We start from the raw sequence: 144179 nt of genomic DNA, 5'->3' as shown, positions 1-144179 counted from the left end.
ATTTTACAATGATATAGTCTAGTAAGTACCATAAATGAAATATCAATACATACATGAGAAAAGGGTCATTGATTTTGTCTGAAGCTTTCAATGAAGAGCATACAATTGAAGAAAGCCTGAAGGGAAAAGTAAGATCTTAATGGAAGAGACAGGAGGAAAGAAAGAACTGGAAGAACTAAAGCCTGAACTTGAACCGTGTGTTTGGTCATCCACAACTAAGCGATTTTAAGTGTGGTATTAGGAAAAAAAACGGGGAGTGAGAATTAAAAGCAAATTAGTGCCAAATTTAGATTTTAAACTCCGTATACTAAAGTCCAGATTTTGCATTCAGGAGCCAGCAAATATTTTTGAGCACAGAATTTACAGAAACAGTTTTAGGCTTCAAAAAAGTTAGCTTTGGTAAAAGTGTGAGCAGAATAAATCGTCTTCGGAGTCTAGAGCCCAGAAAAATGAGGGGGCTGTGACAACAGTCACTGATCCATGATTACCTAGGCATGGTAGAGGTAGAATTGATAGGATTTGGTGACTAATTGGATAATAGAATGTTAATTACCAGATTTCTAGATCAAATAAATTGAATGAAAGACAATTATGATTAATCGTAAGGATAAACAATACCTTTTTCAGAAGAAAAATATCCAAAGTGAAAAGATATCAAAAAATTATTTCATGGCACAGGAATCATGTGGTACCTCATACCTTTCACTCGTCCTTGTTTAAGCCATAGGATGGCTGATAAAGGCCTATAAAGTTCAGCTGAAATTGTAGAAAAATTTTTGGTGAGATGAGTTGGAGCCCTCTCCTTATTCTCCTGTTCTTTTCTACTTTATGGAACCCCCTCCTCTTGCCCTTTCTTGACTAATTCCTTAGAGTTCGATGTTCTGAATACCACATTTAATCAACTCGACTAATTTGCCAAATCCAAAATTCCCTGTTCTTGCAACTCCTCCTCAAAATTGACCTCAGTCCAAATACTGGCTTGCATGTGGCGAACCTGGGTCTCTCATATGTGGTGGCTGGGAATGTAAAATGGTATGGCCACACTGGAAAAATGTTTGATAGTTTCTTGTACAACTAAATATGCACTTAGCATATGATCCACCTACCTTATTCTTGGAAATTTATTCTAGAGAAATGATAACATGTCCACTCAAAAACCTGTACATAGCAGCTTTATTTATTATAGCTCAAAAATGGGAAAAAGTCAGATGCCTTCCAGTGATTGAATTGTTCAACAAACTGTGGTACATACATACCATGAAATTTTACTCAGCAATAAAAATGAAGAAACTATTGATACTTGCAGCAACTTGAATGAATCTCCTGAGAATTGTGATAAATGAAAAAAGTAAATTTCAAAAGATCACATACTATATGATTCCATTTATATAACATTTTCCAAATGACAAAATTATGGAGACAGAATAAATTAGTGGTTTCCAGGACTTAGGGATAATGGTGAGCAGGGAGGACGATGTGACTATAAGCGAAGCACAAAAGAGATCTTTGTGATGGTGGAATAGTTTTGCATTTTGATTGCCGTTATGGTTACTTGAATCTATACATGTGATGAAATGGCGTAGAACTATACACACACCTTGTACCAATGTCAATTCCTGGCTTTGAGAGTGTACTATGATTATGTAAGACGTAATCATTCAGGGAAACTGAGTGAAGAGTACGTGGGAGCTCTCTGTACGATCTTTGCAATTTACTGTGAATCTACAATTACTTAAAAATAAAATATCAAATAAGTACTCTTTGTTAAGGCTATTTTTTTCCTTCATGGATTTCAGGGGCACGCAACCTGTATATAGGCATAGGGCCTCACTATCAGAAGAACTCTGAGCCTGCTTTAATGCTGCGCTATTGCCATGTCGAAATACCTAACATTTTAACAAGGGGCTCTGCATATGAGTTTTGCACTGAGCTCCACAAGTTATATATCTAGTTCTGGCTGCCCTAGTTTTTTCCTGATATTTGTTAAAGATAATATCAAACTTTATTTTTCAAATGAACTTGGGAACTTGGCTCATTATCAGGTAGAACTTTACTATTTCAATCATCACTTAAGACTGAAAATTTTTCGTTTGTGTTTCTTCATCACAAATATCAAAAAGAAGAGTGCCATTATGAGGCAGTGGCCACAGATCTCTGAAAGAACACTAATGTTTTGCAGTTCAAAACAAAATGAATAATCTGATTTCTATTTAATTAAACACGAGCCAGATGATAAACACAAAGAAGTAACTTTAAGAGTATCTTCCCAACATATGTTACTTTTCAGATGAAAAAAAGTAGCATATGTAAAGACCACTTTGATCAACGTATTTTTTTTTAATCTTACTGTATTTTTTTTTCACTATGAATCTTCCTGCAACTCAGGACATATATCCTTTTGATTATAAATTTCCCCTGCTTTTTGAGTTGGATCAAGGATACTTCCTTCTTCCACTAGAAGAACAATTTCAACTGATTTATTAGGGTAAAAGCAATGAGAATAGCAAATTAAAATTTTTTTCATGATAGCACTTAAGACACTTGCTTCACACGTTTCATAGATATTGGAACTGTTTGTTTTGGTAATAACTTTATGTGCATATTAATACACATTGAGAAACCAGAAAGAAAGTAGCTCATCTGGAATTTTAAAATGTTCCTCCTATAGCTTCCTTACTCACAGTAAGTTGTCCCTCTACTAGTGCTAAAGGGAAGAGCCAGGGCCAAGAATGAAGAACGATGAAGACATGAGCCTTAAATCTTCTTTTGCTGACTTTACTTCTTGGTCCAAATTAAGCACGTGTAAATCACTCTAGTAATATTTCTGCCTCCCCTTATTACCCTTTTCTCTGTTTTCTTATTCTCTTGCCTGCTACCTCCTCCACACCACCACAGAAGGGCAGATTGTGGTTATGTAAGTTAAAAATAGGCGCTCTATTCGAGTCCATCATCATCACCACCATCGACCTCAAAATTAAGAGAATCAGAGCTATATTTTTCTAATTTGACATTTGAAACTTTTCTTTCTTCACCTGTATCTTACTCTTGAGCTTTTTTTTCCCTCCACTCCAATATAATATTAATTTAAATGTAACCTTGCTTTCTAACTAGAATGATCAATTTCCATGAAAGCTGTAAAAGAAAGAATTCATTATACGTACAACTATCATGGGAATTTGCTTTCAGTTTGTGAGAATGAGAGCTTTTAGAATAATTGATATCCTTTACAAATTTTTCTGGTACTTTAAATATGAACCGATACATATAAAGATGAAAGATATAAGCAAAGCTATTTCAGATGATGATATAAATGCTTAATGGTGATTTAAGTTTCCTATATGTATGTATCATTGAATAGAGGGAAATTTTGCCATTTCTATGATAATCCAATGTTTTCACTAATTACTTTAAGAACTAATGTCTCAGAATAAGTACTATCATGCATTTCTGATATTAAAGCTTATTAAACCCGACAGAGAAAATTTTCCAAAGGAAGTTATGTCTTCATATGTGCCATCAAAACTTGAATTCTTTAGAAGTAATTAGGCAGAATTTACTCTGAAAAGTTGTCTGTGTATTTGATAACAACAAATAAGTAAAAAGTTGAACAATTCTTTCCATTAAACCAAAGAAACAAACCAAAAACAAAGAAACAAAAAGCATACACCGTCTAAACTTTCAAGTGCAATGAGGGTAAAATTCTCCAGAGTCAAACCTGCTTTGTTATTGCCATTGATATGGCTCAAGAGGATTTGGCTGCAGATGGAATTTCCATCTGGAAATTGTCCCTGCTAATAATCTTGGATAGTTTTATTGGCTTAATGCTCTAGAGACAAGTAAATACTCCAGTTGGCTCCTTAGGATACAGCTAAATTTGAACTCATCCAGAGAATCTCTGTAATGAAGACATGGACTAACTGCCTCGGAAGTTATGATGAAGTAAAAATTTTACACATATAATTAAGAAAGATGTTGCGATTATTTTGATACTTACTTTTAATAACATATCCAGATAAAGCACTATGAATCTCAACATTACAGTATGTAGTGTCATAGAAAATCACTTTGTTTCAATTATGATCTTGCTTTACGGGAATTCTATCAGTGATGGTTTCTTTTGTTCAGTACCTGCACATTTTTTAAAAACCTGTGACTTTTTTTCTGATTTAAATAAAAAAGTCACCCTTTTATCACCTTGGATAGTGAAAAGGAAATTGTTCTGCAATGTGTCTGGGACTCAAAACTGTGCTACAAAACTGATCGACAATTATAAAAAAGCAATTTTTTTGCAATCTTAAGAGAAACACTCCATTGTGTCATTACCAAAAGTTTGAAGCAATTTAATTTAGTTCCATTTAATAAAGCAGGATGTGGATGTGGCCAAAAGTCTCAGTACTATTAACTTTTCTATAGTCACAGTTATGTACAAATTTGTTACAAAACATTCATTACTTTTCATTGACATTCAGGCTGCCATCATGTTTAATGTAGCACATTTTTCAGTTCAATCTGGAAAAGCAGTACATAAAGTAGACAACATTATTTAATCAGATATTTTGAAAAACTGACAATTAATTATTTTGAAGTCAGATCATTTCATGGGGAAATATTTATGCATGGTCAAACAGATCATCATATTAATTTATATGATTTGATTTTGACAATAAAAGAAAGGCAGTTTAGGAAAAATAATTCCAACTATAATTACTTCTAAGATGATTGACTTTGAGTTATTAATTTGCATCAAGCCCAGGGCTCTAGAAATTATTTTGTCTAGACTATTCTGTGATGACATTAACTTTTGGCCTATTCTAGCTTCCTCCAAAGTAGAGAGCAGAGTGTCAACAGTAGAGCAGACAGAAAGAAACTTACCCTCGTATGAAACCATAGTGTCTTTGCTTCTAAAATGTGGTCTATAATTCTTTTCATTTTACTTTTTTTCTCGATAATGTAAGCATATTACAGCTGAAGAAGCTTCAGAAAAAACAATAAAAAGAACGAAATCCCAAAACTAGAATTAGGGGCTCTTCTTCTGAAGATGAAAGTAGTTAATTTTAAGAAAAATGAAAGAAATGAAACGACAATAATTTGCCATAAACATTCTTGATTTTTCTTTTAACAAGGAATGTAACAGTCTTGAGATTACAAAGGGATGTCAACAGGGTATAGAATATTCATGAATGATAAGTTCATAGTAAATTACTACATAAACCTAATTAACTTACAAGATACAACTTTTATTTTTTTCCTGGTTATAAAAGTGCCAACACATCACTATACAATTTTCAAAATTCAAAAAAGTATACTGAGGTTATCTAGACATCATTCTCAAACACACAATCTTTATGAATATATTATGATATATTCTTCTAGTTTATTTATTTTGTACTTTGTTTCCATTTATCAATACCCAAGTTTTATTGAAAGGCTACCTTGTGCAAGACATTGTGAAACACAAAGTTGAGCCAAAAAATAGCAGTTCTCTGCCTTCGTGGAACTTGTAGCTCAATGGGAGAGACTGGTATTAATCAAATAATTAAAACAACAATTTTTTTTCTTTTTAGATTTTATGTTTTTCCTTTTTCTCCCCAAAGCCCCCGGTACATAGTTGTATATTCTTCGTTGTGGGTCCTTCTAGTTGTGGCATGTGGGACGCTGCCTCAGCGTGCTTTGATGAGCAGTGCCATGTCCGCGACCAGGATTCGAACCAACGAAACACTGGGCAGCCTGCAGCAGAGCATGCGAACTTAACCACTCGGCCACGGGGCCAGCCCCTAAAACAACAAATTTAAAGCAGTGTGTACTAGATTGGATATAAGGAAACCAACCAAGATGCTATTGCTGTGACTCTGGTAAGAAATGAGCCTAATTTGTGGTGGTAGTTGAAATGGAAAGAGGTAAAGGAATTTGTGAGCTTTGTGATCAGTAATATTTATTTGTATACTCCATCAAGTACCTGAAGAATTTGGATCATTTTTATCATACAAATATTACATTATGGCTTAAAATTTTAAAAGGTTTTTTTCCTTACTCTTGGAGTTTTGTGCAATTACACCTTTGTAGGCAGGCTTACAGTAATAAAAGTCTTTTAAAATATTTATAGCATGAAAAATCATAATTCCCTGTGAATTTACAACAGACTCAAATAACCTAATTTTGAAATTCTCATTAATTTAGAACTTGTTCCATAAAATTAACCCCTCCCTCCAAATGGCTCTTGGTGTGCCTAGTTAGGAAACAAATTTGATGATTTAAAATATTCAGAGATTAAAAATCAAGGGTTATAATTAACAAGCATATTATGTAATATTTTCTCTCAGTTCACAATGCATTCTAACTAATGAAACATTTCAAAACACAACGTTTGAGTCAGTAAAGCTAACACTTTTAGAAGGAAAATTTGCTTTCTTCTTTATTATTTTTTTTTCTGAAACACAACTTTGAATAGTTATTTTTCAGGAAAACATGTCATTAAAAATCAATAGTTTTCTGGGGCCAGCCCCATGGCCTAGTAGATAAGTTTGTCTCGTTCCACTTTGGTGGCCCAGATTCAGTTCCCAGGTGAGGCCTACACCACTCATCAGCAACCATACTGTGGTGGAAACCCACAAACAAAATACATGAAGATTGGCACAGTTGTTAGCTCAATGCGAATCTTCCTCAGCAAAAAAAAAATCGACTGCTTTCTGATATTTCATACGACTTTTATCAAAAAAGCATATAATAGGGGCGAGCCCGGTGGCACAGCACTTAAGTTCGCACGTTTCGCTTCAGCGGCCCGGGGTTCACTAGTTTGGATCTAAGGTGCTGACTTAGCACCGCTTGTCAAGCCATGCTGTGGCAGGTGTCCCACATATAAAGTAGAGGAAGATGGGCACGGATGTTACCTCAGGGCCAGTCTCCCTCAGCAAAATGAGGAGGATTGGCAGTTGATGTAGCTTAGGGCTAATCTTCCTCCAAAAAAAAAAAGCATATAATTATAACTCAGCAATCACTGAAAAAAGTGCATTCTTTATACATTGTAATGTTGTATTTTAAGTAAAAACTTGTTACAATCAAAAGCGTTGCTGAATTTTTAAACTGTTTTTTCAATAAACTTGAAAAACAAATATGATAAAGAGATTGCTTGGAATTCTCTCCTAATGTTATATATCTATAGTGGTCTCATTTCCACGTGGATTTAGTTAATCTCACCATTCTAGAGTGATTTTAGAAAATGGCAGCATTTTTTTTTCTAATTTTCTTGACGGATATGAAAAACATTTCTTAAAATAAATCACCATAAAATTTACTAATTCTGTTACTTGTCTGATAGATAATCTGATGAACAATGTGATTAAGTTTCCCACCAGAGAAATTTCATCCTAGCTATTGTAGTATTTTTTGAAATAGTATATACACAAGGTCAATTCTATGCAGCATTTGATTTCTCTTCTCCTCTCCAATCCAAAAAACCCCCATAGTTTTCTTTCTGAATTATTTGTCTGTGAGGTTAGAGAGAAAGTGTTAAACTAAGTCTAGGTAGGAACTGCCTTTCTTATGAGACATTTAAAATATAAATCAGTATTTCATCATTGGCATTAGTTTGATCACAGGCTAAAAGTGAACAGTGAACGTATTCTGGCCATTAAAGGCCCATCACAGACTCAAATTTGGTTAGGGAGGAAAAGTGTAATTCAATCAAAATACAATTACTTTGAAAAGAAGTGTTCTAATTCAATCAAAGAACTAGTTACTAAAGATGTTTTAAAGGATAACATCAAGCAATGTTTTCAAACCAGTTAATGTAGTGGATATAGACATTTACACATCCCATTGGCAATAGCAATAATAGCTATTTGCATTTCTAATTGAGAATTTGGTGGCTGTCAAGAGATTGGCTTCATCTCTGAACCGATAAAAGAGTAGTTTACATTGCTGTGTGCCACTAGAAAAGACTAATGGAATTAGAACATTACCTGTGGAAGTATTAACTTAAAAATGTTTTTTTTTAAGCTGCTTTCCAGCTCAGGGAATTTTTCACAAAATCTCCTTATAATTGTTTGCAAACTATTTGCTTTTAACCTTTGATTTAACAATATCCTTTAAGATTTTTAAAAACTGCACCATGTGGCATAAAGCAACTTAATTGAACATGTTATTAAATATTGCCTAGGACAGCGAAGTCACATGTAATAAAGGCTTGAAATTCTTCTGTAGTTAAATTAAAGGTAATTTTAAAAGCTGAAATAAAAAGGCGTAGAAACTTAATGAAGTAAGTAATAAAATTGCACAGACAACTTTCCTCTACTTAATGAGTCAATTGTGTTAACGTATGCCCAAATATGCAGTATATTTTATAGTAGCCTATTTTAAAGTATGATGAATTGAACACTAAATGCACACATCTCATAAATATACTTGATGGTAAGTCTCAAAGCCATGTTTGTCTTAAATCGAATTAGAAATTCACCGTGAAAGATTTTAAATCTTACATATGTGTTGATATTCCCTGGAGGAAAGGGAAATATTACGGTACCTCAGAGTTTGGAATGAGAGGCAAAGATGCTCCAGTAAGGTGATAGCTTTTTTCACTCTGCCTTAGTTTTTTAAATGCCACACTTCCTTAGAGGGAGTCCTCCATTGTGGACCGAAATAGATGACAGATTCCTAGGATAAATGCATACGTGCTCAGAAACACAGTCCATTGGTGGCTTAAATGATTATTGAATATGAACCATTCTTTCATTTACCTCCCCTCTTATGTCTGCTAAATTATTTGAGATTCCTACATTCCACTTTAGATTAAAGTTCTATATTTCTAGCAGGCACCTAATGAAATGTATTTGTGTAACTTCCTGGAGAAAACACATTAATCTATTGGTAACTATTAATTTATAACCTAGATTGAGTCATCAAATTACAATATTTAATAGAGAGTGTTCTGAGGTAAGGAGGATCAATACAGGTGGGGAAGAAGTAAAACTAAAAGCCCTTATTGAAACCTTGTGACTTGAGAACAACTCAAGATGATTGCTCTGGGGGGAGTAAGAATGTTAAAAATCCCGCAGGGTAGATTGAGGAAGATCGTAGTTGAATTTTGTTCTGAGAACTGTTCACTGATCCAGTTCACAGAAGGTATGGGGAAACTGGCTGTGGTAATTATAGGATAGAAACAGGTACTGCAAGACTTGGATTTTAGTTTAGTAGCCATTAGTTGGTCAATTTGGTTTAGCAAGAGAGGTGAAGAGGAACAGTTGGAGCTAAGGTGAAAAATGTTTAGTCCTGCATCATCTTTCACAAAGGCAAGTTTGGATAAAAGAGGAGGAAAATAAGTGGGACTTGTCTATCACATGGGGAAATGCTGTGAGATGGCAGGTCTGGGAAGAGTGAAATGTGGCGTTTGCAGACTTGGGATCAGCATGAGACTACTGGATGCCCGGGGTGATGGATGTATAGGAAAAGTGCTGAGAGAGACACAAAAAGACAAAGCAAAACAAAGGAAAGCAAAAGACACAGAACAAACACAAATTTCATTCTCGGTACGTTTCGCCGCTTAAACAGTTATCTCTTTTATCTTTCTTCCTTTCCATTACTTGTTTTACGAAATCTATCAATGGTTTAAAGGTACAGTTCCAGATGAGGCTGAGCCTAAAACTCCTTGGTCAAATCCAGAAAAGAAAATCAGGAGTGAGCATTTGAACGTGTCCAAACTAGAGTCATAATTAGCTTTTTAGAATGGCTTCTTGGCCAGGAGAATGTGCATTTAGGCATGTGCTTTGCCGCATTCCTTTATAACATGTTTCAATTGTCAGTCAAAGGCTTTATTGCAAAGCTAGTACTAGACACGGTGGAATTAACAAAGAAATAGATCTGTTCTTTATGCTGAAGGAAGGAAAAGATGGAACCTCTAATCTGGCCTTTCTATATCTCAGATACCATAGGGATTTTTTGACTTCAGGCTTCTGTCACATATATTGCCACCAAAGCTCAGCAGAATTTTTTTCTTCAATACTCTAAAGTTAGAGCCTGCAGCAACTTTTATTCAGTTGTCACCTTTGCCCTGTTTCTTAGTGCCCTCATTTATTCATCCTTCACTGATTCCTGGAGTGTTTTCTGAATAAGATGAGTTGCCCCAGGGATTCACACTGGCAGGACATTAGGCTATGTATAGTATCCTTTTCTATTTTCCTCTTAAATGTTTAACGTATAATAAAGAGGGTTAGATGAGTTCACTGAAGCGTTACTGCAATTCACAACAGCAGCTACTGTTCATAGTCTCTGTGTTGGCAATGCTTATCTGGACAGGTCTTCCCAAAGATAATTAAAATTGACGATATTTATTGTTAAACCTCTCTGATACACCTAATTACGCACAAGAATAATAAAATATCGCGAATGGCGCTTGAAAAGGGAGTGGGGATCCCTTTGCAGTGTTTTGGACTATTGTTCTCTTACCTGCTCAAGGAATATGATAAATTGGTGTAAAATGGTGGCTTTCTCTTTGAGCTTGTGTATACTCACTAGAAAATCTGTTTCAAACAAGTTATGACACATTACAAACTTTTCTAAATATGGACTAGAACAAAAGGTAAATTATGAGTTCATGATAACAGCATTAACGGAGCTACTTTCAAGTTAGGGAGCAGATACCCTGGCAAAATTAATTTGTTTATGAATTCTGCTAATTTAATTAATATTTCCACTCAAATAAATGTTTTACCTTGAACTCGTAACTGCTTAAATTTATTGTTTTTACTGCATAGGCAGAATTGTGAAATCCTGCGAAATACAAACTCTTTCCCAAGCTGCTTCATGCTCCCATGGGATGATCTGAAAAATTTAACCTTGAATGGTCACTTTTGAAATAATGTAGTAGCAAGCTAGATTTGATGATAGTTTTTAAAACACCATATTGTGGACAGAGAGGATATATTTTCATTTATTGTAAATCATAGAATATATATTAATCTGAATTACACTATGTCACAATTCTAGAACTGTATTTCTCTATTAAACATATCTATGTTTTAAGGCATACATTATACTGTAGTATACAAAGAAATACAAACATTTTTCAGTGTTATTTTTTTTTAAATCATGAAATTGGAAGAATAATGTGACTAAGTGATAAGACACATGACAAGTGGTCAATGTAAAGCATGGGTTTGGGTCAGGAAATCTATTGCTATTTGCTAGAAAGGAAGACCACAGGGAAGCTATAATGACCTGAAGAAGGAAACAATCGGATAACAAAGTAATGCTGGCTCTCCATTCTCTCCACACTCCTACCGAGGTCAGCCAGTCCTAGTATGAGCAGAATGCTTATCAAAATCATGAACAGGCCTGGGAAAATACAATCTACCTGAGAAGTGAGCCAGATTCGGACAACTGTTTAGCCATTGTGGCTTGCTTGAGCCCTCTGATTCTTGGCCTTCTCGGAACTCTATGCACAAGATTATTACAACAATCAGAAAGACCCTCATCCTCTCACCACCAAGTCGATGCCTATGAACATTTGTGTTTTTATGCTATCATTCTTTCTTCATATTCCTTTGAGATTTTCTGCATCTTGGATGATGGGAATCTTGAAAGTTCTCCTTTCATATTCCCAGAGCAGAGTTACAACAAAAATCTAGCTCAGTCTATCAATTCCTCCAATCTCTGCCTGGTTTAGGATGCCAAATTCTGCTTACCTCTCAACTTGGCACCACTTTCTATGTTATAGCCTCCAGCCCAATACCAATATGACAAACAAACTGAGGAAGATTCAAACAGGGAAGCAACATACCAGGAAATTTAACACAATATTGTTCATACCTGGCCCCTGCCACTCACTAGCTGTGTGAGTCCGGGGAAAATCACTTCACTTCATTAAGGCTCAGCTTCCTTATCCTTAAACTGGAAGTGATAGAATCAAAGTTTCCTTTGAAGTATAGCATTCCTTCAGTGTAAATATTTTAAATTACCTTTAAAAACTGAATATACCTGATTGATAATCCACATGGCAAGCACAAGATGTAGTAGAGGCCAAGAAGGGCCAAAATGTCAGAAAATCTTCCTCAGTATTAAGCATTTTAGTGAACGTAGTAGTTCACAGAAGTGAAAGATCATCAGCAACTGGATTAGATAAGATGAGCTTCCAGACATGTGAAAAATTAGGTTTTTAAAAAGTTATACTATTTGGACTATCAGAAAGAAAGAAGAAAGCTCTGCTAAGTGGGGTGAAACAAAGGCTTGGAGTTAGGAGTCAATATGATATATTGGATACAATTAAGTGGAATAGACCCACTGAAGCAGGAGGCTCATATTTGGTGGTAGTTAGGGATCAGTCCTATTCCAGGTGATGCTCTAGTAACTAGTCAATAACCAATCAATGAGAAAAATAGTAAGAGGAACTATACAGTATCGTGGAAGAAAACAATTACGTTTGTTGATTTCTTAAAAGTTACAGACCCAATCTCCATCCAGATGTTGCACTGGTCCCGTCAAAAGTCCTCTGCTGATACATTCCATGAACATATATTCATGGTCCAAGTGCCAAGAACTCTACTAACAGCTGGAGAAGCAGTTATGCTTTTTAGCTTGTGAAGAGCATAGAAGAAAATTAAATAAATTATATGATAAAGATATTATTGCATATGTATTAGGAACACGTTCATTATCTAATACATTGTTTGTGAACAATTGGCTTTCCTTGCTATGAAGGACAAGCTCTCAAGTGGGCCCCCATGATCCCTGCCTCTTGTTATTCACCGTCTTATGTAATCCTCTCTCATGACTGTGGGTGCTTCTGATCAATAGAATATGGCAAAGGCGAAGGGATGCCTCTTCTGTCTTACATGAGATTGCAACTTCGATCTTATTATCAGATCCTCTCCCTTGCTGGCTTTGATGAAACAAGCTACAATGATCTGCATTACTCTGTGTAGAGGCCAAGATGTCAAGGAAATGAGGGCAACCTCTGATCAACAGCCAACAAAGAATTGAGGCTCTCAGTCCAACAAGCCACAAAGATATGAATCTTGCCAACCATCATGTGAGTTTGGAAGTGGATCTTTTCCCAGTTGAGGCTTGAGATGAGAAGACAGCCTTGACTGCAGCATTGTGAAGGACCCTGAAACAGAGGAAAAAACTAAGCTGTGCTGGTGTCCCGACTCAGAGAAACTGTAAGATAATGAATGTGCATTAAGTAGCTAAATTTCTGTTAATTTGTTATGTGGCAATAGATTACTAATGACTAATATATTTATGACCAAATTAAAAAGAATTTTTCTACCTCACAAAACATGCAGAAATAAATTTCCATACAGTTAAAACCAAATCATTAAAATAAAACAAAAGTTTTTAAATATTAAGAAAAAGTAGCAAATCTATGACCTCAGGGTAGGAAAGGATTAACTTAAACATGAAAAGCACAATTCATAAAGTGCTGGTAAATTCTAAATGGCAAAACATATTATAAACAAACATGAACCACAATCTGGGAGAATACTTGTGAAACATAGAACTCCAACATACCGATTAGAAAAAAATCCTCAAACAGAAAAATGACTAAACACATGACAGAGCAATTCATAGGAGACAAAATCAGAATGGCTAAGAAATATAAGACTGGTGACTCAAAGTCACGAGTAATTAAGTAAATGCAAATTAAAACACAATTATATACGATTGCACGCTCACTAGACTGGCAGAAATATTTAAAAATTAGACAATATTCCGTGTCAATGACAATACAGAGAATTAGGTACTTTCACCCACTGTTGGTGGGAGTGTAATTGGTACCATCCTTTTGATATACAATTGGGAAATCTCTACTGAAATCAAGATTGCATATAATTTATAACTGAGTATTTCCACTCAGGGCCTGGCCACCCACCTCGGAAAAAAATGGCCATGAAAACTCTATGAATAGCAGTGCAACATTGTCTGATATAGTGTGGAAAAGTGAGAGGAAGGCATGAAAAGACCAGGCAGAGCTCTGCTTTGCTGTACACAGGGTCGCTAGGAGTTGGAATCCACTCAACAGCACTAACAACAAATTTGCTCTCCTAGTCATATACAGTAGAGAAGCTTGCACATGCATAAAAGGAGACATATATAAAAATATCCAGTTTGCTACTTTTTCAAAGAATGAAAAATTATCATAATTAATACCATCAGGAGCTCAGCTGAGCCAGGAAAGAACTTGGCTGTCAGATGTCTGGAGCAGCCGATTAAAGCAACAAGCCAAAAGCGGAAGAGTTTAGCCTTTGATCACTTACTGTGCTGGCATAGGCAAGAGACCAAACCAGAAAAAGTGGCACTGCTCCTGTACATTTTCGCCCAAGGAATGGCACACTTGTCCAGGATCAGGTAGATTGGCACAGACGTGGGGTCTAGGATATCTCACTATTGAGAGAGCTCTGAACAAAAGTCTCCAGCAGTTTTCTGAACCCAGGGCCAAAAGTGAGAAAAAGAGGCAGGGGCTAGGAATGAAAAAGTACTGGGTACTAAATCAGAGTGGAGAAAAGCATCTTGGAGGTTCTCCCCCTCCCCCATAAGGAGGCCTTGGCAGAGGCACCCTGAGGCCTCAGATGAAGAGACCTAGGAATGAAGGCATGGGGCTGGGAATGCAAATACAGTCATGAACCGCTTAACAATGAGGTTACTTCTGAGAAATGTGTCTTTAGGCAATTTGGTCACCTTGATGGTATAGCCTACTGCACACCTGGGCTATATGGTACTAATCTTATGGGTCTACCCTCTTGTATGTGGTCTGTCATTGACTGACACGTCATTATGCAGTGCACGACTGTATGAGAAAAGCATGACCAGCCAGGGGGGCCTGAGTCCTTGACTGCAACTCGCCTTGGAGACTGTGATACAATGGCTGGACCTCAAGACTGGTGTGGGGAGGGCAGCTTCCCCCCTTGAGGCCTGCCTGATAAAACTTTTGTAATTGCCTATATCAGCCTTGAAAAATCACACATTAGTTTTTAACCAAGAGGCGGAATCCTCAAACACATGAAGTAGTAGGAATATGGGTAACAAAAAAAACAAAATAAAAACTGAACTGATATATTCGATAAAATGAAATTCTCTACAGCAATTAAAATTGAACTATAACTGCATGCATAAAAACAGATAGATTCCTAGGACATCATTTTTGTGAGTAAAAACAAATTGTGCAAAAATGGACATACATGATGTCCATTCGTCATCAGTATGTCAATATGATGTCAAATATGCAAGTTTAAAATTATAAAACACAGATATATATTTAAGGAATATTTATATATATAGTACAATTATATTTTTAAAAACTGAATAGAAGGATACATGCCAATTTCATAATATTTGTTGCTTCAGGAGAAGGAGTGAGGGAAACAGGACTGGGGATGAACAAAGGATATTTCAAGATGATCTGACATTGTGTTTAACCTGAAGCAAATGACAATAGACACATTTGTTAACTTTGGGTGGTAGGTAAATGATATTACACAGCCTGTAATGTTGTTATTTTGTTTTCTGTACTTTTAATATATTAAAAACGTTTCCAAAAGTAGCTGGTAAATGTATGTATATGCAATATAGGCAGTAAACTATGGGGTAAGAAGCCGTCTCTAAAAGTGAAATATTGACATTCTCCATACGGTGCACACATAATCAAAAAGGTTTGGAGGGCGGAATTTGCCTCACAACATTGTGGGCAGCAGTACAGTAACACCAACCTGCTTTTAAATTTGAATCTTGATTCTTTGCACCCTCTTCAGGCTTTGGTTTGTAGACTTCTCATTATAATTTTAAAAGAAGGTGGAGCATGAAAAGCAAGACACTTAAAACCCATTGCAATAAAATACAAAGTATTTATTTCAATATGTATTCCTATTTTCCAATGCTGGCTTCCTGAAAATATCACCAGTAAACCTATGGATAAGGCAAAGCTGAGTTCATTGCTGACTGTGATAAAAGATATCGCTATCTTGGTAGTCTAAGTAGTGTCTGGAGTAGGGAGAACAAAGTTACAATTTTCTGAGATTTTAGGGTTTGTTTGAGATAGTTTCTTCAATGTGTGGGCTTGATTAGGCTTGGATAATGACCATGTTGTAATAGTTAAGGATGAGTAACACAGAGAGGGGCAGGTTTTGAGGTAAGGGATTGGAAGAGTGGACTCGGTTATTTGATGCTATCTGTTGGAAAATTGAGCAACTTTAAAATGCGTTTAGAGGGCAGTTCTTGAAAGAAACAATAAAGTTATTTGCAACCGTTGTCTTCCTGGGCAAGAGTTGGAATAGTAAAGTCACGTTAATAAAGCCAGCCTAATAGTATAGTCATTAATGTCACTCAGAAACTATACGTGTAGATGGTTTTGATTCTCACTAAAAAAATATGGTACTACCTCAAGTTCCCTTCCACTACACGTTACGATTAGACTGATTTCTATCAATGGTTTTGTGATGAATTATACAGTTTAGATGTAATTATTTAAAACTTACGTCTAAATCTTATGCTTCTGAACATTTTCTGCATTTTTATCTTAAATAGAAAGTCTGTCTTTTACTATAACAGCTATAAGAGAAGCATGCATTATTTATCTTTATGTTATTTTACGTTACTAATGTTTCATAAAATTCAGTCTATTTTATTAAACATTTCATTATAAGTGTTATCAAAGGTGTTTGGTAACAAGAGGAACAAAGGAAAAGTAAAAATTAATACTTCCTCAGAACTGGTTTTTTTTTTATCATTTAAGCCTGGAGAGAAAATGAATCAAGGATATAGACAAAATTAGAATATATAATTTTAGGGTATATATTTATTCATTTGTTAAATAATTATTGAATGCATACTTAGAACAACCCACTCAGTGGTAGGATGTCACTTGTAGATTCCAGACTTGGGTTTGGACAGCAGTTTCAATGACAAGTTCGTTATTAGGGCCTTTTCAGTGCTCTGGTGGTCTACCTGGTTTATTTAGTGCGGTTATAGCTCCTTGTGATCTCAGACACTGCTTCCCACAGGGGTAGAGGTACTTTTTTTGACTATTGCCTTCAGGTGGGTGATAGGAAACTGGCCCACATGGCTGGAGAGTGCTTCTAAAGGCTACTTCCTGTCCTAGGAGCTTCTACTCAATACCATTTGTTAGAGCTACTGATAAACCTGATGTCTCTGAATTGGGAAAGGGAATTCCATACTGTAGTCATGCCATGAAGCCATTTGTTCCCAGAGAAATTCTCCTTCCTGCTGTCTGCAGGTAGGAGAAGGAAGTCTCTAGCCCACAAGAAAAGAGGGTACTTCCCAAGGTTGGGCCAGGTGCTGGTGTTTTCAGATGGGTGCAGGCAGTCTCCGGCTCTTTGGGAAAGGGAACACTTCTCTGATCTGAGCCATTGGTTACTAGCAGAATCACACCTGCCCATGCCACAGGGCTGCCTAGTGTTGTTGTTGGGATTCCCATTACATCTAGGAGAGGAATTTCTTACCTGAGCCATCTTCTGCTACTATAATGAATGTTGGGATTGCCTTCTTCCGCACTGTGGGGTGCCATAAGGCACTGGAACACTGTGTTTTTACTGCAATCCTGGAGTCTGTTCCATTATTTCTAGGATTTATAGTTGTATTTAGCAGGAAGAAGCAAAGAGAGATGAGTCTACACTATCTTTTCTGGACCTTAAGTCTTAAATTAGTTTTGAAATGAGTTTTTAGGCAGTTTCTGTTGGTTAATATTTTCTATAGTTGTAGCATGAAATGAAAAGCATCGAAGCAGTTTTTTGTCCAGAGAAACTTTTTGGACAAACATCTGCTCATAATTAAGGCTAACCAGAATCAGGAAAGAAAACCTGAAGGATATGCAAAGCATCAAAATAAGGAGTGCACTTAGGAGCATTTCAATCACGGGGAAAATAAATGACATCATTTTTGAGATGTTAGTGATAGCCAGAAGAAATAAGCCCTGAAAAATCTTAAGATCTTAGCAAGGGATCATAGGGAATTAATACTGGTTTAATACTGAATCTCATGCAGAATTATGATGATAAGGCAAGGATAAGATTCTTCAGAAAAGACGTGTCTGTCCTTGAGTAGAGTCAAAACCCATATAAATATATTTCTTAATTTATAGACCTTACCACTTGTTTACATTTGTTATAAATGAAAGATTACATACTATGATAGTGAAGCAAGACAGACTCCAGATTGAGCAAGTTATTCAGCAGGAAATATTTAACTTCTTTAAATTACATCTGAAAAAAGTGGCAATGAAATCTTCATATAGCCTAACCTTAATGTGTCATAAATGTTTATTTTTTTAAAGACAGGCTTCTTATTCCATATGATATTTATTTCTTTTTATTATGTAACATAGTACTGCATAGGGAGTGTGTAAGTCAAATATTCAAATCCCTTTACAAATAGTTGAAACATTTTAATTAACACATGTGGCAACAAGGAATAATCGGTATTTTTGGTAACTATGCTTCAGAATTGACTACTTTCATCAAAAGAATGAATAATGTGACTATTTGCACTCTAACGATGAAGAATGGTATGACAAACTAACACAGAGTCCTAGCTTTATTTAGGCTGTTTGCAGTGTGCAAACCAGAGAGATTTCTGTGGGAGAGTTTGAAGACTATTCTTAACATGTATTTTTAAACTGAAAAATAGAAACTGATAGGATGGGGAGCCAAGAATGGTAAGAAATTATGTGATTTGTATTCCTTTTTACAGTTACAAGAATAATAGAAATTGTCCATATAAACAATTCATGAGAAACATCTACTGTTCCAACTTTGAAGCAAACATCCAATAATCCTACACAGTCCTTGTTCAACAGACTTCAGCTGTGCTTATCGTGAGGCATTCATTCTTAAGACCAAATATAAAATCAGAATGATATATCAATAGCTGTGATCTGAGGGAAAAGTCCAGCTAGCGGAAATGGTAGCCATTAGCTTTTTCTCCTAAGACACAAGCTGACCTATTGGAGATGCTGTGAGGTCATGGGGTGGTTATCCTCTTGACAGTGTGAGCATATGTGTTCTTAAACCCACACATCAAAACATTTCCCTGTGTTCTAAGACCTAAATCTCATTGACTGTCAACAGAAGGTCTCTGTCTAACGTTGGATTAATGTTTAATCTGTTTGGGCTGACATCCAGAGCTCTGCTGTGACAAAAACAGAACCGGCTGCAGCCAGAGTAACCACTGAATATTTCTATACTATTCTGTGTCTTTGTCTCTTTGGGAAGCAGAAAACAGACCACTAGTAAGAAATCTCATTTATTCTTTATCCTATTCCTCCATTTTAACAGATCTAGATTAAGCATAGAGATTACTTAGTATTTAAAGAAGCACAATAACAGCAAACAAATATATGTATATATTTATATATCTATATCAAAAAAGTAAATCTTTGATCAAAGCAAGTTAGAACATTGCTATTTATTGTCTTATCATTCCTTAGTGTAGGGAGGAAGAACTATTCCTCTACCCTGTAGGCCCTTCTGGCTGGTCTAAAAATTAAATTGACATGAGACAGAATAACAGGAGAAAAACAAATTTAATAACGTGTATGCATGAGAGAAACCCAGGAAAACTGAATAACTCCCAAAATGGCTGAAGCCACCACCTTAAATACCATCTTTAGTTAAAGACAAAGGAAGACGTTGGGGGTACCTGTTTAGGACTTCAAATGGGAGGAAGGCAGTTCACATGGAGATGGAAAAGCAAATGTTTGATAAACAAATGTTGGCTGTGCCTTGCAAAGACAATGAGAGACGGAGAGGACTTTGGTTTTAAAAGGCACTTATTAGGTTCCTCCCTGTCTACCACACCAAGCTTATATTACACTGTAGTTATCTTATGGCATTAGTTCCTTTCTGTAACAGGCTTTATAGCTTAAAGTCTTTTAGGCAGTTAGGGAGAAGGTCAAAGTTTCTTCCTGAGTCTTTTATTCTTAAAAATAATCAAGCCAAAGAGACACATTTTGATATTGCATATTCTGATCCTCCACACCAGCATTTGCTCACTATTTTAAAAATCAAATGGACTTCATGTTTGTGATATGTGAACTTGAGTAAAGTTTATCCCTCTGGTTAATAAACATTACATTATATTCTTCTTTATTTCTAAATTGCATTTATTATTTAATTGAATGTATTTATTTATTTATTTTGAGGAAGATTAGCCCTGAGCTAACTACTGCCAGTCCTTCTCTTTTTGCTGAGGAATCCTGGCCCTGAGCTAACATGTTCACCCATTATCCTCTACTTCATATATGGGACGCCTACCACAGCATGGCATGCCAAGCGGTGCCATGTCCGCACCGGGGATCCAAACCTGCGAACCCCAGGCTGCTGAGAAGCAGAACATGTGCACTTAACCGCTGCGCCACCGGGCCGGCCCCTATTTAATTAAATTTAGATTATCTCATTGTATTTAGAGAAGCTTATCCCTCTTTGAACTTCCAATTTCTACTTGTTTTCTTAATGACTAGCTCCCCTATGAAGCATTTTTTTTTCACTTAGTGAATTACCCATTCTCTGCATTAACAGAGTATCTACAGTTTATATAAATTGATTTAACAATTATATGTTATGAAAGTTTTGATATTTTATACTAAAATTGGAGTTCATCACCTATATAGTAAGCTACTTAATGGCAGAGGCCATGTTGATAAGTCCAAATGAAAGACAGTGATTGAAGGGACCAGCCTGGTGGTGCAGTGGATAAGTTCACATGTTCCAATTTGGTAGCCTGGGGTTCACCAGTTCAGATCCCGGGTGTGGACCTATGCACCACTTGTCAAGCCATGCTGTGGCAGGTGTCCCACATATAAACTAGAGGAAGATGGGCACAGATGTTAGGTCAGGGCCAGTCTTCCTCAGCAAAAGAAAAAAAAAAGGAGACTTGACAGTAGATTTTAGCTCAGGGCTACTTTTCCTCAAAAAAAAAAAAAGACAGTGATTGAACAACCACTTATATGTCTAATATTCTTACGTACACCTGGAGTGTTTAACAAACTTCATGGATAGTTAATAAGCACCAGATTAGTTACCCAATACTTTGAAATCTATTATTGTTCACCAGGAAATGTATCAATTAAATCTTAGTTTAGACTCTTAGGAAAGAGTCTTAGTTGAAAGAATGCAAGGCTTTGTTAGAAGAGAAGCAAATAATATGAATAATGCCCCTTGAGAAGATATTTTCAATATCAATAGTTAAGTGAACAAAGGCTTTGAGATCATTACGTAAAAGACTCAATGTGAGAGCAATATATCAGTAAAGGGAATCTGCTTTGTTTTCTACAGGAGAAAAGCCTAATTCTTCATGTTTTCCCAATCATTTCCATGGGGAAACATTTACAATAAAGATATTAAAATACAGATTAATGACTAACAACAACAATAATAATATTAGTACTAAAAGCTTAGATTATTGTGATAATTGTTTTCCATACTCCGACATACTAAAATCTTTTGTAGTTGACTACATTTTTTATAATTTGCAGTTAAGAATATTTTCAAAGTTAAATTAATGACAGCAAGAGCCATCACTTATGTACCATAAATCAAAATTACGCTTTTACTAAAATGCATAGTGTAACATAGTTCACTTGTGCAATATAGTATACGAGATAGGTCAAAAATCTTCCCTTTATTCTTATGGTCTATTTGTGTAAATGAAGTTTAGTTTTTATTAATGTGATGTGAATAAAGAAAGCATTACTGGAAATAGAGACACAGAGAAAATAACCTTTGCTGGGAAGACTTGCCTTTTTAACGTTAAGGTAGTAACTTACTTAGCCTTTTACATCCTTCCTAAAGTATGTGGTTTTTAACTACACAATGTAAATAACTTAAAAGCTGAGGTCAAAAGGCCCATATGAGTTATGTCATCATTATGAAAGAACATTTTTCAGAAACAATTTGAAGCTTTATGCTTTTCTGGTTGAAGACATTCCTGTTTGTAAATAGAAATGAAGTTCAGTGAAAATTTACAACTCAATAAAAATGAAAACGGAGTTTGGTTCAAATATTCATTTGAACCACCCTTTCCTCGGAATGAAAGTGCTAATTTCCCATAATTTTTTAATAATCACACTTTGAAAATGACAATAGTAAAGAAAGAACCTCTCACAGTTTTAAACAGTGGCTTACAGAAAACATCAAAAATGCCAACAAAGTTGAACACAACAGAGTGTATACTGTCAACTGTTTCTAGATTAATATAATGGAGCAGTAAAAGAAATAGTTGTTTAAGACTAGGAAAGGCTTTATTCTCCATGGTAAGAGTCAATTAACATATGGATACTCTGAAAACCTGTCAAAAAGAGAAATATTCTCCTAGCTGGCAAATCTCTTATCTTTACAAGAATATTAAGTTCTATCCAAAAGAACAGGGTAGATATCTTTACCAACCTGATGGCTTAGATTTCATTGAATTGACAAGGAGTTTTATTATAAGGTTTTTTTGCTTGTTTGCTTATAATGTTTTTCAAAACTATATTGATTTTATAACTGAAACAATGTTTTCTACATATTTACCAGATTGTAAGGGATTTGATGAAAAGGAGAGAGGGAAGATATCAAGGTAGAAGAAACAGTTTGGAGGCTACGTCAGTCACCCATTTGTGAAATAATGCAAATAAGTAAAAGGGTGACAACATATATCCTATCAAGGCCCAACCTGACAAGTGAGGAAAATTGTACATATACCATTGGAAGTGACTCTGGGAAAAAACACACTCTCGGCCCAAATAGGAAATACAGTTTCTCAAACATTTATATTGACCAGACTTGTACTTTAAACCAAATCTTTCTGATCTTCAACTAGAAAATGCATTCTTTCCTGTGAATGAGACGGAGAATATTGGTGCCATTGATAGGAAATTCTGGTGCTGATTAAGTTTCTGAAATGACCTGAGCCAGTTGTTTCCAAACCCATCCTATCGTTATAATTACCCGAGATGCTTCTGTAGGAAAACTCATGTCCAGGTCTCACTTCAGAAATGCCAGAAAGTGGTATTTTTCACTGTTCCTTAGCCGGGGCTGATATACAGCAAGCTTTGCGAATCACTGATCTGAGGATTATAGTCACATATAAACTCCAGAGGTTCACAATTGTAATACTTCTTGGGTTCAAATTCCTGTTCTGCCACTCTGCATTCTCTGGCAAAGCGACTAAAGTTTTGTGTGCCTCAGTTTCTTTATTTTTAAAGAACGTCTCTCACATCCTGTGTAAGGACTATGTCAGTTAATATAAAAGGAGTTTAACAGTGCCGACACACGGAAAACACTCAATGAACATTAATATCTGCTTTATTTTTGTAGATTTCACTTGTCATGACTCTCCTGCATGAATCCTGGACTTCAACAAAAACTAGGCATATGACTTACGTTGTTTCAATAAATACTCACGAAATTCAGATTAATGTGACCCCTACAACTTGAGTGGTTTCTGTCTAAAATAATTCAAATAATCTGCAATGCAGGAAAATGGTTATTATATTACTCTCCGATTAACCCTGGGGTGAATTTTAGAGTATTTGATAGATATATTTCGTGTTCCTCTAAAAGTTTGTTATTGGAAAAGGAAGACACATAATAGAAAAGTTTTAGCACACATATATCCTCAAAAATTAAATGCCATGTTTGAAATATATGCAAATAGTGATCTAAGACTACTTCAAGCAACTTTGGTAAAGAACAAATTGATTTTAGAAAGATAACTGATGGGCACTTGCAAATTTTAAAAGCACACGGATTACTGATTTCACCTTTGTGGAATAATTATAATACTGCCCCAAACAAAACGTACAATTATTTCCTACTGGATTTGTTTTTCTCTGTTTCTGTCTCTTTTTTAAATTAAGTTAAATGTAGAAAAGAGGTAGCATTTAGTTGTGCGAAGATATGATATATCTATTTTCTATTAGGTGTTTGCAGCTGGGATTTTCATGTTTTGGCTGTACTTAATTGGTGACTTTTAAATTGTGGTACAATTTACAATAAAATTAAGTACAATAAAATGTCCAGTTTGATAAATTTTGACCATAGGTCATGCAGCCAACACCTCAATGAAGATGAAGAACATTTCCTCACCTCAAGTGTGACTTAACGCCCATTTCTAATCGACCCACTCCCCAGGCGCAAACAGCGCTCTGATTTGATTCACCATAGATTACAATAGCACATCCCAGAACTTTACATAAAGGAAATCACACAGTATACACTCATTTCTCTGACTTCTCTCCTACAATATAATATTTCGAGATTAATCTATGTTGCTTATGGATCAATAATTTTCTCCCTTTTATTGCCGAATTGTAGTGCATTATATGAATATATCACACACACTTGTTTGTCCATTCTCCAGTTGATTGGTGTTTGGATGTTTCTGGTTTTGGGCTATTATAAGTAAAATTGTTGTATACATTCTTGTATAGGTGTTTTTCTGTGGGTATATTTTGCTTGTGAAGATATGCTTTCAGATTCCTTCATTAAATACTTAGAAATGGAAATGCTTGGTTACAATATGGGTATATATTTAACTTTACAAGGAAATGCCAGAGAGTTTTCCAAAACGACTGTGCCATTTTACAGTCCATTCAGCATTGTATATGAATTCTATTGCTCTACATTTTGCCAACACCTGGTGTTGTCAGCTTTATAATTTTAACAATTCTGGTAGCTGTAAAATAACATCTTGTTCTGCTTTTAATTTGCATTTGTTTGATGACTAAAAATCTTGAACATCTTTTAATATGCTTATTAACCATGCATAGAACACTTTTCTGATATGACCAGGTAAGTTTTTTTCCTGCTTTTTTCCCACGTATTTACCTTTTTTCTTTTATTTTTTTGTAAGAACATTTATGTTCTACTCTCTTACCAAATTTCAACTATGCAATTCACTGTTATCAACTATAGTCGCTTTGTTATGCATTAGAACCTCAGATCTTATTCCTCTTATAACTGAATGTTTATGCCCTTTTACCAAACTATAACTATTTTTCCCACTCCTCAGCCCTATGCAATCACTTTTCCACTCTCTGTTTCTATGACTTGGCCATTTCTTTTGTGGGGGGGATGGGTTCCACATATAAGTGATACCATGTGTGATATTTGTCTTTCTCTGTCTGGCTTCTTCCACTTAGCATAACGTCTTCTTGGTTCATTCATGTTGTCACAAATGACAGAATTTCCTTCTTTTTCAAGGCAGAATAATATTCCTGTGTGTGTGTGTGTGTGTGTGTGTGTGTGTGTGTATACCACATTTTCTTTATTCATTCATCCATTGATGGATTGATTCCATACCTAGGCTATTATGAATAATGTGGCTGTGAACATTGGAGCAGAAATATCTCTTCAAGATAATGATCTCTTTTCCTTTGGATATATATCCAAAAGTGAAATTACTGGATCGTATGTTAGTTCTATTTCTAATTTCCTGAGGAACCTCCATACTGGACTCCATAGTGGCTCTCCTAGTTTACATTCTCACCAACAGTGTACAAGAGTTTTGTTTGCTCCACATCCTTACCACCATTTTCTATCTTTTGTCTTTTTGATAATAATCATCTTAACAGGTGTGAGGTGATATCTCATTGTGCTTTTGATTTCATTTCTCTGATGATTAGCGATGTTGAACATCTTTTCATGTGCCTGTTGGCCACTTGTATGTCTTCTTTGGAAAAATGTCTGTTTGGGTCCTTTGTCTATTTTTTAATTGGGTTATATTGGAAGTGTGGTTTGCAAATATTTTCTCCCATTCCATATGTTGTCTTTTTATTTTGTTGATAGTTTCCTTTGCTGTGCTGAAACTAGTTGATGTCGTTCCACTTGTTTATTTTTGCTTTTGTCATCTTTGCTTTTGGTGTCAAATCAAAAAGTAATTGCCAAGATGAATGCCAAGGAAATTACCCCCTATGATTTCTTCCAAGAGTTTTACAGTTTTAACAATTACATTCAAATCTTTGATCCATTTTGAGGTGATTTTTGTTTATAATGTAAGATAGAGGTCTAGTTTCATTCTTTAGCTTGTGGCTGTCCAGTTTTCCCAACTCATTTGCTGAGTGGTTTATGTGTTTATTTCTGGCTTTCAATTCTGTTCCATTAATCTATGTGTCTGTTTTATGCCAATACCGTACTGTTTTGATTACTACAGCTTTGTAATATAGTTTGAAATCAGGGCTTATGATGCCTCCAGTTTTGTTCTTCTTTCTGAAGATTGCTTTCACTATTCAGGATCTTTTGTGGTTCCATGTAAATTTTAGGATTGGTTTTTCCACTTCTGTGAAAAGTGCCATTGGAATTTTGATACAAATTTGATGCTGCTCTTGTATCCTGCAACTTTACTGAAATCATTTATTAGTTTTAACAGTTTTTCGTGGAGTTTTTAGGGTTTCCTATGTCATGTCATCTGCAAATAGAGACAATTTTACTTCTTCCTTCCCAATTTGGATGCCTTTTATTTCTTTTTATTGCCTAACGGCTCTGGCTAGGTCTTCTTATGATATGTTGAATAAAAATAGTGAAAGTAGGCATCCTTGTCTTGTTCCTAATTTTAGAGGAAAAGCTTTCAGTGTTTCACCATAAAAATTATGTCAGCTGTGGGCTTGTTATATATGGCCTTTATTATATTGAGATACATTCCCTCTGTATCCAGTTAGTTGACAGTTTTTATCATGAAAGAAAGTCAAATTTCATCAAACGATCTTTCTACATCTATTGAGATGATCCTATGATTTTTATCCTTCATTCTGTTAATGTGATATATCACATTGATTGATTTACATATGTTGATCCATCTTTGTAACACTGGGATAAATCCCAATTGATTATGGTGTATGATACTTTTAATGTATTGTTGAATTTGGTTTGCTAATACTTTTTGGAGGATTTTCTGCATCTGTGTTCATTAGAGATACTGGTCCATAATTTTCTTTTCTTGTAGTGTCCTTGTGTGGCTTTGGAATCAAGGTACTGCTGACCTTGTCAAATGAGTTTCGAAATTTTCCCTCCTCGTCTACTTTTTGGAAGAGTTTAAGAAGGATTGATATTAGTTCTTCTGAAATATTTGGTAGAATTCACCAGTGAAGCCATCTGGACATGGACTTTTCTCTTTGGTAGGTTTTTAATTACTGATTCAATCCCCTTCCTAGTAATTAGTTTATTCATATTTTCTATGTCTTCATGATTCATTCTTGGTAGGTTGTATGTTTCTGGGAATTTATCCTAGATTCTTTTAGATTGTCCAATTTTTTGGCATATAATTGGTCATAGTATTCTCTTATGATTTTTGTATTTCTGTGGTACCATTTGTGATGTCCTCTCTTTCATTTACAAATTTATTTGAGTACGCTCTCTTTGTTTCTTGGGAAGTCTAGCTAATGGTTTATTTTGTTTATCTATTCACCTTAATTGATCTTTTTTTATTTTTAATGTGATTTATGAGAATTCCTTATATATTCTAGTTAAAAGTCCTTTGTCAGATATTTGTATTGCAAATACTTTCTCCAAGTATGAGTTTTGCTTATTCATGCCTTTTGAAGAAAATATTTTTATTTTAATGAAGCATAATTTATTATTATATTTTTCTTTTATGGTTAATAGTTTTTATCTGCTGTCTAAAATTCTTTTGGTTACTTGAAGTTAGCAAAATATTTTTCTAAATATTCTTCTGGATATTTTACCATTTCAGGTATGATATATCTAAAATTAACTATTGTATATGGCATGAGTTCAGCTTCAGGTGTATACTTTTGTATACTGACATCCAGTTGTTCCATCACATTTATAAAAAGACCCTTTTTCCCTCAATGAATTATTCCAAAACCCTTTATTGACCATTGGATTACCTTGGGACCACTACTGAAAATCAAATAAACATATACCTATGAATTTATTTATGGACAGTGTTCTGTCTCACTGACCTATTTAACTTTTGCAGCTACCACATTGAAGGTTGTAATTTTATAGTAAATCTTAAAATAAATAGTTTAAGTACTCCAACTTTATTCTTTTTCAATAATCTTTGGCTGTTTTGGATTTCCATGTAAATTTTAGACTCAGTTTGTGAATTCCATTCATCCACTTCCATTTTTTTTTTTTGCTACTTTTCTCAAATATACTACTTCTATGTAAGTTATAGATCTTACGATCCATTGTTTTTATTTGCTTTAAAGAATCAACTGAATGTTAATGAAGCGAAGAAAATAATAGGCTTTACTATTTACACATATATTTAACATTTCTGTGTTTTTTAATCCTTCCTATAATCTGAATTTCTGATACTATCTCTGTCCATTCTGAAGATTATCCTACAGCATTACTTGTTGTTGTTATTTGCTGGCAATGAATTATGTTGCATTCATTTTTTAGGAATATTTTGCTGCATAAAAACTGTAACAACAGCTTGTCTTTGAATGCTTAAAAGTAGTTCTGCTGTCTTCAAACTTGTATAGTTTCTTTTATATTATTTTGTTTATTTTTGATTTATAACATCATGTAAATTTTGGGTTTACATCATTGTATTCCAAATTCTGTGTAGATTACACCATGTTCACCATTCAAACACTGATTATCATCCATCACCATACACATGTGCAAATCACCCCTTTCAGTCTTCTTCCTCCCCCCGCCCTTCCCCTCTGGTAACCACAAATTCAGTCTCTGTCTTGATGTGTTTGCTTGTTGTTGTTTTGATCTACTTATGAGTGAGATCATATGGTATTTGACTTTCTCCCACTGAGTTATTCTGCTTAGCGTAATACCCTCAAGGTCCATCCACGTTGTCACAAATGGCCAGATTTCATCCTTTCTTATGGCTGAGTAGTATCCCATTGTGTATATATACCACATCTTCTTTATCCATTCGTCCCTTGATAGGCACCTAGGTTGCTTCCAAGTCTTTGCTATTGTGAATAATGCTGTAATGAACATAGGGGTGCATAAATGTTTACACATTCATGTTTTCATGTTCTTTGGATAAATACCCAGCAGTGGAGTAGCTGGATCATATGGTAGTTCTATTCTTAATTTTTTGAGGAATCTTCATACTGTTTTCCATCGTGGTTGCATGAGTTTGCACTCCCACCAGCAGTGTATGAGAGTTCCCTTATTTCTACAGCCTCTCCAAGACTTGTTACTTCCTGTCTTATTAATTATAGCCATTCTCATGGGCCTGAGGGGATATCTCATTGTAGTTTTGATTTGCAATTCCCTGGTAATTAGTGATGCTGAACATCAATTCGTGTGCCTGTTGGTCATCTGTATATCTTCTTTGGAGAAATGTCTGTTCAGATCTTTTGCCTATTTTTTAATTGGGCTGTTCGTTTTTTCGTTGTTGTGATGTATGTGTTCTTTATATGTTTTGGATATTAGCCCCTTATCAGATATATGGCTTGCAAATATCTTCTCCTAGTGGTTAGGTTGTCTTTCATTTATTTGATGTTTCCCTTGCCGAGTCAGATATGGTACTTTAAAATATTCTGCTAATACCAATGTCGAAGAGTGAACTGCCTATGTTTTCTTCTAGAAGTTTCATGGTTTCACGTCTTACATTCAAGTCTTTAATCCATTTTACATTAATTTTTGTGTATGATATAAGATAATGGTCTATTTTCATTCTTTTGCATGTGGCTGTCCTGTTTTCCCAACACCATTTTTTGAAGAGACTTTCCTTTCTCCATTGTATGTTCTTGGATCCCTTGTTGAAAATCAGCTGTCCATAGATGTGAGGGTTTATTTCTGGGCTCTCAGTTCTGTTCTGTTGATGGATGTGTCTGTTTTTTGTGCCAGTAATATACTGCTTTGGTTACTATAGCTTTGTAGTATATTTTGAAATCAGGGAGTGTGATACCTGCAGCTTTGTTCTTTTTTCTCAGGATTCCTTTGCCTATTTGGGGCCTTTTGTTGTTCCATATAAATTTTAGGATTCTTTGTTCTATTTATGAGAAAAATGTTGTTGGAACTTTGATAGGGATTTCATTAAATCTGTAGATTGCTTTAGGAAGTATGAACATTTTAACTATGCTAATTCTTCCAATCAAAGAGTACAGAATATCATTCCATTTCTTTGTGTCTTCTATTTCTGTCAACAATGTTTTATAGTTTTCAGTGTATAGATCTTTAACCTCTTCGGTCAAGTTTATTTCTAGGTATTTTATTGTTTTGGTTGCAATTGTAAATGGTATTGAATTCATAGTGTCTCTTTGTGCTATTTTGTTGTTAGTATAGAGAAACACAATGGATTTTTTCTGTTGATTTTATATCCTACAAATTTACCATATTCATTTATTATTTCTAAAAGTTTTTTGGTGGATTCTTTAGGGCTTTCTATACATAAAATCATGTCATCTGCAAATAGTTATATTTTCACTTCTTCCTTTCCAATCTGGATCCCTTTAATTTCTTTTTCTTTCCTGATTTCTCTGGCTAGGACTTCCAATACTGTTTTAAATAAGAGTGGTGACAGTGGGCATCCTTGTCTGGTTCTTGTTCTTAAAGGGATAGCTTTCAGTTTTTCTCCATTGAGAATGATCTTAGTTGTGGCTTTGTCTCATATGGCCTTTATCATGTTGATGTACTTTCTTTCCATATCCATTTTATTCAGAGTTTTTATCAGAAACAGATGCTGTTATCTTGTCAAATGCTGTCTCTGCATCTCTTGAGATGATCATGTGATTTTTATTCTTCATTTTGTTAATGTGGTGTATCACATTGATTGACTTGTGGCTGTTGAACCATTCCTGCATCCTTGAAATAAATCTCCTTTGATCATGGTGTGTGATCTTTTTAACGTATTGTTGTATTCAATTTGCTGGTATTTTGTTGAGGATTTTTGCATTGATGTTCATCAGTGACATTGGCCTGTAATTTTCTATTTTTGTGTTGTGCCTGACTGCTTTTGGTATCAGGATAATGTTGGCTTTGTAGAATGAGTTAGGAAGCTACCCCCTCCTCTTCAATTTTGTGGAAAAGTTTGAGAAGGATAGTGTTAAGTCTTCTTTGACTGTTTCGTAGAATTCACCAGGGAAACGATCTGGTCATGCACTTTTACTTTTTTGGGAGGTTTTTGATTGCAGTTTCAATCTCCTTACTGGTGATTGGTCTATTCAACTTCTATTACTTCTTGATTCAGTTTTGAAAGGTTGTATGATTCTAAGAATTTATCCCTCTCTTCTAGATTATCCAATTTGTTGACATATAGCTTTTTGTAGTATTCTCTTATAATCTTTTGTATTTCTGAGGTGTCTGTTCTAATTTCTCCTCTTTCATTTCTGATTTTATTTATTTGAGCCTTCTCTCTTTTTCTCTTCATGAGTTGAGCTAATAGTTTCTCAATTTTGTTTATCCTTTCGAGGAACCAGCTCTTAGTTTCATTGAATTTTTTCTGTTTTTCTTTTAGTCTCTATTTATTTCTGCTCTGATTTTTATTATTTCCTTCATCCTACTGATTTTGGGCTTTACTTGTTCTTTTTCCAGTTCCTCTATGCGCACTCTAAAATTGTTTATTTGAATTTTTGTTGTTTGATCAGGTAGGCCTTTGTTGCCATAAACTTCCCTCTTAGAACCACTTTCTCTGTATCTCATATATTTTGGTATGTTTTATCCTCTGTATTTTTATTTTCATTTGTCTGTAGATAGTTTCCGATTTCTCCTTTGATTTCTTTGTTGACCCAATAGTTGGTCAGTAGCATTTTGTTTAATCTCCACATATGTGAGGCTGCTCCAGTTTTCGTTTTGTAGCTGATTTCTAGTTTCATACCATTTGGTCAGAAAAGATGCTTGGTATTATTTCAATCTTCATAAATTTATTGAGAATTGTTTTGTGGCCTAATATGTGATCTATCCTGGAGAATGTTCCATGTGCATTCAAAAAGATTGTGTGTTTTGCAGTTTAGAGGTGGAATGTTCTGTATACATCTCCAAAGTACTACTGGTCTAATGTGTCATTTTAGGCCAATGCTTCCTTATTGATGTTCTGTCTGGATAATCTATTCACTGATGCAAGTGGAGTGTTAAAGTTCCCTACTATTACTGTGTTAATGTCCATTTCTCCGTTTCCATGTGTTAATATTTGCTTTACGTATTTAGGTGCTCCTATGTTGGGTGCATAGATATTTACAATTGTTACATCTTGTTGTTATATTGTTCCTTTGATCATTATGTTATGCCCTTCTTTGTCTCTTGTTACAGTTTTTGTTTTAAAGTCTACTTTGTCTGATAAGTATTGCTACTCCAGCATTCTTTTTATACAATTTGCATGAAGTATCTTTTTCCATCCCTTCACTTTTGATTCATGAGTGTCTTTAGGTCTGAAATGTGTCTCTTGTATGCAGCATATATATGAGTCTTGTTTTTTTATCCAGTCAGTGACCCTGTGTCTTTTGATTGGAACATTTAGTCTACTGAAATTTAAAGTAGCTATTGATAAATACGTACTTATTACTATTTTGTTCCTTTTTTCCTGGGTGTTTTTTTTTTTTTTTAAAGATTTTATTTTTTTTCCTTTTTCTCCCCAAAGCCCCCTGGAACATAGTTGTATATTCTCCGTTGTGGGTCCTTCTAGTTGTGGCATGTGGGATGCCGCCCCAGCGTGGTCCGATGAGCAGTGCCATGTCTGTGCCCAGGATCCGAACCAACGAAACACTGGGCTGCCTGCAGCAGAGCGCACGAACTGAACCACTCGGCCACGGGGCCAGCCCCTTTCCTGGGTGTTTTAGTAGTTCTTCTCTGTTCCTTTCTTCTTCTCTTGCTATGTTCCCTTGTGGTCTGATGGCTTTCTTTAATATTATGTTTGGGCTCCTTTCTCTTAATTTTTTGTGTATTTATTATAGGTTTCTCATTTGTGATTACCATGAGGTTTATATGTAATGATCTATATATACAGCAATGTATATTAAGTTAATGGTCTCTTTAGTTTGGTCTCTTGCTAAAAGCTCTACTTTTTTACTCCCCTCTTCCCACATTTTATGTTTTCGATATCATATCTAACCTCTTTGTGTGTGTGTGTCTCTGTTACCCTCTTATCATGGAAATAGGTAATTTTCGCACTTTTGTCTTTTGACCTTCATAACATTTTCATAGGTTGTTGATCTGCTACCCTCATTGTGTATTTGTCTTTACCAATGATATTATTGCTTTCTTTTTGATAATTTTCTTATTCCTATTTGTGGTCTTCTCCTTTCCACTTAAATAAGTCCCTTTAGCATTTCTTGTAAGGCTGCTTTCTGGTGATAAACTTCTTTAGATTTTACTTGTCTGGGAAACTCTTTATCTCTCCATCTATTCTGAATGATAACCTTGCTGGGTAGAGTATTCTTAGCTGTAATTTTTTTCCTTTCAGCACTTTCAATAAATTGTGCTACTCCTTTCTAGCCTGTAAGTTTTTTGCTGAGAAGTCAGCTCCAAGAAAGAACTGAAAACTGGATAAAAATAACCCCCACAAAAACAGACAGTGCTGACTGAGGTGGAAGAGGCAGAGATTCCTTTCAGAGAAAAAAGCCACCTTTGAGCCACAGTACTTGATGGCTGGCTGGGGGAATCCTAAGGTCTCCTTAGTTCTTTCTAAGAGCTAATTGCTCCAAAATTAGTTGTAAATTTGTTGTACCTGTGGGAGGGGGTTGAGTTCACAGTCCACCTTTGCTGCCATCTTGACACTCTCAAACTTGCATAGTTTATGATAGAAGTCATTCCTCATTCTTATTGCTGTTTCCCTGTTTATTTGCAAAATTTCTACTCACTTCTCTTCTAATTCAATGAAACTTTCTTTCTGGTGTTTAATCTTCTACTAATCCCATCTAAAGAATTTTTTTTATCTCAGATATTACAGTTTTTAGAACTAAGATTTTCTTTTGATTCTTCTTTAGATATCCCATGTCTCTCCTAAAGATCTCCACATCTTTGCTTGCTCATTATATTCACCTTTTCTTGCTATTCTTTAATGTATTTATCATAACTATTTTAATGTATTATCTGCTGATTACAAATTGATTGAATCTGTGCATCTGCTTCTGCTGACTCTTATTTTTTGCCATTCAATTTTGTGTCATATTTTATTTCTTCTTCACTTAGTACTTTATGCTTATTTACTGTCAGTTGGGGATGATATGTTGTAGAGACACTGAATTCTCTTATTTTCCTATAAAGAAGATTGAGGTTTTTTCCTTCCAGGTAGTTAAATTACTGATGAAACACTTTGATCCAGTGGACACTTCATTTTAGGCTTTTTTGGGTTAGGTTTCTTTTAATCTTGCTCTTAATTCCAAGACATAGCCCTTAGTTCTGAGCTGTGAATCTTTCTTTTAAGGCATGACTTCTCTGCGGGTTCAGTGGAGAGCTTTAGGTGTGTACTGAGCCCTTTTATATTGGTGAGTTTTGAACTCACCAGCATCTTTCAGCTGCTGAAATATTTGCTCAGGTCTTTCAGCCTTCTTTCAAGCTTTCTTTCCACTGTTTCTTTCTGCTAGGTTTCCAAAGTTTTGTTTCCTTTCCTGTCCCTTGGAGACCAGTGACAATTTTTCTGGTTTACTGGATGTTTATGCTGCAGACACAAAGAGGTTCACAAGGCAGATATGAACTGAATTTCTAATATATGAGCTATGGTAGAAAAGATTTGGGTCCATAACTCTGAATTGTTGTCAGAGAGCTATGTAGTTCAGGCTCCCTTGCATGTGGGTCTGACATTAAATATATCTCCTTAGTTGTGTTTTCAGACTCTGATGAGTTTTATATTTGTAATAGGGTGATTCACTTACGGATTATTTACATCTAGGTGCTAAAACTTCTTCGACTTTTCAGGGATCTGATGCTATCTATGTGATTAAACAAAGTGCCATTTTTATTTACATAAAATGTCTCTTTCTTTACATCCCATGGTTTAGTTTATAATGCCTTTTAATTCATAAAGTTTTCTATTGACAAATAATATTTCTGTCTGTTTCCTTTTATAGTAATTCTCGATAAACCATTTTCTTAAGTTTGAATAGAAATGACACAAAGAGGTTTATCACATGAACAACTTATAATTGACATCAATTATTTCTTAGGACTGTTATTATTTTCTAGCTCTGTGATCAATCATTCTGGTAATGTGAAATGTCAATGTTTACAATTCAGCTATGAAATTTTGACAGAGGATGTTTGTTACTTAGGAAGGGTCTATGTTTGATTTTTCAAAGAGCTAAACTGAGAAATCAATTCCCTTTACAAATTAATCTCTTGTTTCCAACAATTAATGAAATGTGTATTTTTGGGAGTAGTGTGGGGAATTGAGTGAATGGACATCATATACTAAAATATGAGCTGTGTCTTGTCTAATATAAAAAACAAATGAAAGAAAGCATTTTAGCTGACATTCTTCAGCTGCATATTTGTATTGTATGTTACAGTTATTTAGAATCTAAACTCTAAGTTATGACTGACTATAGATTGCCTCAAAATTCTGAAGACTAGCATGGTTAATCTAGTCATTCTGTCTGCCTGAATAATGCAATAGTATTGCCAAATGCTCTTTTAATCATTTTTAAATAATCAATTTTGATGGTCATATAAACTAGGGAATACCTGCAGCTGGTTTATGTAAATCATTCTCAGAGTTTACATATTTCCTCATATTTCTTGTTTTTCAGCATTATATTTAACGCTCCATGTAAGATAAGTCTCTATTCATGGCTCTAATGTGGCTGTTTCTCTAAATGTTTTAATTTGTTTGGATTAGCTGAACTATTTTATGATTGTCAACTATTTTCTGGACTATTTTATAATTTTTTTTCTGGTTGGAATATTTAACTTCTTAGACGTTATTGCTAGTCACCTCAAAAAATTCAATGAAACAAACAAACTTAAAGGGAAACAAATATCTCCTAAGAATACAATTGATGAATGAATATAAGGAAGAATTCAGGGAACAAACATATTATATTATATTATATTACATTACATTATACTATGTCTCAACTGTCTAAAATTTATTAAATGAAAAAACAGAAAGAAAACATAACTCCATTAATATATCTCATAAGCTCTCTTACGGGACTCAACTTCAAATAGAAATCAAAGAAAAAAGATTTTATTTTAACCTTCTAATATTTTGGGAAAGCTAAATAAAAACCAAATAAAATAGCCCAATTTTTTGTCATTAAAACTAGTTAATGATGTTCCTTTAATTTTGTTGTTTTAGACTGTTATGAAAACAGCTATCTTGTCAAAAATGTCATGATAGATTTTCTTCCATTGAGTTGAAACATAAATAATTTACATATAAATATATATGCTAATAGCAAACCTGTGCTACACTACAAGAAAATATGAATATTGAAGAAAATAAACATTATCAATTATTTCCAAAAAGATTAGATGAATTTCTAGGGAACAAAAACTGTTACCACTCTGAATCATATAAACAGATTCATGCCAGATTGAACAAACTGTTATTTTAAAAGTACTCTCAATACATTTAACCTTTGCATCCTCCTTGACACTTGTGCTCTTTCATCTCTGCTTTTACGGTTTATTTTTGTTATTAATACTGATACACAAGTTACATGGTGACATTTCCAATCACTCTTACCACTAAGAACCAATTTGATTTGCTTTACAGCTATGTGCAAAGTTTCATGTATTATTTTGTTGCTATAGTCTGTTGAGAGTTTTGTTGGATTGTCCATGTGTAAAATTTTAACCTTGTCATATATGAATATTTAATTCTCTTTTTTTGGTTTTCTCTATTATACAGAGGGAAAAAAGGCATTTGTCTATCTAGAGATTTCTATAAATCCATAGTGTTTGTAGTGGTCAAAAGCTTTTCCTCTTGAGATTTTATACTATGACCCATATGATAATGGTAAAAAGAAATCATATTGTTCTCAGATTGTGTATTCTAATGAGATACTTTTAATTACAATTTAGAATTTATTAAATATCTCAAAGATAAAGTAGATAATAGTAAATATTTCTTAAGGAAATAGTCATTTTAATTAAATCAATACAGCAAACACATTTATAGTCTTGTCTTTTTTATGCAAGGTAAATATATTAAAAAATATTGCACTATTACTCACAATTGATAGAAATTAAAATCAAAAACCTTTCTATTACTATTAGGAGCATAGGGTCATAGGATAAGAATAAAGGAGTAAACTGATAGGAAAACTGAGTATTTTAAAAACTATTTTTAACAAGGGTTTAGGAAAACTTTACTGTATATCAAATAAGTTAGCACCCCTCCTTTTTATGTTTGATGGTAGATGATACTGAAATTTGAAAGACGCTGACAAAGAATGAAAGTGTGTTTGATCTATTTATACCTCATAAATTTTTTTGTTCAAATCTGTTCAAAGTTAAGTAAGAAGGTGTTACTAAGTGGTTGGGTTGTTGAGACAATAGAAATAAACTAGGACTGTCATAGGGGCTGGCCCCGTGGCCGAGTGGTTAGTTTCGTGCGCTCCGCTGCAGGCGGTCCAGTGTTTTGTTGGTTCGAATCCTGGGCGCAGACATGGCACTGCACATCAGACCACGCTGAGGCAGCGTCTCACATGCCACAACTAGAAGGACCCACAACGAAGAATATACAACTATGTACTGGGGGGCTTTGGGGAGAAAAAGGAAAAAATAAAATCTTTAAAAAATAAATAAATAAATAAATAAAAAACTAGGACTATCATAGAAAAACAGAAAAATGTGCCCATCTTAGTGATAATTTATAGCTCATTTGCAAGAAGTGTTTCTTTGCCAATGGACGAAAAAGCAGTACTCAAAATATCTCTCCCTATTCTTTCTTTCTATCTATCTATCATCTTTTTTAAATCTGATGTGTGAATATAAGGTATTTTTTTACTAATATAGATGTTCAAATGTATTTCCCGATATAATAAACTATTTTTCTTTCTTCAATAAATACTAACACAGAGGACATATTTAAACTAATATAAAGAGTATAGCTATGCATCTGTATGGGTGTCAAATTTGAGTGCAGAGTAATGTGCTGCTGCTGTTCTCTTTGTTTTGTCATTTGTGCACATTAAAAAACATTTTAAAAATAAAGTAAAATGAATATTAACAAAAGCCAGAGATATATGTTTTATTTTGTTGTCTTTCTTCCTAAAAATTTAGAGATCATGGATCAAAGGAAGCCCAGAGATCTTGGGAAAGATAGGATTAAAGTAACATTCATTTCAGACTTCAGCCCCTTTATTTTTGTGGATTGTCTAAAGGTTACCAAACAGTGAAGGTTCCTCAAGTAAGAATTAATATTTCAAACTAGTTTATATAAATAAGCAGTCTAGTTACAAACACATTTTTCCTTTTTCTGAAGGGAAAATACATTACAAAATTAGTACACACCTCACACAAGTCATGACACATGGTTCCTTAGGCATCCCTGCTCCCTTTCTCTTTTCCTATTTCCTTTAAGAGAGAAATCCAAACAAAGATTTCCACAGAACAATGAAAGAAAGAAAATTTTAAAAATAATAAATGCCTCTTTTCCCCCAAGGATTTCACACAAAACAGTACATAAAAGCAACCAGCACACCACTTCCCTTCTTTTGGTCAAAAGTAAACACACATATTTACACACAATTTCTCATTTCAATTTAATCTTGACAATGTGAAGCTACATATAAAATGAATCCACTTGAAGGAAAATAGATTATTTATACAGCTCACCTCTTATGATATGAAGTGGATTTACAAGTGGGTATTTTTCATAATTAGCCCTTATCAAACATATTGGCTTACGATATTGAATTAGAGAGGTATTTTCCAGTGTACAACTGTTATTTTCAGGTCACTTCTTCATGGTAATTCTGGTTAGCCTGGATTTAAGAATACAATCATTCAGTGAAAGAGTGCACGGGAGGGCAGGAAAGCAGAGACAGCTCTTATACTAATCTGTTCCAGGACTAATTCATCATGTTAAATTGATGAATTTGGTAAGAGTGCCTCTACTTGAGGTCAGTATATTTCCAAACAATTTGTAACTCACTTTTCATATTCAACTTTTTGTGTGTGTGTGTCGAGCTAACTGCTTACAAGCCTCCTCTTTTTGCTGAGGAAGACTGGCCCTGAGCTAACATCCATGCTCATCTTCCTCTACTTTATATGTGGGACGCCTACCACAGCATGGTGTGCCAAGTGGGCCATGTCTGCACCCAGGATCCAAACCAGCAAACCCCGAGCCGCCGAAGCGGAAAGTGTGAACTTAACCACTGCGCCACCGGGCCAGCCCCCTCATATTCAATTTTAATGTAAAAAACTAAAAAATGAAATAAAACAATCCTACATATCTAAATATTTTTAAGTAATAGGTAAACACATTGAGAATTCAAATAGTATGGTAAGGAGTAGTATGCAAGGCCAGTACATAGAGCATGCAAGTGAGGGATACTAACATCTACAATACTCTATTAAATATAGAGTGTATCATCAAACAGACTGAGAGAAATGGAAGGCCAATATTTCCAATCTTATCATCAGAATCATCAAAGGACAATGATACAAATGAACAAGATTCACAATGTGCAATTTCCCGTTGGTTTTAGGATTGTACACTCTTCTGGGAATAAAATCCTATCCTGATCTCTCATTCTTTTATTTTATGTCTAAAAGGAAATGTCTAAGTGCAGGTTGTTACTGAGCTCCACAAGAGTAGAAATGACACAGCTTGCTAACTACAGTTTCTTGTGTCATCATGACAATCGTTGACAATGAAAGGCAGGGAAGCTATTTGAATACTTTAAAACAAAATCTATTTGAAAATTAAATTGCATCCCCACAGCACTGGGCAATGGAAGGCAGATAAGAAGATGCAATTCAATTAAATAAGATCAAAGCTTCAGTATGTCAGTAAAATAACACTCTGGTAACTAAATGAATAATAGAAAATGCAGCCAGAATGCTGGCTCTCAACTAGGGGCGTGTCTGGAGACAATTTTGGTTATCACAACTGGTAGTGGTGCTACTAACGTCCCGTGCGTAAAGGCTGAGATGCTGCTACCATGCATAGGAGAGAACACCACAACAAAGAATTATTCAGTTTTAAATGTCAATAGAGATTGAAAACCCTAAGCTAGACTACAGGTCAAGAGAAAGAGTTTTTAAACATAAGAATGTCTTGCTTTTTGTAAATACATTTAATATGATTGTGAAAGTTATAGCAACAGTGTTAATCCCAATGATAGATCTTCCTGGCAAATTTTGTTCATCCTTTGCAACGTTTCTCAGGCATCATACTCTCTGTGATAACTTCTGTGGATTCCACATCCAAAAGAGTTACTTCTTCCTCTATGCTACTTTTACATACAGTATGCATACTGACATTTTTCACTATCAATGTATAACACTTTCATGTACTTATTTGATTAACATACCTCTCTTTTCTACCACACTGAGAGAAGCTTGAAAGCCGACGTCATATGTTATTCATTACTTTATCACTAGAACCCAGAACACTGCTTAGCAAATACTCATGAAACGTTTGTTGAATTGTACTGAATTGAATCTTAAGAAAACTAATTTCTTATCTCTGAGTTGAATTATCTTCTACAGCCATAATTAAATAGTATGATCAAAATGGCTATGCATAAATAGTATGACCTATAATATTCTAGCTCCTTAACAACCAGGTCAGGCATATTTGATTGTTTTTTTTTTTTTTTGGACTTAAAGGAAAGAAATATGAGTCCAACGTGGGATAGCTTAGTGACTGTGTCTAAAGAAAATTATCATCTACTCTTTGTGTTCCCCAAGAGTTATATGCAGGTCATTGCTGTTGCCTTGTATAATTGAGGAGGGATAGAAGTCTCTTTTCTTTTTCTCTGGGTTTACTATGCCTATAACGGTTGGAGAAATCAACTCAAGAACTGCCTATGGGAATTGTAGGTTATTAAGATTACCTTTATAAATGAGATGCTCGAAATTTACAAATAATTACTACCTTTCAGTTTACTCCTTTTCAAGCTCAGTTATATCCCAGCCTATATTTGCAATGATTTGAATAAAGAAAAAAATGCCAATTTCAATTTTACATTAACTATAAGACTCATCAAAGACAATAGACATAGTGATTCATTCTCCATGTTGAAATTTTTACTCTGTTCATGTATTATTCTCCTGATCTTGGTGAGCATGTTTATAACCATGATTTTTAACTCTCTATTGGTTAAATCACTTATCTTCATTCATTAAGGTTGGTTTCTGGAGATTTATCTTGTTCTTTTTTCTGGAAAATATTACTTAGTTTCTTCATTTTCCTTGAATCTCTGTGTTTGTTTCTATGCATTAGGTAAAACAAACATCTCTCCCAGTCTTGACACACTGGTATCATGTAAGAAATGAAACTTGTCAATCAGCCTGACCTGAGTTCCTGGTTGTCTCTCAAACTTTTGTACTTGTCCAAATTGCCTTCTTTTTCTTAGTGGCTCCGAGTATTGAGGGTGTGCCAACACCCATCAATGTCCCAAATAGGAAGATTGCAGTTAGCACCTAGATACAGGCTGATGAAAAGCTAGACTCTTAGGCAGTAGCTAGGAAAGTATGCAGTTATGCTCCTTCAGGTAGAAACTGGGAAATGAACATTTTTTCTTGCTCCCTCTGTGCCGAGCCTAGGTATATAGCCAGTGGTAGTAATTCTGTGCCTAATAGGAATTGCTTCCTTGTTTGCCCAAGTCATTTGGGACTCAGAAACACAAGTCCTGTTGGCTATTAGAGCCAGGGATCTGGGGGCCTGTCCACTGGGCAGGAACCACAAAATCTGGGCACTAGATATAGATACAACTCTTTCCAGGGAGATACTTATGACTTGGTTTTGGTACTGGAGTAGGCTGGAGGGAGGAAACAGGGGAGATGTCTGTAGCTTCCCCTGTCTCTGGAGAGGAGTGCAGCCAGCCCCTAGATACCTGCTAAATTAGAAGCCTGACCCTCAGGTGGCCACTTTTAAAGCATGCAGCTAAACCCTTTCAGGGAAAGACTGGAAGATGGATGGGTTTCACCTGCTCCTTCTGTGCTAAGCCATGGGGGGATAGCTGGTTAAGAACGGCTTCTTTGTTTGCTGCAGTCTTATGGGGCTCATTAATGGAAGCCTATTGACTACTAGAGCAAGGTTATCTGGGACCTAGTCCTTCTGTTGGCAGCCATAAAATCTGAGGCACAGTCATGTATACAAGCATCTTTCAGGGAGATACTGGCAACTTGGAAGGGGCTGGAGAGAGAAAGCATGGAAGATGTCTGCTGGCTTCCCCAGTCTCTGGGAAGGATTATAGCCAGCCCTCAGACGTCTGCCAAATTAGAAGACTGGCACTCAGGCAGCAACTTTTAAATCATGTAGATAAACTCTTCAGAGAGCAACAGGGAGATGGGTGATCTTGCCTGCTCCCTCTGCTTGAGCCTTAAGGGAATAGCCATGGCAAGTGCTCATGCGCTCATTAGAATTGCTTCTTTTTTGCTGTAGTTTTGTGAGTCTTGTGGACACAAGCCACATTGGCTAACTGGGTCGTTAGTACATGTGTTAGATATGGCAGAAAAATAGATATACCTTAAAACCTTTATATGTGTTCTCTTCCATTTCTGAGTAGTATTGCAAGACTATCACTTGTGACAGTATTGATAAAAGCTGTAATAGGGACCACAATTTCTTTCCGTACATTTGGGACTATATGAAAGCACAAATTAACAAGGTATATATATGTTTTCTTTCATAGGTTAACTAAATGAGGATTATATTTAGAAAAGAACTAGACTATGAAATGCAGCAACGTCTGTCCATTTGCTTGACTCAGTTTTCAGTGGCATAACTAAGGCCTGTTTCAGCTTTATTAAAAACATTGTATAATGCACAATGATGCATAATGCATAACGACTTCTGCTAAGTAGAGCTTTCTCTTAAACTTAGAGACTAAGTCAAGCATGAATCGCAATGATGTATTGAGTACAGATATCACCTCTTTTAAATATTAGCAGTCAATATCTTGAAAAGGAAAACTTGAACTCTGAGTACCACCACAATGACTTAAAACTGCATTAGTATGAAATTAGTGCCTGATATAGATTGTGTCAGACGTTAGTTCTAGACATAAATTAATTTCTCTCTTTCTATATTAAAAATGTAAGAGATAGATGGATGAAAGTGTTTAACATATGCATGTTCTTAAATGGAAAGCTCATGAGGCAAAGAAATATCAGAGCATATTCTATTTTTATTTTCTCAAAACTGTATCACAATTCTGTCATAGGGATAACTAGCATTATGTCTTACTGCAGTTTAGAAAAATAATGATTATACTTTACCATAAATAAGAATGTATAAAATATAGAAAAAATTGTAATATAAGGGGCAAAATACTTGATTTCAGATGGCAACGTTAACATTATGTTTTTAAGTTAACTTAGTAGAATATGCTTGAAAGCTTCGGGGTAAGAATTTAATCTGACAATGACATTAGATATTTGTGATTATGGCTTTTTGCCAAAATACATTTGCAAAATATACTCTTCATATTGTATTGATTTTGATGAAAAAATATAACATGAGCTAATAGATGTAACACATAGATAAAAGTCAATTTTGTGTTTTCATTTCACATTTTACTGTTAGTGAAAGCAGTTACCATTTAACCCTTAAAATTCTGTTAAGTCTTCAGCTCATTGCATAAGCCAACTACTGAGCTTTTAAAATCAGTAATTACAGTTTTTACACAGAGGAGTTTAATACAGTTCTTCTTCAAATGTTCTTGGTCATTTATTATGGACTAATGTCCCTTACTCAGACTTCTGATGCTATAATTTTTCCCTCTGAAATCACTGACCACATCTGTTTCTCTTTTTATCTATTTCATTTAAACTTCTCTTTTATAATTAACATATAGTAAAATAGACTTTTTTGTGTACAGTTCTATGAATTTTAATAACCACTACTACAATCTGGAAACAACACCATTCCATCATTCACAAAACTTCCCATGCTGTCTTTTGATAGTCATACCCTCAGCCGACCCCTAGCTCAAGGATCATGAAACTGTCTTGTCACTACAGTTTCGTCTTTTTGAAAATGGCATATAAATGAAATCATGCAGTATGTTACATATTTAGATTGGATTCTTTCACATAGCATAAGGACTTTGAGATTCATTCAAGTTGTTGCATATATCAATCGTTCTTTCCTTTTTATTGCTAAGCAGCATTCCATTGTGTGGATATATGGTAGTCAGCTTATCCATTTACCCATTGAAGGACATTTTGGTTGTTTCCAGATTTAGTAGATTTTTCTGTGAAATGATGAGGGCATAGAGATTTTTCAGTGGGTTTTTAACTAATAATTCATTTTTGTTCTTGTTATCTACTTCATCTTTCTATTTTGTGGTTTTAAGAAATTGGTCCATTCTACCTATGTAGTCAAATTTATGTGCACACAGTTTTTTCAGAGTATTCACATATTATTCTTTTAATGTCTGTGGGCTCTGTAGTGATATGCTGTGTTTCATTCCTGATATTAGTAATTTGTGCCTTCTCTCTTTTTTTTAATTTGTCTGTCTTGCTATAGGTTGTCAATTTTATTGGTCTTTTAAAGAACCAGCTTTGGTTACATTGATTTTCTCTTTTGTTTTTCTACTTTCAATTTAATTTTTTTTGTTATGATCTTTATCATTTTCACCTTTTGTTTTCTTTTGAGTCTAATTTCTTAAGTAGAAGTATATATTAGTGATTTGAGTCTTTTCTTCTCAATAAAATATTAAATGCTATAACTTTCCATTTATCCACTGTTTTAGTTACATTTCATAAATTTTGGTATGTTATATTTTCATTTTTCCTCAGTTATGAATATTATCTAATTTCATTTAAGACTTCCTAATTGATGAATGAATTATTTAAAATTGTGCTGTTTGATTTTTGAGTTTTGGGAGATTGTTCTGTTATTTTTTTGTTAGTGATTTCTAGTCCAATTACATTATAGTTAGAAAACATACTTTGTATGATTTCAATTCTTTACAACTTTCTATGGTTTGTTTTGTGACCAGGATATGATATATTTTGATAAATGTTCTATGTGCACTTGAAAAAAATATGTATTCAACTCTTTTAGGGTGGAGTGTTGTACAAGTATCTATTAGATTCAGTTTGGAGATGGTGTTCTTGAGTTCTTCTATATGCTTACTGATTTTCTCTTTACCAGTTGTAGTGATTACTGAGAGCGGAGTCTTGAAATCTTCTAATTGTGGATTTGTCTAATTTTCCTTTTGGTTCTATCAGTTACTGCCTCATGGCTTTTGAATCTTTGTTGTTAGATACATATATATTTAGTTTTTTTACATCTTCTTGGTGAATTGAACTTTTTAACATTATGTAATATCTTTATTTCTGAAATTTTTTTGTTCGTCTACTATTTCTGATATTAACATACTCACTCTTGTGGTATATAATTTTCAATTCCTTTACCTTTATTTTACCTATATTCTTATGTTGACATGATCTTATTGTTGACTGCATATAATTGAGTGTTGCTTTAGTCATTCTGACAATATTTGCCTTTAAATTATATTTTAACTGGTCTTTCTTATGTTGAATAATTTGGGATATAGCCTGTATATTTTCAATGTTATGTTATGATACTTTGTGTCTTGCTTAAGTCATTTGAAAAATGTTGAAATTTTGTTTAGCAGCCAATCTACATAGTTGATTTAAAGCTTCAAGTTTCAACCAGTTAGATTTAACAAATAAGGTTATGGGACACCTAGTTCAATTTGAATTTCAGATAATCAATTTTTAATATAAATAAGTCCATGCAATATTTGGGACATACTCTTACTAAGAATAATATGTTGTTTTTCTGAAATTCAAATTTAACGGGGCATCCTGTATTTTGTCTGGCAACTTCATGAAGAGCTTTCTGTGAATTTTAGTTTCTAAATTAGTTCTGTATTCAAAGACTTTGCAGTGCTATTTGAATGTTTCACATGTGTGCCAGTTGAGAAAAGTGGTCTAAAATAACTATAACTATAACTAACTAAATATATACATATACTTCAGTTCTCAAAATATTTGATATGCTCTGTAGTGTCAGATTCACACATGCTTAACTTGAGGATGAGCCCAAGAGTTTATAAATGACTTTAAGGGATCACTTACCCAAGCTCCTCCCTCTTGGTGCTTTCCATAATACTTTCTGATGCCTTGAAAGTCCCTGTTTTGGTCCTCCAGCCAGAAATCTGGGACGTTATTTACCCACATTGCCATACATTTAATTCAACTGTCTGCATCTGACACAAATGCATTTTTCCTCTATCTTATCTTCGCCCATCCACTTGAGACAACAGCTCCTCTAATTAGAAAGTCTCTATTCCTGAGATTTTATGTTCTTGTAGGCCCCATTCGCCACTGCTGTAGCTCCTGCCACTGTAGCTGTCACAAGACTGCTTTGGGGTGGGTACATTAGAGATCAAGAGAAAAGAAAAAGAAAAACAGGGGAGTTCTGCACTTTCTTGGAGATTTTGAAGACCTTCGAGACCAAACTAGGGGGATTTTCCTGAAGTTCCGTCTGACTGTGTTAAAGCCGCCTTCCAGGTTTTGATCTGCCTTTGGTCTATGCCTGAGGATACACAAGGGAAAAATGCTAAACGTATTAACAGTTTGGTGTTCCTTTGTATTTCATTTACCATTATCAATCCATCTGTTACTTTATACTTTTAAGGGAACTCAAATAGCTGCTCCAAGTATCCTGTCTAGCTTTCATAGCTGCATTTATTGAGAGAAGCAGAGTGGAGTATGCTTATGCTGATTGCATTTTGCCTGGAAGTGGATCCTATATAGTAATTTAAAAATACCTTTAAGTACTTAAGTTTTATCATATTTGACCCCATTTTACCTGAAACTGGATCCTACACATTAATTTAAAAATACTTAATTAAGTTTTATCAAATTTTAAATGATTTAAAATTACGTACACTACAATAACTAAAAGTGTTGACTTTTGAGCAGAGAATTGAATGAATAAGGGGAGTCAGTCATGTTATGTAGAGAGTGTTTGAGACAGTGAGCCTAGAAAGTGCAAAGAGTAAGGATGCCATTGTGGTAACAGTGGTATAAGTGAGGCAGAGAGTGACACAGGTTTGAAATCAGATCCACAGGGGCCAGACCACGTAGGGATTTGGAGGCCATGCTAAGGAATTTGGATTAAATTTTGAGTATAATAGTAAGCCGTAGCTGGAGGTTGGGCAAGTGAACTACATGAAGTTATTTATATTTCAAAATCTCAAGCTGCTGTGTGAGGAACATATTATAGAGGCTAAAGGAACCAGGAAGACCAGTTAGGAAATTATTGTAATAATCTAAGAGAGAGATAATGGTCACTTAGGACAAGTAAGTATTACTAGAACAGATGAGAAGCTAGATGGTAGATAATATTTATAAGTAAGCGCTGCTAGGAATCAAGCCTATGATGTTAGCAAGCAGAATGAATCTCTTTGGTAGATTTATCAGTTGGCAGAAGCAAGTGGGTTCCTTTATGTCGCAGTTGCATAATTTATGTAAGCAAGCATGTGACTTACGCAAGAAAGTGGATAACAAGCAGAAAGGCCTCTTCTGTAAGCTATTAAGTCATACAGGTACTTTGGGCTGGTGATAATACAAGGTAGGTGCATGACACTGGAATGTAGATCAGTAATGTTGACAAGCAAAGGTATTTCTTTAGCAGGTGGGATAGTGATGTTAGCAGACAGGTGGATCACCTTGGCAAACAACTATGTGACATACATAAACAGATATGTAATATTGCTTGCAAAGATTTTAGAATCTATGGGAGAACTAACATATAGAGATAAATAACTGTAATGCAGGATAGGATTCAATTGAAGTTATGAAATGGGAGTCCAAAAAGAATCTGTATGCTTATAGTGGATTCCATATGGAACATTCTGTCAAGATTGTAACCAAAGATTAGTGCATGTTTATCTTCATAGAAATTGTTTGGTATAAGTTCATATTAGTAAATTATTTAAGTTTTAAATATCACTTGATCATTAATCACTATGTATTTTATGTTTGCCTTTTCCTAAACATTAGTAGACTAAATTACCCAAACTAATTAGTTACTGGCAGTACAATTTGAAAACATTTGAAATTAACCTGTAATTTGAGGTTCATCACACAAGATATTAAGAAACTAGATTTGATTTTTTTAAAGGAAAATGTCAGAAAATGTGAAACTTTCAAGATATCTATAATGATTTTCTAGATTTAAATATCTTAATTGATATTTAAAGTGACAGGCCATAATTTGAAACACAAAACTTTGCATTCATCTTATGATTTTTTGACATGGATATCAATTAAAATTTGTATGGAAAATAAACATTATGAAGTTGTAAATCTTGTTTATTTGATTTCTTTGTTTCACTTTCTATGCATTTATCCTCTGATCTAGGGTTGAAAAGTTTACTTTAAAAGTTATTTGAAAATGTAGAAGAATTTTAATGAAATACAGTATGTTGGAAAAGGGTGGAAGCTCACTTTTGTAGTCATCCCAGGACTAGATTATTCATTATTTTAATATAGGGCTAGGGAAAGTTGGAGAAACAGTAGGCAATATGTCATCATCTATTACTTGGATTCTTACCTTATATCTACTGTTTTGCTAGACATTGCCTTGATACAAAGAGGTAAAAGACAAGTTTCTGACATCAAAAGAATTAAACATATCTTGAAGTATATTATTTAATACATGTGTACCCGATGACAATGGAAAACAGAGAAGGATGAGTCTTGAGTGAGCTGTACAACAAGTCAACAGAGGACTTGAGAAGAGGAAAATCATGAATGTGAGATGGTGAAGGAAGCCTTAGTAAAATATGGACAATAAGTATATAAATTTGCTGGATTAGACTGTTCAGTTAGGCGAGTAATAAAAGGATGGGTTTGAGGGCAGCCTTGAATGCCAGACAAAAACTTTGGACCATATATGCTGTTTGGACTTTACATGATATTGCCATTTGGCAGCCGTTAGATACGCTAGAATTTTTCTTACCAATTTTTAAAAATAAAGACTCTTATTTAACAAATTTTAAGGTCATATTATTCAGAGTATTATTTTAGCTGCTGTCAAGGGCTACAAAGTTAATGAAGATGAGCACAAAAATAGTGAATAGAAAGTGAGAGGAAAGGGGAACATCAAGGAAAGGGTTGCATTTAGTTGGAGACAGTAGAAAATGAAAAGGTCAACTTCACAATGCAAAATTTAGATTATTGCTGTATTTTAATTCTTTTGTGGTTGGATGATTGATGTTGTTTTAATTCACACTGGTCTGAAATTAGGTAAAGGTGTTTTAATTAACATTACAAAGGAGCATAATTCCCAACAAAAGGTAGGTTATACATTCGCTTCATTACCATCAGTCACCTTTGATAATGATCAATGTCTATTTACGCATTTCAACAACAAAAATGTTCTTTGGAACAAAGATACTGTATTTGTTTCCTAGGGCTGCCGTAACAGATGTGATGGCTAAAAGAACAGAAATTTATTCTCTCACTGTTCTGGATGCCAGAAGTTCAACTCAGAGTCTAAATTCAAAGTATCAGTAGAGAACTGCCCTTCCAAAGTCTCTAAGGGAGAATCCTTCCTTGCTTCTTCTGGCTTCTAGTGCCTGCCTCTACTTTCTTCCTCTGGCACCAGAATTGTTTTTAACATCCATATTTCTACTAACAATCTCCTCAAGGCAGTCTAGCCTTTTTCTATCAAGCACCTGAAAATCCTTCCAGCCTCTGCTCCTTACATAATTCCACAAACTGCTTCCACATTTTTAGTATGTGTTACAGCAGCACCCCAGTTTCCAGTTCCAAAATATGTATTCGTTTCCTGCAGTGACCATGACAAATTACCGCAAACTTGGTGGTTTAAAACAATAAAAATTATTATTTACTGGAGACCAGAAGTGCAAAATCAAGGTGTCAGTGGGGATGTCCTCCCTCCAAAGGCTCTGGGGAAGAATGCTTCTTTGCCGCTTCCAGCTTCTAGGGGCTGCTGGCAATCTTTGTAAACGCATCACTCTGATCTCTGCCTCCACCTTCACAGCACCTTTTCCTCTGTTTCCTGTCTTCTTTTTTCAGATATATGATTTGCAAACATTTTCTCCCATTCTGTGGGCTGTTTTTTCACTTTCTTGATGGTATCCTTTGAAGCACAAAGCATTTCGATTTTGATGAAGTTCAATTTATTTCTTTTGACACTTGTGCTTTTGATGTCATAACTAAGAAGGTATTGCCAAACCCAACGTTACAAAGATTTATACCTATATTTTCTCATAATAGTTTTATTTTTATTTCTTGCATTTAGATATTTGGTCCATTTTGAGTTAACATCTCTATATGATCTGGTATAGGCCAAATTTCATTATTTTGTATTTGGATATTCTATTGTCCGAGCACCATTACTGAAAAGATTATTATTATCCCTTTGAAATGTCTTGACACATTTATCAAATAGAAATCGACTGTCAATCGGTAAGTTTATTTCTGGACTCTCAATTTTATTTCATTGATTTAAATATCTACTTTTTTTCTGGAATCACACATTCTTGAATAATATAGCATTGTACTAAGTTCTGAAATCAAGAAGTATATGTTCTGCAACTTTGTTATTCTTTGTCAGGAATCCTTTTTGTTACCTTGAGTCTCTTGATTTTCCATATGAGTTTTAGGATCAGTGTCTTTTTTTTTTCAAGAAAACCAAGAATTTGTTAGAGATAATAGAATTGGCAGAAACATAGGAGAAAATACTTGTGACTTAGGGTTAAGCAAAGAGTTAAGCTTGACACTGAAATTACTTTTCATAAAAGGAAAAATTGATAAATTGGACTTCATCAAAATTAAAGACTTTCAGGTTACTCTTTTCTCTTTTCATTCTCATTTCTTTAGAAGGAAGTCACTATGTAGAGTGTGCACTTAATGGATGGGGAGTTACGTTCTGCCTTCTTGAATGTAAAGTAACTACATAAATTATGTGAAATTCTTCTGTAAATGAGGTTTGTCTATTTATTCCTCATAAGATAAAATCTCTGATAAAAATAAAATTTCTGATAAAATAAATATATGTAAATATTTATTTATTTCAGTGTGAACTCACGGATGTTTATTTTATATTTTGGTTTAATATCCAATACTAAGTTATTTATATTGTTGCTCAAATTGTTACAACCTTGGCCACTGAAATCTTTCACTTGACTCCTGTGTCCCTTTGATATATTCAGATTGTTTTGTTATTTGAACACCTTCTTATTTTTTGACATTACAAGATGTTTCAGGCTTATCTTGCATATTTCTTGCCACAGCCCTAGAATCAACCATTTCTGTAAAGATCTTTGATTACATTTATTGGAGAAATGCTATTAGAAACAAAGTTCTGAATAATGAGTACCATCAAGGTTTTTTTTCTAAATAGACAAGATTATTCAATTTTTATATGAAAAGACAATGGGCCAAGAATAGCTAAATTAATTTTGAAAAAATATATAAAGCGGAGGAATCATTCTATCAGATCTTTTGTTTCACACTGTAGCTACAGTAATCAAGACAAGGTGATATTGGTGGAGATATAGACTATATGTGTGTGTGTGTGTATATACATATGCTATTAAAAAGAATAGAGAACAAAGAAATAGATGCACACAAATATACTTAATTGATTTTTTGACATGACACAAAAACAATTCAATGGAGGAAGGATCGCTTTTTCAACCAATGGTGTTGTTTCAATTGGATATCAATATGCAAAAAAATTAAAACCATTTTCTCTACAATTGACTCTGTAAAAGAGGATGGAAAGACACGATACATGCTGAGAGAAAATATTTGCAAACCACATACCCAACAAAGGACTCATATATAGAATATAGAAAGAATTCTCCAAACTCAACAATTAACAACAAACAGCAACAATAACAACCCCACAAAGAATATTGTTAGAAAATGAGCAAACTACTTCCAAATTTCACTGAATAGGACACACAAATGCTAACTATGTACACAAAATATGTTCAACATCAATATCCATCAGGGAAATGCAAATTAAAATGACAGTCAGATATTTCTATATAACTATCAATATAGCTAAAGTTAAAATTTGTTGTAACACCAAATTCTGGCAAAGATTTGGAAGAACTGGATCTCTTGTGTGTTGCTGAGGGAATATAAAATGTAAAGGCCTCTGTGAAAAGCAGATCGACAGTTTCTTTTAAAACTAAACATAGAACTATCATATCACCTATAATTTACTCTTGGACATTAATCGTAAACAAATAAAAATTATGTTAGGGGGATTTTTGGAAGATGGTAGTGTAGGAGAATCCTGAACTTGTCCCCTAAGACAGACACAACAAACCTACAACTACCTGTGGAATAATTCCCTCTGAGAGAGATCTGGAAACTGGGTGAAAAGAACCTCCACAACAAGAGACAGCACAGAGAGGAGTGGAAGAGACAGAAATAAAGTCCTGCTGAGGAAAAATCACACACCCTAGACATGATGCTTCACAGTAGAAAGTGATCTCAAAGGTATGGAGATTTTCCCAGTGGACAGGGGGATTTGAGATCCACGTTAGGCACCCCAGCCCTTAGATCCAGCTAAAGAGAAATGAGACCTCAAAACATCTGGCTTTGAAAATCAACAGGGAATATGCCCAGGAAAACTGCAAAACTTCAAGTAAAGGAAAACCTGCTCTTAAAGGGTCCATGCACAGACTCACTCAACCTTGAAACCAGCACAAAACCACCAGATAGAAAAGTGTATAGTCCATTGGTAAAAGAGAGTCACTAAGCTTGGAGAACATTTGAAGAGGCAGGAGGCAGCTAGATCCCCCCTACCAGGGACTGAGACACTGGTGGTAGCCCTTTTTGTGATCTATTTCAGCTGTGCTAACACAAATACCAGCAAGAACCATTTTGGAATTCTTCCTCTAGTTTATTGGTCTGCCCTGTCCACTGGAGGACCCTGGGCAATCAAGCACAGCAAGGCAACACAGGTAGCCCACCCCAAAGACCTGCTCCACCCACCAGTGAGCCCACAACAGACTTGCACCATGAGGCCTCACAACCAGCCACACAGGGGATCTACCTTGCCCAATAACATGCCTAAAATGGTTGAGTGCTGCTTTGCTGGGGGCTTGTCCCACCCACCAGTGAACCTGAGGCAGTTGCATGCCCCTGAGTTGCACAGGCAGCCTGAGCTAAGGGCCTTCCCTACTCACCAGCATGCCTGAAGCAGTTGTCCAACACTTGGCTGCATAACCAGCCCATGCTGGCGGCCTTCCCTACCCAAAAGTGAGCTAGACACAGCTGTGCCACCAGGATGCACACTCAGCTGAACTGGGGCCAGCCTCTCCACCAGCACACCTGAGACAGCTGTGTACTATTGCAACAAACAGCCAGCCCATGCTGGAGGCCTGCCATGCTGACCAGTGAGCTAACAGCAGCTGCAAGTCACACAGCCAGCCACACCAGGGATCTGCCCCACCCATGAGCATGCCTAAGGCAGTTGAGCACCAACAGGCCATGCAGCCAGCCACACTAAGGGCCTGTCCCACTCTCCAGTGAGCTACCAGAAGTTGTGTGCTACTGGACCCTGCAACCAGCCACAATGGGGGCCAGACCCACTCACCTGTGAACCCATAGTAGCTGTGGAACACCAGACCTCACAGCCAGCTGTTTCAGGGGACAACTGCAGCTACTCATGCACCCACAGCAATAGCAGCCCCACCACAACAGAAGAGCACATGCAGCTCACACAGGGGACATACCTGGAGCATTTGGCTTGAGTGATGAGAGGAGTGCATGCTGCTGAGCCCCATAAGACATCTCCTACATAAGGCTACATTTCCAAGATTGTTAGACATAGCAGATCTATCTAATACATAGAAATAAGTACAGAGAAGTAGGCAAAATGAGGAGATAGAGGAGTATGCTCCAAATAAAAGAACAGGGCAAATCCTCAGAAAAAGAACTAAATGAAACAGAGATAAACAATCTAAATGATAAAGAGTATAAAGTCATTGTCATAAGGATGCTCACTGAACTCACAGTAACCAGAAAACAACAGCCTATAATAAACATGAAGAATCTTAAACATAACACTAAAGAAAGTCATCAAATCATAATGAAAGAGACCAAGAGAAGAATAAAGGAACAGAGAAGAACTACAAAAACATCCAGAATAAAAAGTAAGAAAATGATAAGTACTTATCCCTCAATAGCTCCTTTACATTTAAATGGACTAAATGCTCCAATCAAAAGACATAGGGTGGCTGACTGGATGAAAAAACAAGACCCATATATATGCTGCCAACGAGAGATACACTTCAAATTTAAAGACACAGACTGAAAGTGAAAGGGTGGAAAAGATGCTCCATGCAAATGGAAACAAAAAGAAAGCTGGGGTTGCAATATTTAAACAAAATAGACTTTAAAACAAAAACTGTAACAAGAGACAAAGAACGCATTGCATAGTGATAAAGGGAACAATCCACCAAGAGGATATAACATATGTAAATATCTATTTGCCTAACATAGGAGAACCTAAATATACAAAGCAAATATTAGCAGACATAAAAAGAGAAATGGACAGTAACACAATAGTAGAGAAGTATAGCACTTCACTTGCATCAATGGATAGATCATCCAGACAGAAGATCAGTAAGGAAATATTGTCCTTAAATGACACATTAGACCAAATGGACTTAATAGATAAATACAGAACATTCCATCCAAAAACTGCAGAATACGCATTCTTTTTGAATGCACATGGAACATTCTCCAAGATAGATCACATATTAGGCCACAAAGCAAGTCTTGATAAATTTAAGAAGATTGAAATAATGTAAAGCATCTTTTCCAACCACAATGGTATGAAACTAGAAATAAACTACAAGGAAAAAACTGGGAAAGTCACAAATACATAAAGACTAAACAACATGCTACTAAACAACTATTGGGCCGATTAAGAAATCAAAGGAGAAATCAGAAAATAGTTGGAGACAAATGAAAATGAAAATAGAACATATCAAAACCTATGGGATACAGCAAAAGCAGTACTAAGTTTATAGCAATACTGCCCTATCTCGACAAATGAGAAAAATTTCAAATAAACAATCTAACATTACATCTAAAGGAACTAGAAAAAAGAACAAAAAAAGCCCAAATTAGTAGAAGGAAGGAAATAATAAAAATCAGAGTGGAAATAAGCAAAACAGAGACCAAAAAGACAATAGAAAAAATCAGCGAAACTAAGAATTGGTTCTTTGAAAAGACATTCAAAATTGACAAACTGTTAGCTATAGTCACTAAGAAAAAAAGAGAGAAACTCAAATAAATAAAATCAGAAATGAGAGAAGAGAAATTACAACAGATACCATGGAAATAAAAAGAATTATGAAAATACTATGAAAACCTATATGCTAACAGATTAGATAACCTAGAAGAATAAACTCTTAGAATTATATGACCCTCCAAAACTGAATCAAGAAGAAATAGACACTCTGAATAGACGGTTCATTAAGAAGGAGATTGAAACAATTTTCAAAAACCTTCCCCAAAACAAAAAACCAGGAGCAGATGGTTTCCCTGGTGAATACTACGAAATATTCAAAGAAGATTTAATATCTATCCTTTTCAAATTCTTCCAAAAAATCAAAGAGGAAGGGATGCTTCCTAACTCATTCTATGAGGCCAACATTACCCTGATACCAAAACCAGAAAAGGACAGCATAAAAAAAACAAAATTACAGGCCAATATTGCTGATGGGCATAGATGCGAAAATCCTCAACAAAATATTAGCAAATCAAATACAATAATACATTAAAAGGATGGTACCCCATGGTCAAGTGGGATTCATTCCAGGGACACAGGGATGGTTCAACATCTGCAAATTAATCAACATGATACACCACATTAACAAAATGAAGAATAAAAATCATATCATCTTAACAGATGCAGAGAACACACTAGACAAAATTCATGCTACATTTATGATAAAAATTCTAAATTAAATGGGTATAGAAGGAAAGTACCTCAACATAATAGAGGCCATATATGACAAGCCCACAGCTAACATCATGCTCAATGGTGAAAAACTGAAAGCTACTCCTCTAAGAACAGGAACAAGAGAAGGATATCGACCTTCGCCACTCATTATGCAACACAGTATTGGGAGTCCTACTCCCAAGAAATTAGGCAAGCAAAAGAAATAAAAGGGACCTAAATTGGAAAAGAAGAAGTAAAATTGTCACACTTTGCAGATGACATGATTTTATATATAGAAAACCCTCAAGAATCCACTGAAAAAAAGCTATTAGAAATAATAAATGAATACAGTAAAGTTGCAGGGTACAAAATTGACAGAAAAATTAGTAGCATTTCTATACACTAACAACAAAATAACAGAGAAATCAATAATACAATCCCATTTACAATCACAATGAAAAGAATACCTAGGAACAAATTTATCCAAAGAGGTAAAATATTTGTACACTGAAAACTGTAAAACACTACTGAAAGAAATCAAAGACACAAGGAAATGGAAAGATATCCCATGCTCCTGGTTTGGAAGAATTAACACAATTAAAACGTTCATACTATCCTAAAGCAATCTAAAGATTCAATGCAATCCCCATCAAAATCCAAACGGCAACATTCATAGAAATAGAACAAAGAATCCTAAAACATATACGGAACAACAGAAGACCCCAAATAGCCAAAAGAATCCTGAGGAAAAAGAACACAGACGTGGTATCACACTCCCTGATTTCAAAGTATACAGCATAGCTATAGTAATCAAAACAGCATGGTACTGGCAGAAAAACAGACACACAGATAGATGGAACAGAATTCAGAGCCCAGGAATAAATGCACACATCTATGGCTAGCTAATGTTTGACAAAGCAGCCAAGAACATACAATGGAGAAACAAAAGTCTCTTCAATAAGTGGTGTTGGGAAAACTGGACAGTCACACGTCAACAGGCCCATGAAAGATATTCAACAGCACCAATTATCAAGGAAATGCAAATCAAAACCACAATGAGAAATCACCTCATCCCCATGAGAATGGCTGTTATTAAAAAGTCAAGAAATAACCAGTGTTGGAGAGGATGTGGAGAAAAGGGAACATTCATACACTGCTGGTGGGAGTGCGATCTGGGGCAACCGCTATGAAAAACAGTATGGAGATTTCTCAAAAATTAAGAATAGAACTGCCATATGAGCCACCCACTCCACTTCTGAGTATTTATCCAAAGAACACAAACACATTAATTAAAAAAGATATATGTCCCTTTATGTTCTTTGCAGCATTATTCACAACAGCCAATAATGGGAAGTAACATAAGTGCCCATCAGTGGATGAATGGATAAAGAAGATGTGGTATGTATACACAATGGAACATTACTCAGCTATAAAAAGAAATAAAATCTTGCCACAGCATGTATGGATCTTGAGGGTAATATGCTAAGTGAAATAAATCAGATCTAAAAACACGAATACCATATGATTTCACTTATATGTAGAAGATAAAATAACAACAAACAAACACATAGATACAGAGAATGCATTGGTGGTGACTGGAGGGATAGTGGGGTGAAAGGATGGCAAAAGGGGTAAAGAGGTGACAGATGACAACTAGACTTTTGGTGACGAAAATGATGTAGTCTATATAGCAGTCAAAATATGCTGTGCCCCTGAAATTCATATAACGTTATAAACCAATGTTACTTCAATAAAAATGTTAATTAAAAATTACGTTAGAACAAAAACCTGTGCATGAATGTTCACAGCACCATTATTTGTAATATCTTGGAACTGTAAATAACTCAAATGTCTTTCAATATGTGAATTCTTAAATAAGTGTGGTACAATATATTCTTGTTATTTTCGTGGTAGTTATGTTCTATAAAGTTGCCACAAACCCTTAGTGACTACTGAAGCATTTGCCTTAGGGAAGATACAGAGTTAGATTCCTGTGAGCCTCTAGTTGCAATATATTTATTCATTAATCAATGTATAAACTTGTTCTATGTGTGTTTTCATTTAAAGACACCTTATTTAACATATATTGTTGATTCATTAACATTGACTTAACAAGTCATACCTGAATGAACTTTATTGAACACGTATTTTCTCAGGCACATCACAGCATTTGTAAGCTCAGGAACACTAGGCAGTACTTCAGCACTATGCTTGGGGATTATTTTAAACAGTGAAATCACTAACGAAAAACATGAAATTGTGAAAGAAATGCGGCACAAAATGGCCATGAAAAGGATACTTTTTTGCAGAATGAGAGCTGAAACAGGAAGGCAAAGCATTGCCTTATTTGACCTCATCTGGGACAGTGCGCATCAGGCAACTCAAATGTTTTGTCAGTCTGCACGCATCTGTGAGTGAGCAAGAAAGTGCTGTGAGTATTGATTTTGGGGTTATAAATAAATTGTAGCGAGTAGGCTAATTCTCAAATATGGAATCCGTGAATAATGAAGATCGACTTTACTTCAACAACATTGAAGCAGTACACAGCAAGAGAGAGGTATGAACTTTTGATACACACAATATATTGGAGGAATTTTAAGGAAAATGTGCTGAATGAATAAAGCCAATTTCAAAATGTTATATACTGTGTGATTCTATTTATATAACATTTTTGAGATGACAAATTTTTAGAAATGAAGAACACATTAATAGTTGCCAGGGCTTAAGGGTAGGGGTAGTAGAAAGTAAGGGTGGTTATTAAAGGAGAGAACTAGGGATTCTCATGGTGTTAGACCTATTCTGTGTTTGGAATGTTCTAGTGGTTACACAAACCTATAGCATGTGCTAAAATTGCATAGAATTGCATACATTGAGATACATACGTGAGTGAAAGTAAAACTGATGAAACCTGAATAAAACTCTATGGATTGTATGAATGTCCATTTCCAATTTCCTGGTTTTGATAGTGAGCTACAATTGTGAAAGATGTTAGCTTTGGGGGAAATTGGGTGAAGAGTACACAAGACTTCCCTGTACATAATTTACAAGTTCCTGTGAATCTATAATTACCTCAAAATAAAGTTTAAAAAGAAAATAATTTTGCTTAAATTATAAATAAACATAACATATAATGAGCAAAAATACATACATATATACTCTTGAAATGTATTTCCTGCATTATGTCATGAAAGTTATCCCAAACAGCCTCCAAAATTATAAATGCATTCATAGTAATGCACTATTCTGTTTGCTAACATCCAAATGTTTCTCCAACTTTGCCATCTACCTCCCCATCCCTTTCTTTGTATGATTCCAATCTTTTTTTTTTTTACCTTGAAAAGTTCTCTGTATTTTCAATGACAAAGCCAAAGCCCTCAGGCTGGAATTAATATGCATCTATCTACCGTCCCAAATCTAAATAACAGATTAGATCCTATCTTTTTGGAACTCAGGCAAATACTCTGTGGAACAACATCCTGGGAACATATCTAATTCAGCCAAATTAAATTTCTCTTACCTTTTGACTTGCCCGTTCAAAGCAATTTCTATAGGAGGGCTTAACTGGTCGTGGAAGATTCTCAAGTTTTTATTATTATTATTATTATTATTATTGTGGTAAAGAACATATAACATAGAATTGACCATCTTAATCATTCTTAAGTGTACAGTTTAGTAGTATTAAGTATATTCACATTGGTATGAAACAGCTCTCCAAAACTCCAATTTCCATCTTTTTAAACTTATGGTTTGCTTTGCTGCCTATCTTATGACCAATCCTGGAGAATGTTCTATATGCGCTTGAGAAAACTGTTTATTCTGCTGTCGTCGTTTGGTGGAATGTTTTTTATATATCTGTCAGGTTCAATTGGTCTATAATGTTGTTCAGGCCTTAGCAAAGATAATTTTTATATGTTTTGTTTTAATTAGAACAATTATTTCACATCTATATCTTCCTACAGAATTTTATTATAATGCTATATATCTTTTGTGCCTGGAATATGTTTTCTTATCATTCTGTCATTCTCTGTAAGAAATAGAAATTAATTTTAAAAATTAAGAGCAAGTTCAAAAACTTCTTCAGAATCGAAAGCAATATAAATACTTTACCAATTATGAGAGTGATTACATATAAACTACATTTTTAGAAATAAATGACATTAAACAAATGAGAACTTCTTATATTACTTTTTGCACTTCATGGATAAAATTAGAAGGATCTCTTATCTATTACCGTGATATGACTAAATAACAAATCAACAACATACAAAAATAACCATTTATCTTTGCTCACAAGCCCCTGAGTTGGTGCATACCCCAAAAATGATAAAATGAAATTAAATTGAAGTTAAAAGTGATCACACTCTAAGATTTTAAAAATAAACAGTTTTCATTGAGCTGGTTGGTGTGAGGTATTTACTTAGCTTAACTAAATTACAGGTGAATCAGAGATGTGCTCCTGCCTGATAAAGAAAGTATTATTAGTCTTTTTATCAACAAGTGTGTGCATGTGAGGGACATGACAAATTGGTACACAGATTACAAAAGGATGTATTCTTAAAATGCACAACTGTTAAAACGGCTAGTAAGTTATCATTCATTAGCATCATATTTATTTGTATTTTCTTAAAGATGTTAAAGTTCAGCAGTATTTTTCTAAATGGCATTTAAAAACCATAGTACTTAAGTCAAACAGTTGCAAGGATGTCACTTCTTAATTGCATAAGGAATTGGTGTCGTCATCGCTTCAGCTGCTATTCTGTTGGTGAGATCTGTCTTTGCTGCTTAAACTCATGCGACTGATCCACCAGTTTTAACTTTATCTCTAAATGAAAATTGCTTCTTAAAAGTATTGTTCACGCTCAATGGTGACAGTCACCTAATCAAGACACCATATTCAAACAAAATTTGTCATAGGAAAATTAATGTAATTTCAATTATTTTAAAGGCAATGCAATTTCTTATGCTTTCTGAATTCATGCTTTATGGGAGTTAGTGCAACATTATAAAACTTGTTGACAAAGTACAGCAATCTGTCCTCTGTACCTTTGTTATTGAAGAAAAACATTTCTTTTCAAAATGAGAGGCTTTCATTGAAAGGAAAAAATCAGTAAGAAGAAAAATAGAGAATATTTGCAATAAGAAACCAAGGATCATTGTTTCTGAAGAAATTGTTTTGCAGAAATAGTGCTCCTCAAGGGGATTCATCTACTCTAATCAGGCTTCTCCAGCCCTGAGCTATCAGAACTCTCCTGTTTTCATAGACTATTTGAAAATCCAAACAGATGTACCCCTGTTGTTTTCTTCTCTATTTTCTTTACTTCTTTGTAGCCTCTCCCCTTTGTTCCATTCATCTCTTAATCAATTTTTATTCCTTTTTTTTGGTGAAAGAGTGTTGTATGGTTATAAATTCTTAGAGACTCAAATGATCGAAGATCCTGGCTTAATACTAATTCTGTGAACTGAGGCAAGTTAATTACTTCTATAAGTCTAATTTTCCTCATTTTTAAAAGTATGGATAATAATATATGCCTAACCATATCTTGATGGCTTCTGCAAGCTTGTGATAAGAGCTAAAAGAGAAGAGATGGAAAACATTTGGCACTACTCTATACAATGTTGATGCTTAATAAATATTAATATAGTTTCTGTGATAGGCAAAATAAACCCCTGGCATAAATAAATAAAAAATAAATTTTAGAGAAATTTATAAGCCTTTGAATTTTTTTGATACTTTATAAGTTAAACTTTATTGCCTAACAAAAAACTATCCCTACACTTAATGACCAAAATTAACAACAATTTATGTAAATCAAATTCTGTGGGTCATGATTTAAGATGGGCTTGGCTGGAAGATCCTTCTAGCTCTCTCGTACATCTGTGGGCCACTGTGGGTCAGCTAGGCTTCTGTGCTCCTGGACTATTCTCCACACAGTCAATCATCCTCCAGCAGAGTAGCCTGGATTTGTTTTCAAGGTAGCAGGGTATCAAGATAGAGGAAACAGAGAAAGACTCTTGAGTACCAGGTTTAAAATTGACACAAGTCTTTTCCACTGAATTCTGTTCCTTAAATAAATCACAAAACCAACTGATACACAAAGTTTGGGGAAGTAGATTCCATGCTTTCGTGGGGAGGACTGCAAAGTCAAGTTTCAAAAGACATGGATAAAAAAATATGTAAAGAATTTTGCTATCAGTCTACCACATACACAAGCCATGAATTTTGCTTACATTATTAATAAGAAAATGATAATCCCTTAATGTAATAGAACACACATTAAGATTTGTCCCATTTAATTATCGTTATGGAGAAGTATATTTTATCTAAAGGTGGCTGTTACTTGGGACAGTAATCATAACAAATAATTGGAATGAATGATAATCTACTGCATATGGCATAGCATTATATGCTCAATTCCTTTATTACAAGTAATTTCTTCAAATCTACATATTCTTTGTAGGAAATGTTTCTAAGTAAATGTCATCAGGTGTTCATGAGATGTTTAAAAATTACATTTTGTATGCTGATAGGAGGTATGTTACTTTTATTACCAAAAAGAAAAATTTTACCATGCTTGAAAAATTAGTTTTAGGAGAATCAAAAATTAAACAATCATAATACATCACCCTAAATTATTCTATAATTTAAACAAATAAAATATCTAAATGTTAAGTTAGAATTCCAATCTAATAGCCATTTTTAACTTTTTATTATGGAAAATGTCTAACATATGCAAAATTAGAATAATATGATATACATCAACATATTCATTTTTCATACTCAACAATTATCAATTCTTGGTCAACTTTATTTTCTGTATACTGGACATCTCTTTTATTTTGAGGCAAATCCTAGACATTATTATCATATCATCTGTAAGTATTTCAGTATGTTTCTTTAAAAGACAAAGATTCTTCAACAAGTAAGCCCTGGGAATTACCATCCTCACCTGCTTGCAAAACCAGAAGAGACCAAGCAAAGAGCCCCATCTCCCACACCCTATGCAGCAATAACAGGAAGGTTCAAGTTAGTGCCTTCCTTCCCAAATGAAGGAGCCTGCAGAGAACAAGCAAAGAACCCGTCTCTGGTCCCCCTACATGAAGGCAGCAGGTGACCCAAGGCAGAGTTCCCCCTCCTCATTAACTTGTGACAGAGTGGAAAGCCTGGACTCCCATTCCAGCCCAGCAGTGGCAGTCAGCATCCCTCATTCTCCCAACTAGAGAGTGGAGGAGGATAAAATGGAAAGTGGAGTTGAAGAAATGGGTTATTTAAAACCAGCATAGGAAGTTCTAAACCAGCAACTGAAAGGTGCAAAATCAAAATTTAAATAAAAAATTAAACATGCAAAAAGTTTAAAAGTAAAACCACATAGTGGAATTCCATCCATATTTTTAGTGGACTTCAAGTAGCATATATATGAAGCAGAACCAGATACCGCTGCAAGGATTCTGAAAACTAAAGTGTCATTGGAACAGCCTACAAATGTGTCATAAAACATTTGGTCTAAACCTAAATAGGATGATTGTCTACTAAAGTAGAACATTAAAATAGAATCTAGAGTCTCCTGATGTAACACCAAAAATGTCCATGATACAACAGAAAATCATTCATTTTACTAAAAACCAGGATATTCACAAATTGAATGAAAAATAGCAATCAACACATAACAACACTGAGATTATTCAGATAATACAATTACTTGACAAGGATTTTAATGCAGCCATCAAAAAATGCTTCAAGAATTAATTACAAATTTTCTTGAAACAAATGAAATATAGAAAATCTCAGCAAATAAACAGAATTTATAAAAATAACCAAATGGAAATTATAAAAGAGAAAAATACAATAATAGAAAATAAAAAAATCTCACTGAATGGACTCAGTAGTAGAGTGGAGATAACAGAGGACAGAATCAGTGACCTTGAATACAGATCAATCTAATTTACCTAATCTGAACAGCAGAGAGTAAATAGACTGGGGAAACAAAGAATAGAGCCTCAGGGATCTATGGGACAATAATTGAATCATCAGAATTGTAAAAGTTCTCACTGGAAAATCCTGTCAGTTAAAGAATAAGTAGCATAAATTCTACACAATTTCTTACAGAAAATAGAATAGAAGGGAACATTTCCCAACTCACTTTATGAAGCCAGTATGTCCTAGTACCAAAATCAGACATACAGTATAAAAAAAGAAAACTACAGAGCAATATTTCTCATAAACTTTGAAACAAAAACCCTCACCATAATATTAACAAATAGAATCCAACAATTTAAACAGTGAATCATACACTATAATCAAGCGGTATTTATTCAAGGGATGCAAGGCTGATTCAATATTCAAAAATAAATCAATATAATTCATCATATCAATAAGCTAAAAAAATACCCTAAAAATTATGTCATATTTAATGGTGAAAAACTCTATACTTTCCTTCTAAGACTGAGAACAAAGCAAGGATATCTGTTATCATCATCCATATTAAACACAGTACTAGAATTTCTGTGCAATAAGACAGAAAAAGAAAAGAAAAGGCATGGAGATTGGAAAGGGAGAAATAAAACTCTATTTGAAGACAACAAGATCATTTATATATACTATCCTAAAGAATCTAAAAAACATACCCTCCTAGTACTAATAGGTGAGTTCAAAAATGTTGTGGAACACAAGATTAACATTCAAAAATCAATAATATTTTAAAATACTGGCAATAAATACATGGAAACAAATTAAAAACACACCATTTACAATTGCTCCCCAGAAATTAAATACTGAAGCGTAAATTTACTGAAACTTCCACAGGATCTGCTTGAATATTACAAAATGCTAATGAAAGAAATTTCTAAAAAGCTAAGTAAATCAAGAGATATACTATGCTCATGGATTGGATGATTCAACATAGTAAAGATATCAATTCTCCACAAATAGATCTATAGGTTCAATGCAATCTATAACAAAATCTCAGCAAGACTTTTATAGCTATACAAACAAATGTAGAAAAGCTGATTTTAAAATTTATGTGGAAAAGCAAAAGAACCAGAATAGATAAAATAATTTTGAAAAAACAGAAGAAAGTGAGATCAATCACACTACCTTTTATTAAGATGTATATGCAATGACACTAATACAGACAGTGTGGTACTAACAGAGGGATAGACACTTAGATCAGTGGAATAGAGTAATAAGTCTACTAATAGGCCCACAAACACTGACAATGTTATCTGACAAGGACGCAAAAATTATTCAGTGGAGAAAGGATGGTCCTTCAGCATATGGTGTTGGAAAAATTGGACATTGATATGCAAAATAATGAACACTGACTTGAAGCTTATATACTCTATAGAGATTATCTCAAAAATGGGTAGAATTTAAATGTAAAATATAAAGCTGAATCCTTTTAGAAGAAATCACAGGTGGAAAGCTTTGAGACCCATGTTTAGGCAATGATTTCTTAGACATGACACCAAAGGCAGGAACCATAAGAGATAAAAACGATTAATTGCACTTCACCAAAAGTTAAAATGTTTGCTCTGAGAAATATCTTGACAACAGAATGAAAAATCAAGCTTACAGACTGGGAGGATATTTGAGCAAACATATCTGACAAAGAATCTCTTTCCAGAATATATGGAGAACTTTCAAAACTTACTTGTAAAAACAAAACAAAGCAATTCAACTAGAAGATGGATAAATGACATAAACATTTTACCAAAGAAGATTTAACAGATGACTAATTAAGTACATGAAAAGATATTTAACATCATTATCCAACAGGGAAATGTAAATTAAAAACACAATAAGATATCACTACACACCTATCAGAATGTCTGAAATAAAAAAAAAACAAACAAACAGTGACAACACCAAATGCAGGTGAGGGTGCAGAGAAACTGGATCCCTTTTATGTTGCTGATATGCTGGAATGTATAATGATGAATACAGTCTGTTTGAAAACTATTTAGTAGTTACTTTGAAAACTAAACATGAAAATATCATGTGATCCAGAAATTATATTCTTGGGCTTTATCACAGCGAAATTAAAACTTATGTTTACACAAAAACCTATACATGAATGTTTATAGCAGCTTTATTCATAATAGCTCAAAGCTAGAAACAATCCAGATGTCCTTCAATGGGCGAATGTGTAAACAAATTGTGGTACACACATACCACGGTCTACTACTCAGCAATAAAAAGGAATGAACTGTTGATACACACAACTCAAATGAATCTCAAGGAAATTATGATAAGTGAAAAAGCCAACCTCAAACGTTTACGTACTGTATGATTCTATTAATATAACGTTCTTGAAATAACAAAATTATAAAGTTGAAGGACAGGTTTTTTATTACCAGATACTGGAAAGGGGAAAAGAAAGGAGATGGTTGTGGTTATAAAAGAGCAGTGGGTAAGACCTTTGAGGTGTTGGAATTGTTCTGTATCTCGACTGGGTTTGTGGTCACACAAATCAACATAGGTGATGAAACTCCGTAGAACTAAATACATACACACAAACATACACAGAAATGAGTATGTGTAAAACTAGTGACATCTCAATAAGGTTGGAAAATTGTACCAATGTCAATTTCCTGGTTTTGATGATTTGCTATAGTTATCAAGATGTTACCATTGAGTGAAACTGAAAGCTACATGGAAACTGTCTGTACTATTTTTGTAATTTCCTGTGAATCTGTAATTATTTCAAAACAAAAAATTGAGAAAGAATTAGAAGTCTTTAACCACAATACCATTATCACATCTAAAAATTAACAATACTTCCTTACTCTTCAAAGATCCATTGTTCAAATTTCCATCTCTCCCCAAAATGTCTCTCTTGCTCTCTATCTCACTTCACACACACACACCCACTCACACACACACACACACTTCAGTATATATTTTGAGTCATGATCAAAATTATGCAGATAGAATGCAATTCGTTTTGTCTCTTATATCTCTTTTAATCAATGGGTTCTCTATTCACATTTTTCCCATTGCACTTTGTGTGTTGAAGAATACATATCCTGTATGTAGTAGAGTTTCTCATAGTCTAAATTTTGCCGATTACATTCCTGTGGTGGTGTTTAATATGTTCTTCTGTCCTCTGCAGTTTCTATACATTAGTAATTGAATTCAGAGGCTTGATCAGATTTAGATTCTTTTTTTGGGAAGAGAGTGGGCAAAAGCATGCCATGGATTGTGTTGTCATCAGTAAGCATTGGTGTCTCATTGGTTATCTTTCTTTCTATGACACATCAGCCAATGACTAAGTCCATTAATTCACTAGAAGATTAAACAAAATTTGATTTTAAGATTTGTAATTAACAACAATCTGTGCATTTTGAAACTATGTTTGCTTATATAAACTCAGTATTTGTGCCAGCATACATCCATTGCATGCCTAATTAGCTTCCAGAAAATTACATGATTACCATAGCTCTGTGCCTAGTTGGCAATTAAGCAATTATCTACACTAGGCTGTTTTGAAGCAAAAATTGTGAATGGAAAACTAGAGATCAATTCCTGAAAAGCTAGACAATATTTATAATTATTGTAATTAGCAATCAACAAACACAAAAGTGCTCAGAATTTTGCCACGTCCTCTAAGGACTCTATTTTATTGGTGAGGTATTTTACATCTAATATGTGGGTAAAAATGGAAACAAAATTTAGGGGTAAGTTTACTAAACTATTGCATCAAGAATCCAGTGCCTAATCATTGAGTTGAAAAATGTTTTCGTCTGTTCCTTAGGCTGACTCTCCCATTGGAGAAGGATAGCGTATAAAATTTCATTTGGAAACATGTTTGTTCTTATTTGTTGCTGTTATTTTTATACTACTATTTATAAATAAAGAGAAATTTGAGTTGTATTAAAATAATTTGAGATTGGTAGCTGGATACGAAATTACCAATATCTTGACCGACAAAAGACAGACACCATATTGAACAGGAGATTTTGGTTAATACCCTGTAGAGCAATAGAAGAATGAAATAAAATCCTTATTTGTAGTCACTTAAACTGGTGAGAAAGAGAACAATGAAGGGGTAAGTTACAGGAAAAATAATTTAGCAATTCAATTTTTAGATGTTTCAAACTATCTAGGATATCAAGAGAAAGTCTTCATAGTCTGATGAATTCTGTAGCTTTGTCCTCTGCTAGACTCCTATTCACATTTTCCATTTTAGCAAAGCCAAGCTCTTTCTTTTACCCTGAAGCATTAATGCCCTTTCCAACCCCCACTGCCTTTTCAGTTGGAAACCCCTAGGAATGCAATGCCTCATATCTTTCCTCTGCTGGAAAAATGACCATGCTGTCTTCAAAATGCAAATCTTCAATAAAATCTTGTCTTACCACCCCTTCCCCATCTCAGTTATTCAACGTATTCTCCTGTTTCTGGTACATATCTCTCCTATTCTTGTACATGTCTGAGTTATCATGCGAATCACAGTGTACTGTAATTTTTACTTGACTGTCTTCCCTTCAAAAAAGTTGAGATCCTTGAGGGCAGTAACTTTTTCAGTCATGTTCATATGCAGTTTATAGTATAGTGCCTAGCACATGAAGACACTTATTGGAATCTTGTTTAGTTGCTCTAAAGCTGTACTTAGACTAAAGAAGGTAAAAAAAGTAGACAGTATTGAAGATATTAATGGACAGAAGTAATATGAAATTTAAGAAAAATTTTTGTGACTTTGAAATGGAAAAAACAGAAAAAGATAAATGGTCATAAAGGATTTTATTAGGATCTTCAACAAAAAAACTTTTGTAAAACTTTTTGCTCTTTAGGAAATGGAGTGTTTCTTTTTATAACTTAATAATAAGAAACACATGCTTGATTTTCTTACATTGCTGGCTTTCACTTATTCAACATCAAGTAGAATTTGAGAATTCTAACAGCCTTATAAAATAAACACGACACTGACATTAAATTGACAGTTATAGCTGTTAGATCTGTCCTGTCTGTCTGTTGCTGAGGATCCAATTTTGACTAACCTGAATAAAACAGTTCAAATTAATTTCACATTGGTGCTATTGTGTGTCAGAGATGAATACAAATTTGACACTATACTTAGATAAATATTATCTTAAACTATGAATTTTAAATTAATTTTCTTCTCATATAAGCGTAAGTAAATTATCCATTCTCCTCTGGGAAAGAAATTTTAAGGCAGATTCTCAGCTTAAAAATGTACATAACAAACATTCCTTTTTAGACACAAACTAGAAAAACAGCTGTTAGAGACGAGTGAGAATAGTCAGAGGTAATCTCAAGGCTAATTACTTTCCTATCTCAGACCATTTCTATCTCATTCAATCCTTTCATGATTATAAAACGAATGCTAAGTATCTTCAATGAGTTTTGCATTCAGCTGTGTGGATAGTTGTAAACTTGGGCTTAATTAAAAGTTCATCATACCTCATGAGAATTATGCCATTGCTAACGTGGCTCTAAACCAATTAGCAGTGTTTTCTTTTTTCCGGGTTACACAGTCATTCAAATATTACTTCTCTTCTCAACTGCTATCACTTTTCTTTTCTGATCTTCAAATTGCTTTGTAAGCCCTAACTTTACTTTTTTCCAGAAAATATGTGTTGTAATGATCAATGATAATTACTGATGAAAACAGTCTTAAGAAAAATTCACAATTTAGATTAAATGTAACTAGCTCGAATTTAGCATTTTCATGTAGTAAAAAGAAATATTCAACAATAATGATAGAAGGACAGGAAGTATATAACAAATGGAGTTATATATTTAGACATGGGATCAATCACTGATAATCTTAGTTTCTATTTTTATAGCTGCATGAAAAGCACTATAACTCATCCCGATGATTGCATTTAGTAAAATCTAATACCTTATGAATGTCACAGAGCCCAGGGAATGAATGAAACTGAATAATCTTATACATGAGGTTTTAGAAGTTCTTATTGAAGTCTGTTCAACACTGTAGTCAATGAATGATTTATTATAATATTAATGACAATATAATATTTTACTTTTTTTTGCCTAATACAAGAATTAGAAAGAATATTTTTAAAAAGCTTAACATCTTCACCTATGAAAGAAGAATCTTACTTTTCCTCTTCTTTTGTGTTTTATTCTTCTTCTTTTACCTGCTGGAGTAACTAACTAATCTGGTAATCATATTTTGAAAATAATCTTCAGTCGAGAGGTAACATCAACAAATTTTAATGGTGAAGAAATTCCTAGCTCCTAAAAAAAGGTGCCAAAATTGCTTTCTATTAACAAGAGTAACGTGTTGTGAAACCTCAAGTGACTGATTTGTGACTATCATCACATGCAAATAGGGTAAAATTATATTTGATAGAGGGTAACAGCATGGCACTGATTTACCTGTAGGGGCTATGGAAAGTGCATCTGAGGAGGGGATATGTAATTGAGACTTGAATGATGGGAAGGAAGCAAGCAAGCAAAGATACGGGGTAAGGGTTATTCCAAGAAGACTTAGTAATAAATGTCTTGATATAAGGTTGAGTTTGGAGTATTTAAGAAGCAGAAAAAGGCCAGTAAGGCTGAATATAATGACTGGTGACAAGAATGGAGGGAGGTGAAGCAGGGGTCTTATAGGTTATGATATATACTGGCTAACATTCTGGCTGCTGTGGGAAGCCACTGGAGCTTAAGCACGGGTCTCATACAATTTTATTTACCATTAAGAATGTTTACCATGGCCTGACGGCATAGTGATTAGGTTCACATGCTCAGCTTCAGCAGCCTGCAGTTTCTGGGTTTGGATCCTACACACCTCTCATTAAGCCATGCTGTGGCAGGGTCCCACATACAAAACAGAGGAAGATTGGCACAGATGTTAGCTCAGAGACAATCTTGCTCAAGCAAAAAGAGGAAGATTAGCAACAGATGTTAGCTCAGGCCAGTCTTCCTCACCTAAAAAAAAAAAAAAAAGACTAAAAAGAATGTTTATTGTGCTTGTTGTGTAGAATAGGCTCTGACTAGAATAAAGGCAGAAAGGAAGATAAAATTATTTTCAGTCATTCAGACAAGAAATGATAATGTTTTGAATTAGGTAGTAGTAGTAGAATTATTAATCAATGTTTGGATTTGGTAGTTTCTTAGAGGCAGAGTCTGTAGAATGTGTTGCTAGATTGGATTTATAATATGAGAAAAGAGAGGAATCAAAGATATTCTTTTGTTTGGAGCCTTGAGAAGTAGGAGAAGGATGGTACCATTTATTGAAATGAAGAAGCCTTGGTGGGAGCAGATTGAGTAGGGAAGAGATTTAATATGATTTCGTTAGGTTGAAAATTACTATTCAAGATTCAAATTGAAATGTTCAGTCAATGGTTGAATATAGATGATGTTAAAGCTGTGATATTAGATGAAATTATATAAGGAAAACTATATGTTGAAAACAGAAGAAAGCAAAGGAAAAAGTTCATTTGCTTCCAATATTTAAATGACAAGTGAAGTAGGAGGAAATAAACTACAGAAACCTAGAGAATAACAGTGTTTCTAGAATGAGAGATCAAGTATTGAGAAGATAAGTAAGAGGAAGACAATAGATTCACCAAGACTTAGCAAATGGATGCCATTGGTAACCTTGAAAGAATCATTCTTCTAGGAGTGCTGGAGTGAAGGCCTAGTTGAGGAAAGAATGAGTAGTGATTTAAATGAGAAAAATGAGAGAATAATTAATCATTCTGAGGAGTTTTTCTATGAAGGATAGTAGCATAATTAAAGTATATTTGGAGTATAGGGTGTGTTCATGAAACTTTCCAGTAGGGAAAAAATATATATTTATATATATATGAAGAGCATAGAGAAAAAGAACTAAAGGCGATTGTAAAAAGTAAATAATATTCCATTTTTTCCAGCAATTTTGAGGATTTTCTTAAAATTTTCTTGGTGCATGTAAATACGTTTTCACTTTTAAGTTTGTCACCGTCAGGGGTATAAGAGCTCTTATGTGGCAGGTAATTAAATTTCATTTACCTCAACAACAACTGGTCAGACCATGCTTTCTAGATCATCAGATCTCTATATTGATAAGTCTATGAATTTGTCCCTCACAGTTTTAATAATAACATCACATGAACACTAACATAAGCAACATTAATATGTTATTCTTTACTAAAAAACATAAACCTCAATTATAGTGTTGTAGTCAATCAACAATAACTTTGCTTATTTAGGAACTCCATGAACTAGTAAAAATGAAAATATCAATCCTCACAGGAGAAATCCCAACAAATGTGTTTGTAAAAAATTATTGCTCAATTTCTAAAAATGTTTTCAGGGTTAACAAGTATCAATACTATACATATATACACAAGATGGTGGTTTGAACTAGATAATATACATACACACACACACACACACACACACATATATACTCTGTTCTGATATCTATTATTCCAAATGGTATGCTTACTAATAATGTGCTGGGTGGGTTATTTTTGATGTGGATGTTTACGTTACGAAATTCTGAAGATTCTACATTGGCTTTACTAGGGTAATGCAAGTAAAAGAGGATTATCGTAGGACACAGGACACAGATTGGCAAACTAGAAGGTTTTCTGACTCCAGAATCTTGAGGTTGCAGAGAAGATGAAAGGCTCAGCATTCTTAAATATCCAACTCTTTACTCAGACTCAATCCCTTGCTATTTGGAGTAAAAAGAGCCTCATCCGGGCTTAGTGGAATTATGGCACTTGGAATCTGTGTCCAAGGCACTGTGTACACCTGTATCCTTACATGTCTCAAACAACGTAAACATGATTGGAAATCTCTATGTAGTAGAGTCTTTGAAATTTATAATATCCTTTAAAAATCTATATGAAAGGCCTTGAGCCTTTGACCAAATACGCATACACATCTAGAACAATGCTCTGTAGATTGAACTAAGTAATGAATCGGCTTTATGTATTAAACAGCTAACTGTCAACCTTATTTGCTGGCTGAAACAACCGTTTCGTTGTTATAAGCCAAATGATAACATTTTTTTCATCCAATTGAGAAGTAATTATGACTTCATTGTTTAATTCAGTATTCAACCTGTTACAAATTTTGCATGGAAATTTTGTTGTATTACCCTGTTAGTACTTTTTACAGCATGCTGATCTGCTCCTATCCGTCATTTATGAAGCAATGTGTTTAAAAATATATAGTAGGAGAATATTTCTTCCTTTTTTCCCCTCTTCTTTATTCACAGAAATCCTTTATTGGAAGAACATACACTTCTACTTCCTACTATTCAGTGATTCATGCTTTTATTTTCATTATCAGAAGAAAAATGGCACTTTCTGAACTGTAGAAATTGCAAAGTAAAAAAAAATGAGTGAATTGATACAGGTTGTTTTTGACATGAATGGATGGAGTACAAAGTCAGAGCAAAAAGTCAATGCAAGCAGGCTAAGAGGCTAGTGTGAGAAGACAAAACTAATTAAAAGAGATACTAAAGACCAGCATTTTGAATTGCAGCCTGTTCGAATAAGGAAACAATTGTAAGAGGTAAACTTTTAGGAGCATTAAGGAGACCCAGTAACGGTTGAACGAAGCAGTATCAATTAAACATAAAAGTAAAATTAAAAGAAAAATCACAGAAAAAGTTCAAAGGGAAACATAATTCATAAACTAGAAATGGGAGAGTAAATTATTAAGAGCAACCCTGACAAGTGCTATATTATGCATCTTTGTTGTGCTGTAAAATATTCACCTTGTTAACCCAATTTAATGAAATAACAGAAATGCTTCTGATATCCCCTCACCTTTTTGATTACAACAGGAAAAATATCTTTCTATAATAGCGCTTTTAATGAAAAAAAAGAGCAATTAGGCAAGATTGGGGTTACTAAAATCCTAATTAATGGAATACTAATGTCTTAATAATCGCGGCGGAAGTAATAAAGTTACTTTAGCTCAAAGGGAAAGATAACATTACATCAACTTTCTGGGATTCAACTTTACAGTTTAAGTGAAAGACTATTGCTCCTGAACTGACATGGAATCACTTTGCAAATGCAAGCTTATTCAAAATCTATTATAAAGACATAAGAAAAGAGAGCAAATTATCATTTCACCAATAAAACAGAAAATGACATCAGAATACTGAAATAAAGAATAGGGTGCAGACCTTTGATTGAATAATTTGGTGGTACTGATGCTTATACATCATGTTCGTCACGGACAAAGACTTTTAGAGATACTTGATGCTCGGTCTATTAACCAGATTCTAAAGACTGCCAGCGTACTTTGTAAGCAGCAATATATACATATACATGTATTTAGATTGATCCTTGTTTAACAACACTGCATTTGGGAAATATTATCTTTGCTTTTTCTATCACTTTTTACCCAAGGGAAAAAAAAGAGAGAAGAAACTTCTTGGAGCTACACAGTAAATGCTTTCTGGGCCGTACTAGGAGTACTTATCTTGTGCAATGTATTTTGTACCCTGTAATTTTTACATTCTAAGCAGATGAGAAAGGGACATTTCTCTATTCCTACTCTTACTGGTAGATATTCTGAAAAATAAAGCACTGTTTCCCTTTCCCTCCTAATTTAGAGGCTTTGGTTACAACAAAAATAATTCCCATTTCTTCTGAAACAAAATGACTTACTGCTTATCTTTACTAGGTTAAAATTACAAACATAAAATTTACATTATTATTTTTCAACTGTGGTTGTTTTCAATTTATTTGTTTATTTTCTTTAAATAGCTACCAATTTAACCAATGTTACTCAATTTGCAACGTAAGTCAGACTCCCTAAGGACAGCCATTTGTATATTCATGAATAGTGATATACAGAAATGCTGTACAAAATACGGAGAGGGTCAGAATCTCTCCTAGGGCTAGCAACCCGTGGAAGTGAAGTAAAACTCGAAACAGTTAACCGGTTGCACTGTGAAAAGAAAAGATCTTTGATAACGTTGCCCACTACACAATTAAATGTCAGTTGTTTAGTTTCTGGTGCATACCAACTATTAAAACCAGGACAAAATTATTCATGAACAATTAGAATTAAAGTAAATCATTAATGGGAAGCTTTTATTCAGATATTTTGGTTTGGCATTCAAGATGCTTTGCAATATGTGCTCAGGGCCCACTATCCCTTGATGAAAACAACCACAGAAGCAAAATCTCTGTTTCATACAGCTTCTTAATCTATTCATTGCTTCCCTAAAAGGTCATGCGCTTTTTTCACCTCTTTGTTCTGAAGATAACTCCTTCTTTATTGTTGTTTTTGATGTTGGAAGATTATATATTCTACGTTTCCATCGCTTGTAAAAACGTAATTATATTAGGTAATGCCATCAATTATTGCCTGCTATGTCCACATCTTCATCTCGTGGAAATCTCACCATCTCAAGTCCATGTTGCCTAGGCAGCAATTTTCATATCATATGACTCTGTTCTCTCAGCAGCAGCTAACTGCACCCAAGGATAGGTCATCCATAGGGTGACCAGCAAATGATGACATATCTTGGCATAAAGAGCTGCTGTCATATAGGTACGATACTTATAAATGAATAAATTCTCTCTCAGGATTAGACCTAGAGTACAGAAAATTTTGGCATTCTGTAGTGGGGCTGAAAGAAGCGAACATATGTAATTTCACTAACAGTGATAGCTAGCATTTACCAAGGACTAAATCTACCAAGAAAAGAATTTAGCAACATGAATAATCTTATTTAATCCTCACAACATCTCTACAAGGTAATTATCATCCTTATTTTGAAAATGAAAAAAACGGAGGCTTTAAATAATGTGCTCCAAATCAAACTCCTAATGAGTGATGGAGCCTAGAATGAGCTCTAAACAGTTTTGATCCTGAACCTATTTGTAACAACATTCCTGCTTTAGAGGTGTCCTAAAACGGCTTGATACCAGAACATCTTTCTTGAATTCTTGGACATACAGAGGATTCCGTAAATATTTTTACTCTGCCAGCTCTTCACAATAAGCTTCTCTTTACTTGAACCAGCTTGAGTATGTCTCTCCTTGCAAGTAAATGAGCCTCTCTAAAAAACACAAAATAAAATAAAAGTGGCTGTGTAGATGAATATTGAATTTACCTACAGGCAAGTTTCCTGGCTTTAGAATTCAAGTGTTCAGATCATAAAAATCCTCAATCTCTTGAGAGTTATCCTTTCTTGTACCTCCTGAGTGGACCAGCTTTCTCACAGACAAAAGGGTTTATTTTTCATTTGCACATAAATATAAGTAAAGAGGTCAATTTTCTATTACTGTAAAAAATTTGATTCAGTTGAAATTGAAAGAAACCAAATAAGCAACAAAATATACACAGATAACCAGACATTTGGAAAAGTAGAAAAGAGCCGACATATAATAAAGAGAAAGTATACGAAAAAAAATTTTTTTTTAGCCTTTTGTGACATGGAGATACAGGGAAATTATTTTTGATTTTGTTTTTTTTTTAACAAATCAAACAGTCATGTTTAATCTGAGAATTTCATCCCTGAAAACTATTTCAGATACAAAGACAATTTTCAGGGGAAGAACACAAAATGTTTAATAGAAATAAGCAGTCATGAGACTATTTCCATCTTTTAATTAAACCAGGTCCATATGTCAGTCAATTACTACTTTGCAACAATTATTATTATTTAAATTCATAGCACTGCAAAGAAAATAAACGTGGTAGGTATATTTTTACAAGAACTACTAATGTGATTATAAACACTTGCCTAAAGGAGATGTTGCAAGAGTACGTGAAAGAAAAAGAAAACTTCCAAATTGCTATAGTTATGAATGCTAATTAAGCATCAGAATGACCCAAATTTAACACCTGGCTAACCCAATCATTACCAAGTCTGCCACAATTTGGCAGCAAGTACCTGTATCACTGCTCCATTTCCGGATATTTTTCTCCGTTTTTCTATATATTTTCAAAAGGTTTTATCATGTGAGTTTAAGTATAAGTTGAAGTACAGAGGAAAAAAAAACAGCAAACATATTTACAACAGCAACTATAGGTAGAGAGATCCCTTCACTGCCATTAATAGTGGTAAAAACATGAGCATGAATTTTAACAAGCCAAAGCAGCTCTGTGCAGTGCGTTAGCGATCGGAAAAACGAAAGGAAAGGAAAAGAAACTGTCGCGTAACTTAGGGAGAAATCATTCCGCATAACTCAGCTGCAGAAACTCAGCATTGCATCTTGATAAAGTATTCTTAATTCAATAGAGTGCCACATGATTAAAATTGTTAGCCAAGCTTATCCAAGTAAAAAATAAAATGCACATAATGTGTATCCATAAAGTCTTTTTTGTATACAAGCTTTTATATTTGAATTGCATTATACTGACCAATTATGTATTTTTATGAATAATTTATATTTCATTTTAAATGTCAACATTTAAATACTCTTTTTTTGATTATGTATAAATAACGAGCAGATACAGTGTCAGGTGAAAATGATTGTTAAGTAACAGAGGATAAGATCTCGGTGTCGTGAAAATGACACTGGGTCATGTGTTGGACTTCAGAAAATTAGCAGATCTGGAATAAACCTGATGGATTTTTTTACCTTTTATTTTTGCAGAAATATCTTTTCTTGAGGTAAAATTTACAGTTCTCTGTATAGACAAAGTAAAATGCCGAAACAAGGTAACTATTTTAAAATGAAACAAACAAAAATACCTAGCTTTTCTAAATAAGCTGCTCATCAGCAACATGTGTAGTTGTCTTTATTGAGTGATTTGCTGAGAGGAGTATATGTGAATTATGAAAACAGTTGTCTCAATTACATATATAATTGCCTCAATCAATCAGTACCAAAGATTTTTATTTGCTGTTTTTTTCAAAAGGGAACTGGAAATTCAGAACTAATACATTTTCTGTTTAACCTGACTTGCTTTCTTTTCAGACACATCTGTAACGGTAAAACAAAGAGCAGTATCATAAACCTAAATATAGGTTTGAATATTCATATTTTAGGTGTATAAAAATGTTTTACATCATATTGTGCAACCCTTTAATGAAAAGTAAACCTGTTTTTATACACACACACACACACACACATATATATACACACACAGTTACATAGCCTAGTACGGTGGTTTCATTTCTCCTTACACGTTATTTTCTTGCCAGATCAGAATGCATTCCTTTCAGATGTGTCAATTTGCACATTTTCTTTTAAATAAATTCTTTAGAGTAGGACACAAAATTTATGTGACTGGCCAAAGCATCGCTTAACTCGGTGGGTTTCAAGTATTCTAATATATTGAGAATTTTCTGTACCATATTGCATGCCATTTAATTCTTTTATAATGAGAGAATTACAGCATTTTTTACTTTATTATGTTTTCCAAGTTAATCAAGTCAGAAGTATACAATAGGAAATAGTCAAAGACTGCTGTTGCTCCTAGTCTGCTGCTTTTTATCATGACTCCTTATTGGTAATTCTAGAGCATTCTAACATAAGTTTTACACTCAATGTCACAAAAATTTAGCGTACTCTTCAAAACTTATTTCAGTATATTAGTTTTTTAAATAGTGTGATTCCAGCACAACTGTCAAACTATAGCAGGATGTCACAAAGAACTGAAGCCTTCAAATTTTCACTTTGAGAAGTAAAAATGTATCAAACTAACGGCATTAACGTGTGTAAATAAATAATCTAGCAGCATCAGGTGCCACAATCTCTTATTTTCATTCCTGTTTAAGAGTGATGCCACACCCCATGTAATCCTTGCTTGTCTTATGTGTGAATGACGTTGCTACCCCAAGAGCTCACATTTCTTTTCTCAGTTGAGTTCACACCTGGAAGGCATGTATACTCCTAGGCACATGAGTGTTTTGTCCTTGACCATTTATCTACCAAGCAGCCTGACTCTCTTTAATTGTGTACATTACAATATTTTATTTTCCTTAAGCATCAGTGTTCATTTTTATAAAGATCAAACACATTGATGAATAATTATATCTGTAAACTGAATACAAAGCTACAAAATACAATACAAAATACAAAACTGAATAAACTTATATTTACAGAAAAATTACTAAAATAATACAGAGAGTTTCCATATAATCTTAACCCGGTTACCCCTATTGCTAACATCTTACATTGTCACTTGTCAAAACTAAACTCCAGACTTTATTCAAACTTCATCAGTTTTTCCACTAATGTAATTTTTCTGTTCCAGAATTCCATCCAAGACACCATACAGTGATTAGATGGCCCATCTCCTCAGGCTTTTCTAGACTGTGACAGTTTCTCTGACTTCTCTTGTCGATGATCTTGACATCTTTCAAGAGTATTGATCAGGCATTTTGTAGAATTGTCCTCCACTGAAATTCAGCTGATGTTCTTTCTAATGATTTGACTTGGTTTATGGGTATTTGGGAGGAAGACCACTAAGGTAAAGTGCCAGTCTCATCACATCATGGGGTTACAGGCCATCAACATGACATATGAAAGAGATCAGATATATGCCACACCCAAATATGCTACTATGAGCTGGAGGCAAGTGAGAAAAAGCAGGCCCAGGATGAGCTGTCTGCCCTCTCCCTATCTACCTGATAACAAGATCATAAATTTTGCTTGTGAAGGTGTCCCTTCTCCCACTTCTGCTACCAAGAAGGGAATAACTACCTTATCAGAGATGAGATGGCACTGAAAAAGAGCCTACACAACCTTAACTAATAGCCATTATTACCAATACTTTCCCATATATTTGCCTTTCTCCTATTTTCCACCACTAGAAGCTCAAAGTCGCTGTCCTTGTCTTATTACTTCTCTTTAAATGTATCCTCTTGTTCAAATGGTATAAAAGCCCCCACACTTAGTCATTTCTTTGGAGATTTTCTTTTCTTTCTATAAAGCCTCTCCCTTCCCCATGCCACGTAAAACTTTTAACATCAAATAAATTTGCATGCCCGTTATCCTATTAATCTATATTTTGTCAGTCTAACTAACAGGGTCCCAGCCAAAGAAGCTAAGATAGGTAGAAGAAAGATTTTTTTTCTCCTCTCATATCACTATTGATGTTAACCCTGATTGTGTGGCTGAGGTATTGTTTGCCAAGTTTCTCCACCGTTAAGTCACTCTTTTTCCCCTTTTCATATTGTACTCTTTGAACTTCTTTGCATCAATATAAACTCTTTGATATTTTATTTATACTTTGGATTAGAATCCAACACTACTATATCTTGTTTCTCAAATTGTTCTGGATTTTCCATAATGTTATGTTAATGGAACAACACGACGTTTAACCTTTTGGGTCTGGCTTCCTTCATTTAGGTAAAAGCGATGTTATTGCTCAAATCAGTGGCTCATTCCTGTATATTGTTGAATAGCATTTTGTTATACGATGTACCACCGTTTATTTTGAAGGACATTTTGGTTGTTTCTACTTTTTGCAGATTATGAATAAAGTTTTTGTGTAAACATTAGCTTTCAATTCACTTAGGTAAACACTTAGTAGTGGGAATACTAGGTTTTACGACAAGTCAATGTTTTAACTTTATAAGAAACTTCCAAAGTGACTATATTATTTTTTCATCCCTACTAGCAACAAATGAGAATTCTTGTTTTCACTCCTCGTCAGCATTTAGTGTTGGCAGGTTGTTGGATTTTGTCATTTTGATAGATGTGTAGTAGTATTCCATTGTTTTAATCAGCATTGCCCTAATGACAAAAGACTCTGAGTATCTTTTCATGTGTGGCTATAACATTTTACATTCTCACCAACAATGTATGCAGGTTTTTATTTCTCCATGTCCTTGCCAACAGTTGTTATTTTCTGTCTTTTTGATTATAGCCATCCTAGTGGCGTTAAAGTGCTATCTTGTGGTTTTGATTTGCATTGTGTTAGGGACTAATAATATTGAGCATCTTTTCATGTGCCTATTTGTACATCTATATGTACATTATATGAGCCATTTGTACATCTTTGTAGAAACGCCTGTTTAAATACATTTATCGTATCTAAATTGGGTTATTAGACTTTTTATTATTGAGTTGTAAGAGGTAATTTGTTTTTACATATTGTGGGTACAAATTGCTTATGAAATGTATGATTTGCAAATATTTTCTCCCATTCCATGGATTGTCTTTCACTTTTGTGATGGTATCATTTGCTGCACAAGTTTTTAATTTTAATGTAGCCCAATATTTCTAGTTTTTCTTTACTTGATTGTATTTTTGATGTCATATTCAAGAAAATATTGCCTAACTCAATGTCATGAATATTTTCTCCTAAGTGTGCTTCCAAGAGTTTTCTACTTTTAGCTATTATATTTAACTCTGCAACCCATTTTGATCTAATTTTTGTGTACGGTATGAGGTAGGATCCAAATTCATCTTTTTGCTTGTGCATATCTAATTTTCCCAGCACTATTTGTTGAAAAGAATATTTCTTTCCTATTGAACTTTTCTGGATTCTCCTCGGTGTTCCCTTTGAGAGTCTGGTTGAGCTCTTGGAGAAGTCTATAACAGGGTAAGACACCCCTCCTCTCTCCGTGAGTGCAGATCCTAGAAACATCACGCTTTCATACTAGTCCACACTTACCCACTAGCAATTTATTCAAATTTGTTTTAGCTTCCTAATAACTTTTGTGGCAGCCAGTGGCATCCACCCCAGACAAGCAAATGCTCACATCCTATTTCTCACTGAAGATGCCTGTCTTTCTTCACAATTTGGGATGGTTGTTTACTCTGCAACTGCAGTTCCCCAATGAGTTCAGGAAAAGTTATTAAATTACTGCCTGTCTAGCGTGTATCTTGTGCCATAAATTGGAGAAACATCTTTCCAGCTCTCTGTATCTCCCAGCTGAAACTATTCATGGATTTTTACAACTATGAAACATATCACCACTCATTTATCTCCCTTTTGTTACAGCTGCTCATTTTCTTTAGTTTATTCTATATTAATAGCTTTATATCCTACTCTCATTTATTCCTGTAACTTTTTTTTTTTTTTTTTGGTGAGGAAGATTGTCCCTGGTCTAACATCTGTGCCAATCTTCCTCTTTTTGCTTGAGGAAGATTGTCACTGAGCTAACATTTGTGCCAATCTTCCTGTATTTAGTATATGGGACACCAACACGGCATGGCTTGATGAGCGGTGTGTAGATCTGTGCCCAGGATGTGAATTCATGAATCCCGGGCCACTGAAGTGGAGCATGTGAACTTAACCACTATGCCACTGGGCTGGCCCCTTATTCATGTAATTGTACCATCACAGAGCATAAAAAGATATTTAAACTATAATGAATCTTTTTAGTTTTTTTGAGGAAGATTAGCCCTGAGCTAACATCTGTGCCAATCCTCCTCTTTTTGCTGAGGAAGATCAGCCCTGAGCTAACATTCATGCTCATCTTCTTCTACTTTATATGTAGGACGCCTGCCACAGCATGGCTTGGTAAGTGGTGCATAGGTCCACACCCGAGATCCAAACCGGCGAACCCTGAGATACCAAAGCGGAGCAAGCGAACTTAACCACTGCGCCACTGGGCCCGCCCCTAATGAATTGTTTTTAATGTTGGTAAACTGTACTGGTCTCTTAAAGTATAATTTGACATGATACATTTAAAGAAGGAATCAAAAGTATTTGACCTACTGAGTTTCTTTCTTTACCATATTACTACAGCATTTTTTAAAAAAAATGTTAAATTATATCAACTGTTATTAAGCACTAACCATGTAAAAGATACTGCTAGGGAGTAGGATGAGAAAATTGCTGAGTTATGGTTCATGCTTTCAAATAACTGAAAAAAAAATGAGGAATGAGGCATAATCACATGAATATTATTTTTAAAAATCATTAAAATAACTAATCAATAGCAAAAGAGACACAAGGTGGTCTTTAAGAAATTGGCATATTAATGGTATAAACATTGGGTGCTTTGAATTTAGGAGACTGGGTAATTGCTGTGGTCTGGAGGTAATGGTACTGTGAAGCTCCATGAAGGGGAAGGATCTGAACTTCTTTTTAATGGTGGAGCTTATCCAAGAGGAACAAAGAGAAAAAGCCTGAAGGAACAGAAAGAAAATGAAAGTGGAAAAGTACACGATATATTAGATACCAAAAGGATTCGTTTGTTTAGAACAAAGGATTTTTTGAATAACATCAATAATTTTATTACATATCTCACCAAATAATCATTTAGTTGTTACATGTTAAACTATTCACATTCAGATAAATTGATGGCATATTTTAGTGTTTATCAAACTTTTATTTAGTATTTGATTCTCTTTTTTCCTCTAAATAGATGTAACTCAGAACCCTGATATATGACACATAATGCAATAGCATTTCTTTTTTTTTTTAAGGATTGGCACCTGGGCTAACAACTGTTGCCAATATTTTTTTTTGTTTTTTTCTGCTTTATCCCTCCAAATCCCCCGTACACAGTTGTATATCTTAGTTGCAGAGTTGCAGGTCCTTCTAGTTGTAGGATGTGGGATGCCACCTCAACGTGGCCTGACGAGCAGTGCCATGTCTGAGCCCTGGGCCGCCGCAGCGGAGCACGCAAACTTAACCACTCGGCCACGGAGCCGGCCCCAGCAATAGCATTTCTTAAACAGCTTGGTAGGAAACATTTTGTTTCTTAATGAATCCTTGCAACACCAACAAGGAGGTCTGGGCTTCCACTGAGCAGAATATGAAAACTATTTTTTAATAGGAATAGTTGGAGGGGACATTTATAACTTCTTTTACTACAGAAAACCTGGGGGGTGATATAGCTCTAGAAAAGTTGGAGATATGTACAAACAGGTGAGTTAAGACTTCGTAGTGGAGAATAGTAAACCTTTCCTTACAGATCATGGGAAACTCTTGGGGAACTCTTAAAGAGTTCTGAAAGACCTATGATTAAATCAATATTTTAGGACTATTAGGCATATTTGGAGCTTTGCAATGTGGTCGTACAATTGTCTGAACAGTAATTTGGAAAAACAACGACCGACTGTCTGCCTTCAAATACAATTCATTTCTATTTGTGTAATATTTGCCAGAATGCATACCTGGCTTCAACGTGCATTCCCTTAGTACAAAAATATCTGAGAGAGACTTCAGAATTGCAGAGGTCAATCCAATATAACAGATATTATATTTTCAAATAATTATATAAACCAAATACCTTGACCAATATTGCCTAATATTTAAAACAATTTTTAAGGCCATATTTTAAGGCACATAATGACATTAGATGTTTTCACTAATTCCAAAGTCAGTGTTTCTTTTTTTTTTCTTTCATTTTTCATTTTATTTATTTTTTTAATTTTAATTTTTGTTTTTATAACTAACATTGGATTATAACATTATATAACTTTCAGATGTACATCATATTTCGAATTCTATGTAGATTACATCATGTTCACCACCCAAAGACTAATTGAAATCCATCACCACACATGTGCCTAATCACCCCTTTCACCCTCTTCCTTCCCCCCTTCCTCTCTGGTAACCATCAATCCAATCTTTGTTGCTATGTGTGTGTTTGCCATTGTTTTTATCTTCTACTTATGACTGAGATCATATGGTATTTGACTTTTTCCCTCTGACTTATCTCACTTAGCATAATCCCCTCAAGGTCCATCCATGTTGTCACAAATGTCCAAATTTCATCATTTCTTATGGCCAAGTAGTATTCCATTGTGTATATATACCACATGTTCTTTACCCATTTGTCCCTTGATGGGTACCTGGGTTGCTTCCAAGTCTTGGCTATGGTTTATAATGCTGCAATGAACATAGGGGTGCATGTATCTTTATGCATTTGTGTTTTCATGTTCTTTGGATAAATACCTAGCAGTGGGATACCTGGATCATATGGTAGATATATTCTTAATTTTCTGAGGAAACTCCATATTGTTTTCCATAGTGGTTGTACCAGTTTACACTCCCACCAGCAGTGTGCGAGGATTCCCTTCTCCCCAGATCCTCTCCAACATGTTGTTTCCTGTCTTGTTAATTATAGCCATTATGACTGGAGTGAGGTGATATCTTATGGTAGTTTTGATTTGCATTTCCCTGATAGTTGGTGATGTTGAACATATTTTCATGTACCTGTTGGCCTTCTGTGTATCTTCTTTGGAGAAATCTCTGTTCAGATCTTCTGCCCATTTTTCAATTGGGTTGTTGGTTTTCTTGTTGTTGAGATGTGTATGTTCTTTGCATATTTTGGGTATTAACCCCTTGTTCAATATATGGTTTGCAAATATTTTCTCCCAATTGTTAGGTTGTCTTTTTGCTTTGTTGATGGTTTCCTTTGCTGTGCAGAAGCTTTTTAGTTTGATGTAGTCCCATTTGTTTATTTTTTCTTTTGTTTCCCTTGCCTGGTCAGACATTGTACTTGAAAATATGCTGCTAAGACCAATAGCAAAGAGCATGCTGCCTATGTCTTCTAGAAGTTTCATGGTTTCAGGTCTTACATTCAAGTCTTTAATCCATTTTGAGTCAAATTCAGTGTTTCTATGAAAATACTACACTAGTACATTATTTATGAGTCACTGAACTTTTGCAGACATCTCAGTTATTACAAGAACAACCAAATCTTATCATTATACAAAACACAGCCTTACTTATATAGATGAGATCCAGGCGTACAACAAAAGCATTTGTAAGAAACAGCAATTTCTTTTTCAAAACTCATTATTCACTTAGGGTATTTTATACCCTTACTACAGTTATCGTCAAAGAGTTTATCTTATATTTGTAGTCTGAAGACATGCAACAATAAGTAAATAGATATATTAGCTTTATTTTTACTTTAATTCACATTTCATAAGTCATCTCCTGTTAAATACAATTTATTCTATTAATATCTAACAAAATTAGTATATTTACTACATAAAGTTGCATAGCAGTTAATTAAAATATCATATTACACAAAATAAATAAGGCAGACTTCTTTATACTGCTTACAGTCTTTGAAAAATGTAGACTTCTTTGTCTTCAAATAATTTAGAGCTTTTTGAGAAGAAGCTATCCAAACGTATTCTATAACACATTTTAATGAACTCTTTCAAGTTGGTACTATCATTTTTTTCTTTTCAAAATCGACTTTCCTTTTTCTTTTGTTGTTCTTATTAAAAAAGAAACTAGAAATTCATGAGGATTTTGAAAATATTTTCTTTTAGACAGCAAAGTTCTGGCCCATGAATTACTGAGGAGTTTTACAAACTAATTTCTGTGCAATCAAAAACTGAATGGGAGTCCACACTGAAAACAAAAAAGTTTCTTGGGTTGTTTCAATTAGGCCATTTCCCGTGCTGCTGCTCCTCTGTGAAGATAGGCTGCTTTGTCTTAAAATCTCACTTTGATAACCTTAAATGAAGCATCTTAGAGAAGAGGCATAAAGAATATTTAGAGAACTGCACATAAGGACTGAACGTCATTGTCAGGGTGCTTTGTAAAAGAGTTTTATTTAAAAACATTCTATAATATAGCTGTGAGGAAGGGGTCATCTTGTGTGATCAATAACACCAAATAAACCTTTAAGTACATTATAAAAAATAAAAAATAGTGTTGCCACTTTTGCCTATAAATGTTTTTCTTGGATCAATAGTGGTGTTTCTTAATTGGTACAAATCTCTATTTTCAGAGCAATGAAACATGGGAAAACACTTTTCATTTACAAAAGGATCTTTCATGATAATAAACTTTACCTACAGTCTTACAACAAACTTTGACGAATACATTTCACTATAAACCTGCGATTGCCTAATAGTGTGCATTTCAGAGGATTTTGTACCATTACTCTTGATATTATAATGGCCTGTCTTTTTTTATTCAGCCTGAGAAAAGAAAATGGGGTAAGTGTTTGGAACTGATTTCATTATACTTCACTAAAGAGACAATAATGTATTTATTGCAGCCTTACTAGAACGAATAGACAAGAAGTGCATGGAACTTTGCTGCTACCTATCAGTTAGGTAACATGTGTCCAAAAAAATAATCCATAACCAATCTATAAATGAAAATTTGGGAGAGTTTATTCTGAGCTAAAATCTGAGGACCATGGCCTGGGTCCTTTCTTCCCGAAGGAAGGAAGGGCACCAAAGAAGTGAGGTGTGCAGAGTGGTTATATACCCCCATACAGGACGTTTCACATATGATTGAAATGTCCCTCCAACAGTAGTCACAAGATTGCCCTGGAGGCACAGCGCTTGATGGACACAGCAGGTAGTGGGTCTGCTATCTCAGAGGGCATAGCAGGAGGCAAGTCTATTGTCTCGAGCTGGGCAGTCACAGGTGAGCGCAGCAATCAGTTACTAGCGTAAGGAAAGATGCTTAATCCTGAAGGAAATGCCAACTTGGGAGGGGGAGGGAAGTTGCAACTTTATCTCAAGGGCCTTTGTTCCTAACCCTAACCCAGGGAATGCCATAGGGAATGTCTAAAGCAGATATACAATGCATGCTCAACGGCGTTGGGTCAGGCCATTTTGGAAAGACAAGGTCAGGCCGAATTAGGTTTACACCAAACGGCTTCCTCATATACTCCAATACATCCTATTGCTTGCCATTTTTATTTGTCACATGCAATGACACGTATATATCTGGTATAATTTTATAAATGTATTAGTTACACTTACAAGTTCACAAATCTTAGTACCTTAGTTCTGCTTCTGCACTATTTAGCTATTTACATTTAGTCATTCTACTGACAATTTTGTGACCTCAAGTTTTCCTATAAAATTAAGATCTATGCCGTTTATGAAACTCTATGATCTGTGGTAACCAATTGTAGGTAAAAATTTAAGCAGAGGGAAATTTGAGATTCTTTTAACTTTCGGAAACAATCCCTTCATGAAGTTGTTTGCCATCACTTTATAGGTTTTTGATTTGCAAAGCAAGTCTTAGGAAGGCTAAGTATTTCCTTTCAAATGTTTATGCTGAATTGTTGTCACAAAGTGCTGGCTGAACTTACTTATCATGCCCTTTTCTGGGTAAGATATCAAGGATGGCTAAGATTAGCACAATAAGTGGTTCTATATAATTTTTTGATTAAAATCATTTTTTATTAAAATAGTATATTTTGAAATGTGGATTCAAACAGAGGGAAAGAAGATAAAAGACATTATGTACTCCTTGGGTAAAAGTTAACTAAGAGTTAATTGTCATAGTCTAATTACATCTGGCTTTCCTTAGAGATTGACTCATTCCAGTTATGGGGGAAAGGTTTTATTATACCTAGGTAAAATCTTGATTCAGAATGCAAAACGCTCTTTGTTTCTCTCCCCAACTAGTCTCTATTTTTTTTTCCTCCATGAATGCGATTCTTCAAAATTCACTGTGCCAAAAGTCACAGAATCTACATGGATTCCATACCCAAACAATTGATAAATTTAGATTACTTTAGAAAAGAAAAAGGTTCTCATTCTATTATAGAGATGCAAATTTTTGTTTAACTGGTCTTTGCAAACAGATACATTCATAAAGATAGTCCATTAGCTTAATACATGTTTGGTCTTATAATAGGACCCTTAATCAAAATTCTTTTTTTTTTTAGCCGAAGTTTTAAGTGAGAATAAAGCCAGAGAAAAAAATGCAATATTTTTCACTAAATTTCAAAGTAGGAGAAGTAATAACATTTAAAACCTGCCCAGAAAATCATAAGCATTTCTAAAATAAATTTAATTTTGAAATAATAGAAAGCTAGAAGTAACTAGTAATTATGAAATACAATAGGACAAGTAGAAAAATACATACTATAGTAACAAATGTTAAACAACTGAGAGTTTCAATTTTCCATTTAATGGAAAATAAACTTAGACCAAGGAACTTACTGTCTACTTGTCATAAACGTCAAGTATTCTACAGACAAAAATCACAGAGATAGAGCACTTCAGGTATTTCCTAAGAAAGATTTCCTAAGTAATAGCAGTTTAAATTAAAACAGTAGTAAATTTGCTGAACCCCTTTAGTCGATAAGAACATTTTGTTGTTTTTGCTGCTAGGACAGATCTCAGCTCTGATGCTCCCTTGCAACTAAAAGAACTTTCAAAGTGAATTTGGAATCTTTTCCTTATCCTTGAACTCTTCAAAATTTGATTGTCAAATTGTCAGGGCAGTGCAGACTCTTCCTAGCATCCACATGGGGCTTCTGATTTTGGCACGTAGGCGCTCAGATTGCAGTCAGTTGTCTGAATGTCAGGTGACCAGTAACGATCTATGTTTTCCTTATACATAGTAGTGGACTGTTATGCAGAGAAAGAAAATACTTCGATTTGTGACAGCGTGAGTTTGCCATTCCAAACACTGTCTTGAAGATATGTAAATTTAAATCAGGTCTTTTACTAGCGATGAAAATAAAATTGAACCATTTACTGGATCTTTCACATTTCATAGTGTTTTCAATATGTTTCAATTGTTCAGCATTTGAATGACCTCTACCTCATGAAATATTTAGTCTGAAGTTTAGAGTGATGTGGGCTTATCTTTTGAAAAAGCACAATGTGTTATATTAGCTCCAAATTTGAATTGATAGGGTATGCTGCTATTGATCTGCATGTTAAAGCGTCATTGATATAATAGTACAAAAGAACTTTTATACTAAATTGTTCTTAAAACTTAAACCACATGGAAAGACTGATCCTATAACAACTCAAATTACTCATTTTGATCTCAAGGGAAAAGTTACAACAATCCTATTAACATTGATCACATTTGAAGGAGCTTGAAACATAATACAGTATTAACCGTGCTTATTTTTTTAATGAAACTATTATTAAAGTCAGAAGAGTGATTTAAAAAAAAATTTTCAGGAAGAGAATAATCACAGACCAGGCTATTATCTACAGACAGAGTAATTCCATTTATATTCTAAGTATCAAAAATAGTGGACAATGTATAAATGAACCATTTAAAATAATTATAGGTACTAATTTATAAAAGATGACTAAATAAAGAAATAATTGTGTTTGCCTGTGAATCGTCTATGTCATTATAACTGGTTTCTTATCATTAAATAACTTAGAGTGTCAATAATAAATCTATTGAACTGTGGCATGCAATCGTTACTACCTTTAGAAGGTCATATTCTGCTCCGTTTATCATACTCAGGTTATACATTAAGAAAATGCTTACAAACATGCAAATTTACACACTTTTTTAAGTAGGTCAATTTTCATGGAGCTTTCCTTTCCAAAAAAATGTATTTCCTTTCAGTTAAAGCTACCCCTCTCTGTCTCACACCAGAGGAGTGAATAGAATTCTATCTTTAAATTTTGGTCATAATATATTTCTGGACTATTTCTAGAGCATAATATGAGGTATATCTCTATTCAGAAAATGATTTGACTACTATATGCTGGAGGTATTAATGGAGGTCAAACTATTTTGGCTGCTAAAAATGACTTTAGCATTATCACATTTATATGGGTGAATTAGTTTCTAGTGTATATATAAAGGTATAACATTCAACATATATTATGCTGGAAATGGTATTGGATTTGTATTCAAGAAGACTATTTCACCATTTACAAGCAGTGTGAAATTGTGGAGGTGAGTTTATCTTTCTCTCAACTTCAGTTTAATGATGTATAAAATACTCTAACTTAGAAGATGGTTGACAGTTTTAAAGGTGGTGAAATATGTGAAACTCTCTAGCATAGAATCTGGCACATAGTAGGAACTCAGCCACTTAAAAAATCTGAATTAAATAATAGCCTTAGAAAGAACTCAACATACAATTTAATAATACCAAAATCATGAATTTTGGTCACATTGTAGGACAGTTCCCAAAATGCTAATATTGAACTGATATCTCACAAAATATTGGGCAATTTATTTTTATAAAAAACATACTACAACATGTGTTTCTGCTAATGTTATAAGTTATGACATGTATGATCTGTTATTTTCTGTTTACATTACCATTAAGTAATTTAAATCTGTAAATTCAAGATGTTACAAAATTCTAGATCAAATATAAAGTACTTTTTAATTCTCTTTGATATAGGAAGATATTAGATATGTAATTAGGAATTGAATTTGAGATTTTTACAGCTACTCAAGGAATCATTTGAAGTTATACGCTCAGAAATGTGAGAATTCATGGAAGAGTCATTGATCCTTTTGAGATAGTTATAAATATTTAGTGTATACATTATAGATTAAAATAAGTGATTTGACTGTCACGTTTCTGGGAAAACTTTTCCAGTCATAAGTTCTCTGAAAGCAGGAATCATGTCTTATTTATGTGTGGATCCTCAGCATATAGCACGGTTTCTGACATGAAGTTGGACTCAATAAGCGTCTATTGATTGACTGAAATAATAGAACATTGTATCATTAATTACTTAGGAAGAGGTGACACTAACTTTCCCAGATACTATTATTAGAAACAAAACAGTGCATAACAAAATGTTATGATAAATTTCTCAAAAGAATGACTGTGGACAGAGAGGGAGCTTAGTGATGAGTGTGTGTGTGTGTGTGTGTGTTCTGTGTGAGTAATAAAAGGCAGATTAGAACAGGAAATGAGGGATGCATACACAGGGTTATGTATTAGAGGACAATGGAGAAGAGATTTTCAGAATGGAATCTTTCATTAGTTAAAACCAGTTACCCAAGAGAATGGGTGCAATAAATTTATCTGCTTTTTTGTGTGTTCGGAGACTGCTTTTGAACTAAATGTGTATGCTTGATGTGCCAGTTAGCAAGAAAAGAATTTTTTTTTCAGTTATTATGTAGCATTGCATGAATTGAGCATACTGAAATAAATAAGTGTAACGAATTGATTTAATTAACCAGTATACAAATTTAATTATCTTGAAGCTGTATAAAGGCTTCTTCAGAGGAATTCTTTCACATTTTAATTAGCAGTTTCAAAGGTAAAACTTTCATTTTGAAATTTTGCGCAATAAAATGTTGGAAATTAGGAAATATTTTTTTAATTGTTTTTGAGAACAGTGATGAGAATGGGGGAAACATTTCAACCATACATAGAATTTTAGAGTGTGATGGAGCAATTTCAACCTTATACCATAAATTAAATGATTTCACTGCTTTTACTAAAAAATATAAACTATATGCAATTTCAATAATTCTTGATTCCCCTTTTCTCTCCACTATGCCATACAGTCCGTTTCCTCAATAAGTCTCTTTTATGATATCTTTTTTGAGTCAAAAATGTAACTTATCAGCTTTCTGTTCCCTTAATATCGCTTCTGCCAACAGGATAGATTTTAAAGTGCCTGAAAATATTCTCCATGAATATCTCAAACTACCTTGAAAAATAATCAGAGTGCGAAACAAGAAAGATATCATGAAAGAAGCTCCTTGAAGGAGCCTGCAGTAAATACAGCATGGGGTTTACTAGCAGAGGCTTTGTAATCAGACCTCCTGGGCTCGAATTCCAGCTCTGTTGCAAACTAACTCTGCGCCCTTAGGCAAGCCAATTGGAAGTCAATTTTTACATCTGTAAAATAGGTATAATAATAGGACCTGTCTCCTAGGATTGCCGTGATAAATGAGTGAACTACCTAAAGTTTAATAAGCACGTTATGTGTTAACTATTATTAGTAGTAATATTAGTGTTAGTATTAGCATTTCTTGCAAGGTCCATACTAATGGCCTAAATTTCCACCAAATTAATTCCATTAACTACTACCAGATAAAACTCATGAATTAATTACTGATTTATAGTTACTTTTTTAAGATAAAAATATATATTATTATTTTAGATTATTTTGGATATTTGGAGGTCAAACGTATAGAACTCTGTTCCCTTGGAGCTTCTCTCAATTTTAAAGACATTCCCCTTATTAATGTGAAAATTAGCAGTTACTCTATCACTTTATAAAGGGCTGAGTCTACCATGTTCATTTGTCTGCCCCTCTAAAATATATCAGCCCCATTAATCTGGGCCTTCAATCAAATAAAATACCAATCTGTTTGAAGGTTTTCTTTCTAGTACTTGGAATAGCAATTCCACTGAATTCTTCTACTCATTCAAGACACATCATACTCTCAAAAATTATATCTACAAACATGGAGTCTTATGAGAACCTGATCAATTTTACAACAGTTTTCAGAAGGTGAAGAGGCATAATTGAGTCCCTACCTCTTTACAGGTGTGGGGACCTGGAATTGGCCACCCTAAGATATTTCTCTTTGGCATCAGGATTATTTGAGGCTGATTGCTTTTGATAACCTGGGACAGGGAAGGACGCTCTGAGGAATGGAACTTGCCCTTTGTTAGGACACATTTGCATTTGTAAGGTAAATCTCTATCTGTAAAAGGAGCCTCCCTCTCTGTACCAGGAAGAAGAAAGGAGATGACCTTCTCTCTAGAAACTCTTAATTAATACCAAAGGCAAGGACTTAAAATCTGCATTTTATTGTGCTTCTCTGGTAACCTCCTGTAACTAACTTCCCTCCCCCTCCCATTGTTGGCATTTCTTTAAGGATTAAGCGCCTTTCCTTAGGCTAGGAACTGATGGCTGCGCTCACCTGTGACCGCCCAGCTCCAGACGATAGACTTGCCTCCTGCTACACCCACCGAGATAGCAGACCACTACCTGCTGTGTCCATCAAGCACTGTGCTGACAGGGCAATCTTGTGACTATTGTGGGAGGGACATTTCAATCACATGTGAAACACCCTGTTTGGGGGTATATAACCACTCTGTGCACCCCACTTCTTCGGTGCCCTTTCTTCCTTCAGGAAGAAAGGCCCCAGGCCATGGTTCCTCATAAAGCTTTGTTTAATTTTCCCTTGCTATTCTGTCTCATGTGAATTTAATTCGTTCTCTGGCCAGACGAACCCACATTTGGGAAGAGGAAATGTCTTCCTCCCCTACACAGGTAATTAGGGAAATGTAAATCAAAGTAAAACATTTGGTAATGCTAATTGTAGGCAAGGATATGGGGAAGGCAGGAAATTTTATACTCTTTTTTTCTTTGTGAGGAAGATTAGCCCTGAGCTAACATCTGCCACCAATCCTCCTCTTTTCACTGAGGAAGACTGACCCTGAGCTAACATCCATGCCCATCTTCCTCTACTTTATATGTGGGACGCTTGCCACAGCACGGCTTGACAAGCAGTGTGTAGGTCCGCACCCGGGATCCAAACCAGCGAACCCCAGAACGTGCAAACTTAACTGCTGTGCCACCAGGCTGGCCCCAAGAAATTTTATGTTCTTTTGATAGGGTTATAAATGTGTTACAATCACTTTGTATTATAATTTAGCATTACCATTTCTAAATGTAAAAATAATCTTTCACGTGTGTATAAACAGAGGTAGACAGGAATCATCACTGTAGCATTGTTTATAATAGCAAAAACTGGGAAATAATCTAAATGAACATTAATATGGATTGTAAGACATAAATATATTCATAAGATTTAATAGAATTAAGACATAAAAATGAAATAAATCTATATGTGTGAATGTGGGTAGTCTAAAAAGCAAACAAAAAAAGAGTTGCTTGACAATTTATATAAAATATACAATCCACAAACAAGATTCTGTATTACTTTCTGGTTTAGTCACTTCCTGGAGGTAAAAGATAAAGTGCTATTTTGGATGTGGTCCTATTCATTCTTCCAAAGATGTATGTGAGACATAAAGTATAAAAATATGGCTGTAAAGGGGCTGGCCCAGTGGTGTAGTGGTTAAGTTCACCTGTTCCTCTCTGGCAGCTGCAGGTTCACGGGTTTGGATCCTGGGCATGGACCTAGTGCTGCTCTTCAGGCCCCGCTGTGGTGGCATCCCACATGACATAGAGGAAGATTGGCACAGATGTTAGCTCAGTGACAATCTTCCTCAAGCAAAAAGAGGATGATTGGCAACAGATGTTAGCTCAGGGCCAATCTTCCTCTCCCCCCCAAAAAATGGATGTGAAAAATACATACCAACTTTATAGTCATGGTTTTCTTGGGAAGTAGAAAAGAGTTGGGATTGGCTTGAAGGAGGATAATTAAGCAACTGCAACTGTATCATTAATTTTTTATTTCCTTAAATTCATGATTGATGTTAATATTTTTTATTAATTAGTTTTGTATGGTTAGCTATGGTTTTTTGCTATTATTTTATTTAATCATCTCTACGTTTTTAATAGAAAAGCAAATAAAAACAGCAAAGTAAAGGAGGACGACAATGCAAAACACACTGTATAGCTGATATACTAAAAAATATAGGCAAGACTCTTTAGCCTTTAAAAAATCTCTGAAATGATCACAATGCTTATTGACTTGCTAATACATTTCCGATTTCTTTTACAAGCTGCTGTAATATTACCAGATAAATAAATTCAATTGAATGCTGGCATTTTCAAAGTGTTGCCTACTCCAATTTCATTTAACGAAAGCTGGTTTTCTTGTCTGTGCATTCTGGGAACCCAACTGGTGGTTAGCAATGTTATTATGGCCTTCTAAATTCAGATATCACTACTTTCAGATATCTGAAAAGCCTATTAGTGCTTCCTCCCAGGGGCTTTTAGGATATGGCATCATCATTATATAGCATGTAAGGGAAGATTAGAGAAAGGGCCTGGCATTGCCAGGGTTAATGGAAGAATGAGGGAGGTCTGAAGGAGTAGAGATAAAATAGCACAAACAGGGATCAAATTAATACACTCAGCTTTAGGTGTGTGATGAATGGGAATGGTAGTTTCAACCCTGGACACTCAAGGGAGTCCCCGGATTGAGAGTAATGGAGAGAGAAAAATGGCAGATGATAGGAAAGTGATGGGACGCTGGTGTCAATCAGCTGGTCGGGGTAGTTGGCTCCTACATGGAAGTTGATGGTGGAGAACAGAGAGGCAATCCTGCTTATCCAAGAAAAAAATGCAGAATATGGCCAACTAGTTTTCCTGGCCTTCCGATGGAATGTATAGAGGTGTATTCTGTATCATCAGAGAAGTGCTTATCATCTATATCCTTACAGACCTGTAAAATGATGATTTATAATCACTAATGATGTTCAGAAGTGGGGCAATTGATTCACAGAATTTCTTTTCTCAGTTTTAGAAAATGAATGCGGTAACATGCAAATAAGTGGATAATTATTAAGAATGGGACTGGAGAAAGAAATGACACTTATAAATACTGGTATTTTAAATATTAAAAAGATAATCAAGAATGATTCAACTATCTAAGGGATAAATTTCAAGTTTACTAAATTATAGATACCTATACACATGTTTATGATTATATATGCTACACACATAGGCTCAAATAATATATGAATTACTAATGTGAGATTCGGGTATTAAATAGCAATCTTTCCTCAGTAGATATAGATGAAAACTGTGGGTTCTTTCAATTAGTGCATCTTCTCTATTCTAAGTAATTTTATTCAGTAATCATTGTGTTCTGTGCTCATTTGCTTTTGCATGTCTATCTATTTTTTACCTGTTTTCCACGCTGGTCCACATAGTTACATGTTCTTTCAGCAAATCTGATATTAAAATTGAAAGAGTTTGCATTTTCTATGTATGTACAATACATTTTATCAATTGCATTTATGTTTTATAGATACTTGTTCTTGTACTTGTTATTGCATAGATCTGCTTCTTCATTCTTCTCTTCCGTGAATAATCTTTGCTATTGTATAATAAAATTCAATCTTTTCTATGATTCTTTGGGGGGTTATTCATTCTAAATATTTCTTTGATTTGGGGCACAAGTGGAATAGCTTCCAATTTAAAGGTTACTTTGACACTCTTTACAAAGCCTTTAATGCACTATAAAATATTTTGGTTCATAGAGTGTGCTACTGTGTATTTTGGGTTAAGCCAACACTCAGAAAGCAGATATGAAGGCTAGCCAACTAATATACAAATGAAGCACGCATAGTTGAAGGGTGCTCCTGGAGTATTACATGAAAAAGAGACATATCTTAGAAATAACTGCTGACATACCTTCTGATATTGATGTCTCCATATTTCTCAATCAATAACAATCCTTTGTTTATTAGCAAAGTGTCAGATGGATGTTTTTTGGTGAAAAATAGTAAATAGTAGCCTGTGATAGTGGCATGATAATTGTTAGTTATATATTCTCATTGGTCAAATTACTGTTATTCATGATAAGAGGTTCAGCTAAAATATTTGAAAACACTCCTTACACTTGCATGACACAACATAGGAATCTGTGAGAACCGTAACACTTAGGTATGATGCTCTAGTCTAAGTTGCTAAGTGTTTCTACGGTTGGCTGTGAACTCTGGGTTCTGTTTGCTTGCTGCCAGCTGTATGCATGATAGAATCTAGTCTTGGAAGTCTTAAGGTTTGCCTCAGAGTAACTTCTTACAAAATGCGGTAGTAGGAGCACTTTAAATCCAGAGAGTTGGAAATACCTCAAACATAAAAATAGGTTGTTGGAATTATTTTCTACAACTAAAAGTAATTAGGTAATAAATACCCATGATTGTAATAGACATGTTTGTAAGACTTTGATCTGAAACCTCTTAGCTATATCACCCTCTCCAACTCAAATATTTAGTGACTACTTTTAATTACCAGAAAGAATTTAAGAGTTGCATATGACCAAATAGTTTGTTGGTTCACAAATGCTTCCTCCACTCATATCCCCTAAACCCATTATTTTGAAGGCAATAACTCAGTGTCAAGTGGTGTGTGAGCACTGAATGAAAAAATAATTTTCAGATATGGTACCCAGTTTTAGTCAATATGTGTGGCTGAGAATGCATACTATTATTTGATTGTCTGTCAGAATATTGAGCTGAATGTGTGAGTGGGTCTCATTGTGATACACAGCCAGGTAGACATCCTGCAAATGAAAGGTAAGAGGTATGGTTAACATCAAGTCTCCAACAGAAATGATTGGAAGAATACAACACATGTGAGAATTTTGGCTCTTGGGTATATAAGAGAATGTGGTCAGGACAGTTAACAGTTCCACTCAGATTACCACACAGTGTTGTGTGGCTATCAGGTTTATGCAATTTACTGGTGGTGCAAAGTTGTTCTTTAAGTATGTACCAGAATAATAAAGACTTTAAAAATATCGCCCAAACTCAAAAATATAAAGAACAATGAAATTTACTATCTTGTAATTTCCCTTGTACTTTCACTCAAAAATTTTCAAATTACTTCATAGTTTTTGTAATAAGTTATTTTAGCGGCAATTTACCTTCCTTATCTATATGTTTAGACTAGAAGAACATTCTTAAAAAAGAACGTTTTCTAAACAAAAGAACAATATAATAGGGGTCAGAATATCTTTGACTAAGTCCTGATTCTGTCATTAACTAGCTGTGTGATATTAAGTAGTTTATTTTTGTGAAAGAAGGAAGATAATGTTTATTCTATCTCTAATAAAAGTTTATGGCAGTTAATAAGAAAATCCCTCTAAAGTGGTTCAAATGTTAATTTTTAAGATTAAATTAAGTCAAACCAAGTAGTCTCAATCTCGAAGGGTTTTTTTTGTTTGTTTTTGATAATAACTGAGGAGAGCTACCAGTATTTAATGTGAAGATTGTAGGGGAACAGAATTTGCCACCTCAAAATGTTTCTCTTTGGTTTAATTATTTTTAAGAACAAAAGAATCAAGAAGAAACTTTGACCTCCCTCTGAACTGCTTAAAAGAATTTAAGATAGAAGCCCTGTTCCAGGAAGGAGCTATCATCATGAGTTAGACAGGGAGGAACCTAACAAGGCCCATTTGGTCAAAGTCCTCTCCATGTCCCGTTGTCTCTGCAAGTCATGGCAAACTATGTTTATCAAACATTTGCTTTTTCATCTCCATATGAGTTGCCTTCCTCCCTTTGAAGTCCCCAACCACTATCCCCAACATCCTCTTTTGTCTCTAGCTGAAGATGATATTTAACGTGGTGGCTTTGGTCATTTTGATGAGTTACTCAATCTTCCTGGGTTTCTCCTATTTATACATGTTATTTAACTTGTTTGATTTTCTCCTGTTATTCTTTCTCATGTCAATTTAATTTTTAGACCAGTCAGAACCTAGAAGGGTAGAGGAAAATTTCTTCCTCCCCTACACATTGATGTTAAATATGGCATGATGTATGGGTCCATCTTGTTCAATGAAAACTTGTTCTAGTCTAAGTGCCAATAGTTTTCTAGTTGAGAAACTCATAACTAGAGGGTATCTGTTTCATTTCTAGCCCTTTAGGCAAAATTAACCCATCTGTGACACGATTAGCTCAGATTTGGGGGGAAAAACACAAATAACTAAGTTTGTTTGACTCTCCTGACTATGAAAACTCTTAACCCCTCCACCACCAACACCATGAGCTATTATCACACTTATTCTTGCATTTATCTCACTGAACCTAGACTCCTTTTGTGAAAGTACTGTTTTGATGCCCATTTATTATTACCATGGATTTTGTAATCGATGTATTCTTATATTACAGTATCCTTGGACATTTTTAAGTTTTGGTTACTCATTTGCTATCAGGATTGCCCATTTTGTTGGTTTTGGTAGTGACTTCCCATTTCAGGACCTAACCCCAAGGAACACCATGCATTCTTTAACTTCTCTCCCTCCTCCCATCCTCAGACGTTCTAACTCCTAGTCTACAAGCAAGACAGAATAAAATGTAAATAAAGGAAGCTTCACTAGGGTTACTCATTTTCTGTACCTGTAGAATTTCAGAATCAAAAATCATCATACGTATCTTCAGTCCAATTTCATATCTAATGCAGAGCTCATCTGTATTGCAGTTTTAAAGAAAGATAAAGGCTTGGTTTGAACACTTTCAATGATGGAAGTGTAAGTAGGCTGTTCAGTGCCACTTTTGAGTAGTTCTTATTGTTAGGAACGTTTTCTTACACTGAAAGGAAAACCTCCTCACCACATACATCAATTTGTCCTGATTTTGCCCTCGAAATGTATAAGTAATGTCTGATATCTCTTCCACAAGTCTTCCACATAATTTAAGATATATACCATGTCTATTGTCCAGTCTCTGTAATGTCCTCGTATAAATTTAATTTAATAATATTTAAAAAGCTTTGAATCTTAAAAAAGTTAGTCCATTGTTTTACATTTTTTTAATGTGTATTTTATATATTCATCCAAGTTATCAATAAAAATGCTAGGCAGGAAGGAACAAAGTAATAAACTCTGTAAATTACCTATAAAAAATCTTCTCTGTAGTTTGGTAGTTCTATATTATTCATTTATCTAATTGATCACTTATTTGTCCTGACACCCAATCCATATTTTCTCACATATTACATAAAGATTTTATGCCTGGCTACAGAGTTCCCTTTATTTGATTACCTAATAATCTATAAGAAAATAAAATTAGACTAGCTTGACAAACACAATAGCAGCTATGTTTATTTTGGACAAATATGTAGTTTGGCCTCAGCAACCCAAGAACTTAGATGAGCTCAGGCTCTCTTCTTCTATTTGTCCTATGCTTCTAACTGTACGGATGCGTTCCCCTCTCTCTGAAGTCTATCTTTTTTTCCACACTGTCTGAAATATTACTGCGCTCATCCATATAGCTTCACATGGTATAGCTTTAGCTACCTGAAGAAAGACTATTTGACTCTCTTGTTCACGAGTTCAAAATTTCCAGATAAAGAACTCACTTTGTCAGATTGATTCATGTTTATCCTTAATGAAGCAACTATGGGCAGAAACAATCTAATAATTGTACTAACCATGACAGCTTCTGGGATAAACATGTAAATGAAGGAAGGATCAGTACCTATAAAAAGGTGTAGTGCTGGGCATACAGTTCCAAACATACCCATTATATTGATGTTCGTTGAAAGCAATGAGATGAGCTAGTCTTATCTAACTCTTAGTCAACCTACATTTTTTTCAAGCTACAATGGTTAACTAAGAAATAGTTGGAATTTTTTTTTTTTAGCTTTTGAAAATCATCTATTTAATAATCTCTTTTAGATACTTCCCAGGAATTAATGTTAAACTCACCAGATTACAGTTTCTGAAATCCAGTTTCATCCGCTTTGAAAATCAAGACAAGTCTAAAATTTAGTCTCCTTGTGTCTCTTTAATTTTTAGGATTCCTCAAAGATTAATTGAAAAGATCTGCCAAATAATTTTCATAAATAGGTAAAAATGAAGAAAGAAATTTTGGGTTTGCTTCCCTTTGTCATTCTTTAAAGGTTACAACATCTTGCCTATCCCTTCTTTCTTTTTTGTAGCCTTGAATATATGAAAATGCTAGCTAACATTTACTGTGCCAGAGGCTATTCTAAGCCTTTATGTAGGTTATTTCACTTAATACCTTCCAGCAACACCCTGAAATACTTAACTCTACTTATTCAAACGTCACAAATGAAAAATATGAGACAGAGAAGCTAGCTGCTCAAAATATCTTAGCTAATAAATATTGGAGCCAAGATTTGTATTCAAACAGTTTGTCTCCTACGTACCATGTATTCTACCTCCTAAGAACCTTTATTTTCCTCTTAACATTCTAAAATAAATATATTAACCTTTCTATTTCTGTAGGTTCTATTCCCAGAATTCTTGACTATACTCCAACTGGGAAAACATTGGGTGTCGTCACATAATACTTGGTGCTATCACTGCTACACAGCTGGTAATTCCCTGAAAATATAACTTTTCTTCAAGATTTGAATGCTAACTTTCAATCCAACTTCTGTCTTATCAAAATACAGAGCTTTGGCCACTTGGGTCTAACATTCAAAAACTCTCACCTATTTAACATATTAACTAAGCATGCGATTCATTATTACTGATCTTTTACTTGTTGGGGTGAGATGCCTTGTAGTTTCACAGAATTTTTAGGTCACTTTTAAAAAATATTTTGAGCAGTTTTAGGATAGATCATACTCATAAGCCCAGTCTTTAGAATCTGTGCATATGATGTTCTTGGTTTGAGTTGAATTAGTCTTCAGCAATAGCCAAATCTTTTAAGTTAATTGAAGTGTCAGAGACATTCAACTCCTCCAACAATCACCACCCAACTAACCACAATGACTAACTTAAATTCAAGAGGAAAAAAACCCTCAATTTTCTAACAAGTGTGTTGTTCAACTGTTACCTTGCACAGTGATTTTTCATTTGTTTACTTTTAAGAAAAACTCAATGTTGACCTTCTAAATGGAAGATTAACCAACAGATAATCAAACACTGACTGGAAGATTTTTGTTTTTCAGAATCAATAGGGAGTTAAAAAAAAAGTAAAATTGATCTTGAATTCTAATTAGAATATGATTGGACATATTTTATTCTCTCTCTTCTCAGCCCAACAAACTCATTGCATTATTGATAAAATACCTGGGAGATTGAGGCTGATGTCAATTTTCACACGTAAACGACTCTATGTACCTATGTCGTATATAGTCGTCATCTGATTGTTGAAGGGGGACAAGCTAAGGGTTTGCAGGGCTCCAGTGGCACACTGGAATCATTTGCTAGAGAAATTTTGATCTACATTTTCACTCTTGTCTCTCTCACCGTTTGTGAGGATGGTATAAAGAACTGAGGAAATTCCATTCTCAATAGTCTTGGAGGTCTTACAGACTTTGCCTTGATCAATGGCAAAAATCAACTTTGGTTTCTCAGATGTGTCCAAAGCCATATCTGGTCATGGACTAATTCTTTCTACTGCACTGAAAAATACAGCAGTTGTTTAACACACTAATAATATTCAATTATATTTGAAAGACATATATTAAAATCCTACTGGGGTCGGCTCCGTGGCTGAGTGGTGCACTCTGCTGCAGTGGCCCAGGGTTCGGATCCTGGGCGCGGACATGGCACCGCTCATTAGGCCACGTTGAGGTGGCGTCCCACATCCCACAACTAGAGGGACCTGCAACTAAGATATACAACTATGCACCGGGGGGGGGGGGGTTGGGGAGATAAAGCAGAAAAAAAAAAAAAAAAAAAAAAAGATTGGCAACAGTTGTTAGCCCAGGTGCCAATCCTTAAAAAAAAAAAAAACCTACTACCCACCTATTATTTTGCTAGGAGCTTGAGAAGGTGTATAATTTAATCAAATGTAATCTTGCACCCAGTAACTGAAATAACTATAATATAATACTGGATCTAGAGTATTGTTTATGTATTTTATGATACATGGCAGTGTTTCGTAGTGGAAAAAATGTGTACTTTGTTTTCAGACATACCTGTTTGAAGTTCCTCACTCTGTCATTTTTTAGTGGTGAAACGATAGGATAAGTTACTTACACTCTAAATTTTTGCCAAGTACTGTGAAGAGACTCATATTTTACCTTTTTTACACACTACAAAGTTAACCATCAGAGTTCCTTGGTGGCTGACAGAAGACATGAGACTCCAGAGTCAAATACAAATGACTTTATTACTCACAGCAGAGCAAGCAGCAGGAATACGAGCATAGGAGTATCAGTTTTTGTTGCCTCCAAGCCCGTTGAATTTGATGTGACTTGGTCCAGATGGATGCTATGCATGCAATGATTTTGAATCACAGCTGAAATACACTGAAGTTAGGGTATGCATATAGTTTATAACAGGCAGTAAATATGCCTGACTTTTTATTAAACTGGATGAAAAGCATGTCTTCACTTTGTTACATATGAAGACACCATCTCTATATTTCAAGGCTGTTTTCTGTAGATGCATCCTTGAAAAGATAATCTGGAGGAAACTACAATTGAAGCTTTTCTCACAAGATGTGCAGAACCATGATAGACCAATGGAGAATTGTTTTCTGACAATATTTCATCTCTAAAATGGGCAAAATGATTTCTATTCTAAGGAAGTCTTAAGAAAATTAAACACGTTCTCCATTGTAATGGTCTTAACACAATGACTGGCACAGTGAATGGTCTCAATAAAAATTTATGTCATCTTATTCCCTCCTTCTTCACTTTTATTAAAACGAACGCAATCAATATAAATACTGAGTGGTCTAATTGTTATCAAACTTACCAAGCCCTGTCTGTATTTTGGGTCATCAGAATATGAGCGACTGCAAATTTGGGCTGTTGTAAGTGGGATTATCCTGGAAGATATAGGTACTTATTCTAAAGAGGTAAATTTTGGGGAGCTTGTATAGGTTATTCCAGTTGATAACAAAACTGGGACAATTCTCTGCATCTTAACATCTTAAAATAGTTCTGACACATACTGGTGCCCAACAAATATTTATTTGACATGTGAACTGATGAATAACAGGTGTGCAATCTTTGGTAAATGCAGAACAAACTATGAACTCAGCACCTTGTTTGAATTTGTAAAGTATCATATTTATGAACAATCCGTGGCAAATAGGTGTGAGGTAAATCATTTACAAGGAGTTTAGAAGTATATAGACAATTTTAGACATATAAACGTCATGAAAAAATATTTACTACAACTTTAAGAAAAAGCTAGTGAATAGCAAATGTATATTCACACAAATATTAAGAATATTCATTAAAAAATGAAATGGCTATTTGAGACATGGGAAGAAGCTTTTTTCATCAGGTCGTATTTGGATCCAAAATCAACTCTGGAAATTTTTCTGGGAGTTAATGTGTGACGAAACTATTTACTGCTATAAGAGATATTATAGTGTCTTTGAAGAACACCTGTGAAAACTATGATCAAAGTTATTCAGCAAGAATGGAATTTGGATTAACTGGACCGCTTAAATGGCCTATTTGTTTATGAAAGTATGGTGTCATATTCTGTCAACATTGGTAGCTTGGTCTATTAGGATCTATCCAAATTTTTGTCTGTTACTTTGAAGCATCTTAATGGAAACTCCAATAACAGGAAAATGCAGAACTAATTTTAGAGTCTGAATGTGCTAAAGAGATCTTTACTTAAATGTAACACAACAGAAAATTAGCTAGTGGCCAGCATCCAGAGTATAAAAAGCTATAGAGCAGATAATATTTATGATAATTTTGAGAATCTATAATTTATTTGCATTTATATGCTTGAATAACATTGTTAACTTTGGATAAATCTAATGCTTGTCTTTCATAAAATGACTTCATTGGTAAAGTTAGAGGGAAAGAATAGATGCTAGCTGATAAAAATGTGTTTTCATTATCTATATATACTTAGGAAGAATAGCTCTGAGCTAACATCCACCACCAACCCTCCTCTTTTTTTGCTGAGGAAGATTGGCCCTGAGCCATCATCTGTGCCCATCTTCTTCTGCATTATATGTTGGATGTCTGCAACAGCATGGCCTGATGAGCAATGCATAGGTCTGCACCCGGGATCTGAACAAGCAAACCCTGGCCAGCCAAAGTGGAATGCGTGAACTTAACCCCTATGCCACCAGGCTGGCCCTCATAATACTATATTTTTGAAGTAAGTTTATTAATATATGAAAAAATGTGGACTTTGATACATGTTTTTCTGGAGTTGGTTCCTGAAGTTTTATTACCGAGCCAGAGTAGCATTTAGGAACAGGGATTAGGTGTTAAAATGTCATAGCTTTGAGTTCTGATGTCTCTACAGCAATATAAGCCCACCACAGCCCATCTCACTCACTGTGTACAACCAAAATTTCTTAACAAAATACAAAAAGCAATTACATAAGGACTCTTAAAAGTAAACAAAAGTAGGCACATTTTGGATCAGAGTCAAGTCTTGAAACTGTGGCCTACCTGGGATGATATTCCCACTTTGTTCTTCTTTTCTATTTCATCTTTGCCCAGGGTTGGCCCAGTCACAGAACCATGTGACAGAGAAGAATTATGGATGGCTAAATCTCTAATGGAATCCTCACCTTTCTCTCCAGAGGAACTTAGAAAAGGGACCGAAGAGTGAGGAGAAAAACACAGAAAGAAGGAAGCTGAAAAAGAAGAACCACTAATTCCATAAGTCTAGAGGTCATCTCTGAGCTGAGGATGCTCGGCAAAGACAAAGCTCAGCATAGCAGAGTCTTTGAAAATTGAACTGCAATTGGTACCATTGCCCGCAGAAGATGAAATAAAATTCATAGTCTGAGCCTAAATGTTTTGATTTCATGCCCGAAGAAAGAAAGAAATATTCTTTTTCTAAAGGAGAATAATAGGACTCAGAATCTACACATCATGGAGCCAGCCTGGTGGCATAGTGCTTAAGTTCATGTGCTACACTTCAGTGGCCTGGGGTTTGCTAGTTCGGATCCTGGGTGCAGATCTACACACCACTCATAAAGCTGTGTTGTGGTGGCATCCCACATAGAGGAAGCAGAAGGACTTACAACTAGGATCTACAACTATGTACTGGGGCTTTGGGTGGGGAAAAAAAGAGGAAGATTGGCAACAGATGTTAGTTCAGGGCCAGTCTTCCTCACCAAAAAAAAAAAAAAAAGAGAGAGAGAGAGAGAATCTATACATCATAATATTGAAAATGTCCAGAAGAAAATCCAAAGTTACTTTACATAGAAAACAATGTCACAATTCTCACAGGAAAATACTATCAAAAGATGACAGTCACAAGATACCCAGATGTTGAAATTATCAGAAAAAAAATTATTAAATCAGCTATTCTAACCATTCTCCATGAGGTGAAAGTAAGCACACTTGACTTGAGTGGAAGGTAGATCTCACTAGTATATTGATATTGATATTTATGTTTATGTTTATACTTTTGTGTATATATAAATAAACACACAGACACTCTATAAAAAAGAAATAATTGGGAAATTTAGAACTGAAAATACTATATCTGAGATGAAACAATTCACAGGATGGGCTCAGTAGCAGAATAGAGAAAACAGAGGAAAGAGTGAGTGAATTTGAAGATAGATCATTAGTGATTACCCAGTCTAGAAAACAGAGAGAAAACAAAGGAACAGAAAAAGGAACAGAACATCAGAAACTAATGGGAAAACACGAAAAAGTCAAACGTATGAGTTATTATAGTCCCAGAAGTAGCAAATTTCTAGACTGTCACCGGGAGGCGTAAGCCAAATAAGGCCCAGTAGTTTCCTTGCATTCTTTGTGTTGCCACTCTGCAGAGGATAAGACAGCTAGCATTCATCCTGTCGAAAATCTATAGAGAACTTCAAATAGGGAATTTCAGAGATCTACAGAGGGTCCCCTTCTATTATTCAATTGAGCAATGATCAGCACAGGTATGTAAGGAAATTATCAGAGTCTAGAGAAAGAATCACCTAAAAGAGAGGGAACAATACCAAGAGCTTATACAGGGCTAGGAAGAGCGTTTGTTTCTTACAATCAAAATGGACAACTTCATAACGCATGGGCATCACATAGAGTACTGAGAAGGGTCTTATGTAACTGGCGGAGAAATTGAGTCCTAGAATAAATTCTGTTTGTGTCTCTTCTAATAAAACTTAAAAACGAGATAAAAAATATCAAACTAGGGGCTGGCTCAGTGGTGCTGTGGTTAAGTTCGCACGCTCTGCTTGGGCAGCCTGGGGTTCACCAGTTTGGATCCTAGGCACGGACCTATGCACTGCTACTCAAGCCATGCTGTAGCAGGCGTCCTACATATAAAGTAGAGGAATATGGGCACAGATGTTAGCTCAGGGCCAATCTTCCTCAGCAAAAAGAGGAGGATTGTCAGTGAATGTTAGCTCAGTGCTAATCTTCCTCAAAAAAGGAAAAAAAAGTAAAAGAAAAAAGTCAAATGATTTCTGATTAATTAAACCATAACCCATAACAAAGCTCAAAAAGATTCACAGGAAAGCAAAATACTCAGCACCCACAATTTAAAATTCACAAAGTCTAGTAACCAATTCAAATTTACCAAGCATGCAAAGAGACAGGAAAATATAAATCAACGTTGAGGATAAATTGATTAATGAAAGCAGCCTCAGAAATAAAACTGGCATTATTTTCAGTAAACATGACATAAAAACAGCTATTATAACTGTATTCCACATGTTTAAAAAGCCAGACAGAATATTAAATGTGTTCGGTAGAGAATTGGAAAATATAAAAAAAACAACTCCCATCAAACTTCTAGAGATGAAACATTCACTGGATGGGATAAATGGCAGAATAGATTCTGCACAAGAAAAGATTACTGAATTCAAAGACTTGGCAATAGAAAACCATGTAACATGAACCACACAAAAAAAAGAAATGCTAGGAAAATGAACACAGCATCAACGAATGGTAAGACAGCTTCAAATTGCCTAATGTATGTAAACTCAGGGCCTTGAAAGAGATGAGATGGAGGGACAGAAGAATATTTAGAGATATAATGGCTGAAAGTTTTCCAAGCTTGATGAAAACTACAAATTCATGGTTCAAAGAATCCCAAGCACAAGAGTCGTGAAGAAGATGACATCAAGGTGCATTATAATCAAATTTTTCAAATCCAGAGGTAAAGAGAAATTTGAAGATCTACGAGAGATATAAGACACTTTAAGGATAAACCATCATTTAAAAACTTATAAATATGTAAAAAAGTATTATTAGCTATAGTCACCAATCACTTGTTATGCATTATATTATTTAGTGTTCTCCAGAGAAACAGAATACAGAAATGGAGCTAATGTGTCATAGGTTATCTGTATGCTGAACTTTTAAAGAAGTAATAAACACTTCAAAGGAATTTGCATTCTCACCGGCAATGTATGTGTCTTCCAGCTGCCAAAATTTATTAGTATCAGTTCCTTTTATTTTAGCTATTTTAATGTGTAGTGGTATCTCATTGTCGTTTTAACTTGCATTTGCCAAACGACTAACGATGTTGAGGAAATTTCAGATGTGTATTGACCATTTGTATATTTCATCTTTTCAAAAAGTCTGTTCAAATCTTTTTACTAATTTTTTATTGGGTTGTTTCTTCATTGTTAATTTATAGGAATTTTTATATGTCTTGGCTAAACGTTTCTTGTCAAATATTTTTCAGTTTGAGGCTTCATATTCATCTTGTTGATGGTGGCTTTTTTATAAACAGAATTACAAAATTTTTATTAATCCCCATTTATCATTTTTTGTCATTATGGTTAGTATTTGTTGTGACCTAATTAGAAAGTCTTTGCATAACCTGATGTGAAGATTTTTTTCTAGATTTTTCCTAGTAGTTTTATAGATCTAACTCTTAATATTTGGTGTATGACCCACCTTGAATTAGTTTCTTTTTAGGGAGTGAAGTAGGGGGCATATACCTCAGGACACTCCCCTTTCTCAGTTCCGTTACTCTGTCTCCCACCTTCAGCATATTACCTCATAGACTCTTTGAAGACCTATGGGAAAGTGTTGAAGAAATTGCACAAAGTTGCTCAGTTGCTGGGGCTCTTTGGGATTCCAGTTCATAAACCAGCTTGTACGTGGCCACTAAAGGGCTGTTAAATGTTTGGGTGATTTCTACTTCTCTCGTCTATAATGGATTCCTCTCCTTCCACCACTCTCCAAGGGAAGAAAGTAATCATGAGTCTCCCCTCTCCTATGAAGGCCTTATCACTTTCTGCATTTTAGTTAGTTTAAATTTCTTTACATCCTCAGATCTCTGGTGGGTTAAAAAAAAAAAAAACAACTATGCCTTTGTTGCTTATCCGGCTTATTCTTGGTGTTAAGGAGAGATCGATCATGTTTTGTGAATTTCTACATCCTAAGTGGAAAGAAGTCCTTAGAGCTTACTTTGAGGCACGTGGTTCTAGGTTCTTTGTTTTAGAAACACTTCTATATAGAAATGATAGGATTTCAGCACCTTTTAATTCCGAATTGTCCTGTCCACACTGATGTATAACAGGAATTTGTTAAAGAATAGGGATAATATTTCAGTCGAGCTAGCATTCTGGCTGATTTGTAAAAGACTATTCTATCCACTAAACCACTTCATTATTTCCTCTATTTTACAGAAAAGTCTACAATAGTATAGGAAAGTTAATTTATTTGCCTAAATTTACAAAACAGGTAGCATGGTTGATCTATGGATCTTTTTATTTGTGAAAACAAAAGATATATAGAAGAGAGGCAATAAACACTAATACCCATATAATATAATCTGATGAATGGGAAGATTTAGTTATTTCAACTTATTAGTGTCTTTTTTGAATAACTCTAAAAATTTGAGTGTGTACTTTCCAGTGCAGAGTATCTGACATATTTCAAAAGCTGGCCTGGAATAAATCAAAAAACTATGTTTCTTTCAGATGTACATTGTAATATATTTCAAATTCTGTGTAGATTACATCATGTTCACCACCCACAGTTATAATGCAGTGTTACTGCAATTAAAAAAATAAAAAATTAAAAAATCAAAAAAAATAAATAAAAATAAAATTTAAAAAATAAAATTTAAAAATAACTATGTTTCTCTTTTTTCTTTTAGTAGAATTGATGTTTGGAATTGGACTTTCTATAATTCTTCAAGAACTGACTCCACGTAAGCCCTGTGCCACATATATATAAATACATATTTTTTCTTTACATAACAAAGCATTTCTTTAGCATAGGGCAGGCAAATTTGTAATATTTTAGGGGCTCTGAATGTTTCAAGTTAGGTACTTTCCCCTAAAACTTCCTATAAGACGAAAACTAATTTCTGCTGATTCAGAAAAAGAGCCTGCGACTGATTGCATGATTTCTTTAAAAATATTCCTTTACACACTTCTTTTTGAGTACCCATCATGCTCTTTTTATTCACTTGATACAAAATTATAGTAAAGAATTCATAACTAAGTTGAAGGCATTGAATGACTAAATACTGCCCTTAGCACAGTTGTCAGACCGTAAACTTTTGACTCTAGCTCTCCTTTCCTCAATAAGTATAGAAATCTTTAAAGGGTATTGGTGTTTTGGCAGTGATGGATAAGTAGTGGGTAATCTATGAACCAATGAGTCAACTGAAGTTGTCAATCATGAATAACAAATATATAAAATTCGTTGGAAGCTAAAATTGAGAGTTCAAATCAATTATAATTTTCAGCTACATGTTTGCGATCATGGGAGTGGATCTTATGTCACTGCCTTATACACACTTATTCAGAGAATAGATACCTGTTATCATGTATAAAGCTAGCTCTTGAAATAATCGAACACATGGCAATGCAGTGTCTTCAATCCTCCTTTGTTTTATTTGTTGGCTGATCTTTTAGAGATATCACGAAGGACATATTTCAATGTTGCAGATAGTTAATGCCAGCCCTGGTGGTTTAGTGGTTAAGATTAGGCGCTCTCACTGCCATGGTCCGAGTTCGTTTCCCCATCAGGGAACCACACTATCCATTTATCAGCTGTCATACTGTGGTGGCTGCATGTGGCTGTGATGTTAAAAGCTATGCTACTGGTATTTCAAATACCAGCAGGGTCAATAACATAATATGACATGATTATCACATTGCATGGCAAGCATTAAATGCGAACTAATTTTTATGTGTCTATTCTTTAACCTAGGTTTTGAGAATGACTTACCTACTGGGCAATATAAAACACATATCCACACAACATACGTGTGTGTATTTTAACCATATATAGTAAGGTAGACTTTGGATATGTCTTAATTCACCATTTTGAAGAAGGATAATTGAGGTATTAATTTATAGTTTATTCTTACTGTATTTTCCTTCCTTTCATTCTAAGGAGATAGTTAGCTAAATCTTTGGGTTCCCTCATGTCTCTGGATATTCCAAAGATAATCTTCCTTTCTTCCTTTTTATTTTAACAGCTTTATTGAGATATAATTTATACACCATAAAATTTATCTGTCTAAAGTGCACACTTGAATGTTTTCCTTGTATGTTCAAAACGTTGTGCAACCATCACCATAATCTAGTTTTAGAACATTTTCATCACTCCAAAAACCAATCCCATTAACAGTCACTCCTCATTTACCCACTTCCCACTCTATCCCTGAGACTATTATGTTTTACAGCCATTTTCAAGGTCCAATAACTATGGAATAGCTTCAACTGGACTTGGGAGAGCAAATCTCATCCATGTTTAAATTTTATTTTCTTCAGAAGGGGAGAGATGGAGAGAGAAAGAGCAAGAGAGAGAGAAAGAGTTATTTTATGGGAAAATGTTTTGGATATGATTAAAAATAAAATTGTTTCTATATTACTGAGTACATTGACATTTCAAAACTGTAAGGAAGGACTCGATTTCTAAATGAAGTGTGTTGTTTTCTCCCCTTTAAAATAATCTCCTTGTGGTAAGCTTTGTAAATTACTTAATAAGTCATTTATACTGCAGAATTATATTTACAATTACTAATATAAAGAAAAAATGCATTATTTGGGTATATATGTTCTTAAACATATTAAATACATATATTTCATAGTGGAATAAAAAATCTTGATTTAATAAAGAATTATGAAGTGCTTACTGTATATACTGCAGTAGCTCCTATTTATTTAATTTTTTTATGCATGATATATTAATTAGCTGTCTCAAATGTGCTGGAATTCTCCAAATTGAATAATCTAATTCTCACTGGTATATGAAGAAGAAACCTACGCTTTGAACTCCATGCCTATGTGAGTCAGATACTTGTATGTTTCTTTCAATGCCAATAAAAATAAATGCGAGTAAATTGTAAAATATTTTGGCCAAGCCACCACAACTAAGTAAAAAATCCATGGAAAGGAGAGTCAATGGAGAATAAGGGATTATACATTTTAACAGGCAGAGGCTTTTCTTGTAAACATATTTTTGAAATTAATTTTCATGATATAACTCATTTTTGGTCAAGCAATCCAGCTGAATAAACACCCAACTGATGACTCACGTCGTCTTTCTTGTGGAGAGGAGGCTTGCCAGCATGTTAGAATGATACTTCTTCTTTGGCCCTGAGAGGAAAGCTTGTGCTAGAAGAGTTTCCAAACTATAGTGCATTGTTAAGTCCAAAATGTTTTCCCTCATCTACATCCACAGTCATTCTCTAATCCAAAGTAGGAGAAGGTGTTGAAATGAAGCCAGCTGCGGGAATCTGACCCAATGGCAGCCAATTAGTAGAGCTTTGTTTGAGATGTCATGAATGTAACAAAAACAAATTTTAGAAACAAAGTTTTTTTTTAAGGCTTCAGTAGGTTCCTGCATTAATGCATGTATAGGTATATACACACACACAGACAAACATACATTTCCTTTTGAAAAAAATGTACATGGCCGAATAGCTAGTAAATACCTCTCCACAAATAGATTGTTTTCAAAATAAAGCAATATTTAAATTGTACTGTTTGATTCTCAAATTCTATGAGAAGGAGTTCATACGTGTTACACATTAATAATTTTCAAAAAGAATAATTTTCAAGTTCTGTCTAAAACAGAGTCACTTGAAACAGCAGAAACTGGCATTTGTTTCCTGTTTTATGGACCAAAACAAATCTATTAACAAAAATACTAACTGTGCTGATTGTTATTCAAAACTGTTTGTTAAAATGCCACAAGATAATGTGAAACAAAGCTAACATAAAAAATAAATTCTTACAAAAAGAGCATAAGAATACACTTATAAAGTAATATTTCAGTTTTGTATTCATACTTTGATTTTGACATCAGGGAAATTTTCAGGTATAAAGTATTATAGGGAAATAAATAATATGTTCACTTGTATTTAAACATTCAAATATAAATTATGAGATGGAAAACTGCTCCTTTAATATGATAATAGCAATCTCCTTGGGGTCTAATTAAAAGGGCAAGACACTTCTATACAAAATTCTGGATAAAAATCTTAGGGCTAATACAGCTCTCGCTCTATGGTTGTGAATACATAGCTGCTCAAATTGGCTTCCAGAAAAGCGTGGCTTAAAAGTCCTCGGCCACACTAGTCTTAATGCCTCAGGTTGTTAAACAACATTACGTTTAGGGAGACTACATGTGGCGGGATTTTTGGAGCTCTTACTAATCAGTCTTACAAAGAATATTAACCCAGAAAGACTTCTCCAGTCGTGAAATTTCCACTATAAATGGTTATTGGAAATCTGTATTTGAACTGCTTTGAGGCATATTCTGTGTTGAACCAGCACCATTCTAATATACTATATTGTCAATAGTGGATGAATTCAGCTTTCAACCTACTGGTACATCGCCATTGTTTACATTTCATGACGGCAATGTATAAGCATCATAATTTTTATATTTTTCAGAAGCAGCAGCAAATTTAGAATAGATGATCTTTAATGCATAATTTTGGCATCTGGTTTACCTATTTTAGAAGATTGCCAGTTTTTGTAAAATAAATGAGAACAAGAGAAACATGCAGATTTTCATTAAAAAAGTACAAGTAGAGCCCTAAAAATGTCAGAGAATCGATTCATTGCCAGAGCTGTTTTCAGGCAAAAGATTGAAATTGGCTATTTAGGTAAACCGATGCCAATGGCATACCACCCACCGAGACCTGAGTGCTTAACAATGTGATGTGTTCTTTAAGCTGTGGCTAATTAAGCAATATGGAGAGTTAAGAAAGTTATCAAGATAATTCAGCTAACTATAAATTCTTAAATTATAACTTGTCTTAATATTGTTTAAAAAATAAATTTTTATTTTACTTTTCTCAATAATTGGCTCTGTCTTGGCTTTTGTAATTTGGAAGATCTACATTTCCATGTTTAAATTAAGGTATAACATATAGTATAAAAATTCACCCTTTTAGTGTAGAATTCTGCAAAAATTGACATGCGTCCAGTCATGTAAGCCCCAGCATAACAAACAATATGATAGTTGAATCAGTTCAAAAACTTTGCCCTTACTATTTCAGAGTCAACCTCTCCTCTGTCCTCGCACCAAGCCACTGGTAACGACTGACCTGTTTTCTGCCCCTATAGTTTTGCCTTTTGCAGAATGTTATATGAATGAAATTTTATGGCATGCAGACTTTTGAATCTGGCTTCTGTTACTTAGCACAGTGCACTTGAGAGTCATGTGTGTTATTGTGTGTGTCACTAAATCATTTCTTTTTATTGCTGAATAATATTCAATTGTATGGACATACTAATATTTATTCATTTATCAATTGAGGGACATTTGACGGGTATCCAGTTTTTACTGATTACAAAAAAAGCAGCTATAAACATTTGTGTACAGGTTTTTATGTGAAAATATTTTATTTCCCTTGGGTAAATACTGAGGACTGAAATTTCTGTATATTATGGTAAGTAAATATTAAAATTTATAACAAATGGCCAAAATATGTTCCAAATTAGACGTATACTTTTATATTCCCATCGGTAGTAGAATATTTGAGAGTTATTGTTGCTAAGCATCCTCAGATATTTTTGTGGTTTAGTCATTCTAATTATGGTTTTAAAATGCATTTTCCTAATGACTAATGATGTAAAGGATTTTTTCATGTGCTTACTTGCCATCCATACTTCCTCTGTGTTGAAGTTTCCAAGACTTCTGTCCATTTTAATGGGAATGTTTGTTTTCTTGTTATTGAATCTTTTGGGAGTTCTTTTTTATGTTCCAGCTGGAAGGCAATTATCAATTACATGATTTGCAAATATTTTCTCCAAGTCTGTGGTTTGTCTTTTCACTCTCTTAACAGTCTCTTAAACAGTGAAAATTTTAATTTTGATGAGGTCAGTTCACTTTTATGAACTGTGTTTTTAGCATTATACCTAGGAAATCTTTGCCTGACCCCAAATAACAAGGATTTTCTCCTATGTTTTCTTCAAAAATGTTATAATATTAGGTTTTGCATTTAAGTGTATGATTTATTTTAGTTAATTTTTGTAAAGGGAGAACAGTATGGATAGAGGTCATTATTATCAATATTATCTTTGCATAGGGATGTTGGGTTGATCCAACACTATTTGTTGAAAAGACAGTCCTTTCTTCATTAAAATGTCTTTATGCCTTTGTAAAGAACCCATTGTCCATATATTAATGGATCTACTCCTGGTCTCCCTATTCTGTTCTATCAATCAATTTAACTCTCTTTCCCCAAAACTATGTTGTTTTGACTATCGTAACTTTATAAATACTTAAAATTAAACAGTAGGAGTCTCCCTGGATGTCAGCAAGATGACAGACTAAGAAACTCCAGGCTCATGTGCTCTTTTAAAAACATCAAATTAACAATTGTAGACTGCCTCAAACAGTCTTATGGGAGCTATGGAAAACAGTCAAGGGTCTGTAGTAACTGAGCATATGCCCAATCATGGAAAGAACACTCAATGACAGTAGGAAATTAAGAGGTGTTTTTGCTTGCCCTTTTCCCACCCCCGCCCCAGCACGGCACATTTAAAAGGAAGTGGTCCACTTCCTGCTTCCCTCTCAAGAAATTTGTTTACAATCTCCTGATTTCTGTGGTCTGCCTTAGGGACTGGATTCTGTATTGCCTGACTTCGAGCTCAGATGGAAAGGTGGTATAGTATAGATCTCAGGTTGGTAGCCACAGAAGGTAGTCTTGAGTGCTGTGGCATGTGAAACCTACAGGAGACTGCAGAACTATGGATGATAGGCGGCAAGAGTTATAGGCAGAGGAATACAGTAGAACATCTAGGGTCCTGAGAAGATGTAGGGATGAAAATATTTGGAAAATTAAAACATGTAAAAACAGCTGTGTGGAGCAGAAATAGAGGGATCTAAAAGTAGAATATACAACTATATACTGGGGGGGGGGGCTTTAGGGAGAAGAAAATAAAGCAGCAGTGTATACAGTGGGAATTGGTAAAAATGCATGCAGGCCCAGGAAAGATGCATGCCCAGAAAAGACCTGAAAAGACCTTAAGTCTTAAGTTTGGGCTGATTAGTGTAGGTCTCTCTCAACAGAGAGTCAGTCTTAGGAGATGAGGTGAGGTAGTTGTTTTTTCAAATGCCCAATTTTCAGCAAATATTGGAAGACAAAGAAACAGGAAAATGGCCCATTCAAGGAAACAAAATAAATCTCTAGAGATTGACCCTAGAGAAACTCAGGTTTTGAACTTGTTAGACAAAGTATTTAAAGCAATGTCTTCAATATGCTCACAAAGTTAGTAAAACATAGACAGGGAACTAGTGGAAATCAGAAAAATTAATGACCAAAATGAGAATATCAACAAAAAGATAGAAATTATAAAACAGAAACAAACACAAATTTGGGAGCCAAAAAACAAAATAACTGAATTGAAAAACTCACTAAAGGGGTTTGAGTCTCAACATATAATGTCCTTCATTATACAACAGACTCAAACAGGCACAGAGAGAGAGTGAACTTAGAGACTGGTCACCTGAAATTAGTGAATCTAAGGAGCAAAATCTAAAAAAAGAATAAAGAAAAGTGAACAGAGTCTAAGCGACTGATGGTACATCAACAAACAAATCCATATACACATTAAGGAAATCCTAGAAGATGAAGAGAGAGAGAAAAGGGCAGTGAGTTTGAAGAAATAATGGCCAAAAACTTACCAAATTTGAGGAAAATTTGGAAAACATGGATATAAAAATACAACAAGCTCAATGAACTCCAACTAGGATAAATTTTAAAAAACCTACAGCAAGACATGTTATAATCAAACTGTCAAAAGCCAAAGACAAGACAAAATCTTGAAAATAGCAAGAGAAGTGACCCATCAAGTGCAAGCAATCCTCAATAAAACTATAAGGAGATTTCTGAGTAGAAACCTTGCAGGTTGGAACTCAGTAGGATGATATATTTAAAGGGTTGAAAGAAAAAAAACCCTGCTAACCAAGAATTCTATATAGGGTAAAAATGTCCTTCAAAAGTAGGAAAGAAATTATGACATTCCCAGATGAGCAAAAGTTGTGGAAGTTCATTACTACAATTCCTACACTACTACAAATCTGAAAAGGAGTCCTTCAGGTTAAAATGAAAAGACACATAGTAACTTGAAGCCGTACAATAATAGAAAACTTCTGAATAAAGTAAGTACATGGAAAAGTACAAAACCAACATTACTGTAATCTTTGTAACTCCGCTTTTCAATCATCTACAAGATTTAAAAGATGAACATTTTAAAAATAATTTTGAGTCTACGTTAGTAGGTTCACAATACTTAAAAATGCAATTTGCGATATCAATGGCGTAAAAGAGGGAGTGGAGTTGTGAAGGACATGAGTCTTTATATCGATTAAAAACAAAAAATCAGAATACAACTATATGTTTTCTATAAGAAACTCACTTTAGATCTAAGGACTTGCATAGCTTGAAAGTGAAAGGATAGAAAAAGATATTCCATGCAAATAGTGAGCAAAAAACAGCAGGGATGGCTATACTAATATCTGACAAAATATACTTTGCCACAAACTGTTATAAAACACAAAGAAGGACATTATATGTTGATAAAAGGTCAATTCACATAGTAGATATAACAATTACAAACATATATGCCCAAAGGTTAGAGCTCCTAAACAACTGAAGCAAACATTGACAGAATTGAGGGAAAAAATAGAAAGCTCTACAATAATAATAGAAGACTTCAGTACTCCAAGTGATGGATAGAGCAACTAAAAGGTAGATTAGGGAACAGAAAATTTGAACAGTATAGACCAATTGGACTGAATAGATGTAAACAAGAACAATTCACTCAACAATAAAAGAATACTCATCTTTCTAAAGTGTAGAAGGAACACTCTCCATGATAGATCACGTTAGATCATAAAATAAGTTTTAAATTTTAAAAATATTGAAATCTAACAAAGTGCCATTTCTTATCACAATGGAGTGAAAACTGGAAAATTCAAATATGTAGAAATTAAACAATACATTCTCCCTCCCAATCCCAGGTGTGTCTATTTTGACTTGGAATGTCTACCAATTCCCCACTGTATCTACTCTGATGTTGTACACTTCTTTTATTTAATGTGTGTCCTCATTGAAGTGTCTCTAATTTTGCAGTATTTCTTCACTAAACTAGCATGTCTGTATTATTATCCTGGTGTGTCTATACTGATATGAGACGTCTCTTTAATTCCCCAGGTGTGTCAATTTTGATCTAGGATGTCTCGGCTCCCCAGATGTATCAACACTGACCAATGTTATTTCCCTAATAATGCTGCTGTGTGCGCCCCGACCTGGTGTGTCTCCCTAATTCTCCAGCTGTGTCTATTCTGGCTTGGGATGTCTCCCTATTCCCAAATTGTATCTATATTGACCTGGAATGTCTTCCTAATTCTCCAGTGTGACTACACTGACCTGTGATTACTCTTTAATTCCCCATGTGAGTTTACTATGTCAAGGGATGTCACCATATCACAACGCTGTGTCCACCTTGACTGAGATGACTTACTAGTACCCTAGTTTTATCTATCCTGACCTGGGATGTCTGCTTAATTCTGTAGACCCAGGATGTCTTCTTAATTTACCAAGTGTGTCTTCCTTGACCTGGGTGGCTTCTCTAATTCCCTAGGTATGTCTACCCTTATTCTGGATTTCTATCTAATTTCCTAGGTGTGTATCCATGAATTGGGATATCTCTAGGTGTGTCTACTCTACTACTTACTCTAGGCCTGGGTTTTCTTATTAGTACCCCAGATGCCTACCCTTATCTGGGATTTCTCCCTACTTTTCTAAGATTGTCTATTTTGGCCACTGATGTCTCCTTAATTTCTCATGTGTTACTACTCTGATCTGGATTGTCTCTTGGTGGTGAGCGTAGATGTCCTTGCCTTGTTTCCAATCTCATGGGGAACGTATTCCAGCTTTTACCTTTAAGTATAATATTTGTTGTAAGATTTTGTAAGTGTCGATCAGGTAGAGGAAGTTTCCTTTTATTTCAACCTTTCTGGGACCATTTACTAAAAATAGCTGCTGATGGGGCCGGCGGTTAAGTTAGCACTTTCTGCTTCTCGGGGGCCCAGGGTTCCCCGGTTCAGATCCCGGGTGTGGACATGGCACTGCTTGGCAAGCCATGCTGCGGTAGGCATCCCGCCTATAAAGTAGAGGAAGATGGGCACGGATGTTAGCTCAGGGCCAGGCTTCCTCAGCAAGAAGAGGATTGGCAGCAGTTAGCTCAGGGCTAATCTTCCTCAAAAAAAAAAAAAAAATCACTGCTGAATTTGGTCAAATGCTTTTTCTAGTGCTTTTGAAATAATCTAAAGATTTTCTTATTTTATTGTGTAAATATAATAAATTATATTGACCAATTTTTTAATGTTGGGCCAATATTTCATTCCAAGGTAAAATTTAATTTGTTCAAGATGCATCACAACATGTAGTTGTCAACATTTGTTATTGTCTAACTTTGATTATTGCCATTGTAGTACATGTGAAGTAGTAGCTCATTTTGTTTTAATTTACATTTTTCTGAGGACTAATGACGTCAAACATTTTTATATACTTATTATTCATATATCTTTTTTGATAAAATGTGTATTCAAATATTTTGTCCATAATTTAATTGGATTTCTCTTAATCTCATTAGTGGTTGTAAAAGTTATCTGCATACTTAGGATATTAGAGAAATTATTAGATAGAATATTGTGGCCCAAAGGAGAATTTTTCTTCGACAAAAAATTTTCTGTGCTCTGCTATCACTCAGTTCCTTACTTGTAAACTAAATTCATGAAAAACCTCACAAATCTCCTTAACAATATTAAGAACTACTGGGCTTTCTTTTCTTGTTTTTAAAGGTACTTTCCCTTTGCCATTTTTAAATTCCCTAATAAACAAAGTAGTAAAATCATGACTTTTGCTTTCACCCTTCCTTTCCTTCTTTCTATTCTATTTTCCTTTTATAGCCAGTTCCACACTTTACTAAATCACTGTTTCTTTCATTCAAGATAAAGTCCAAACTTCTCCAGCTTCATCTGTCACCACTTTTCCATCTCTAGCTTTTTCATACTATATCAATGTAATGGGTACACATTATTCTCACTCATACTTTTTTACTGTCTGAATTTTCTTAATTCTTGTTAAAAGATAAACTGAAGCATAAAATTTTTAAGAGTTTATTTCAGCACAGGTTGGTTCAAATCAGGTGGCATCCAATCTAGCAGATAGACGGGAACTTTGAGGAGCTGTACAAAAGACTTTCATAGGCAGAAGAGAGCAGAACAAGGAAGTTATACTAGGCAGAAAAGTGGGTTGGTTATTGCAAGATTACTTTCCTTCAGGGGATGGCCCTTAATAGACCCCTATTAAGCAGATTACCTAACTAGTGCTCATCAGGTGATTCCTGATTGACTGTGTCAAGGAAGGGAAACTTTCCCTTTCCCCTCTTTGTTTTTCTGGCAGGTCAAATAATTAAATTGACACATGATAGATTAGAGAAAAACTAAGTTATTACGTATTCACAAGGAATCCACATCAGCATGAGAGATTCTGAAGATGGGAAAAATGAGATATATATGTCATACTGGATTGTGGAAAAAGGGAGGTCAGGGTCTAGAATTTCAATGTAAAGGTGGTGTGGGGGATCAGAATTAGCTACTCCAAAATGTGCCTCTTTGGCGTAACTATTATTTTGGGGCTGGTTACTTTTAAAAACTGCAGACATGGGAAAAGCTCTGCAAACCAAATAGAAGTAGAAGTTACCTTTTGTAAGAGAAATTTACATCAGTAAGGGAAATCTCCATTTGTAAAGATGTCTTCCTCTCTGTACTGGGAAGAGGAGGATGACCTTATCTCTGGAAACTCTTATCAATGCAGAAGGCAAGGACTTAAATCTGCAAATAACCTTACTCTTGTTTACCGTCCTTTTCTGGTAATCTCCCATAACTGACTCCCCCACCCCCAACATCCTCCTTTGTCTTTAGCTGAAGATGGTATTTAAGGTAACAGCTTCTGCCATTTTGGTGAATTACCCAGTTTTCCTGGGTTTCTCCCATGTATACGTTATAAAGCTTTGTTTGATTTTCTCCTGTTATTCTGTCTCATGTCAATTTAATTTGTAGCTCAGTTCCAGGACTTGGAGTGGGTAGGGGAAATGTTCTTCCTCCCCTACAGCAGACAATTCACAGGTGGATAAAAAAGAAGAAATATTTGGTAACAAATGTCTGCTCAGCCTCATAGAAACACTGGGACAGAAAGGGGAGTCTAACAACCAGACGTTGCTAGGTCCTCCCTGTCTACCACACCTAGTTCATATCATGCTAAGATGATAGCACCTTTCTTGGAACAGGCTTTTGTTAATCTGAATTCCTTTAGGTCTGTAAAGGGGAGGTGAAAAGCTTTCTTGAGTTTGTTGGGCATTAATTGTCTTTAGCTAGAAATAATCTGCCTGCCAGGGTGGAACTTGCTGGGGAGACATGTTCTGAACCCCTACAAGTGGTTTAAGATTCCATTTATGAGAGAGCCAAAGCTATAATTAAGTTAAGTCTTGGTTTGGTGATGTCAGGCTTAGTATAAGCAACTCCATTTGGGGCTGGTTGTCTTGTTTTTAACACTATATTTCTGGCTTATCCTTACTCAGTCTTCAGGTGCTAATTTAAACACCATTTCCTATAGAAAGCTTTCTTCCCAGCTGAATACACAGCATAAACTAGGTACTCAATCAGTATTTCTTGAATAATTGAAAGAAATAAGGAATCAATTTTAGATCACCTATATGAAAAATCCAAGTATATCTGTCAGAGGAAATGGCAGTGTCTTGTGAGGGTTTAAGCAACATCATTGTGTTTTTTCCCCTTTAATGGGGAGTGCTTGTTGAAAGCTTTTGTGAGGTTCTACATAGAAAGATATATTCACACCAGAAAATAGAACCAAACCCTATTCAGTTCCAGCAACAGGATCCCATCAATTTAGTTCTGAAAAGCCTACCACCCAATAAGTGTGATTCTCCTGAGCTCCTGTGGTTAAGGGGTACTGTAAAGAAAAGGTGTTGATTTGTTCAGACTTGTGTAGTCAGGTCCTCTGCTAACCCATTAAATAAATGCAAAGCACCCCAGTGTTAGAGAGACTCCTGCTTGTTGCATTTTCTACTAAATCACTCCATTTTCTCACCTTGGTAGCTACTTTTGCCTGCTTAGCAACATGAATGGTCACTTGTTATTCATGTGCCCAAGTGCAAATGACTGAAAGCAGCTCTATGTGAATACTCATTAATGCACAGCTCCTTTGTGTCTGCCACCCTTTAATTCACTTTGCCACACTCAAGGCACACAAAAAGCTGAGTTGAACAGTATTCTGAAATACACTTAACATTGACCAAATGTAATTTTGTCCTTCATTCACAAATGTAAAATATAAAAAATGGCTTATGAAATTTAGATATTTTCTTAAATAAATCATCTTGGTTAACTCTGTACAGGTGTATGAAGTACATGATTTGCATGGTAAAACATGCATTTTCCAAACTTGCTTTGAATTTCTAAGTAGTTCTATTTCCATAACTGTCCCAGAGCTGCAGGTGCACAGGATATTTACACCAAAGGCAGGAATAATGTATGAATTATTCCCTCTTCTAGCTGCTTCCCCTGTTCACTTCCCAGCCTAATAGTCTGAGAGTAAATAGGACTATGTTCAAGAAAGAGGGAGAAGAAAGAAACTTTACAGTTTGTGCCAAATGACTTTAATCCATCTAAGAAGGGCATAAATTAATCCTCTCACCCCCCCCAGCCCCCAACTCTGAGCGTGAAGCTGGACAAAGTATTTATGTCTTGGGTCTTTAGAAGCTCTCATTCTCAGCTGAATTGAATGACCTCCTCCAAATTCATTAACAGCATATTTTTATGGTTCTCTTTCTTTTTTAATGTAAACTTAATGAAATACCCCTGTTTGTGTGTTGCTTTCTTACAAAAGAGGAAATTTGTTTAGAATTCTATGTACATTAGACAAAAGAAAACAGATGAATAAGACCTAGGCTTATTTCAAAAAGCCCTGTGATTTGTTAATAACACAAATTTCTGTTGAGTTACTGACACAACAAAGAGAAAGCTATTTCTATCAATTGTTTGTTTTCATGATGACACGTTTGTACTTTAAAATATAAAGTGTGATTTCCTGGCAATAGCTTTGAATTGGTGTGAGTAATTTTGTAAGGGAGAATATTCACACATCCATTTTGAATAAGTGCTTGGTGGATCTAGGTGTGGGGTGAGGAGAGAAAGTAGAGAATATTCTTGTGTTTGTATTGTACTAAATAATTTGAGATTTGTTGGATAAGATTGCGTTCAAATACTGAGAGAAAAAGATGTTGCTTATTTTCTTCTCTTCTGTTTCCACAAAATGCAATTATAAATCTCTTTGTAAAGATTAGTTTGTTTTAGGTTCTCATGGAGAATTCTCAGATACACAGAAGTCAGTAAATTCAAGCACACATACAATCTTTTAAATAGTTCTGGAATTACCTGATGAATGAACAAATGAATTAGTGAATTCTATATATGGAGTTGTAAACTATGACCCGGATGTTACAGAAGCAGCAACTTGGAGGAAGCTAAGACTTAGGAACTGTGAACGCCACCCTTGCATTTGATTTGCTTGGTTGTCATACCTCCCGTATAAGTTTTGATATATTACTTTTGTCAAGTAATAGTTGTTGAACATGGCAGAAGAGGGTACAATTCTTCCTCTTTACTTTAATGTGCACAGACCAAGTGTGGCACTGCAGCTTTGTTACTCCTTATTATATTTAGAAGCAACTGAAGGAACTCAGAACACGCCACCCCGAAATATGCTGCTCTGGCATGTTGAATATTTTGAGTTAAAGGTAATTGAACAGCAGCAAATGCAAGAAAAACATTCTGACTTTCTTTTTTTGTCTTAAAAGCAGAAGGTGAAACTCTCATGTGAAAGATGTCCTCCCTATACCAGAGGGATAAGCATTCTTATCATCAAGGACAAGTCGAGACTGGAAGTATCCTATACAAACACACCTGGTAAAATAATTCTCGTCTTTCTTCAGCCTCCTCACACAGTTACTTTTTCACAATTGCCTCTCTTTGTTCAATCTAATATAAAAGCATGTAGGTTTTGCCGTTTCTTTTGTTTTTCATTTCTTATGAAGGCTTCCATGTCATGGAAAACTCTAAGTATGCTTTTCCCATATTAATGCTTCTTATGTCAATTGAACTCTCAAGCTCAGCTGAAAAAATCCTAAGAAGATAAAGGTAAAATTTTGCCTCCCCTACACAACCAATATTTATTGAGCAACATCTACATGCTAGGCAGTATGCTGTATGCTGGGGAATAGAACATTGAACAAGACATTGTGACTTCCTCAAGCTTAGTTTTGGAAATACACAAAAGCAGATAAGAGGTCATGTCACTTTTCTTGTATTACAAACAAAATAATCCCAGTCAGTATTTTGTTCTTTCTACTACATTCATAGCTCTGTTGTTTTTGATAAATATAATTTATCATTGTCTTTTAATGAGTGTACTTATCTTGATGAGTGAATACTGAAACAGTAGAAAAATCTAATACCTATTAACAACTACTTTCCTATATCTCGAAGAGAAACACAGTTAGGGATAAACCGTTGTGAAACTTGTTTACTAAAGCACATCTGGTTCTATTTTCTATGGGAGATTTAGGATAACTGTTTTGTTTCCAGAACTACGTGAAACTTATTATTGTGAGATTGAATGAAAAAGCATTATACAGAAAATTTTGAGTTCTTGGTGGAAAATAAATCATGTTATTGAGTTATGTTAGAATAGTTTTGCCATGGAAAGAGACACAAATGATCTATGCACATACACTTCTAAGTACAGATAGATTTGGGTCATTTGATAGTTTTAACTGAGAAAAGAGTAAGATAATTGTCCTAGAAGGTTATGTATATTTTTCCGCTAATAGAAAAGGATGAATGAACTTCAAATCCACATAAAAAAAACTTTTGTGTTATAATTCTGAAATCTGATCTTATATCATTTGCCTATACATATCTAAGGTGTTTTATTTGCATTTGATACCAATTTGAAATGTATATGCATTAATGATATCAAGCGGCACTACTATTTCATAGCAAGTAATATTGTACAAAAACAATGTATAAATTCATACAAAAGCCCCATAAGAAATGACAACGATATTCTTAGTTACTTTCCAACAGCACAACTTCAATGGTAATATCAACAATTTACTATTTTAATGTCCTCTGTTTACATCTAAATGTATCAGAATCCTACTGACGAGAGATTGTTAAGTATTCAGTAAATTCTTAGCCATTTCCTGGTAGGCAGAAAAGGTTTTTAGTTGTTGTTGTTAATAACATACACTTATTCTGTGTCACACGATCTCTTTCCATTATTTTTAATCACAATTATTTTATTGATTGTAACTACAATAAATACCACCAACTCATTAGTCTGCCTAGGAAGCTATGCTTGCAATTATAGATCATTTATGATTAATATGCTTTTTTCTGAACAGTTATTTGGTCAACTGAGACTTATGAAAGGCATATTCTCAAGCAAGTGAATTAAAAGAATTTTACAGAGCAAAACTCAAAAAAGTTTATTTCTTCCTAAAACAAATGTGCTCCATTATTATTTGGCAAGATGCCACAAAATAAGTACAGACTCTTATACTAGTATTTACTAATCTCTCATGGCAGCAGATGAGAAACAAAAAACTTAGCTGAGAAGGGGGAAGTAAAAATGAATATGTCATGAAGTGTCTAAATGATTACATTAATTTTCTTTTGAAATAATACTAGTATTACAAATTATTGGTAGTTATTTTTATACAGGTTTTAATATTGTAAATGCTTTTTTCGAATAAAGTCTTATAACTCTGGGGAAGTATCCTTTCGGAATAGGGCCTTGTATATTTCAAAGATTCGATTCAGTTTATCAATCGCGTTAATGTTCAAGAAATATTGGCTACACGTTATTCATGAGATTTTTAGGCTTGGTTTTCCTTCTCTTTGGCAATAAAGTTATCATCTGAAGTTAAGGGTTGAAGTTATCACTGATTTTGTGTTATGAAGACTAGAAGGGTCTACTCTGGTAGGTCTTAAGCCTAGGTCAACTAAATCTGAACAAAATGCTTAATTTGCATTGATAGATAAACATGAGATCCTTCATATTTACATTATTTTCTGTGAGATGCTTTAGCAATTTGCAATGTCTCTAAAATTGAGTCTATAGCTACTGAATGTATTACTTTTTAGTCCTACTCTAGTGCTCTCTTCCCAGAAAAATAAGATCCTTCTGCGTTTACTGCAAGATTTTCTACTTCAGTGTACACTTCGAGATGGCAAAGACAGGTTTTGGAAACAGAATGACTAAGATCATGTCCTAGATATATCACTAGCTGGATTTGTGACCTAGGAGAATATAGTCAAATTTTCTAATAGTTTGTTTTCTTATTTGCAAGTTATTCTATCTTGCAGAGTTTTTTTGTTTCTTTTTTGGAGCTGCATCAAGAGTGGAAATACTCTTTGTAAATGGTTAACACATTTATACATACACACAATAAGTGTGCGCAAATAGGGTAACTTCCTCTTTCTTTGACTGCCTTTTCTGTCATAGGTGGAGTGTACACTCTCTCTCTGTGTCTCATCTTCTTGTCTCTATTTCTTAAAATTTTTGATTAATCTGCACCATATATTTCCACATACAGATCGCCTACTTTGACTTTCTGGTTGATGGCAGATTGGGTACCAGAAGGCAACGATCAATAGAATATGTTAAAGTTAAAGAAGTCTATAAGAATTATATTGATTCTTTTCAAGGCTTTTTAGAAAATTGTTAACCCCCTTGCTATGCATGAAATGAATACATAATTTCTTTATTTCTAGCACCTGGGTCCATCAGGCACTTTTATGCACTATTAAACTTCTGGAAGTTGTATTATAACCCTCTTAGTTTCAAAGATCCGTATATGCATTTATTATTGGTATTTGGTACCTTTGCTACTGTTTTACTGAAGTTATATGAGTCAATCTAATACCAGTTTGTATGCTGATAATCATTAAAAAAATGCTACTCAATGATGAATCATTTTGTAAATGCAATATTTTAATATATTTAATTAGTAATCTCTTCTATGACTTTCCTATCACTAGATATATTCATTCTCATTAAAATTGAGCTCCTGAAAATCAGTTCTCTGAGGAACCACACCATGAATTTTCTGGTTTCTTAGTAAATATGTCCATTTGATAAATGTATAGAGATATATTCATTTGATCCCTATTATGTCAGTTTAGCACTAATGTTGAAGTATGATGTGAATTTTGCCTGTCATTTGAGGACAATTTTAGATAATTCAGGTCCTGAAAATTACAACTGCTTATAGAATTACAACCAATTGCTCTGCAATCATTGTCATCACTTACATCCTTCCATGAAATAATACGAAAATATTAACCATGTGGAAAATAGAAACTAAAGCACAATTATGGGTTTACTATTACATCTAGAAGACATATCTTTAATTAGGAAGTTTCTGGACAACTAGTGATTCTAATAGTTTCTTTAGTCAATATTAATAGCAACTGAATAACAACTGCTGTAAGTGTCCCCAATACACTATACAAAAGCATGAATAGCCTTAGGAAGCTTATACTACCCTCACCGGATTTTACCACAGTTCTGTCTTTATATCTGTATAAATGACGTCTTTCATGAGTTGCATCTTGCCTTCTTTTTTATTTTGGAAATTGAAAAATTTCAATAAAACAAGTCTTCTAACACGTTCAATACCAAATGTTTAAGTAACGTGTCCTTGTTTTATAATAAATAGCATTCGGATCAAGAGAATTTTCAAATCTTCTGAGCAGCAAAGCTCTACCATCAATTGTGTTTTGAAAGGGGTTATTGCTCTACATTCAAAGATTATGAGTCTATTGAATATTTAAAAGGAAATCTAAGCTTATATATGTCTGAATATGACTTGTGAATAAATTTTCTGGTTGTCATGTTCAGCTAATGCAAGGAAAGCTTGAATTCTTTGCTATCAGGATTTATGATAAAACTGAAGTTCTTTCAAAGTAGTTTCACCTTTAATTCTCTAAGTGTTCTTTAAAAACACACGATTTTAAGAAGAAAAGGAAATGATTTGAAAAAAATATGCTTGCCATTGTATAAAACTCAGGTTCAAGTCATTATTTGGGTCAAAATATTGTCTGAGCAGAATTTCCATCTCTGAAGCAAGATATGAAATAAACATTAATGTTTTGATTTTGGATGTTTTAAGAAATAATTGCTGTTTTTTCTATTGGGAGCTAATGTGCTTTACTGAGAAGTTTGTTTAAACACTATTAGTTTTCTAGTGCTGCTATCATAAATTACTACAAACTTGGTGGTTTAAGAGAGTAACTTACTATCTTACAGTTCTGGGTGTTCGATGTCCAAAATGTATCTCACTGGGCTAAAATCAAGGTGTTTATATGGCTGTATTTCTTTCTAGAAACTCCAGGAGTAATCCATTTTCTTGCTTTTTCCAACTTCTAGTGGCTGCCCACACTCCTTGGCTCATGACCTTTTTCTCCATCTTCAGAGCCAGCAACAGCAGGTTGAGTCCTTCTCCCATTGCCTCACTCCATCCGTTGTCACATTGCCTTCTCTGTCTTTGACTCTTCTGCTTCCCTCTTTCACTTGTTTTTTAATATAGCATTTTGAAAATTCAGATATAATTTAAATAAGATAAAATTCACTACTTTTCAGTATATGATTCAGTGGTTTTTAGTATACTCACTATACTGTACCTCCCTGTTTCACTTTTAAATACGCTTGTGAGATGTAGAGATGATTCAACATACACAAATCAATGTGATACACCACCTTAACAAAATGAAGAATAAAAACCACAGGATCATCTCAACAGATGCAGAGAAAGTATTTGACAAGATCCAACAGCCCTTTATGATAAAAACTCTCAATACAATGGGTATAGAAGGAAAGTACCTCAACATAATAAAGGCCATATATGACAAACCCACAGCCGACATCATACTCAGAGGGGAAAAACTGAAAGCCATCCCTCTGAGAACAGGAACAAGACAAGGGTGCCCACTCTTGCCGCTCTTATTCAACAACGTGCTGGAGGTTTTAGCCAGAGCAGTTCGGCAAGAAAAAGAAAGAAAATGTATCCAAATTGGTCAGGAAGAAGTGAAACTCTCACTGTTCACAGACAATATGATTCCATATATAGTCCTAGTAATTTCTTTGTTTAGCTCGTAAGTGTTTAGCATTGAGAAGTATTTCTTCCACTTCTGTTTTCTAGGAGGGTTTATCTAACACTGATGTTATTTCTTCTTAAATAATTGTTAGAATTCAGCAGTGAAACTATCTAGAATTAGGTTTTTCTTTGTGGGAAGGCGTTAATACATTTTTTCTTGTTATAGGTATATCCAGATACTCTTTTTTTAATAGGTCAGTTTTGGTAAATTTTGCATTTCTAGGAATCTGGGCATTTCCTCCGAGTTGTCTAATATGTTGACATAAAGTTATTTGTAGTATTACATTATAAACCTTTTATTTTCTGTGTGATCCGTGGTGATGTTCCCTTTTTCATTCCCGATTTTGGTGATTGATATATTTTCTCTTTTTTCTTTCTCAATATAAATAAATGTTTGAAAATATTGTTAATCTTTCAAAGAATCTAGTTTTGTTTCTTAAAGTGGGAGATGAGGTTTTTACTTAAGAACTTTGTTTTTAATATAGTTTTTTATAACTATAAATTATGCTTTTAACACTGTTTTAACTACATCCCAAAACTTTGATATGTTGTGTTTTTGTTTTAATTCAGCTCAAAATATTTTCTAATTTTCATTGTGAATTCTACTTTGACCCATTGGTTATTTCAAAATGTGTTGTTTAATTTCCAAATATTTGTGGATTCCTCAAATGTTGATTTCTAACTTAATCCTATTTTTGTCAGTTGTCAGAGAACATAGCTTTTATGATTTAATCTTTTAAAATTCAATGTAACTTTTTGTGACCTACCTTGGAAAATATTTTATGTGCACTTGAGAAGAATATGTACTCTGCCGCTGTTGGATTGAGTGTTGTATAGCTGTGTGTTGGGTCTAGTTGGCTTATGTTGTTCTAGTAATAGATCTCTGCTGATCAATCAGTTAGTCAAGATCATCACGGGAAGAGACATTCCTTGGTATATAGATAGAATATGATCCCTAAAGGAGAAACAAATTTATCATGTTCAAGCATATTGTGAGGACTTTGGCTTATTTTCTGGGTTAAATAAACAAAGATAAGTAGATAAACAGGCATTATAGCATAGTACTGATAAACATTAACTTTGGCTTCAAATGAAGTTGGGTTTGAGTACAATATATATTAATTACTAAAATAGGGACTTTTGAGATTGGGAAAAATCCTCAAAACTTTGGTATACTCTTCCGTAAAATGGAGGTAATACTTAATACTTATTTTCATAGGGTTACTGTGAGGACTAAATGAAATAATTATAAAATGTTCACAATAATGCCTGGAATATAGTAAGTGCTCAATAAATATTATATACTATTACATGCAAGGATATTCACCATAGCAATACTTATAATAAAGTTTTCATTTTCAATTTAATATCTATTAATATTTTATGTGCTAAATATAGGGCAATTAATGAAAATAGATATACTTTCAAGATTTACATCATAAAGACACAAATGAAACCAAATCAGAATGTCCAGAAAAATCATATTAAAAAAAGATAACACACACATACAGACACGCACACATTCTGTGGTTTATAAAAGTATATACAAAAATTTTAACAGTGGTTATCTCTTTCTGTTGCAGCTAGATATGATTTATATAACATTCACTAGTTTAGCTTCATTTAGTATTTTTTTCTACAGGGAGGGCCTTTGTAATCAGTAAAAACCAACTACAAAATTATGTGCTTAAATTATTATTTCTTCCTCTCTACATCAAATATACCTGTTATTAACATCCATGTTCCCATTTAACTTCATACTTCAGAATAATTATGTACCAAATATATCATATAGGTAGTCATATCCTTTCACATTTTTATTGCATATGTGTATATGTAGAGATATATATATGTGTGTGCATGTAAAGGTATGTGTATATGTCATATTTCATATGCTTTATTATATATATGTTTGTGCATACATGTATGTGTATTTATCAATAAGAGATTTTGATGTACCTAAGATACATACTTGAAAATACTTTAGTATTTTAATTAGCAGGTGTATTAGAGTGCTTTGGTGAGCAAAATAAACTGGATTTTGACAGGCTTATCATAGAAACTTGAGAGGGCCAGCACACCTGCGTGCGTTTTACCCTAGGAGTCCCACCAGGATCTCACTGAGAAGATTAGAGGAAAATCCTCTCATTCTTCCAGGAGGTGATGCAGTAAAATAACAATTTTGAGTTATACCAGAGCACTATATTCTCTTCACAAATGACTTCCCTCAGGGGAAACTGTTTTACCAGACTTGGGTTTACAAACTTGGGATTATCAGAACCTAACTGACGTGAGGGAAAGTAAATGCCCAACTCCAGCTCTCTCTAGTCTTTGATGCAAGAGGAAAAGAAAAGCCAAGTTTAGACCCCTCTAGTCTTTGATAGTATGGGGGACTGCCATTGGCTATGCCAAGATATGTCTCTTTGGCATGAGGATTATTTGGAGCTGGTTACTTTTAATAAACTGGGATGGGAAGGAGGCTCTGAGGAGTGGAACTTGCTTGCCTTTTGTTAGGAGACATTTACATTGTAAAGGAAATCTCCATCTGTAAAAGTGTCTCCCTCTCTGCACCAGGAAGAAGGGGGGATGACCTTATCTCTAGAAACTCTTAATCAATGCCAAAGGCAAGGACTTAAATCTGCATTTGTTTACTGTTATTTGTGTGGTTATCTCCCATGATTGACTCCCCCTCCACCCCCAACATCCTCCTTTGTCATTAGCTGAAGATGATATTTAAGGTGGGGGCTTCAGCCATTTTGGCGAGTTGCTCAGGTTGCCTGAGCCTCTCCCATGTATACGTGTTATAAAGCTTTGTTTAATCTTCTCCTGTTATTCTGTCTCATGTGAATTTAATTCATTCTACAGCCAGAAGAACACAGAGAGGGTGGAGTAACTGTCTTCCTCTCCTACAATAGTAAGGAAGAAAAAGACTCTACTCCAGCACCCTCAGGCCTTCCATGTAGGGGAAGAGAAATACCAATTTTCAGCCCCATCTAGACTTTCTGTCTCACATAAGAAATGGAACAAAATCTGAGAAGCACTCATGAAGGTCACAGTCTTGATCACAGGCTCACTTTAGAAGACTGAGACAAATAATAGGATAATAGAATACTTCCCTTCCTCCTACACTTTAGCACAACATAAATAGGGCTCCTGTAAAATAGCAGGGAATTACAACCGAAACAACTGCAAGTTTTACAACTTATTTAAGAAAACTTTTCTAGGGAAACCCAAAGAGAACAGGGGGGACAAAAACAGGGACACCAGAAGAAATTTTAACATCTTACACCTAGAGCTAGAGCAAACACTAAACACAGCCTAACTCCAGCAAAATAAATGCAAAACCTCACATTAAAGACCAGTTTACCTCAGTTCCTTCATGTCATGTCCAGCTTTCAGTAAAAAATTAGAGGCATACTAAAAGACAAAATAAAAACTAAAACCAAACTATTTGAAGAGGTAGAACAAGTATCAGAATCAGACTTAGATATGGTAGACATGTTGGAATTATCAGACTGGGAATTTAAAATAACTGTGACTAACTTGTGAAGGGCTGTAATGGAAAAAGTGGATTACACAAAAGAACAGATGGCTAATGTAAGTATAGAGATAAAAACTCTAAGAAAGAATCTAAAAAGAAATGCTATAAATCAAAAACTGTAACAGAAATGAAAAATCCCCTTTATGGGCTCCTCAATAAATTGAACACGGCCTATAAATGAATCAATGAGCTGGAAGATATGTCCATAGATACTTCTCAAATTGAAGAGGAAAAAGAAAAAAAAATGAAAAAATAGAATGAGATATCTAAGAACTATGAAATAAGTAAAAAAGGCATAACATACATTAAGGGGAATACCAGAAGGAGAAGAAAGAGACTAAGGAACAGAAGAAATATTTGAAGTAATAATTGCTAGGAATTTTCCATAATTAATGACAGACCCCAAATCACAGATCCTGGCGGCTCAGAGAAGAACGAGAAGTACAAGTACCAAAAATCTACACCTAGGTGGGTACTTAAAGTGCAGAAACTCAAAGATAAAGAGAAATCCATGGAAGAAGTCAGGTCCAGGGTTAACACTTACAAAAAGAGGAGCAAGAGTAAGAATTACATCAGACTTCTGTTCAGAAAATACGTAATTTAGAAAAGAATTAAGTAAAATATTTAAAGTGTTGAAAGAAAAAAATTACCAACCGATGATTCTATATTGAGCGAAATTATCATTCAAAAGCAAAGAAGTACGCTTTCTCAGACAAACAATAATTTAGAGAATTTATCACCAGTAGACTTGTCTTACAAGATACGTTGTAATAAGTTCTTCATAGAAAAAGAAAATGTTACAGGTGAGAAACTCAGATCTACATAAAGAAAGAAAGAGATTTCAAAAAGAAATAAATGAACGTAAAATAAAAATCTCTTATTTTTCCTATTCTTAACTGATAAAACGATAAAAATTTGTTCAAAATAATAATAGCAGCAGTGTATTTGGTGATTATAGCTTGTGGAGAAATAAAATGTACAAGTAGTGCTATGAGGGCTAGGAGGGAGAAATTGAGAATACTCTGTTATAAGGTAGCTGTTCTACCAGAGAGGTGGTATTGTGTTATTTGAAAGTGTACTTAAATGAGTAGTAAATATATATTGCAAACTCTAGGGAAACATCTGAAATATTTTTTAAAAAACTGTAATTAATATATTAAGAGATGAGATAAAATGGAATTGTATAAAATGCTTGATGAAGACCAGAGAAGGCAGGAAAAATTGAAAGACGAAAAAAGAGCACAAAGATCAAATAGAGCACAGTTACATAGTACACTGGAAACCATAACATTGAGGAAAGAAATTGAAGAAGACACAAATAAATAGAAAGATATTCCATGCTCATGGATCAGAAAAATTAATATCATGAATGTCCATACTACTCAACGTAATCTACAAATTCAATGTAATCCCTATCAAAATTCCAATGGCATTTTTCACAAAAATAGAACGAAGAATCCTAAAATTTGTATGGAACCACAAAAGACCCTGAATAGCCAAGGAAACACTGAGGAAAAAACAGCAAAGCTGAAGGCATCATGTTACCTGTTTTCAAACTACACTACAAAGCTATAGCAATCAAAGCAGTATGTTATTGGCATAAAAATAGTCATATAGATCGATGGAATGGAATACAGAGTCCAGATGTAAACCCACGCATTTATGGTCAACTAACGTATGACAAAAGAGCCGAGAATATGCAATGAGGAAAAGACAGTCACTTCAATAAATGGTGTTGGGAAAACTGAACAGCCACATGCGAAAGAATGATATCGGACCACTATCTTACATCATATGCCAAGATTAACTTAAATGGATTAAAGACTTGAACATTAAGACCTGAAAGCATAAAACTCCCAGAAGAAAACAGGTAATAAGCTCCTTGACGTCGGTCTTGGCAATAATCTTTTTGGATTTGACACCAAAAGCAAAGACAACAAAACCAAAAATAACCAAATGCAACTACATGAAACTAAAAACCTTCTGCACAGTGAAGAAAATCATCGATGAAACAAAAAGCAGCATACTGATTGGGAGAAGATATTTGCAACTGATTTATCTGATAAGGGGTTAATATTCCAAATGTATAAAGAACTCATACAACACAATATCAAAAAGCAAACAATCTGGTTAATAAATGGGCAGAAGACTTGAATAGACATTTTTCCAAAGAAGACATACAGATGCCAAACAGGTACAGGAAAAGGTGCTCAACATCACTAATCATCAGGGAAATGCAAATCAAAACCACAATGACATATCACCTCACACCTGTTAGAATGGCTATGATCAAAAAGGCAAGCTCTGGTGAGGATGTGGAGTAAAGGAAAAACTTGTGCACTGTTGGTGAGAGTTTAAATTGGTGCAGCCACCATAGAAAACAGTATGGTGGTTCCTCATAAAATTAAAAATAGAACTAGTGTATGATCCAGCAATTCTAATTTTGGGTATTTATCTGAAGGAATCTAAAATACTAACTCAGAAGGATATCTGCACTCCATGTTCATCGCAGCATTATTTACAATAGCCAAGACATGGAAGCAACTTAAGTGCCCATTGATGGATGAAAGGATAAACGAAAGGTGCTATATCTATAATGGACTATTATTCAGCCATAAAAAAGAAGGAGATCTTGCCATTTGTGATAACATAGATGGACTTTGAGGGCGTTATGCTAAATGAAATATATCAGACAGAAAAAGACAAATGCCATAAGATCCCACTTTTATGTGGAATATTTAAAAAGAACTAAATAAACAAAAAATGAACACAGAGATACAGAGAACAGATGAGTGGTTGCTCAAGGTGGCAGCGAGGGAATGCGTGAAGGTGGTCAAAAGGTATAAACTTCCAGTTATAAAATAAGAAAGCACAAAATAAAAGACAGTGTGGTACTATCATAAGGAGGGTATATAGATCAACCGAACTGAATTGAGATGCCAGAAATAAACCCTTGCACTTAGAGTCAATTGATTTTCACACATGTGCTAAGCTAATTCAATAGAAAAACAGTAGTCTCTTTTGAAAATGGTGTTGAAACAACTGTATATCTACATGCAAAAGAATGAAATTGGGTCACTTCCCCATAAAAATTTCTATACAAAAAAATTAACTTGAAATGGATTATAAACCAAATTTAAGAGTTTAAATTACAGAATTTCCAAAAAAAAAAGGTGTCAATCTTGGCTTAGGTGATGCTTTCTTAGCTACAAAACCAAAGCACAACACGCAAGAAAACACAGATACATAGGACCACACCAAAATGACAAATTTTGTGTTTAAAAAGGACAGCATCATGAAAGTGAAATAACAACCCATAGCATAAGAAAAAAATAATTTTAAATTGTATACTTAATAAGGGACTGACACACAGAATATAAAATGAACTCTTTCAACTCATCATTAAAAAGACAAACAAGTAAACTCTTAAAATGGGCAAAAAATTTGAATGGACATTTCTCCAAAGAAGATATTCAAATGCTCAAACATGTTAAGATGCTCAACATCATTTTTATTGAGGAAATGCGAATCTAAAGTACAATGAGTTATCACTTTACACACATGTACTGAGTGAAGAAATTTGTACTTTCTTTCATTACTACGGGGACTTTTAAAATGGCGAAGCCACTTTGAAAAACAGTTTGGTAGTTCCTCGAAATGTTAAATATAGAGTTACCATATGACACAGCATTTCCAATCATAAGTACATAAACAAGAGGAATGAAAGCATATTTCATGTCTGCATCAAAGCTTGAATACATATGTTCAGAGCAGTAATTTTCATAGTTGCCTCAAACTGGAAACAACTCTGTGATGGTTAATTTTATGTGAGAATTTTACACAGCTATGGTGCCCAGTTGTTTGTTCAAACAATAGTCTAAATGTTACTGTGAAGGTATTATCTAGATGTGACTAATATTTAAATCAGAAAACTTTGAATAAAACAGATCATCTCTCCATAATGTCATTGGGCCTCATCCAATCACTTGGATATCATAAAAGAAAAGACTGAGGGCCCCCAAGGAAGAAGGAATTCTGTCTCCAGACTGACTTTGGACTCACAACTGCAATAGCAACTCTTGCAGAATTTCCAGCCTACTGGCCTTCCTTAGGGATTTCGGACTTACAAGCTCTCACAACTGTGTGAACCAATTTCCTTAAAATCTCTCTTTCACTTTCTTGGTTCTGTTTCTCTGGAGAACCATGACTAATGACTGATACAGATTTTGGTACTGAGAGTGGTTCCCAAAGAATAAAATATTATGGATGAGTTTTTCTGAATTGGTTCTTGGGTTTCTGGACTTGGTTTTCTAATCTTACTGTATTTAAAAGCACTAAGAACTCTTTTTCCAATAGTAAAGACCACAATGATAGTTCACGGCATGATTGATGTGACAACAGAGATACACAAAATATCATTATTGGATACCACTTATCAAATACTGACAAGAGGCAAGGTTCTGGTTGACCATGTATTTGGTAACTCAGAACATTTTTGTCCAACTAATGAGTATAACACGATTGGCTGGTTGCTCCTAACTGAGCTGGAGAAAGTCAGGAAAGGAAAGGGTAAGCTCAAGGATTTGAGTTCCCAACTGAAGCATGGCATACATTACCTGAAAGTTTCTGCAATAAAACCTTCAGAATCTAGTTCTGAAATAAATCTTATCTCCTGTAACTGAAGTTCTGAGATTGTTGAAAAGCAAACCCAGAATTTCATCCTGCAAGTGGCTGACTTTAAGCACAAATTGAATTCTTAAGCTTGCAGGATGTCTGCTGTTAAAGTGGGTCCTGAAACCAATTCTGTAGTTATTTTCCCAGTTTGTTAATGCATAATAGGAATATCCATACTCAGCAATTGATGGTTCCCTACTCTGTGGAATGAGGGCTATTGTGATGGGCAAGTCCAAGTGGAAGCCACTAGAACTGCCTTTACCTATGAAAATAGTAAACCTAAAGCAATGCTGCATTTCTAGAAGGATTACAGAAATTAGTTCCACCCTTGTGAACTTGAAAGATCCAGTGGTGGTGATTCCCACCATATCTCCATTCAACTTGCCTATTTGGTCTGTGCCGAAAACAGATGGACCGTGGGGAATGACAGTGGATTATCATAAGCTTAACCAGGTGGTGACTCCAATTGCAGCTGCTGTACCAGATTTGATTTTATTTTTTAAGAAAATTGACACATCCCCTCATACCTGATATGCAGCTATTGATGGTGCAAAGGCTTTCTCTCCATACTTGTTAGTGATTACCGGAAGCAGCTTCCCTTCAGTTGGGAAGACCAGAAATACAACTTTACTGTTCTACCTCTGAGGTGTATTGACTCTCCAGCTCTATGTTATATTTTGAACTTGATTGCTGTTCCCTTCTACAAGGTATTACATTGATCCAGTACATTGGTGACTTTATGCTGACCGGACCTAGTGAGCAAGAAGTATCAACCGCTCTAGACTTAGTGGAAAGAAATTTGCATGTCAGCAGACAGGAAATAAACCCAACAAAAATTCAGGGGTTTCTACCTCAACGAAATTTCTAGGAATTTTGTGGTGTGGGGAATGTCATGCTATCTTCTCTAGGGTGAAAGATAAGTTGTTGTACAAGAACCCTTCTACAATCAAAAGAGAGATATGATGCCTAGTAGGCCTCTTTGGATTTTGGAGGCAACATATTTCTCATTTGGGTGTGTTACTCTGGCCCATTTATCAAGTGACAAAAACTACTAGTTTTGAGTGAGTCCAAGAACAAGAAAAGGCTCTGCAACAGATCCAGGCTGCTGTGCAAGCTGCTCTGACTCTTGGGCCATATGATCGAGCAGATCCAATGGTGCTCAGTCAGTAGAAGGTGAGATGCTGTTTGGAGACTTTGGCAGGCCCCTACAGGTGAATCATAGTGTAGACACAAGATTTTGATTCCTGCCTTCCTTTGTAGATAACTACTCTCCTTTTGAGAAACAGCTTTTGGCTTGCTACTGGGCCTTAGTAGAGATTGAATGGTTAACCATGGACCAAGTTACCATGTGTTCTGAGCTGCCCATTGTAAACTGGACGTTCTGACCCAACAAATCATAAAGCTGGGTGTACTCAACAGCACTCCTTCATCAAATGAAAGTGGTTTATACAAAACCAGGCACATAAACACCCCAAAGAAGCAGTAAGTTATGTGAAGTAGTGGCCCAAATGTCCGTGGTTCCCACTTCTCCAACATTACCTTCTCCCTTCCAGCCTGCAGCTGTGGCTTCATGAAGAGCTCCCAAATATCACCTGACAGAGGAAAACCTGGGACTGGTTTACAAATGATTCTGCATGATATGCAGGTGCCACCTGAACGTGGACAGCTGCACCACTACAGTCTTTCTCTGGGCCATTCCCAAAGGAAACTGGTAAAGTGAAATCTTTCCAGTGGGCAGAATTTTGAGCAGTGCACCTGGGTGTTCATTTTGCTTAGAAGGAAAAATGGCCAGCTGTTCAATTCTATACTGATTTGTAGGCTGTGGCAAATAGTTTGGTTGAAAGGTCTGGGACTTGGAAGGGACCCGATTAGAAAATTTGTACGAAGGAGATCTGGGGAAACGGTATATGAATAGATCTGTATGAATAGGTGAAAAACATGAAGATATTTATGTCCCATGTGAATGCTCACCAGAGTGATCTCAGTAGAGGAGAATTTTAATAATCAAGTGGATAGGATGAGACGTTCTGTAGATACGTCAGCCTCTTTTCCCAGCCAATCTGGTCATAGCCCAATGGGCTCATGAACAAAGTGACCATGGTGGCAGTGTTGGAGGTTATGCAAGGGCTCACCAACACGGACTTCTACTCACCAAGGCTGACCTGGGTACAGCCATTGCTGACTGCCCCTTCTGGCAACAGCAGAGACCAACACTGACTTTTCCACGTGGCACCATTCCCCCGGGAGATCAATCAGCTACCTGGTGGCAGGTTGATTGTATTGGACTGCTTCCATTATGGAAGAGACAGTGTTTTCTTTTAACTGGATTAGATACTTACACTGGATACGAATTTGCCTTTCCTGCATGCAATTTGTTGGTCAAAACTACCATCCCTGGGCTTACAGAATGCCTTATGTACTATCATGGCATTCTACATAGCATTGCTTCTGATCAAGGGACTCACGTCACAGCAAATGAAGAGACAGTGGTTCCAAGCTTATGGAATTCACTGCTCTTATTATATTTTCTACCATTCTGAAGTAGCCAGCTTGATAGAACAATGGAATGGCCTTAAAGATTCAGTTACAGCACCAGCTATGTGGCAACACTTTGCAGGGCTGGGGCACGTTTCCTCAGGATGACTATATGCTCTAAATCACCATTTAATGTATAGTCCTGTCTCTCCCATAGCCAGGATTAACGGGTCTAAGAATCACGGGGTTTAAATGGGACTAGTACCACTCACTATTACCCCTACTGATCCTCTAGTCATCACCAAACTGCTTTATTTTTTTTTTGTTTTGTCATAAGAGAAAATGAACGACATATTAGTAAATGTACATTCTCTTTTATAGATAAATGTTTCCAATTTATTTTGATACCAGAATCACTGTACAATTTATTCAATTATAGGTATATTGACCACCACTGCATTGATTTTTATAAATAGTATTTTAATTTTTATAATATCCAGAAATAGATCTTAGTTTTCATAGTATTGGTTAGGCAAAATGCTGAAATTCTAGGCAGCTGAATATTGTCTCCATTAACCAATAATGAATTATTGAAATTTACAAAATTTATCATATGATTTGACCTGGGACAAAAGAGCTAAGAGCTACTTAGGCATCTTTTACACATAAATATGTTCTCTTTTTTTCTCTAGTTTTTATTCGTTACAAATAAAGCTACTGTGAATATTCTTGTACAAGTCTCTGTATGGGCATATGCTTTCATTTCTCTTCTGTAAATATCTGAGAGTGGAGTGACGGGGTTATATGGTAGATATATGTTTAAAATATTAAATATGAATATTTAAAATAATTTTGAATTTACAAAAGAGTTGACAATATAGTACAGAAAGTTCTTATAAACTCTGCCTGCATTTCTCTAATATTAATACTTTACATAATCATGGTAGATTTATCAAAACTTTGAAGTTAATATTGGTATATTATTAACTAAATTACAGCTATTATTCAGATTTCTTCAGTTTTTTTTCCTATTAATGTCCTTTTTCTGGTCCAAGATTCAATCCAGGACACCACATTACATTTAGTTGTCATGTCTATTCTTTTTAAATACAATAATATCAATGAAGTGAAATTCCTGAAGTTTAGGTTATATAATTCACTTCTGGCTTAAGGAGAAACAAAAGAGTCATGAAATTGAAACCTGCACTTTAGCATGTGGTGTTTAACCCTTCTAAGTAAGTCTGAAATCATACCAGATTGGCAGAACTCAGGATGTTCCCCTGTCTCCAGAAAAAGTGATTAACTAGGTTATGTCTTGCTATAAATTCTGTCTTACACTTGTCAAATGCATTATTGGCTGAAGGTAACAAATTATGTATGAATAGATAGTCAAGATGTTCACCCACGTGCCCGGCATTTAAACAAGTCACAAGACAAAAGGAGCTAAAGGATAATGCAAGAGAAATGGTAGGGTAATGCTGGGGCATTAGTTCATGAGAGAAATCTATTTCTGAAAGTTATTCCTGCGTTGCTTATTCAACAAAGCTTGGGCTAATTACCTACATAGCAGAGGGAGAAATTGGAAAACATTTTTATTTATATATTTAATATAAATATGTATAATCCTTACTATGTGCCAGGCAATGTTTAAAACAAATTACTATTAGCAACTCATTTAATTTCCACAATAATCCTGTAAAGTAGGCATTACTATCATTTTTACCTGAAAATAAGATACAGACAGGTAAGCATCTTGCCTAAACTCTCAAAACTATAAGTGGCCAAGACAGAATTTTGACATGATAATCTGATTTCAATTCATGTCTCTTAAACAATACACTCTGCTTTTTCTCTAAAAGTATAGTAATCACAAATACAGAAAGTAGATAAATGTTCCTAGTTTTACTATGTACCAAATACTATCTTAGCATTTTACGTGTATTATTGCATTTAATGCTCACAATCCATCTTATGAGATAGGCACTATTATTTCTATTTTACAGTTAAGAAAACTAGGGCAGGTGGTTCAGTACCAGCCTAATAGCACAGAGTAATAAGTGATAGAGCTGGGATTTGATCTCAGGAAATTTAACTCCACAGCCTGACCTCTTAACTGCCGTATTAGTGGTTAAGAACACGGACTTTAGAGATAGAGCTTACATTATAGATTTGAGAGGCAGAAATGGCACAGTGATTAAGAACTCTTGCCCAGTTAAGTTGATTTACAGATTGTATCCTCTAGTTTTACCTAAATTTTGTGCACAAAATGCACAAATGTATTAAAAATCCTGCAAAAAAACTGAGAATAATCATGTAAGCATGAGTGACAAGTCTAAGATATGACGCTTTATTCCTAGTGAAAACTTTTCACCAGCCACATTAAAAGGTTTTTAAAACAGACAACCTAGTCTGATTTTATAAGAAATTAGCCAAAATATTGAACTCTTCAAGAAGACTATTTAATAAAATGTCCACGGCCTAATATTATTTGGCACCTCTAGGCAATTTATGGTAAATATATGGAGCCATCACTATTCATAAGACATTTGAAGACTAATTTCTATAATATTCACATAAACTGCCAGGCTATTTTCAATGATATTTAAAACTTGGAATACTGAATCAAGTGCTTTACAAATTGAACTATATGATAAATAGTTACAAACTTCTTTTGAGGTTGTAGCCGCCCCTGACACAGGAAGGGTTAATAATCACTGGAAAAAGCCTGCCAACAAACTGTGACCCGGAGGTGAGAAGGCCGGTTAGCCAATGACGGGTAAGACCCCCTGGGGGGGCAACCTAAGCCAGGCGGCGGCCGCCCGGGGGCACAGATGGAGAAACGATATCGATATCGGGAGCAAGAGGGACCGTTGCCTAAGAGACCTTGCCTGCTCTGAGATAAAAATATAGGAGCACAGCAACAACATGATAATATCAAAACAGAGGCCAAGGGAGGGCTCCTTGAGAAATCACTAAGAATTCTTGGCATTCGCTAATTACTTCATCCAGAACACCTGTGTATGTTTAACAGATGTAAGCTATGTATATATTGAAACGCTGGTTATAATAAACTCAGAGTGGCCATCAGCCCTCTCCGCATCTATCCTGACGTGTACATTGGATTGCGACACCGACAAGGTTTCTTTCTATGAACAAAGGATAGAAAGTCTATGGACCATTATAGAAATACATGTTCTTCTTGCGTTTGTACAAATGGCTGAAATAATTTATGGAAAAAGTTATGGTTACAACTAAAATGCATTCCTTTTCAGCAAATATTCTTGGAAGACGTATAGAAAATATTGCTGAAGATCCATAGATAAAAGGACTTTAAAAATCGTGTAGTTTAAGTGGGCTTTTACACATTTTATGAAAGTAAATATGTTTTTAACATGTTTCAAATAATAGTTACTGGATTTTGTTTAAATAAAGTTTACAAAGACTACTTTTCCATGGAAAAAAAAAAACCAAACCAACAGATGTATCTGAGAAAGCACATTCTCACCAGGAATGATGTCTTTAATGAAAACAATGTTTAATGGGGAAATTTTGTAAATGTAAACATTGAAAGAAGAACTGTTTTACATAGAATAAAAGAAGGATTCCACGCTAATTTTACAGAAGTAGCAATACACATACAATTACAAAGAAATCGAAGCAAAAATTCTTCAAGGTGCTACAGGATTTTATCAATGTTATTCATTTCATAAAACAAGAACTTTAAAATATAATACAGTCACCCAATACCTTATTATGAGTTGAAGTGTTAG

This window comes from Equus przewalskii, chromosome X (genome assembly GCF_037783145.1).
Source record: "Equus przewalskii isolate Varuska chromosome X, EquPr2, whole genome shotgun sequence".
In the NCBI taxonomy this organism is placed as follows: Eukaryota; Metazoa; Chordata; class Mammalia; order Perissodactyla; family Equidae; genus Equus; species Equus przewalskii.
The sequence above is the reverse complement of the archived record's forward strand: the minus strand, read 5'-3'. Positions refer to the sequence as shown.